The 127,763-nt window shown below is 41.2% G+C and overlaps 3 protein-coding genes, 1 long non-coding RNA gene and 3 other non-coding genes across 11 annotated transcripts; 3 read left to right on the top strand and 4 right to left on the bottom strand.

The window, feature by feature from the left end:
* Positions 1-11,161: 11,161 nt before the first annotated feature.
* On the top strand, positions 11,162-23,484 carry LOC122785182. Its single transcript, XM_044050858.1, has 9 exons — positions 11,162-11,527; positions 11,965-12,097; positions 13,077-13,242; positions 13,332-13,441; positions 13,590-13,753; positions 15,040-15,059; positions 15,311-15,447; positions 15,592-15,764; positions 16,612-23,484. Exons 2-9 carry the CDS (start codon positions 11,985-11,987, stop codon positions 21,981-21,983), a joined length of 6,255 nt encoding a protein of 2,084 aa, XP_043906793.1. The 5' UTR covers positions 11,162-11,527; positions 11,965-11,984; the 3' UTR covers positions 21,984-23,484.
* A 5,876-nt stretch (positions 23,485-29,360) lies between these two features.
* Positions 29,361-97,087, top strand: shank1 (SH3 and multiple ankyrin repeat domains 1). Of its 3 annotated transcripts, none has more exons than XM_044050857.1 (28): positions 29,361-29,707; positions 49,514-50,071; positions 60,522-60,725; positions 62,172-62,243; positions 62,444-62,552; positions 64,040-64,194; positions 64,911-65,078; positions 67,196-67,312; positions 67,566-67,643; positions 68,610-68,676; positions 68,855-69,024; positions 69,888-70,009; positions 70,632-70,780; positions 71,877-71,990; positions 73,725-73,800; positions 85,061-85,143; positions 85,275-85,399; positions 85,818-85,953; positions 86,081-86,161; positions 88,459-88,467; positions 88,742-88,768; positions 88,864-88,920; positions 89,119-89,234; positions 89,649-89,748; positions 90,339-93,867; positions 94,122-94,133; positions 94,417-95,304; positions 96,545-97,087. In XM_044050857.1, exons 2-28 carry the CDS (start codon positions 49,565-49,567, stop codon positions 96,630-96,632), a joined length of 7,359 nt encoding a protein of 2,452 aa, XP_043906792.1. In that variant the 5' UTR covers positions 29,361-29,707; positions 49,514-49,564; the 3' UTR covers positions 96,633-97,087. The 3 variants fall into 3 exon arrangements, with proteins under 3 accessions (XP_043906792.1, XP_043906791.1, XP_043906790.1); XM_044050856.1 differs by having other exon boundaries at positions 89,649-89,772; positions 94,125-94,133; XM_044050855.1 differs by having other exon boundaries at positions 89,649-89,772.
* Positions 97,088-101,082: 3,995 nt separating this feature from the next.
* Positions 101,083-103,419, bottom strand: LOC122785183. The gene is made up of 4 exons (XR_006362267.1): positions 103,310-103,419; positions 102,501-102,554; positions 101,817-101,857; positions 101,083-101,602 (listed from the first exon to the last, which is right to left on the bottom strand). It is a non-coding gene; the product is annotated as an uncharacterized LOC122785183 (long non-coding RNA).
* On the bottom strand, positions 101,676-101,765 carry LOC122785943. The gene has a single exon (XR_006362384.1). It is a non-coding gene; the product is annotated as a small nucleolar RNA SNORD88 (small nucleolar RNA).
* Positions 101,924-102,014, bottom strand: LOC122785942. The gene has a single exon (XR_006362383.1). It is a non-coding gene; the product is annotated as a small nucleolar RNA SNORD88 (small nucleolar RNA).
* On the bottom strand, positions 102,635-102,725 carry LOC122785941. Its single transcript, XR_006362382.1, has one exon. It is a non-coding gene; the product is annotated as a small nucleolar RNA SNORD88 (small nucleolar RNA).
* Positions 103,420-103,976: 557 nt separating the features above from the next.
* On the top strand, positions 103,977-117,529 carry si:ch211-51c14.1 (protein kinase C and casein kinase substrate in neurons protein 3). Of its 3 annotated transcripts, none has more exons than XM_044051669.1 (10): positions 103,977-104,078; positions 107,727-107,794; positions 112,067-112,223; positions 112,765-113,000; positions 113,247-113,402; positions 113,868-114,043; positions 114,788-114,908; positions 114,994-115,064; positions 115,156-115,235; positions 115,933-117,529. In XM_044051669.1, exons 1-10 carry the CDS (start codon positions 104,066-104,068, stop codon positions 116,040-116,042), a joined length of 1,188 nt encoding a protein of 395 aa, XP_043907604.1. In that variant the 5' UTR covers positions 103,977-104,065; the 3' UTR covers positions 116,043-117,529. The 3 variants fall into 3 exon arrangements, with proteins under 3 accessions (XP_043907604.1, XP_043907607.1, XP_043907605.1); XM_044051672.1 differs by lacking the exon at positions 103,977-104,078 and adding an exon at positions 105,043-105,303; XM_044051670.1 differs by lacking the exon at positions 103,977-104,078 and adding an exon at positions 105,417-105,779.
* The last annotated feature ends 10,234 nt before the right edge of the window (positions 117,530-127,763 follow it).

The following is a 127,763-nucleotide window of genomic DNA, read 5'->3' as shown; positions in this document are numbered from 1 at the left end:
CTTCTTCTCCACTGATAGAGGGCTTTTCATATAAAAAGGACCCGAAGATGATGAGAGGAAGGGTTTGAAAACATGGCTGTTTTATTTCCCTGCCCCTCGTTTCACTTTGCTTCATCTTTAGTGAGGAATTAAAACAGGTTTGGCAAGGTTTTACCTTTACCAGTTATGAACACTGCTATATGTAATCATCACTTTTTTTTTTAACCCTTTCACACCTGGTATTAGCATCCTGACTGATAATCCGTCCACAGGACACATTCGAGACCGTGTCCTAACTTTTCCTCTAATGGTTAAAATCTTATTTCATGTAACAGCGGTGTGAGTAGAGCTTTCATGCACCTTTTTCCTCACTCTCTCTCCCCCCGTCACTCAAACACAGACGAACACACAACAAAAAGACACGTGTGTACAGTCACACTGAGTGAAAACATGATTTTGTTCTGTCACCCCGTCACTCAGTTTACGTGCACAGTTTAATCAAGCTAACGCCATAGTCTGACGAAGACAGACAACCGGACAACTCGCAGAAAATCGATTTATTGGCGGTGTGCGTCTGACTCTCTCGCTGTATCTCTCTATAAGCTAGTGCGCAGTGAATCAGTTTCCTGTTGACCTTTATGTCACAGAAAAACAAACAGCGAGCTGCACGACGGACGGTGAGATGGATCGTGCTGTGGTTCTGTATGTTTATACGTCGCCTGTTTCTACTTCTGGGTCAAAGACCAGTGAAGGAAATGTTGGAGTAATTGTACCGTTAACTGCATTATCCAGGTATGTTAGTCCGACTATGTGTTTGCGCGGCATTAAGAAAATTGGACTTTTAACATGTTTGAAGCCAGATCTGATTATTTTTGATGTTTTAGATCAGATCAGTGTGCATGGATGTTAATATCAGGTCTGATTAAGGCTGTTCGGGTTTACTAAGACATTGCTCTTGCCCTTTGAGAAACTCCTGCCTGTTTTTTTTTTGTCTGTTTGTTTAGTTTTGACCTGTATCAGTGCGTTTTTTTTGTTTCCCAGTGCCTCTAAATATTTGTTTTCCTAAGTCCTGAGTTGATCTCATCATTCACAGTATTGGATCAACAGCAATGACAAAAACACACCTTTTATCCAAAGAAGGGTTTTACACCATGTTATTTTTTGCAGCACTTGAAATGCAGAGTGTGTGTGTGGCTGCACCGGCGACATTTGACTATAAACGCTCCCTCGGCTCCGAGAACGTGCAAAAACTGCAAGTCCAAAGCACATCGAATTAAGCCTCGCCCCAGGTGCTCTGTACTGTAGCTCTGCCAGGCAGGTTCAAGCCCCGAGTTTCATACTGAGTGAAGTCAAATGAAAGGAATTCACTTACTCATGCTGTTCCACACTCAAATCCATAACTCTGAGAGTTAAATTTGCTGCATCGGCGTCTGGTGAGCGCTGGCGAGGAAGTATTCATGCTTGGCCGTGTCCCCCGCCCCCCACCCCCCGGCCCCCCAACCCAAGTGACACCTGAGACGAGAATTGCGTGACGGTGCTCCCTGGAAACTTTTTCCTCTCCGTTTTCTTTTCTTTTCAAGAGAAGTGTTAGTGAGCTGTGATTTTTTCCGACATGGCAGAAAAACTCATGCAAACTTGAAACGAAACATAGAACACGATATACATATATAAATATATCCAAGTGAGATGTTTGTGTGTATGACATTATAATTGTGAAGAAAAAGTGTGACAAATATACATATATATATAAATATAAATATAGGCCTAGAATAAAATGATTTACTGTAAAATGTCATCATCTCTTCAGTTTTATATATTAGTGACCATTTTTGTACAGATGTTTTCTTTTTTAAGAGTCATTGAGAGAGATAATAACATTTCACACGGAGATTATTTATTCATATGCAGAACATTTTTATATTTGTTTAAGAATATCTGTATAGATACCTGTTAGAGCCTCTGTAATATACTCTGAAGTTCTAGGACTTTCTTTATTTTATGTATGTTTGTGTAATTTAGTTTTTTCGGAAATATCCTTGTCCCAAAAAAATAAAATGCTTGTCCTGGTCGTTTCTGATGCGAAAGGTAAACTTGAAGGTGTTAGACGCTGGACTAGTGCCTGTGCTTTAGAGGCTTATTTTGCTACAATTTTTTTGTGTTTTTTTAATGAATTATTTTATTTCTTCACCCCCATCTTGTGTTTGTACTTAAAAATGGTATTACTAATAGAGGAGATGGTGAAAAAAAAAAAAACCCTCGGTGTCGCTACTACTGTGAAAGAACCATTATTATGCCTGAAGGCTTCATGTGGGGCCTCGCTGCTTTGACACAAGATAAAAAGGCTTTAATTTTCCTCCGTGTCATGTTTCCATGCCGACAGGAACAGTAGCAAAGTGAGCGCATTCAGAAACAACACGCTCTGAATCATTTCAACAGGTGGGAGAACTTTATTTTCGTGCTTATGCTGCTCCACTTCGTTGTCCCAAGTGACTTTAGAGTAGCAGTGAAGCTAAAACCACCGTGACGGATCAATAAGGGAATCTGTGTGTTGATTTGTGTGCCGTTTTACTATCTTCCTTTTGCCATTGTATCTTTTTTATATGTATATATATATAACGAACCTACTTTCTCTCTGTCGTATGAATATGATGAGATTTTTACATGAATGTGTGGATGTTCAAAAATCCTGGCATCAAAAATAGCAGGAAAAACAAAGGTGACTTTGTAAATAGGCCGCCGAGTCATTCCTATAGCGAGTTTAGCAAAAATTGTTATGTCAAACAAAAAAGATGTTTTATGAATCACCTGTAATGGCGACGATGGGTACAAAGTTGTATAGAAAAACAATGCATGTATAGTTTCAAGCAATCGCACGGTGCAGTTGAAAAAAAAAAACAAGAAAAAAAACCCTTTGTTGTCTACGTGTTTTCTCAGAAAAATGAAAACGAGACAGAAGAAGGGAAGCTGTTCTATGGAAGGAAGATGTGTTTTATTTCTGGTTATCTGTGACACAGGCATGTTTCAGTCTTACTGTGATGTTTTGTGATGATGATGGTGATGATGATGATGATGATGATGATAGTGACCGAGAGTGCTGAATGTCTCGAGGGTTTGGAAGCTTGAACGCACCCCAACCAGAGAAGTCACCTTTCCACAGAGTGATTCTCCCATTTGTAGAGTAGTGTGACATAAGAACTAAAAACACAGAAAACAGATCTATTATATGATGATATATAAATTTAAAAAGCCTACTGATACTGAAGATATTAATTTATCAGTGTGGATGCCATGATATTCTGTGAGAAATGTGTGTGTTTTTCCTGTGAGAAGACAGCGGGCAGTCGAACCTGCCTTCTTTTGTACATAACTTGCTGTGATTGTGTGTCTAATAAAGTGCAGCTCTCTTGTACATTTGTGGCGCCCGCCTCACTCTCATTGACACTTTAAGACAATAACATAGCACAAATTGAATATTTTCTTTTGTTTGTCAAGTTTATTTCATTCATAAAAAAAACTACGCACATAAAGCAAATCTTTCTAAGGAAAATAATTAAAAAAAATCAACTATCATTATACTCATATAAGTATAAAATCACTTTATAAATGTTTCAGTTTTTTAGCCTTCCAAAATATGACAAAAAAGTCATAGTTTAGTATGTTGTCCAAAATGTGACAAAAAAGTTGTCCAAAATTGCACCAAAATTTCAAAGTTTAGTATGTCGTCCAAAATGGCGCAGAAAAGTCATAGTATTGTATGTCGTCCAAAATAAGCCAAAAAAGTAAAAGTGACAGTGTCAGTATTTGACTGATTTTGGACGACATACTATCATATGGCTTTTTTGTCACATTGTGGACGACATACTATACTGTGACTTTTTTGACAACATACTATATACTATGACTTTTTTGACTGATTTTGGGCGATATACTATACTCTACTCCACCACTGTCTGCACAGCGATGCCCCCACTTAACTCACTGACCTCCTCACACAACACACGTCAGCCAGGACCCAGTCTGCTTGCACCCAGGACACGGCTCAAGACCATGGGGGACAGAGCTTTCGAAGCTGCCGCTCCCCGTCTGTGGAATGCCCTTCCTGATCACCTTAGGGCTCCACAGACGGAGGATGCTTTTAAAAAAGGACTCAAAACCTAACTTTTTAGAAAACAATACAGCTAATTTTTTTATTTCTTTTATTATCTTGTTTTTACTCTGTAGAATTGTTCAAATGTAAAGTGCAATACAAATAAAATCTAGTATTATTATTATTATTATCAATATTAATATTACTATGACTTTTTGTCTTTTTTAGGACAACATACTTTTCTATGACTTTTTGTGTAATTTTGGACGACACAATATACTATGACTTTTAAGACTGATTTTGGACAACATACTATACTATGACTTTTTCGTATCATTTTGGAGGATATACTATACTACGACTTTTTTGAGTGATTTGGGACAACATACTATACTATGACTTTTTTGTCACAATATATAGTCTATATATATATTATCTATTATTATATATATACTATAATAATAGATACAAATAAAATCTATCATTATTATTATTATAATTATCAATATTAATATTACTATGATTTTTGGTCTTTATTTGGACAACATAATTTTCTATGACTTTTTTTCATGATTTTGGACGACATACTATACTATGACTTTTTTGTCTCATTTTTTACGACATTCTATACTATGAATTTTTTTCATGATTTTGGACGACATACTATACTATGACTTTTATGTCTCATGTTTTACGACATTCTACAGTATGACTTTTTTGAGTGAATTTGAACAACATACTATACTATGACTTTTTTTCATGATTTTGGACAAACCAGAAAAGATTCACTTTTAAAAATCAGAGAGCTTGTTTTAATTATGTTGAAATATTCCAACTGATTAATTGATCATCAAAATAGTTGGTGATTCATTTAGTAATTGAGTCATAATCATTAATCTATTAATTGTTGCAGCCCAAAACTGATTTTCTTCTGATGGTTAGATATGCTTTTAAAAGGAGCTCATAATTATTTTTAATTCATCTAGTTTTACCTTTTTGTTTTTCAACATGTCAACCGGAAGTACTGTTAAATCTCTACTTTGACTCATCATAAGTTTGTATAAACTACAGCTTTTTTGTCTCTCTTTCTCTCTCAGATCCTGAAGCCAGCCGATAAGAAATTGTATCCTTATGGTGGAGGGGGAGGAATGGGATCTGGGAGGCCGGTTACCCCACCGCGAAATTCAGCCAAGGCCGCCAAGGCAAAGAAATAACACCCACTTGGTTCTCCTTCAATAACCCCCTTTCAGCCTAGTGCACCTTTTATTCCCCTCTACCTCCCAAACTTGTTTATTCCTCATCACAGAATAGCAACAAAGCAAACAAGTGTCCAGGGTTCAATTATGTTTTGATTTTTTTTCTCTCAAAAACTATTTTTAACCGTTTGGCTGCTTGCGTGTAGTTTTGTGTGAGAATGTGTATAAAAGTGTGAATGATCCAGAAGGAATTTCTATATTCTGTATGTACCGTCTCTTTTTTTTTTTGTTGGTCTTCCTTCTGTGGGCTACCTTCTGTTCTGTTTACCTGTCATCTAGTAGAGATGGGTTCTTGCCTATTTGTGTTGTAAATTCAAACCTGGGTACTGGGGAGGAGGGGAAGAGAAAATAGAGGAGCCTTGGCTGTTTATGTTAAGGCCCTGCACTGTTTAATGCTAAACACAAGCTTTTGAACATCCTGTTTCAGAGGTTTGTGTGTATGTCTGTGTGATGGGTGGGTGGGAGGGGAGGGTTGGGAGGGTGTGAGTTGCACGGTCAAACAGTAACGGCACATACGACACACTGGGTGCACGGGAGGATACATGTGTGGGTCCTCAAAGATGATTGGATTCACAAATGAAACGTGCTATTCTTTTTTTTTTTCTTTTGAAAACCAATAATTTGAGACATGGATGTGAAATAGTACCTTTTTTGTAGATACATGAAACCACCATGATTTAATTTTTTTGTTTTTAGTTCATGAAAGTCGAGATGAATAAAAAAATAACCATTTATTTGAATCATTCTCATCACTTTGTGTTTTGCCATTGCTATAAAGCTGGAAAGTGTAATTTTGGCCCAGTTCACTTACTGTCAATACAGAAGGACATTTCACACATTGCTTCATTCATTGTGATCTAGCCAAAGATTATGCTCATTGGAAACTCATTGACTTGCATAAAAAATGGCCCAAAGCTGGTTTCAGAATCACAAATGTATTTTTTTTAATTTTGTTTTAATTAATGGAGAGGGAGGGAGGGAGGGAGTGGAGCTGTCACTGAGCTTCTGCTCATTACCTGACAAATGTTTCAGCAGATCTGACAGCTCACTCTACTCCAATAGTCTAATCCATCATCCTCATGTGCAGTTAATGTGCCCTTGAGTAGATGCCACAAGTTATCTGGCATTTAATCTTCTCTGAACATAAACACACTGCCGTGTACTCAAAATGCCTACTGAGAAGCTGTTAATGTCAAATTTCTCCATTTATTTTCATGTGGAAATATTAGATGGTTTAAACGGCATATGTGATGGTGAATAATTGCAGTGACATAAATTCTTTTCTCGGGTCATTTGAATCTGTGGTGATGAAAAAGAAAATGGGCTAATTCAAGCATGAAGTTGCATGGTAGTTAAAATTAGGAACAACTAACTAAAACTAAAGACTGCAGTGCACCCAGCGCTTTTAGCACAAATCCTTGTTTTACTAAAAAACTAATTATGCATACCAAATTTGGTTAGAAACTCTAACTTGGAATACTTGAATATGAAGTTTATTTTGTGGCAGATTGGTGGTTCCCACATGAGCAGCAGGTCAATCATTTTAAAGTTGCTTTAGGATTGTTGTAATAAAATAAATGCAATGTCAATTTGTCAAAAACTTGGACGTGCCGAGTTGCTGGAAGTCTTGCACTTTTCTTACGTCAGCATAGATTTAAATATTTGACATTGACAAAGTGGATTCAGAGTCATGCATATATTTTTGTCTCAAACCATTTTATTTTTAAATCGTCCTTTGTATCACTTCATGGCTCAATAGCCATGTTGCATCCTCTTTACTGCGTATCAAGTTCAGCTGGCGTATACAGGGTGTTCCAGTGAAAACAGTCCATAGGTCAGTATAGGCTGTTGCAACTGGTGTAAAAAAAAGTCCTAACAGTGTTTCAGGGCCTTCTCACTGCCCTTTTCTAAAAACCCCCAAACACACTATTCCCTGTTTTATTACATAACCTGCATGTCTGCTTTTATTTGTCTCCTGTGTGTCCTCAGCCTTCAGCCCCTCTGTCCAACTACGACCACATGTCGTTACAGCTCTGCTGCAAAGCCAGCAAATGTGTTGCTCAGGTTGTGCACAAGAGCTCACACTAAAGCAGAGAGGCATCATCTCCCTCCCATTTCCTCTGTCGAGAGGTTTTCAACTTGGTACCTCAGAAAATAAATAACTTTTTATGATGTAATCAAACGTGAGGAATCCTGTTATGTGTTGTAACAAATTTGCATACACTACAGCTCATTTCTGCGTCAGGTATTGTGTCGGCTATTATAGTTCTTGTGTTTAATTCACATCCAGTAAGATCAACTCAGGAAGTGACTTAAATTGAAATACAGTTAAGTGGTATGACTCATACAGTATATTGTGAAGCTTATAAACAGGTTATATACAGCTTGTGGAATTTAAAATGACTAAGATGTGAATGAGTCGAGCCCAATGTTGGAATGCTGTTTAGTTTACAGCGGAATACTCTGCAGGGGAGTGATCTGTTGCTTTGTTTGATTTAGAAATGGTGCAGACCCAATTTTTCTCTGGCTAAAACCTGATGTAGATGAGGAAATGTACAGATATGTATGGCATTTAAGTTAATAAGTAGGATAAATAAATCTTAATGTAGGGCTTGAGCATTTACGATGTGGAAACGACCTCCACTGGGATGGATCGCACTCTCTTCAAACCGACTAAGTAACTCATGCAAGAATTAATATAGACTTATAAAGCTTGTATATCTATGTCATTTTGAATTAATGGTCCACTAAAGGCCGCTTTCATTCCCATTTCCTTCGCTGTAAAAAATATTTCTGCTTAATCATTTGTAACTACCAATAATCATTTTGTTCACATTTGTACTGACAAACTTCACGTTAGACAGTGTGCGCTTACCCATGTAAGATTTTCTTTGATTAATCAGGGATGTTTTGCACCATGCACTGTTGCTGGGTAAATAATATGACACTATTTGATTATTATGATTGCTAACATAGAGGAAACAACAGAAATTGACAATTTTCTATTTGTTTTCAAACCGATCACAAAAATGTCTCTGTAACAAGGTAGAAATAAAAGAGGATTTGTACATTTTGTCTCGCTGCGTTCTCTTTTGTCATGTGACGGCAGTGTAGGAAAACACTACATCCCAACATTCCACTGTAACTAGAAAAAAGGAGGGAAGGCCATCATCTGCTGCACAGGACTATCAGTGACTGGGAGTGAAGTAATTTGATCCGTTTTATTACCTCAGGGTGGGAGTTCTTCTCCTCTTATGTCTGACAAACATTGCACCATGATACAGTCAGACAGCTCACAGACAAGCCAACATATTCTGTCTAACGTGAATGATCATCCTTTTTGCTTCTCTGTAATGGATTTCTGTCACTTGTTTGAATAAAAACTTGTAAACCATTCCCAGAGACTGATTTAATCACAAGGCTTATTTAATAATATGAATAATTTGACGTTTTCATTCATTTATCAAAGTTTTATCTCAATCTGGTTTACTGATTAAAAAAAAAATAAAATCAGATGTTAGGCAGTAAATAGGATTCTGAATGTTAGATTTGTTGTGTCACAAATTTGCTGTTTTACACTACAGTTTGATATCTTTAAGATGCCTTCTCACAAAGAAAAATATAAATCACACTGTGAGGAACTCACAGGCAATAAACCAGACCAATTAACTGGACATCGGTCAGTTCCACTTTTATGTGTTCATGCAATAAAGTGAAAATCATACCATGTAGCTACAAATTGGACTTGTCATTCCAACTTGGAGTATCGGCAACATTTACACCGTATGACTGAGAGCTGGCTGCTGCGGTGTCTGCTGATTTATGACGACGCACCCTGACATCCTCCACTGTGAAGTCACTCACCCTTGGCTCATAAATAATCCTACTGTCTCATGAATTAGACTCGTACAAGAGTCTGCACCAGACGGCAACATCAATTCCTATGCTCCCAAAAACACTAAACAACAAGAGAGGAAAAAGGTTTGAGGCTCTGAGGAGTAACTTCATTAAACCAGGCCAAATACCACAGTCATGCCATTGTGGTGATATAGAGAGATGGGTGTTTTCCACTTGTAAGCCCTTGGAGATTGCAGTTGCTGGGAACATGAATGACACCCTGTAAAATATGCAGTAGCACTACTCTGGCTTGTTTACCAGCTGAAACTTGTCCACAGAATGGGAGGGGGTGGGGCGAGTGTGGGTGGGTGAGGGTGAGGGTGCAGGGAGCTCCTTAATTTCCGAGGCATTTCCACATTCCAAATGACTTGTTGGGCAATATCCAAACGCTGATCCTCTCTTTTCCTATGCAGCTACAGGGCTATTTCCTCTGTTTGTGGTCATATTGTGTTGTATGTGTAGTACATGTATCATATCATGGTAATGCAAACACCTGACTCTTATGTAATGAATTGTACATATTTATTTATTTATTTTGCACCTGATAGGAAGCAATCAAAGATGGAAGGATCCAGAGCTTTGACCACAACTGACTCAAGCTCAATATCTTGTTCAAACAAAGGTAGGTGTGTCCTATCTGTGTTTCAAACAACATGAGATTTGATGTTGCCTTTTCAGCCAGCGATCCAAATGTAAACAGTATCTCTACCAAAAATCAATACAGCAATTTATTACTTCATTGTCAGCCTTACTTATAATGCAATCTCAATGCTTAACCCCAGAATTATCGAAGAAAGGGCACTAAACAACAATGTCGAAACACTTAACAACAATGTCACTAACTGAATTTACTATACTAATAATAATAATACACATAATACCTATGCTACTTATGCTATGGTTAAAACCAATAACGGTTACATTTTCTATCAACAACTGTGTGTATAAATGACATTATAGTACTAAGAACTGTTATATATCTGCTCTCCTGTTGCTACCTTGCTTCCCTCTTTCCCTTTCTCGCCCCCATTTTCCTTTCACCCCAACCAGTCGAGTTAGATGCTGCACATTTTTTGAGTCTGATTCTGACAGAGATGTTTTCCTGTTTAAAGGAAGTTGTTGTTTTTCTTGCTCATTGTGTGAACTGTTGGGTTTCTCATTCTTCTCTTTCTCTATAATATTAAAAGTGGTCTGCCTTAAGGCACTGCCTTATGTACAGTGCCTTGAGATAATGTATGTTGTGAGTTGGCGCTACATGAATAAAACTGATTTGAATTGAATTGAACTGTCATGTAACATCTGAAATTGCCTGGTCTCTTTGGATGTTTTTAGGGAGAATGCTGGGCGACTTGGAGCCAGAGGCATTTGTCTCTTGATGCTCTTACTGATTTATGGGGGTTTTATGATTATGATTGTGGTCCAGGGAAATTGCATGTTTGATTATTTATGTTTTTATATAGTATGTATGGCTTCTGACTGTTTGTTTGTAACTGTGCTGCTGTCTGTCTTGACCAGGACACACTTTTTAATCTCAGTGTGTTTTTTCCTGGTTAAATAAAGGTTAAATAGATAACATCTGCAGATGGTTTAAACAGGGCACACAGACAACGACTGCTCTGCCACAACATTTAAACCAGTTACCAATTTTATTATTGTGGCTTAATTACAGTATGTGCAGTCAACATTAAAATACAGGCACGGTCATGTATCACTGGTGCTTTGAGTATCTCTCCCGCACACACACTCTCTGCATCCCAGCTGAGGCCAGCGTACGTGAGGAAATACTCCTCTCTGCTCACTTATCAACATGCTAAACCGAATGTAAAGCTGTGGCTCCACCCATGACATGAATTCGACCAATCACAGAGCGGAACACACAACTCTGGACGTTGATTTGTAAAATTGACCTTGACCTCAGCGAATAGCAAGAGACGTGGGCGTGGCCACCGAGTAGTTCGGTTGCATTGAACGGGGGCTCTTCAACTTTTGCTACTGGAAGAATCTTGTGCAAAGCCAGCGAGCAAGATACTTAACATTATACACATTTTACGCTCATTTGTCGCCGTGTGCTGTGCATTGCTGCCCTCCGACATCCGACCTGGGGAATTGTAATCGTCAGCATTCCAACAAATTCCAGAAGTGACGAGGAGACTCCATTTTCGAATGCGGCTGCTCTGGCTAGCGGAATCCTAGCCAGTTATGCTGCTAGGCTAACTTTCCCCTGCTAGGCGGAGAGGATTCAGAACAAGCGAGGAGCTTGCAATACATTGCCCATCTGACGAAACATTCGTTGACAAAAGACTCCCAGGTAAGTTTTCGAGAGCCGTGTGTTCAGTATGCACCGCCGTGGCAGCGCTTTGATGCACATACAGGCGTTTAGTGCCTGGATTTCCTAAGCGATTTGATGCAGCAATGTTGCGCTAGCTGTAGACAGCTGGTGCTACCATGTTAGCTCCCCCGCTTCTCAGCTGATAAGCCAGCGTATTCCCCGTGCAGTCAGACGTGCTAAGCTAATGTGCTATGTATGGAAGCTAGCGGGAACGTAGGCGCATTCCTAACTCGCACATACCTTAACGAGTTACAGCTCAATGTTAGCGCAGTGGACATGCACGGGGGAAGACAGTCAGCAGGCGGCTAATGATCTGTCATTTCCACACAGGGTGTGTTGAAATGCTCTATTACACGATTGTGGTTTGATGTTGTTGATGTTGTTGTCATAGCGTTACTTTGACCCTGTTGTTGCAGCATGCTGATGGTGGGAGGCAATGGAAGGATGCACTAGAATGAGTGTGAAGGAGCTGTGTGAAACCGATGACTTGGCCACCCGATTGGTGCTGGACCCTTTGTTGGGCTTCAGCACCCACAAAATGAACATCAGGTAACTTGTCAAGCAAACAGTGTGACCGTCCAGTCAACACCCACTCTTAATGTAATCACTGTTAATCGCTTGTTTGGTCTCCACATCATTCAGTCTTTGCTCGTTCTGCTCCATCTGATTACACACACAGTCAGAAACATATGCACTTTTTCATGCTCTGCAGTAAATCATTTTATGAAGGTCATAATTTTTTTTATTTAAATGTTCTAGACGTGTTAGAATTATACTTTCACCCCATTTACATTGGTGCGAGGAGGCTCATAAAAACTCTATTGAACACACATATTAGCTCATAAAACTTAGTTATAGAAGAGATGATCATGCAAGCCCTCCTTCAAAAGTAATGATCTATTTGAGACGGATACTTTTTGTGTTTAGTGTAATGTTGGTGGAGATCCTTTTGATGGCAAAAATCTATTTTATTGCGTTTATTTATAGTGTATATTTTAAAAGACAAGTTATTATGAAGCACTTGTAATTGTTATTGGTATGAAACATCATGTTAACTTTGACTGGCTAGGCCTTCATTCAGTACAAAATGTTTTTTTTACTGTCAATATAACAAAGGCTTACACTTGTATAATGGTTATAGATGTACACTGACATGGAACACATTATTTCCATGAATATTTTACCTTCAGTGTGTGAAATGTATCACTGTTTAACCAGTGTTGGTTGATTTCTGTCTGCAAGTGTTGTTTAAAACAAAGTTTCACTCTGGAGCCAATTGTAATCTTTAGTTGTGTGATGTTTTTTGCAACAGCTATGAATTTCAGCTCATTTAAAAAAACAGTTATTGTGATCATTTGGCCTTAAGTGCAGAATGTTTTGAGGATTCCAGGCACAGTGTGAGACAGTCACTTACACTAAACTATTTGGTTAAAAAAGCATCACAATTAGACACATTAGGCTTGGACCAACAGGTTGTATTCAAGTTTTGTGAAGTTTATTTACATCTTTGCCTTTCTGTCCTCCTCAGTCCCCCACCAGAGATCCGGCGATGGGGTAACCTCAAAGAGACCCTGTTGCGCTTTCAGCGCACACATGACTTCAATGCTACGTTTGAGGCACTAACTGTGGGCGAACTGGCTGGTGACTACTTTAATGCTTTGGGAAGTCATCGACAGGAGCTGCTGAGACAACATGTAGGCAAAACAGCATAAATTAAAGTGCAGTCATTAGTGCGTCGTATTAACCCTTGAACACAATTAAAACTCCCTTTTGGCGTCCACAGGTGTATCGTTACCTCAGTGCCTTCCTGTTGGATAGCGGTGTGAAAATAGAGTCATGTGACAGATACTCGTCAGAGACCAACGGGGCTAAGATAACCTCAACGAGGCACTGGTAAGCACATCATCTAACATAACACTGTGAGAAAGCAGCACGTGGCTGGGTAACATCTCCTGCAGGATGTTCATGTAACGTAATGTCCCGGCTGGTGTGTGCTTATCTTCAGTGGTAGCAATGTGACGCTTAAACTGTTTCTCTGTAGGTTTGCAGGAGAGCGGGTGGAGGTCCTGCTGGGCTGCATAGCAGAGCTAAGCCCCACTGACAGCGCTGTGCTAAGGGCAGGAGTCAATGACTTCAGTGTGATGTATTCTACACGCAAACGCTGTGCTCAGCTCTGGCTTGGACCAGCAGCTTTCATTAACCATGGTGAGTTCGTTTGGATTCATGACTCATTCTTTTCCACTGTAAATACACACACACACACACACACACACACACACACACACACACACACACACACACACAGATGAACCAACTCTAATTGTCATAGCTGATAAGAGTACTCTCTCTCACCACTTAATTTGTATAGCTGCAGTCTATAATCCAAATGTTAACAAAAGTAATGCATCTACCCATAATCAAAACACAAGGTTGAAACTTAAAATCACAATAATACTGATTGACAGGTCTTTAATCACATGTGACCACATAACAACAAGTCAAAGCAAATTATTTTCTTGTGCTAGGTGCTCACTTACTTTACCCAAAGACGATTATAATTTCAACTAGGAAACTCAAAGTGCTGTAATTTTCATATGAATTTAAATATTGTTCTTGTATTTTGTAATTTTCTTTTTACATTTTCAAGTGAAGGAAATCCTGCATTCAGATTGAGGAAGATTTATTTTTATACTAGAACAAGTGCTTGAGAGCTGAATTGGCACCAGGTTTTTAAGTGTCTGTTATCTCTCTTGATTAACTTCATTTGACTTATTTTAATCTGCTTTGCATAAAACATGTAAGTGATTTATCATTTTTGCAGAGGAGGTTTTCTGTAGTGATGACGGAATCTGATTGTAACTATTGTCACAAATGAAGAAATGCTCACTATAGAGTTGAAATCATGAATCCATTTAAAATAGAAAATGTTTTGGCAGTGGTTTCATTATTGTCAATAATAAGCTGAACCAACAAAAACAAAGAAATATTGTGTTGTGTATATATTTTGTTATTTAAAGACCAAATGAAAGATTAACATATACACATCAGCAAAGAAAGCAACACTGAAGATCACGTACACATGGAAGATAACTTACTTGCAGCCCAAGCCCAGTGTGTAAAACAATCACTCTTTGTTACTTAATTCCACGAGTGTGTAATAGTATTCAGTCATAGATTATATGTAGCACAAGCAGCCTGCTTATCTCCGGCTGTGTGTCTGTCAGAGACGTGAGTTGAATGCAGGTTGTGCAAAAGATGTGGTGTAATTTGAGTTCTTCCCAAAACTTGGAGGCCAGTTTTTGACAAAATGTTTCAATAATATCTGGGAGTTAATCAGCTTAGCCTTCAAGCTTTTATAAAATGAAGTCAGATTAAGAAAACGGCACACGTTTTTTTTTCCTTTGAAACAACTGAATGAAGTTATGCATTTGAATTTTTAACTTGACAGTTTTTTTTATGTTTTTCTCTTTGTCTGTCCTTCTGATCTGAAGACTGCAAACCAAACTGCAAGGTACTACTCATGAAGCAACACTCATTTATCACATTTAGCTTAGGTTTTTGACAAAATAAACAGCACATTTTATTTCTCTTACTTGGTTTAGTAACATCTGTTGTGTAAAATTTTACATGTACAAATTTGAGTGATCTCTTTCAGTGTGTTTCCTAAATGCAGTTTGGTTTATCCCATGGGAATACTAACCTTTGTCTTTGTCTTTTTGTTCTGTGTTTTGTTTTTTTTCGTCCGCTCTTTAACCCGCCCAGTTCGTCCCCGGTGAGAAGAATATTGCCTGTGTTGAAGTGATTCGACCCATCTCACCTGGGGAGGAGATCACGTGTTACTATGGTGCCAGCTTTTTTGGCGAAGGCAATGAAATGTGTGAATGCTGCACCTGTGAAAGGTGTGTCCATCATCTGATCAGTCATTGTCTTTACTATAGCAAGATTTTTTGCTCAATACTGACAGTTGTTGTTTGTTTTTTTTCCAAATATTCATTTGAATGTTTTTTTGTTGTTTTTTTTGTGTAATTTTAACTGGTCTCAAGGAATGGAGAGGGCCACTTTAGACACAAAGGGAAGCAGCCCGAGTGTGAAGAAACAAAGGACCCCTTAGGCCAGAAGTACCGTCTGAGGGAGCGGTACCTTCGTCAACACAGAGAGAAGGGTCATTTTCCTGCAAGGCCGATAATACCAGGGATACACTCAGGTATCTTTAAAGGTAACTCATTCAAGATTATCTTTCCCAAATCAGTTGCTTAAAATCATTGAAGAGAAAAGTAATCACAACAGCATTCATATAATAACTTAAGTTTAAAACAAATATTGATACTCAATTAATAATTCAAGATGTGCCTCTTGAATTAAATTTGTGTCGGCGGGTGACTTGGAATATTATTGCTGCAGAAATGCAAACTACTGCAACCATATTGCATGTTGATGATGTGATAATTAATGTAGAATGACTTCTTACACATCAAACGTTGTGAGGATGGTAATCAGTTAAGCGTCATCTCCTGCCTAGAGATCATTAGAGTCCACTGGATATCTTTGTATATTGTTACACCAGAAACAAGATCAGTTAATACAGTCAATTAGCTGTTAATAAATAACTTTGTCTCCCTCTTTGAAAACTGATAAGAGTGTAGAATAGGTATGTAAATACTGCAAATGCAACCCATAGTCTTTTCAAATAGCACTCTCTTTGCTATAAGATTTTAATACTGAAAGTCTGGGATAATCAGTTAAAACCACTGATGATTAAAAGTACTGAAAATATTAGAAGTTCATATTCCTATAATGTTATAGGAAGCACTTCAGTGAAATGTCACAGTGTGTGTTGGCTTTGGTTCTCTACAGAACACATCAAACAAAGCTCAGTTCATATCTATGACAGGGGTATTTCAATTAGAAACATTTTATTGACTGTCTTGAAACCCTGTTTTCTTTTTGAAAGCATCATTTTGTACTCTACTTATGTTGCAAACATAAGCGTCTGCAGAAAGAAAAATACTCTTATTATATTGCAACTTCACATTCAACTGTGTTTTGTTGTCTTTTATTCGTAGCCATCCCCTCAAGGAATTCCTTTACCCAGCAAATGAGGAGAAATGCCCTGAAGAACAGAAAACTGAGTCAAACAAAGAAGTGGAGACGAGAGAAACACTGGCGGTCAGGAAATCACCCGTTGAAGTCCACAACTGTCAAAGAGCGAAGGGCACTTCCACCTTTGTCCCAAGTTACTCTGAAGGACCTCAGCATCAGAGTACGGCGCCACTCAGTGGATTTTTTACTCAACTGTAAGGATCCAAAAAGCAAAGAGAGGGCCTTGCTGCAAGAATTGGAGAAAATGAAGTCGAAAGACAGTGGGCTGAGTGAACTGAATTCCACTGGTGATGAAAATAACAGCACGGCGGTCAACTTGAAACCTTTTGCTCTTCAGTCCGTCATGGCTGATCGGCAGAAAAAGAGACCTGTGGTAAAAAACACTGGTCTAAATGGGAAGTCTGTCAAGGTGGGGCACAAGCAGGTGGTCCTCACAAGGACTTCTTCAAGGACAAAAAGAGTGGTTGACACCACGCTCACTCAGCAGACTGTGTCCAATAACATGGATAACACATCTCTTTGTCTTTCTGAGACTAACAAATCCAGTGCAATAAAACAAGAGAAGATTGAAACGGCAACCACAGAAAGGCTTAACAACCTCAAGTGCAGTAGCGTTGAATCCTGCACCGTCAATGCAGCTCAAGGTCCACCTGCTAAGCAAATGACGCAGAAGATCAACAGCACTCCATCCCTTTTAGAAGTTTGTCAATGTGTCACAGATACATCAAAGAACGCAGGGGACAATCCACTGATATCACTGAAGCAATACCTTACAGTCAACCTAACAAGGTTATCAATGCCACAAAGTGTAGGAGCAGAAATGATGTTTGAAGACAGAAAAGCACGAGTGGCGATAAAAGGAAAGAGCAGGCAAATCCAGTGCCCTCGACCAGCGCCTGTGACAGTCCAGTCAGAAAAGGGAGTGTTCAGATCTCAGCAGAATCAGGAAGGGAGATCAGATGTCTGCACAGCTGAAGGTAACAGGGGGGTGAGGGAAATGTTTTTTAAGGCCATCGATAAGGTAAATGTAAGGAAGCGACCTGCAAGTGAAAGCACGGGTGAGTTATGCCATGGTGAGGAAATGGAAAATGAAAGGGTTATTGAAATACAAATGTTGTCCAAGGAAGAAAAAGGTAGTGCACAAAAAAAGCAGCAAGAAATTGTAGATGGCAAAATTGAAGGGGGGAAAGAAATGAGAAATGCCGCATCCAAGGGTACAGAATGTGAGAGTAATGGAGGCCTCGAGCAAGGGAAAGAGACAGAATGTAAAGTAGAATCCAGTGAAAAAAGTAAAGATCAAAATAACATCCATTGTATTAAAAATAATGACAAAGATGTATGTACAGGGAAGGAAGCTCTTAAACTCCCGGAACAAATGGAGAGTAGTGCGAGTAAACAGGCTGTAAGTAGGCAAAATGATATTGTCATAAAGCAGGCAAAGGTTCTACTATCTGATATTTTAAGAATAGATAAATCCTTAAAAGGGAAGCAATTACAGGAAGATGTTGCAGGAAGGTTATCTTCCCCGGCCTCAAGAGAAATGAAAAGTTCAGCGGAAGAAGCAGAACAGACTGAAATAAATGGAGGCAGGTACCGTAGTGTGGTGCGGAGGAGATACATAGGCAAAAGAAGACGAAAGTTGAGGCCAAGAGCGGCTAAAACAAAAGTGGACGATAAACAGAACCCCAAGACATGCTTGAGTAGACAGGTTCCAGTAACTGTTAAAAAAGAGTTGAGTGAGCATAGTTTATGTCTTCAGTCAACACAGAGACATAATGGCCCACTGGCCACTTGCCTCAATCCACTACCTCATAAATCGCTAATTTACGCAAAAGCTGCAAATACTGTGCATTCAGACACTAATCCACATGCACATATACAGTTCAACATACCTCTGAAGAAACGAACATTTCGCAGTGCTGTGGAATTAGACTCCCAGCAAGACTTGAATTCTACTTCAAGTCAAGCTTGTAAAGAAGCAGTCGAGTTGAATTCATCTGCAGTAAAGAAGCAGGACTTCACCCCATGTTCAGGGGAGAGTAGCAACGTGTCAAGAAATACTAGGAGCAAATTTCTTAGGAAAAAAATCACAAAAAAGTTATCCCCGAAAAGCAACACAAAACAAAACTTTAGAAGAGTGCTGCGCCCCAGACCTGATGTAGTTCAGCGACGCGCCTCATCAAGACATCTCAGAAGATGTAAAATTGAGAGACGAGATGACATTAACAAACCTCAAACTCGAGGGAGACAACAAGCTAGGAAATCTGCCAGAATCCAAGAGCACTGTCCAGCTCTAAATAAAATTCTAAAGAAAGACGAGGTTGAAACATTAATCCAAGAAAGTGATGTGGAGGAGATGAAACCTTGCCTTAATTTTAAGATTCGTTTCAAAAGAAGAAGAGGCAGAATATGGGAGATGCAAAGTGGAATGTTTGAAAATCTAACATTAAAAACAGAAAGGAGAGACGAGTTGGTTACATGCGATCCTTTTAAAGCCATAATGGACTCTGTATCGCTTTTAAACATGGAGATGGAGGCTGCACAGGCTCATGTGCAGGCCAGCAAGAAGTCAAAAAGCAGATTGCATCGTTTGAAAAAAAGAGGTCAAAAGTTGTGCAAAAAACAGACTAATATCCCCTTGAACACAAAATCAGAGAACGGCCAAGACCATAAAAGTTGTGAAAATGAATGTGAAACCAGCAAATCTACTAGTGACAAAGTAGAAAACAAAATTAAGCCTGATGGAGTGCTTTTGGTTGGAGTCAAGCACATGTCTGAAAAAATAGATGCGCCAAGAAATGACGAAGAAACATTGTCAACTGTTGTTCCAGAAACAAAAATTGAAGATCGGTTTGCAAAGAATTGCTGCTTGTTTGAAACTGGGTCGCAACAAAAACAGGAGTCAGAATTGGATTTAAATGATGTTTCATTACCAGTAATCAAACTTCGTAGAAAGGCAGAAGATATTTGGGAAGTGGATAGCAAAGAGGAACTCTTACAAGCTGAACTAAAAGTAGAACCCAAAGTTAAGAAAGAGATGAAGGGCCACATTTTAGGCAAACAAAAGAAAGAATCTCTTGAGTTATGTATGCTCAAAGAGGAGTGCCCATCCTCTCAGAGAGTGAACACATCGGCCATTATGAAAACAGAACAGCCTCCATTTTCCTTATCCCTCTCGCCACTGTCTCTTTCTTCTCCTCTTAATGACAATAAGACTGACATTATATCCTCAGCTGCAGATAGAATCACTGAAAGGCCAGAGTTTAATAGTGGTGGAAGGAAACCGAGGCAAAAAATGGAGAGACCCCGCAAGTGCGGGCCTGTAGAAACATCCACCGCTTGTCTTAGTCACACTCTCCAACAAATTGACAATAGTCTCTCTAGGCTGTCTGAAGGTTTGTGTTCATCGCAGACATTAGAAAAGCCAACAACCAGCTCCAATGTCTCACACTCAGTCATCCAGCCCCCATCCCAGTTTCCACCATTCACCACTGCAGATAACATGCTTTCCAGTGAACCCAACTTTGCAAACTGCTGTGATGATCTTCTGGACTTTCAGTGTCTCAACTTTGAGGGTTATTATCAGCCACAGAACATACTTCCATCTTCGCCGTCAGACCTGCTGGATCCACCCACCGATCCTTTCAGCAGTCCCCTCTCTCACAGCCCATCAGATACCTGGACTGCTGAGACACCATACCTTGGCCCTCCCAGTCCAGGAAATAACTTTACCAGTGAAGATCTGCAGTTTTTTCCAGGTCTTATTTCGTCCAAAGGTGACTCTGTTCCTCTGGAATGTGAAGGGAAGGATACCTCCGGGAACAGAAACCAATCCAATCCCAGTTTCAGTTTTTCAGCTCTCAGCAGTTCAGACTTCACTGCTAAGGATCTAAGTATAGCTAAAACTTCAGGGATGAGGTTGTCTAAAGAAGACCTCAGAAGTCAACCTTTGTCTGTAGTCGGCAAGCCTCGGTTGTTTGGTGCAACCTCATCTTCTGTTACATGTCAAAATCCTGTTAATGTGATGCAGCCCGCCATCCATGTCAAGCCAAACACCAGCCAGTCAAAATCCCAGACCAACTTAAAAACCCAGGGCCCCTTCCATCGTATGGCCATGCCTAGTAAAGCTCAGTCTTTTTCAAGTCAGCCAACCACAGTTAAAGGACTGCCGCAGAATCTCTTCTCAAAAGCTGTTCCATCTCAAATGTCTAACAAACTCCCCTCTACTGTGAGAATTCCCAATCCTCCAGATAGTCCATTAAACTTCCATGAGAAAACCTCCACAGTTATTCACAGGGTGCTCAAGTTTCAGGGGGGGAACCAGAGCCAGAACTTGTATAGTGCACCTTGTAAAGACACCATAGCTGCTGGCAGCCCAACCATCACATCCAGAACACTCGGCACAAAATCAGGCTCTACTGAGAAGATTCAGCAGAGTCATAAACCTGGTCCTGGTATAGACGGTCATTATAGAAGTAACATGTCTGTCCAAGGATTTGGAAAAGATGTCAACCCCCTTGTATCACCCAGCAACCCCAACAGGTCCACGCCTCACTTCAGCAAAGCCAACTCCTTTTCTCAGTCTTTTAGTAAAAGTAAGATGCCATCCGATAAACATGATAGTGGACAGACCAACATGACGTACAAAAACTTTTCTGCCCTGCCCAGGCCCTTTTTCTTTCCAAGCAAATTAGCTGAGAGTCATTCATCAACACAAGACAAGAGTTTGAAACACGATAAACCCACTCTGTTGACCTCAGACAAACACCAGCCATGTTACACTCAACAAGACCCTTTTGATTTCAGCTTTGGTTCTTCTCTTTCACCCATGTCTCACAACAGCCCACAAGTGATCCCCAATACACCTCCTGGTACGCCAACACCAGCACACAAGAGCCAGTCCTCGACCTCTTCAGCGTCTTTCCCCTACGGCTATCAAGGTCCTCCTTATGTATTAAATTTCAGTGGAGACCATTCATTGACCCTGGGTCTCAGGGATGGGCCTGATGGTTACCCAGGACTTGGCTCGACAAACTACACCTACCATTGTTTGATGGAGCCATCTGGCACACAAGGACGGCTGGTTTTGGAGCCCTGTGGGCCCCAGCTTTCAAACCCAGCATCTTTTTCCTTGGGTGGTTTTACAGGACTCAAAGGTCAGGACGACCATTGCAGGAAGGACATGCAGCAACAGTGCCAGCCTGGGGAACATCAAGGCGTACCACACTATGGACCTGTCACAACATCTCACTCCATGGGTGGCACAAAGCCCAAGAGGGTGAGGTTGGTAGTGACAGATGGCACAGTAGATTTAGACCTCCAGTACTCGGACTGATTTATACACACCTGTGTCACTGCATACATTCGGTTGTTGTTTTTGCTCAAAGGGGATTATACAGTGTCTACCACAAAAATGTTTTTGTAATCATGGTAATAATTCATAGACTAGGTATTAAAGCCCACCGAGTGACATTTTTCTAAATCATTACTTTGTACAGGGTTTTTATGTAATAAGCTTGACTATCAGTGTGTTTTAGCTACATTATAAGATTTTGAAAATTAAAAAACATAAATTTGCTGAGAATACCAAACAGAGCATAAAGTATATTTGTGATTAGGAATTTGACCCTGGAGGCCGTGTAAACACTGAAAACCCTCTTGCTGTACTGTAACATAGTTGTACAAATCTTACTGTACCATTTATGGCAGTAGAGATGAGAGCACCGTCATTGGCTGCTGGTACTTGTGTTGGTGGGTTTTTAAAAAGGCAGCTTTGTGCCTCAGTCTTTCATATGTTCTTGTGACTTTTTAAAGTACCTGTAGAAACAGTCCACCCTCTTTTTGATACTCACACTAAGCTCTTTTCTCACTTTGCGTGCGTGTGTGTGTGTGTGTGTGTAACTCCGTGCGAGTGTGTGCATGCATTTGGCAGAGAGGTCTTGAGGGATCAAAGTGAGATGTGTTGTTGTCTCTGCCAGATTTTAGTACGCTCATTAGTGCATATATGAAAGGTTTATGCATGAACAATGTAAAGTACAATGACTTCCAGATCTGACACAATATATTCTAGACTAATGTGGGTGAAGATGTGTGACGGGACTTTTCACAGCTGCTTTGTCTGGCACCATGTGAGTGGAGTGACTGCGAGAATTATTTGGGTTTTGTTTTTTTCCCAGGCCAGTTGTGCTTACTGAAATAGCACACGATTAGATCTTTGTTGGTTATTTGAAGCATTTAAATGTTTTCATATTATATTACATCACAGAGTGACAATCTTCTCACAGAGAAGCTCACTTGAGGAAATAACAGAAGGGTTAGTTGTGCAACACGTAGAGCAGTTATTAATGATAATGGAGCTACACATCTGTTGGTGTTTATAATGTAATTATAGTTATTTGCGGTTTATGTAGAAGTCACATGGGCACTCCCCTAATGTTATGATGTCCTGTGCATTGACTCCATGTGATTTCATCGGACAGGAGTGTTCAGTGTGACTGCAGCCTTACATTACCATGAAAATGTACTGTCTTGATATGAAAAGGCCAATTATTTATTTTAATATCCTCATTCTTGAAATGGTGCTTTAATGTAATTTATATTTCACATTGATTGTTCAAATTAAATATTTTTTATTATTATTTAATGGGACAAATTACTGAACTAAATATTTACATCTATTTAATTTCAAAGCTTTTGTCATCCATTTTTTTGTTTTCAGTTGTTACAGGTGAAACTTTATCTGTCTTTTCTAATTGGCATTTAGTCTCACTGAACGTCTGCTGTAGAAATGTACAAATGTAGCCTATATCATTAAAGACACTTAATTCTTTTTTGTATTTTCTCTCTTTGACTCGTTTTTAAAATGTCTATGAAGCACTGCAATCTCAGAGAAACAAAATCTCACCGTGGACATTGTGAATCTTTAGTTACTGTTACTTCTATTGACTGATAGATTGATTCATTGACTGATTCGTTTTAGAATTTAGAACCTCAATCCTGTCTAATATTTTTCAAATTTCTTGATACAGACAATGGTAGAATAAGTTATTTGTATTTCACAAACTTCAAAAATTATGTCTTGTGTTCAGTCTGCAAACCAAAGATATTCAATTAACGAGCAGAGTGGCAAAAAAAAAAAGCAAATGACATTTAGTATCCAATCCAAAAAGCAATAAATACGGTTTACATTTAACATTGAATTTTTGGCATTTAAGAACCCTTCTTTTTTAAAAATCAATTTAAATAAATTGATTATCAAACTGGTTGGCATTTGATTTATTATTTGATTACTAATTGATTCATTGTTGCAGCCCTCACCTTATATTTAACTTTCGATGTACTGTATTTGTCGTAACTCCATTTAATGCTTCTTTACTACATCTGATAGCAGGTTACTTTGTAGATTTCTTTATTCAAAAATGTAGTCTACTGATAAAATAATATAGTTAACCTGTTAAATTTCACCTCAGCAAGGTGCAGGATTACAGTAATGTTTAATACGTTCATACTTATAATGTGGAATTATATAGTCATTTTGAATGTGTGATCTTTTACTTTAGAATATTATTTTTGAGGATTTTTTTCTCTATGTAAAATACTCATACAACCAATGTTGAGTAGTGTTAATATTTGAGCAGTTCTTGTATATAATGTTTCCATTACAGCAAATTAAAATAATAAATTATAATGTTAAAAACATGGGTAAGAGCTGGCATTGAGTGTGAAGAGTTTTTATTTCATTTCCAGTCATATCCTGCTCTAACTCTTTCATCTGGTTAATTCCAAAGCTCCGAAACAAATGTTCATCCCCTGATTTTGTCCTCAACCTTTACCTGCTTTCTCTCCACCTGTGCTTTCATCAGGAAGCAGCAGCATTTCTGATTATCTTCTTTTTTCTTCTTCCTTCTTCCAGCACATGACCCACTTCTCCCTTTCTTTCTAGCTCTTCTCTGGCAGCCGTGCTGTTAATTCCGATGCCAAGTATAACAGTTTTTCATAATGAGGATGAAAAGAGACAGATGGAGAGATAATCCGTTATAGCTGAAAGGGAATGGGTGTATTGGACATGGTGCAGTTAAAGTGGCAGCAAAAGCCTGGTAACAGTGACAAATGTCAATGAAAAAAAAGACTCAGTTTTATTTTACACAGGGGTGGAAAATGACTCGAATACAAGTACCAATATATTAATTAAAAAGTATCTCATTAGAGAAACAAAATCACTGGTCCTACTGACTGTTTTTGTGACTTTTGTGTCTTCTTGATTTCTTTTTGTTTTTACTGTTGCCAAATGTTTGCTCACTGGTCAAACTGTTGGGTTTAGCTCCATGAAGTTTGAAGGTCTTGACCTTACTATGGAAAGAGGATTGAGAAATGGTGAGAAGTAAAAATTAATTTTAATTACAGGAACTAAAGATGTATAAGCAGTTGGATTTAGTCAAGATTTACTGTATATAGTTTGCACGTCTGATATACAGCATAGTTTAATAGATTAATGCCCCTCCAAACATTTTCTTTTCTTTTTTCAATGCTACCGTTTCAAATGTGTAGTTTAATTTAAATCACCTGAGCAGTTTATTGGGGGGAAATCTCACTTGTCAAAAAGTTTACAAACCCCTGGTGAAAGGATTATGATATATCTTAAAAAAAACAAAAAAAACAAAACAGATCTCACATAATGAATAAATGGGATAGTGTGACTTTGGTGCTGCAGGAAATATTTTAATGCTCGTCGTCCACCTCTTAATTAACTTCAACGTCATCTTGCCGGTGTACATCATAATTCCATTAAACCCTAACTGTATGCATGTATGTTTGTAATCACATGATTCCATGTTCACCATGTTCAGCACTCCTGGGATTATAATCACTCAAGGGATAGGAGTGTTGCACAGCAACTGTGGCTTTGTGAAATGGCTGACTGTCAGGTTGCTGTTGGATGGTGCAGTGTTTGAAGCGGTGAAGCAGTCAGTCTGGAGGCCAGAGAAACAGGCTGAGGATGAGGACAAAGCGTGCCACAAAGTTGAAAACACTTGAATTCAATATTTAACAGGTGTGGCCAAATACTTTTGTCCATAAATTGTATGTCAGCTGCACAAGAAAGGGATATTGTGTTTATCATTATCATGGCTATCTTTACTTATTAAATCTGGTTGTCTCTATCTCCCCGTCCAAAAAGCAACTGTGTTGTTTTGATGAAGCACGGCACAGTGATCATTTTTGTTTCACTGCTACTGCTTAACTACAGTCATCCAGTTAATACTACTGCTTCATTCTAAGCTGTTAAACATGCTCTCTGCAGCTTATAGACTCAGTCAAAGTAGTGGCACTGGCATAATGAAAGCTGACCAATCAATGCAAACCTAATTTAAAGAAACCAATAGATCTATAATAATACACTGTCTAATAACAGTTATTAGAAGAACCCGGAGACCGTCTATTAGTATAGATCGACTGACTGGACTTGGCCTTTTAATATCCCAACTTCCCATACTCCCACAAAAATAGGAAGGAAATACTCAACAAGTCTATTTACAAAAATGTATGCAAGCAAGTAATAAGCAACACTTCTCCAATTAATCTAAATTTAACAGACAAACAAATATTTAAATAGGAGTTTGCAAATGCAGCATATAGGCCTACACTCCCTGCTGAGGCTCTCCCTCTTTTAAACATTTTGCCTAGCCCATCAGGCTTAAACAATAAATACATAAAATTAAAAACATAATTTTATATAGTTTAAGGCTAATTACTAAGTCACAACACTGAGATTAAATCATGTAAGGAACCTTTAATGTTGCCCCTCTCCATACATCTTTGTTGTGTTGGTATCGATGACAATAGGGGGAAAAAAAGGACGTTGGTCACCTGACTATAAAAAGCCCGCGAATTTACACTATCGTAAGGCGGAAGTGAAAATGGTTCTGTTTGTTTGACAGACTGACGGGAGGAGGTGGAATGGTGAGTGAAAATTGTCTGAAATTGTTGAAAGGCTGAGCCCCGAAGTATGCGCCATTTGCGCCTGATAATTGTTGTGGGGAGTGTCTTGTGGTACATGTTAAGCGATGGGAAAAAAGGAGGAAGAGGGAGAGTGAGGAGGACACGCGTGCTCTATCAGCGGGTGTGTATGGTGGCCGTGTAGTGCCAAACTCTAGAACGTTTCAGAAAAACAACATTGTCAAAACACTGAGTCATTATAAAAACATTAAAACATCAAGAAGAAAACACTAAAACATTATGAAAACGTTAAAACATTAAGAAGGAAACACAACAACATTGTTGCATTTCCATAATATTTTTGTGTTTTCTATTTTTCATTTTAGCGTTTTTGTATGGTTGTTTTGTTAATGTTGTGTTTTTGTAATATTTTAGCATTTTTGTTATGTTGTGTTTGTTGCATTTTCTTAAAGCGCCACCATAGGTGTGTGTCCGTGTGCGCGCACACACCATTCAGTCAGTGACAGGGCTGAGGAAGCGGCTCTGTCACATAGAGTGTTATAATTTTATTCTCGTGTGAGAAAGTTACCTCCACATGAGTCACTGGCTGAGTGAAGAGGTGGACAGGACCCGCTGTGAGGGTGCATTTCATTTACCACTAATTTTCCACTATGAGCTATAATTTATGATATTATGATATAATTGTAAGAGAAAAAAAAAATTCATTGAAGGATAGTGATATCTGTATTCAAGATATGTATGTAAATATAATCACCACAGTCTTTGATTTACTCAGTGATTTTGAGTCTAACTCTCAGCTGGTTGGTGATTGCGGTTTCCATTTATGGATGTCACATTATTTTGCTGTCAAACAGTTATACAGTTTATATCTGTAAAGATTTTCAGCTGAAAATATTTAATTAATCTTCTTTTGTGTGTGATTCTGGTGCAAGTCAATTTTGTTTTCATATTTGAACATGTTCAAATATTAGCTGCAGCATCTGTATTGTGATAGGTCTGCTCAGAACACACATTTTGATTGCTGGAGGAAATAACCATGAAAAAGAAATAAATTAAACAATAATAAGTTAGCTGCAGACATAATATCAGCCAAATAGCTTGTGCAATTTCATGTTTTAACCCTGCGGAGATTTTATTTGGATAATGGAAACCATAACAGAGGTGAGAAGAATCCATAACTGTGAAAATTGATACTACTACTTCACAATTATAAGACTACTGTACCTGCAAGACTGAATTGTAGAACAGCACAGTCCTGATGTGGAAGAGCTTGTTCCCTTTGATTTGTTGCTGGATTATAGTGTAGTTCAGTGATGGTTTGTCAATATGTGACATGAAGCCTGACACTTGTCAACAGCAACTGTTACCAGACAGTTTTCCAGCCGGGGAATGTCTCCTTCAGCATTTGTTTTTTTTTCAGGCTCTGTATCACTGCCATTTCCACAAGAGCGTCTGCTTATAAGCGAGTGTATTGATCATCACTAAGCAACAAGACACACACACACACACACACACACACACAGATCTGACCACTGAGAAGCATCTGTTTGTCTCTTCGATAATTGTGCTCACACACACACACACACAACCACCACGACTATCCACCTCCTCCTCCTCACTGCTGAGTATTAAGGGCTGTCAGCTCATCAATGCCTGTGAGACATGTTTGACATGCTTCACTCATCACTGATTGGCATAATAGAGTTGATTTCTACTTACTATTCAATCCAGCTCTTCAGTAGGAAGCTCCCTCTCCACCCACAGTCCTCTCCTCCCTCACCCACCTCCACTGTATGTATGGTAATAAGCATTGCAGCAGCAGTGGCTTCCTTCATCCATGTATATACTCATCTCTTTCACTTGTAATTTGCACTGTGTCTTTGATATGGATACAATGGACAGACACGAAGATCATGGAAGAAACATGTTAAAAATGACTAATTCTTCTGTAACTGATGCGTGTGTGGTTTTGTTGCTGTTATATTGTGTGATAGTTGTTACCTCTTTAGGACTTTTTTTGGCCATGTCCTCATGGAGACCAAAATCTGGTCCGAATGAGGTCTCATTAGCAATACCAAATACAAACACACAGGTGTGTGTGTGTGTGTATTTATACCAAATACACTCACAAAATCTAAAAATCACAAAATAAATGACTTCATTTTAAGGTGAAGACATGTTTTAAAGTTAGGCTGAGGTCAGGGTTAGGGTCATCATTAGGATTCGGTCTGTAGTATGGTTAAGGTTAGAGTATGTCTCCAGGAAATTAATTTAAGTCAATATAATATCCCCTGAAGTCATGGAAACCAGTGTTTGTGTGTGTGTATTTGTGTGTGTGTGCATGTGCGTGCATGCGCACTGTTGGGTGGATCCCACTGTGTTCTTTGGTGCTTTTAGTTCTGTGAGGAGAAAACGCTGGTATTCTTTTCACTGCTAAGAGTCTAACTCCAAAACATCAAAGAGGGAGAGAGAGAGCTGGAAGGAGGGAGAGAGGGAGGAGTATGCTCTGTATCTGGGTAATGATGGAGGAGAGAGAGATGGAGGGAGGAGGGGGCTGAGAGAGAGGGAAAAAAGAGAAAGAGAGCTATGGGGGGGAGGTGATGTAGCGAAATCAACCAACCAGTACAAGAAAAGAGAGAGAGAGAGAGGGTGAACATGGTGAAGGGAGGGGGATAGGGAAGCGAGGAGTGAGTGAGAGAGAGAGAGAGGGAGGGAGGGATGGGGAGATTGCTGGACTGAGCTGATAGAAGTGTTACTACAGAGCTGCTGCTGCTGCTGCTGCTGCTGGAGGATGAGCAGGGAGCCGAAGATAATGCTCCATCCCTTTAGAGTGCAGCAGTACGCTGGACACCTTGTCATTTCTCGAGGTTGTGGCACCATCCGTAGGGGAAGGGGGTCTTCGTTGTTGCAGCAGTGATTGCTCCTTTCTTTTTTTTTCCTTTTTTCCCCTTCACCACAGTCTTCTTTATCATCTTCCCCCTCGCCCCTCCTCACTCCTTATTCCTCTGCAACTGGCAAGCGCTGGGCTCCCCCTCCTCTCTCTTCTACTTCTGTCCTCTTTCCAGAGGAGGGATTTCTGTGTTTCATCAGGGATTTTTGAAGACAGTAAGAATGTTTTGTGCTTTTCTTCTCTTCTGTCAAGGAGACATGCATGGAAATGGAGATTGGTGGGGGAGTCAAAGGGGGTGTGTGGGTGTGTGTTTGTGTGTGTGTGTGTGTGTGCACCAGGAGGTGCAGGGTGTATGTTCAAGTTTACTGCATTGGTGTGAGATGTTTGTCTGTCTGTCACATGGTTGTCTGTGCATGCAACGTCCTGGTTGTACATGATCTGCAGCAGTCACTCAAAATAAACTACCGAAATGAGAATAAAATCAAATGAAAAAAAAGCCATGAGAGATGGACGTACACAAGGAAGGCAATCTGAGCGTGCTGGACGCTGGATCACTTCCTGATACCAGCTGATGAGTACATTACCCCTGCCTTATTGGGAAAATAAGAAAAAAAAATCAACTAAGGTTTGTAGCACAGAAGGGTAGATGTATAATCCTCCATGGATTTGCATGCATGCAGAGGATCGCTCATAATCTGGTGCACCGAGTAAACGGCTAATCAGTGCAAAAAGTCACCCTGTAAATCACACTTTGTCTACACTGACATATAAACTGTGGCGTTGTGAAGGCTGCGTGTGCACAGATGAACATGGACACGGATGCACCTTAGCATTAGAAAACATGTGGAATGATTCACCTAGGAAGTGAAGTCGGTGCTTGGCTATGCATTTAACTGCCGTCCTCTCACTTGAGTGGCTGCCTGTGCAAGACAAAAAGGTCAGGCTGTCAAGTGTATGGTCTGCCCCCGTCTCCACCTGAGTTTAGAGTCTTTCAATAGAACACAGCACACAGTGAGGTGACGGCGGTAGTCACACATAATTACACACAGGCTTCCTCTGAGTTGAAATATGCTGCACAGAGCGCTGTGAGGATGAGTAATGTAGCAGAACATGAAGCTGAAATGTGCAACTTTTGAATATAAACAAATGTCTGTCAGATTAGTTCACACAAGCCTATCAGTTGTTTCTCTGTGTAGCAGCGTTTAGATGACGTTTCGCCCGGCCACATTGGAGACGGATGGAGGCGACTGCTACATTGGAAGTAAAGCGAGACAGTGAAACAGGTTGCAGATTGGCTGAAAACACTGAGAAGTGTCCATGAAAAGTTTCAGAAAATGCTTCTTGCCCCCACCCGCCCTTACACTGCTGTTGTATACATACAAATGCTCCTTCTGTCAGGTCTGTCAGTATAACAATAATAATGTGACATCATTTCTGTTCATGAAGACCAAACAGTGGTAGAATAACAATGTTAACATAACATTAAAGTTATGTATTGTAGCTTTAAAATCTAATTTGCTCATGGACGTCTTTTAGTGTGAGAGACATGATTCTCACACTAGGTTCAATGCTGGTTTTACAGCAGTTTTGGACTTGGTAACTCAAGTGCTGTTGATGCTCTGTGAATGATGTGGTGAGATTATGGCGTAGTGGATCATCAGAGAGGATGACAAACATGTGCAAAGTCTGTAAAAGTGACAACTTTGAATGTCACCTTTGGTGCATTAACGGTGGGCGTAGAACAGTGCGCAGTATTGATGCATAAAAGTGAAGTGCTTTTTGTCAACGTACAGTGACTGTTCTGTTTAAGTGCTGGTGAACGGACGTGACTCAGTCTCTGCTTTGAGTGAGTGGTGCTCTTAGTTCAAACATACTCACCACATGCTGATGTGGAACAGCCTCTGCTTCCAGCTCTCCATGGATCAGTCTCAGTGGCGCTTCACTCAGTCATATGATGGAATGATTAGAAGTCTTGGTCTGCCAGACGCATTAAATTCCATCAGGTATTCACCTGATCAGAACAGTTCAATGACTGTCACATTTTTTTGAGCAGTTACTGAGGCAGAATTACGGATGACAGCAGCTGCAAGTGAACAGGTGTTACAGATCCCTCTTTACAGACATTGTGCATCGATTTTGTCAGATGCAGCCAAACAGGTGGTTGCTGAGGTTGTACGCATCCTTCACCGCAGCCTTTAAGAACGTTCTTTCTTTCTTTATATGCTATTATGACATAAACAGAACTGCTTTGTGATAAAAGTCTCTTGTGAGACTTGAAACAACTAATATGATCCCTTTTCACATGAACACAAAACATGGCATCACAAAAGGGTTAACCACTGTTTCACCTTCATCAAAAACACAATAATGTATTTGTGGTAAAACTTGTGTTCCAAGAACATAGCTTCAGTTAATAGTACAAATCTTAGCAAGAGTTTATTTCTTTAACTGAACCTGTTCATGGTTAACTAGTCCCTTTCATGCATCGTTTGTTTTTAGGATGTAGGATAATATTTTGTTTAAGCTCTAAACAAAAAGTTAATGTATCTGTCAATACATAAACCTGGCACTTAAACCTAGTGTGAATGTCCAGTGTGTAGCATTTAGGCAGGATTATTAGCAGAAATATTGATATGAACATAATTTAAGTGTAATTATATAAGCTTTAAAATAAAAATAATGTGTTTTTTGTAGCCTTTTACATGTACTTTACCTTGCTTTATTGAGCGCACCATCTTGTGCCACCAGGTTTCTACCACACCTGAGCAGATAAGCTAGTCAGATGTTTCACATTTTGAAGCAGAACCTTATTACACAAACACTGATGAGGGACATAATTTCTGCCATGAGAAAGCCTCCGTAATTACCTGATGCCCATGGGAAAGCAAGGAGTGCCTTGCAATTAGATGCCTCAAATTCTTACAGACTGGACCTTTAACTGAATCCAATTCTGTTTACTTTGTCTCATAGAGGTCTATTAATTTGTCTTGTGGAAGTGGATATGATCTGTTTCCAGTTGCTGTCAGGTGGTCCTGTCAAATGATGATTTAACATTCAGACCATGTTACTGAAATTCCATTCATTCCTTGTTGGTGAGAATATGCCGTGGAGCTACTTAAACTCCACTACTGGCTCAGAGGACACAGCACCCAGTTGACATTTCCACTTGTGCAGATACCTCTCTGGGGACGGGAGGACCAAAATCTCTTCTTGCCATGAAAGTCAGTTCATCAAAGCTTGAAAAAAGCAGGTCCATGAGCACAATAAAAGCAGAGCTTACCTGAGTCAAAGAGAAAAACTGGCCTTAATGGAGATAAATGTCCATTAAGTAGAATTAATTGGATAATTTCCACCTTTGTTTTTAATGAGAATCCTCTTCCTCTGTAATGTGGGAAGGAGAGAAAAGGGGGTAAATGCTGTGACTTTGAGGCTAATTATCCCTGCGCTCAGTTTGTGCTGTGTTGACAGCTTGTCAAAGTCCTCTTGTCAGAGCTGTTTTCTCCCTCTAAGGATTTGTCTCTGGGTTTTTTTTCAGTATGTCTCCTGGTCCTCTTTCACACTGCACATAGGGGATAGGTTATATCTCCACAGTTAGCCAACTAGTTTACTCTTTTCTTCCTTCTTCTCTTCGTCCTATCTCTCTCATTTCTTCTCCATGTCTTGCTGGCATTAAATGGCTGATCTGGGACAGACAGGCCTCCCCTGTGCTCTGTCCTACTTCAGCATTGTCCTCTCTCTTGTTTCTCCTTATTCCTTCCCCTTTGCCATTTACCTCTGTCCAGCTTTACCTTGGCAAGCCTGTCTGCCTCAGTCTCGATTACTTATTTCACCCTCTGCATGTGTTTCATCATACCTGAGTGATGTGTCTGTCGGGTGGCAATAGGCTGTCGAGACAGAGGTGCTATCACTGCCCAGAGTATGTTTTTTTCTTTACATAGTGTGACGCAGATATGATGTTTGCATTGAAACAGCTCGCCTTTAGTCTCAAAGCAAGGGACCGTTAATCTCACTCTGACATAATTCTCATAATTCATAAGACTCATTCTTTAACCCTGAAAAAGTATTTTAAAGTGTGAAGACCTGCTTAAGTACCCCCACTTTCCCAAAACGCAATGGTTTTTAGGACACTGTATTGACCTACATTCATTTGGACAGCCTAAACAAAGTCATATCTCTAATTAAATGTAGGGTTGGTCACGAAGAGCGTTGGTTTCACACGGAGTCACGAGCACTGCGCAGCATCTGTAAGTTTTCAGTACTTTTCAGCAATGCTATTTTTTGGATACTTGTTCAAATGACAACGTAATTGATGCATCACGATCCAATTAATACAATTGATTTGATTACAATCAGGGATTTTAAGCAATAGAGTAAAAATGTGCCAGGAAATAATCTCTCACTTACCTTTAACCCATTTCCAGTTAATACTTAACCCTAAACTTGTCCTTACCCTAAAACCAGGTCAACCCTGAAAAATGTCCTCACAAATGTATAAATACAAGTACATGCACACACACAAACCTCTCTGTAGTACTCTGTTGCTCACTCTCACATTGTCCCTTCTCATCAGACAGACTTTGCAGTGAGACATCTGTCTCACTGCAAAGGCTCCATTCATGGTTATGAGAGGAGAGACTGGTGGAGAGGTGACAGAGTGGAGGTCTTTGTCCAGACTCCTCCATGCATCATGAATGCACCCAGTTTAGTAGGGCTAATTGCGCCATTGAGAGGCAGAGAAGAGGATGACTTTTCCCACTAGTCACCGCTGCATCATCAAAGTGGTGATGCTATTTTTAGCCGGAGTAGATGCATGGTGGTGGTGTAGCAGTGGTGGCCCAGTATGATGATTAGAGTGTAAGGTGGGGCTGTGTGTGTGTGTGTGTGTGTGTGTGTGTCAGTATAAGCATCAGCTGCAGGATCTGATGCTGCATTCAGCTCCTGTGGGAAAGAGAGCAGACATGTTCTTACTTGAAAACACATCACACCAGCTTTCAGATGGTGCCACTTGCAAATTTAATGGTGGTGCAGCGTCACCTACACGACAGGAAATTGCACTGAAAGAAACACAATAAATTATTTTAAGTGCATTAGTATAATTATTTCCATTTAATTACTACACGGGGTGCATTTTTTTGTGTAATTGTAATTGCTCATTTTCTGTATTACTCTAACATGAATTCCACCCGTGTCACTCACCAAATTACAAGTGTTTTAACTGCACAACCCAATTTACTTTCACACACAAAAAAGTGAAATTCCAGTTCCACTCTTGTTTTTAACCTCAAATGAGTTTGAACACAAACACTCCCACGTTGTTGTTGCTGCTGCTGGAAGTCCTGAATTTGTTATTACGATTATTCCCCTCAAGCCTTGAGTGCAGCACTACGGCCTGATAAGATCGTGAGCTGTGTTCAGAGTAACTAACGCCAGCAGCACTGAAATGTGTACGATCTGCAATTGTTGATATGTTGTCAAATTGTTTCTGACTGGCAGGTGATCTTGCTTTGCAGTGCTTATATTGTACATATCGCATACTAGGTTTTTAAAATATTTTTATATCTATATATATGTATATGTATATAGATATATATATATATATCTATATACATATATATATATATATATATATATATATATATATATATGTATATGTATGTATATATAGTTTTTAGTCAGTATTTGGGCTATTTTTGTGGAGCCTTTGGCTGATGTTGCTGTGTGTGACTCATTGGTTTGTGCAGAATTCACTAGTGTGGTTATTACTTATGATTGAAAGGTGTCAAGCAGCATTGTAGAGAAAACATTGCAGGGAAGCAGTAACAATGGCAGTGGCCACTTTATTAGGTACACAGGACAATATAAAGTGGCAGGAGTGGCACTCGATAATGTGGAGATTCCCGGGGGCCAATGGCCCGTTAAAGTTACATACAAATGCACTGTTTTATAATCATTTAATTTTATCATATAATTATCTTTTTTAAATGGCAATGTAACCACATCTAAGCCATGCAGGAGTGAACAAATGAAAAGAAAATCTGCCTTTCTTTCACATCTGGAGTCAGATAACATAATAGGTGATGAGGGATGACGTGACTGGGGCCAATTTTCTGTCCCACTCCGTCCCTGGCCAGATCAGCCTGTGTGGCACCAACAACGTGCCATGTTCAAACTCACTGAAATCACCGTTCTTCACGATTCAGTTTGAATGTTAGTGGCGTTTCTTGACTGTGTGCACTTACCTGATTAGCTGAGTAAATATTTGCATTGACAAGCAGTTGAACAGGTGCACCTTTATAAAGTGGTTGGTGGTGAGTGTATATTATACAAGTATCAGATCACCTCCATACCGCTTTTTCAAACAGTAACCGATCTGTCATCAAGATGCAATGTGTTATTTTTGGTTTTTCATGCTGATTCTCCTGCCTGCCGCCTCCTCCACCATTGAACTTGTCCTGGACAGAAGTGTGTGTTGGTGTGTGTGTGTGTGCACGTATCTGCTGGTTTATGTGTGTCAGTTTACATCAGCAGTAGGCAGAAGTAGGTGTTTTAAAGTTTATGGGAGATGATGAATCTGCGATGTTCAGGCCAGGGAAGGTTTGGGCGTCTTGCTGCATTAATAATGGAAGCACAGCTGGCAGTATTTATAGTAACAGAGGAATGGGGCCATGGCAGCCTGAATGGGGGGTGATATATGAGATGCAGCTCCTGCCAGCTCGCCAGGGCAGCAGACAGTTTCCTCATGGTAGACAGTGCTGGATGTGAATGTGGCTGAAAGAATACAGAGTGGAGCCGGTTACTACAGTAGAAACACATTCACATGACGTATGATCATAATCAGAAATATTTTAAGCTTGTCACTCCAAGCTATAGCCTGAGAATGAGTAGATCAGTGAGAGAAGTATAGATAAAAGCTGAAATGGATGGAGGAGCTGAGATTGGCACCAGTGCCCCCTGTGACCCTCGTGTGGAAGATAAAGCGGTAGAAGATGGATGGATGGATGGATGGATGGAGGAGCAAAAAGATAGATACAAAGGGGATATAGCCCATAGGATCATTTGATGTAAAGCCATATTGATTGGCCTACATAGCTTAGATTAAAACAGCTGACATGTGCCAGCTTTTTCCTCTGTAGCTGCAGTTTCTAATGTCTGATTGCATCTTTGGCTCAAAGTCGTCCAGCTCCTCTTCTCTTTTGTCACTTATCTGTCGCTTTCCAGCGAGATAACGCAAAACAGAGATGGTAGTCCAACAAGTGCCAGTGGATTATTGAAGGCACAGAGGTAAATCTGTGTTTGCACAAGACAGCTGGGATGTGACAATGTCATCAAACAGCTGATGGGAATTTGGTGTAGAAAAATCACAAATTGAAAAACAACTCTCCTAATGCATTCAGTGAAAGTCCCTCATTCAAAATGTAAGCCTGTAGTAACATTAGATTGTCGTGTTAATGCCCATTGTTATGGAAATTATTAGTTGATGTCAAATTCTCATTACTGTTGAATGATTTAATTGCATTTGAAAAATCCCTGAAGTGCTTATGAGACATTGCTGTTGTGTCTGTGTAAGGAGCTTGATTTTCCATTCAAACCTCATGAAACCAGCGATCCTCCTGGAGGAAGCGCTGATTCAGGATCTGCTAACAAAAAAAAAAGAAGCTCCCTTTACTTGGTCATAAAAAGCTCTGTCCAGCTTTTTCTCTGTGTTCGTTTCTACATCTTTTCATCACAGCCCTGTCTCATTAGACTGTGTCCATGCACAGTTATAAGTTTGAATACACTGTTTAATTGGACTATTGTCCTTGCCCCTTTCAGTATTAGGCGTTTTCATTCTGAGTGGCATTCTGTTTTTCCACCATCCATTAACTTTAAAATATTTAATTCTTTAGGCTGACAGAGCATACATTAGGTCTCCTTTGCAATGCTTTTCTTGCTGTTGTCTTCTTCTTCTGTGTACGAGCTTCCTCTGTTATTACTGGGTCAAAGTCGGCCAGTAGGAGCTGTGGATAATGCACAGAGTGCCCAAGTAAGCTTTAGTTCAATTGAACATTCAGTATACATGCAGTAATAATAAGAATCCACACCGCATTATCTGGGTGTGTGAGTCCAACTTTAGTTTAGTGCAATTTCAGTTGGATTAACAGATGTATATGTTTTTTACACAATAATTTCATCCATTCATTCGTCTTCTACCGCTTTATCCTGCACATGAGGGTTGCTGGTGCCAATCCAAGCTGACATAGGGCAAAAGGCAGGTTACACCATGGACAGGTTCACCTACAGTCAATTTAGAATGTCCTATTTAACACAATAATTGACATTGTGTAAATGTACTGATTGAGGGCATTAATGTACATCAGAACTCAGAACTTGGATCTGGGACTGACGTCACCCGGGAGTTCACCCGCATTCCAGTTGAAAAGTCGGAAATGGGAATGTATCTGACAATGCCACTTGATAGCGACGCCCTACATAGTATTTTGCATACACAAACAGTGTAGTAACATATCTACAGTTTAATATTAAAAAAGCACTATGAGTTTTCTGAGTTGGAAACCTGAGTTCAGGGGGTGTTTGGGTGTAAGGAACACCACACGACCTCAGAAAGTTCAGACTACAAATGGAACGCACCACTAATTCCAATTACATCATAAAACATTTTAGTCACAGCTGCATGGACAAAACCCCACTCTCCTGAAGACAGAAAAACAGCAATCAAGCAGACATACAGTGACAGTGAGCAACAGTGAGACATGTGAAGTTGGACGATTGATTTGCCTGTAGAAAGAGGGACGACCTGGAGGTTGCCACATGGTCAGGCTCCCGTTCGGTGCCTGCAGTCGTGGAGCAGTATCTGACTTTAATATTTCAAAGCCCGTCATATGTTCAGGCAGGCTCCACCTCACGGCTACCACCATTGTGACTCATTAATTCATGAGCTTCTCATGTGCCGCCAACTAATAGGGCCTCATCGTGGCCCTAGATAACAGTAAGTGTGCTCCGCCTCTCCACGAGCCAGCACTTCAACCCTTCAGCCAGTCAAGAGACATGAGTCCTTGTGATTTAGGATATTACTCAGCTCTCTAAAACAGATAGCAAACACTGTATGGCTGCGACCGGAGAGCAAGTGCTGTTTTTGTTGCAGTCCCACAGAGATTTACTGCCATTGACGAATAAAGCGAATTAATTAGCAGGCTATTTGAATGAGATCTCAGCTCTCTGGCTCCCTGGCTGATTGACTGTCTTCATGTCTTCTGTGGAGAATAGAGAAGCTTAAACCAACATTCTACCTCCCCCCACCCCCCACCCCAGCATCCTTATACTAGAACTAGCCTTTGTGCTTGTGTAAGACGGATTTATTTATTATACAACAGACATGAAATGATTTGTAGTTGGCCGTCAGAAAACAATAATGGTGCCAGTAAATTCGGGTTGGAGATCAGTTTTTCCATGTAATTAAATCTCTTTTGATTCTGGTCATATGATATATGTGATTCAGGGCTGTCAGAAGTGGAGGTTGGATGTGACATATTCACTTGAATATTAATATTTGCATCCACAAATAGGATTGCTTTGAAATGTTGTGGTACAACCTGCGTCATTCACACAAATCTCTACACAACGTCCCGCAGCTATTTTACCTAAAGCTCTGACTAATATTTGATGCACAAACATTTCGATTTGAAGGAGCCGTCTTTTGGTTTGAAAATTCTTTCAGGGCCAATAAATGAAGCATTTTCTTTTCATTTGTGTCTGGATTAAGCCGAGGCAGTCGTGACTCAGAACAGACAAAGAAAGAACACCAACTCCAAGAGGAAGACAAAGGTTGTTGGATAAACACTTGATCTCAGGGAGATGCAGCACTTGTATCTGAATCACCACTTTTTCCAGTTGAGTTTCTCATTCCTGCATTTATATTTTTGGAGTAAATAAAGCTTAAACAGACTTTATTTTGAACTATAATCTGCGTCTTGGAGCTTGTTGTGCACTCAGACTTACTGTGTGATTCTGACCTTTATTAGCTGTCAAGATTTGAAAAGTTCATATACACTGAGCCTCAAATCTGAGCCTGAAAGTTTTAGCAAATGAGAAAACTTGTAATAATATTGTTCATTTCAAATAACTAGTGCAGTAAATGTACCTGTTCTTTTACTGATCTGTTGCATTTCTACCAATAACGTCACATTTTCCCCCAACATCTCAGGAACTTCTATTACCAGGGACTTATCTACCTGGGGGAAAAAAAATTCCCAGTCGTCAAAGTTCTGGAAAATGTATTAAAATCAAGCCGATTTTTTACTTCATATTTTTTGAATGACGCAAAATGAATAAGTTCTTCTGTCTTAGTCTGCTTTTAAAGGTCTTATTTAAAAGTTATTTGCGGCCTCACTGGTTTAAACAGCTGCAAAATGTGTTCCACCAGTCAGTGTTCTTCAGCACATGGCCCCGCCCTTCTAGAGTTCCTGGTAATCTGAAAAGTCCCTAGTCACGTGTAGGTACTAGTTTGGGTTTGAGGGAAGGTTTTTCCCCCGTAATTTTAGTGGAAACACGCCATAGTTTTTCAAAATCGTGGGTAAATGATAAAAGTTCCTGTGGTGCAAAAGGGGCAATTGGTGCCATTGGGAGATCAGACAAGCAGACAGCAGGACAGACATTCCTTGCTTTTATAGATGGATACAGCAGGTGACCTGTGGGGACAGAGCCTGATAAATTAGGCTGCTGAATATGTTTTGTCTGGTTTTCCGGGTCCAGCTTCCAGCTATCATTTATTTAAGTGAGCGTAATAGACTGGAAAACATGATTTTTATTGGGTAATACCTTTGCAGTCAGTGTTTTGAGGTATAATTTAAGAGCCTGAGGTGAACACAATTTTTGAACCACGGGGAAATGGGCCATGAGGTCAGTCTTACCCCTCAGGATGAGCTCACATGCTTATTTCTTTCATCGTTTAGTTTCATACGCCCACCCACATCTTCACTATACCACTGTTTTCTATATATAGTAATCCCTTCGGGGGGTTTGGTTTATTGCTTTTCCCCAATATGTCTCTATATCCCCTTCTTGTACTACAGCACTGATTTCTTTTGATGCTCAAAAATCACAGGCAGAAATGGATTGGAAGTTTTTATGTTTGCTGTCGGCATGAAAGATTTTTTTTATTTCTTGTAAACACTGAGTGTTTTAGCCTTGGTTTACATCACAGGATGGATTCAAGCAACAAGTGCAGACTGAAACATAACAACTTTTAGTTGCTTTTTTTTCATGGAGGTTTGTGCAGCTCATTCATGAAGCAACACAGTCACACATGTATAAGCTAACATGTGTGGTACAAAAGTACATGACTTATTTTCATATCAATTTAGTAACATCTTAACCACAGGGAGGATGATAACCGTTTTCTGGTGAGGAATGGTTAGATCTGGGTAAAAAAAAAAAGCACTTGGGTAGTGTTAGTGTGTTAAAACTATTTTCCACGAAAGTTTGGTCACAAAGAGAAGTAGAATTTAATATTTACCATGTGTGAAGAGGATGCACCCTACAATCGCTTTGGTGATCCTCTAGCACCTGTTTTCAGCTGCTGAATGAATTGCCTTGAAATGGGGGTTCATTCATGCCGCCCTGTGATGAGGAAGAGGAAAACTGTGTCATCTTCATTAACAGTGAGGGGCAGTTTTGTAAATGTCACAACCTCAATCATCACACATTGTGTGTGACTATGTTTTAGTAGTTGCTCTCAAATGGCTTGATGTTGTTTGTAACTGTTTATCCTGGATAACATTCCATAGTGTTAAACTGAACCTGAATATGACAGGATGTACTGGCCTGAAGGCCACTTAAAGAACTGCTGTTGGCATAGTGAGTGTAAAAATAACGAGATGAGTGAGAGCAGAAGGGAGATTCTGGGGCACCAAAATGTGCTGGTGGTCTTTGTCGTAGTTATTCGACAAATTGTCCATGATGAGAACAAGAGTGATACTTTTGTACTCTTCGCCCTTTTCTTCTTAAACTCAAATCACTTCTCCATCAGTGTTCACCCTAGTTTGTCCACACAGGGGACAAAATATGGCGTCATTATCCTTCACTCGAGCTCCCCCGGGTTCTAGCGGATCAGATTGACATTTTCTCTGACGTACAACTCCCACGTGGATGTGTGATGCATGATTATATATGCACTCAATCGACCAGAAGGTCAAGGTTTACACGCATTATTAGCCTCTATCCATCGCTGTCCACTGCTCCAAGGGTCACGGTGTATGTGTGTGTAGGTCCCTGTTGACACACAAGCGGCACGCACAATGCATTCATGTCCACTTGTGCACATCAGTGTGCCGTTTTGTGAGTAGATGTCAAACGAGGCGGGAGGGAAATTGGCCGTTCCAGTTTAGTGGCAGGAAAGTGGGGCGATCTGTTCTTTGGAAGTTTCCCAGTGAAATTTCCTGGGGACCGAGACACTGAAAATATCTATCTATATACACGGTTTGTCCTACATAAAAGAGAGAATGAATCAGAGGAAAAAGAGAGAGAGAGCACATGAGGATACAGGGAGATAAAAGGAGGATGGGAGGGAGGTTAAATGTCACCATGCTGCTGGGATAACGGTCTTTTGATGCTGCCACACAAAACTCTGGTTGATTGAAATTTTGTAGAACCAGGTCAAGACTCCAGCAAATCACCCGGCAAAATGACTTCCACCTCGTTCTCCTCTGTCACACAAAGACACGACATACAAATTCTGCCTCGTAACCTCGTTTCCCTCTGCTCGTTGTCTTTAGTGTGTGAGGATCAAACGCGGCACAGGTGTGCAGTTATATCTCTGCGCTGGGGTTTACTTGGATTATGTTTACATGTGGCGACTGTGAGCCAACACACACACACACAGATTAAATCCACATCTCCCTTGCCAAAAGATAGATTTGACAAACATGCCACTTGGGAACTAACAGTAGCTTCTGAGACAGATGTTAAATGCTCAGTTCACTTGTTCCGCATTCGTTTAATAACATCTTCAGTGTGCTACGACCTGTGCTCTAGCCAACTGTCTCATATGCTGATGTGATCTGCGGGACAGCTGGAGGTCATGTTTTACTAATGATTTTAAATGCACCAACTGCATGCTGCTACAAGCAAGACCAACACCAGCAGGTGATGTCGTGTCTCTCACATCTGGGTTACAGTCTTTGTTGTTGTTGTCTCATCCTTTCAGAGGGGCTGACCAAATGTAAATGAAGTAACGTCCAGCTCAGATGAATCATGATAACGCAACACCATGTAACTGTTGCTCTACGTCGCCGCTGTAAACACACCGCGACAAAAGCAGATTTTTGATGATTTTTGGAACTCAGTTCAGCTTTACTCTCTCTGATTCTGGCTGAGCACAGTGTTCCCACTTAATACATTCACTATAGCGTTATGGCATTATCCTTATTTCATTGTAAATACAGTTGCATGCTGTTGTTTTCAACTTCCCGTCACGAACATTAAAACAAACGTACGAGAACCACAGGTGTCGTAGATTTCTACAGTTTGCATTAAGGGCAGCCAAACTGTTTCTTCACATATCGTAAGAGGCGACCAGTAGGTGATTAAACTGAGAAACAACATGCACACGCACACACACACACACACACACAGCTGCACATCAACACATTATCCAAAGTGAGTATGAAATATAGCACAACTGCTGCGTCTTTGAGATTTGACAACAAACACTTTAGTGAGAGTGACACTGTTGACAGTGCAAATAAATACTAAAGCTGTCAGACGCTTGCACACGTACAGTAAATGTGTCAAAGCAGGGAACATGCAATCAAACACACAGCAGTACAAACAAATCAGTGAAGTTTAAAACACCGGAGATTCTGCCAACAAGCTAAAGTTTGTCGATTTATAATGTTTTACATTATAAATGTCTGCCTGTTTCTGTGAACACCTGGATATAGTGGTGTCTGAATTATGTTAGAAACAACATTTTATTTGTTTAAAGGTGTTAAAAATAAAGCACATTTTATTTTGTCCGGTCAAACTCATACTTTAATCAGGTCATTGTCAGTCAGTGAGATGTTTTGTTAGGTTTGACGTGTTCCCTCATTAGTTTCACACAACCTTTAGGTGGAGGAAAGCCTTTGTATACACACTGTTGTTTATCTGAATCATTTTGAAAGGTCAAAGGGCGACGTTTGTACAAGGCAAAATGCACTGTAGCCATTTTCATTCGTAACCTAAATCCACAAACAATGAAAACCTAATGATAAATAAGACATAGACTTAGTAACTTAATCAAACTGAGAGGAAATAAAGCCTAAAACTCAGATTATACAGCAGAATATCAATCTGCTGTACCACTATCCTCTTAATATTGCTTTGACTTTGCTTCTCACCATCACGTCCCCTCGTGGAGCCAGCATCAGTCATCGCTCTGTGAGGTGACGACAGAGTTAATATAGTTTTATATTTCCAAGCTCACTCAAAGTGTTAATTATCTGACCTGGAACGGCAACAGCTCTCCAAAAGAGAATAGTGAGAGACAAAGATTTATGAAGGCAGCGATATGAAGCAGAGGAGATGATTATCACTTGTTAGCATTAGGCAAAATCTAATCGCTCCATCTTCCTCTTCACACACACACACACACAAATCCTTTTTTTGTGTGTGAGTCACGACATTACTCTTGGGAACTGATTATCACTTTCTCTCATCATTTTCTCTCTGTCCTGACCTGCTCCAGCTTAATTGAGGATGAATGATTCTCGCAAAAAGTTTAGATTCAGCCTTTTAGCTCCACTTTCATTCTATCTGTTAGATCTACCAAACTCTATCCACCATTTAAAGACATTTTTTTACCTAACAAACAGATCTGTCACGACCACCACTTTCAAATTATTATTGTGGAGGAATGACGATCACGGTACGGTGTGGGTGGATTTTACTCAACAGCTTCAAGGTGTCAGTCAGTAAAAATTCTGCCGATAAAATCCGCCTCTGCCTGATTTAAAGGATCATAAAATAATTATATTATGGCTTTTGCATCCCACAAGGCTCTAAATGCTGTTTCCCAACGTCGCACAAATGAAATCCATCCCATTTCCCAGAAATCACATCTCAAACATCCAGCCCTGCAAGATCAGTCCTCCTGATTTCTGGTTTCCCCTCCTCTGTCACAATATCTCTGTATCTCCGACATGGATCCTTGGATGACAGCACTGCTCTGTCAGGTTGTTTTGGTTCTTCTCAACATTGTATTCAGAAGGTTTTCATCACATTCTCTGCATATGTACAGTCCACAGAGGATGAATCATACCAGCAAAACCCACAAAAATCGACTGCCATGATATTTCAGTACAGATGCGTATCTGTGGAGTGCAGAAGACACATCGTGACGACTCTTTATATCGTGTCCCAAACAACAGAAATATGTCACTTATATGTTTCCTCATGAGGTTTTATGGACTTTAATTACCCTGTGACTTTATATAGACAAGCCATTTCAGCACCAGAAGTTTGACCATTTCTGTGTTACGACCAAACACACTGTTACGTTTCCTTTAGCTGCAGATGTAATTTGTGATTACATTTAAGTTAATTTAATCCCAACAGCACAGTAAACACGTGTCTGCTTCACAAAGTCACACACTGTTGGCAGACCTTTGTGGACATGGACAGATGACAAAATCTACACCGCAGAGACTTTTGTGTGCAAAAATAAACGTGCCTTCAGTCATGTTTGGTTCCCAGGCAGAGCCTAAAAGAGCTTTGAGCTCAGAGCCGGCATGTTTTATTCCCTCTTTCACTCCTCTTCTCTCTTGTCTTACCTTATTGCCTCCTCCTTCGTCCTCCTACCTCTTCTCCTTGCTTCTCTGCTATCGTTGATCACTCAGCACTAAATGTAACAACAGGAATTATTCATTTCCATTTATTATCATATCTTCTGTGGGCACAGCTCTCTCTGGTTGGTCAGCTTTCCCTCTATGCCCTTGTGTTCATCCTTCACTTCCAAAGATTTTGGTTTCCAGCCTCCTTCTCCTCCCATCATCGTCTCTGTCTCTCTCACATGCACTGTTTTGTCTCGCAGGCTTCCACTAATTCCTCTGGTTTTCTTTCATTCCTTCCTCCAGCACTTCTCTAAATTGTCAGCTTTGGCCTGATTTATTCTTACTTCCTAACATTCTTTCAAAGCTTTAAAAAAAAATGCAACAAATACCCACATCATTCTCACTTTCTGTGCCTTGTTTTTATTTACTGTTGTAGACATGAACAATTTTAAAAACAAACAAAGCTTATTCCATAACATATGTGGGAAACACAGAGCAGACGGATATTTAAAAATGTGTGACTTACACATGTATGTGGTAATAATTACGGTGAAATAAGTTTTAGAAGTGAATCATTTATAAAAATTCTCAAAGTTATCATGTGTCTAAGCTTCTTGTCTGCATTAGTGGGTGATGTCGTTGGGATGTTTTGCCTGGTAAACTTGTACAGTTTGTAACGCACTCGTCTGCCGTCGCAATGTTTCTTCGTGATTTGTGAACAGACATTTGTTCGGCTGCTAATGAGCTTTGAAAGCTGGAAAAGAGAGGAAACCTGTCACTGAGGCAGTGTTTTCTTTCACAACCAGTCCTGCACATTTGTCACATAGAGTGAAGTCCGATTTTCTAAAGAACAAAGTTTCATTTATTGCAGGTACTGCACTTATAGAAGTCTGACTTTGCACCAGCCTGAGGGAGTGGTTAAAATAAATACTGTACTGCTGCACTGAGTGGTTTTTATTTTTATTTTGTATTTTTTTTTCCAAATTCTCATTTCTGTTTCCATTCATTTTCAAGGACTGGTAGTTTCAGCTCTCACTCAGTGTCCCTTGTGGAGAAACCTTGATATTATAAGTATAAAATAAGTCTGAATCATATTTTCACTCTCACAACAGGGCTCTCATTCCCTCATGTATTACAGCTGCCACAGTACACACACACTCACACACAGCCCAGCCAATTTACTATTCAAAGTTGTCTCATTATTCTTGCAGTTGAGATTCATTTGAATTGAAATGAAATCAAACAGCGTCTTGATACAGTTCTTTTTTCTGGATGAATGGTTCGATGCGAAACACCAACTGAAGTTTTGTTCAGTTTAGTTTTCACACGTCGGTGATGTCAGACATATTAAATCAGTGTGTGAACAGCTGTGAAAAGAGATGCAGTCAAGTAAAAATGTCTGGAAATGTGAAAGTGTTGTATTTAAGCAAATGTTAAGTTTGTCTTAGATCCACCCGTTTAACCCGTCTGTTAACATCCAGGATTTTGCTGGTGTACTACTCATTACCGTAACCGTTTATGATGTCTAAAATATTCAAAAACTACTGGAAATAGAGTAGAGTAAATTATGCCCATGTACTTATCATTACTGTTAATAATCTATGCATGATTTGGTCCATAAAATGTGTAAAAATATTGATTAGTCAAACCTCAAACAATGTCTTGTTTTGTCCACAAACCAAAATGATTCAGATTTAATGATTTCTTTGTTGTATGGAGCAAAGAAACAGGAAAATATTCACATTTAAGAAGCTGAAAAATCACAGAAACTGGTTTTAATTGATTATCAAAACAAAACAAAACACTTGATTAATTGATTATCAAAACAGTTGATGAAGTCCTAATTAAAAGAGACAAAACTGCCCGGAAACACCACCATCAATGAGGAAACACTGTAAATTAATTAAATGAAGAGATTACAAAATAATACAAATTAGTGCCCTCAAAAAAGAAGAGTGAATTAAAGTAGCTTAAAATACCCAAAGACATGAAAATACAAGCTTTAAATGATGATGATGAGATGAATAAAAAACAGTAAAAACAGACTGTAAAAGCAGGGGGCGCTAAAAGACACAATCTAGAGTAAGAGAAATAAAAACTTGAGAGAATAGATGTGAAAAAACAGCGCGTCACACTTTTGTGATGTGAGCTCCTCAGAACCGTCATTTCTAAACAGTTGAATAACTGCCAGATATTGAAAGTGAAAGCTATCTTGTAAAAAAGGGACTTAAGACAATACTACAGCCATAAAATCCAAATAAATCCAGGCGGCCTCATTATCATGATGGTAATAAGTGGGTTAAACACTTGTGGACAGACGCACAAAACTCTCACAGCGACACGTTACACCGGCTTTAGATGAAGAAAGTGAATAATATGCATGTGAAATTGCAATTAAGTGTGTCAATGGTCTTTAAAACTGAGATTCCAATTTCAATTTTTCTGCAGTGCGGTCCATTTCTTTGGCAGCGTAACACCTACACTTGAGGAAGAATATAACACCGTTGGTTTTGTGTTTTTCTGTGAGGTCACAGAACAAAAGTAATGAACCTTTTTTTTTAACTGCACAGCCAGTTTGTTTGCTTTCTGTGTGGAGCTGTCCAGAGTGTAGTGGTGCTGAAAATCCTGAAACAATGCAGAGAGCCAAGTGCAGGAGCCGCCAGGGGCAGATCTGTTATCCTGCTCAGCCTGTGCTTGAACACAGCGCTGTGTCAGTGTGTTCCTCTGAAGTGGCTTCTCTTGGCTTCCTCTGGGGCAATGTCAAGAGTGTACAGTTTATCACATGAAGAGCAGTTATCCATTGGGAGTGTCTGAATTGCAGATGTGCATTGATTCATAATCTGCTGTGCAGGGATGGACACATGTTCTTTTTTTTTCCGCACACACAGCTTCAAGCATCTGAAATAGTAAAAACTGACATTTCATTTTATCCTCACTTTAAAAAAATAAAATAATAACCATTTTATGATATTTAGTTCAATTGATTTTTTCTTTAAAAATGAGAGTTAGCACAAAGACAATTGTTATAGTTAAGTGGTTATTTGAAAATGTAATATTTAAAATTGATGACATGAGTTTTTAGCAGATACAGCGTGTGTGATTTACATATATATATATATATATATATATATATATATATATATGTATATGTATATACAGGTTTATGGATACACTTCCTGTAAACGCTGCATTGGCCATCTCTGCACTATGCACATTTGAACATACTGTGAAGGACCTTCTTGTTATGTTCTCAATAACTTATACTTTTATATTTATATTTAAATCTTCTGCTCAAAGAAAATCTCTACTTCTGTTTATATATATATTGGTTTTTATCTTTTTTTTACTGTTTCATTCGTGGTTTTATACTTTATACATTGTTTTATTGTATGTTTTATTGTTCGTTCTTAGGTCTATCAGGTCTTATGTTTTTTTTATATTTAATTTGTATTATTTATCTCTAAAGTACAGCACTTTGTTCCAGCTGTTGGATGGTGGTTTTTAAAAGTGCTTTATAAATAAAGTTGGATTAGATTGGACTGGATACATGTCACAGTGTTACTTTTCTCAGGAGCATATTTTAGTGAAATATAAAATAATTTGCTCTAATCCTCTCCGTCAAACGCTGATGTGCTTTACGAGTCTGAGGCTTCACTTATCTGCAGGCCAGTCCTTAAGAGTGTGAGAGCAGAATGTCTGAATGTCTGGTGAAAGTCGGGGGGGAAAGCCACAAGTGTGTTCATTTATGCATGAGCTGTGAGCAGTACCTCATCATGCAGAGGCTGAGGGTTAACCAGTGTTTATTCACTCTTTATTTTTTTATCCGGGCGAGGTCAGTCGGTGGCAGTGATATGTAGTAGCGTGTTACTTAGCCACATATGATTGTAGGATTGTTACATCACACAGTAAAGAGTGGTGGAAGAGACTACGATTTACATAACAAGTAACAACAGGGGAAGTAATGCTGAGTGTTTGAGTGCAAGACTGTTTCATGATGAAGTTATGAGAGATTTTGGTTTCAGAGTCTGTAATTTTTTTATTCAAAAACAGAGCGGATTCAGAAAAACTTGTTCTAGTATAATAGTTGACTAAAACAGTAGAAATCATTTGTTCTACTGTACATTTAAAATTGTGAAATGTTTGAGTAACAAAACATCTTGTGTCGTGTAGTTTTTCTTTGTCTCTGTCCTGATCCCGTCTTCTCCACTCTTGCAGTGACTCTCTGGGAATGATGGTGTTGTCACTGGTGCTCCCCTCTCTGTCGCCATGACGATGCCATTCAGCCCCCTGTCCAGCGACGAGGAGCAACAAAGGATGCTGGGAAACAATCGCCATCTCTATCCAGGGGCAGAGGACGAGGAGGAGGAGGAGGAGGAAGAGGAGGAGGAAATGGAAGAAGATGAGCGTGATGAGGACGGGGAGGAGGAGGAGAACGGTGAGCTGGAAGGGGAGGAGGAAGACGACGAGGAGGAGATGGTGGAGGAGGTCAGGCGAGGAGGCCTGTCCAGGGGGGGCAGAGGTGAAGGTCACAGGCAGTCGGGCAAAATGTCCACGCGGCCCAGCGGGGACAGACAGGTCCGGACAGGGAATCCTGGTCAGACTGCGAACCCTTATTCCTCTAACCCTGGAGCCACACACCAACAGCAGACCAATCAGATACAGCAGCAGCAGCAGAGGAGGCCGAAGGAGCGCGGCTCCGGCTCCGTGCCACCTGAGGACGCTCACATCGCCATGATGGTGTTTCGCATTGGGATCCCAGACATTAAGCAAACGGTCAGTGCTTTATTTACACACACAAACACAAAACTTGGACAAAACACAAACATAAAAGGCTCAAACACATTCAAAGACTGTGTATGAAAGTGTCCCGGGTACAAAATGAAGCCATGACAGTTTTTACAGATGTCACCTGAAACCTGGCTCCTACTGGATGATGCCAGCTGTCAGCCACACTGTCATGTCCACTCATATGTGCTGTGATTTCGTGACTTGTTTCCACTAAATGGGAAAATTATTTCCAAAACTGACATTATGGTTTATTGAAGAAAAGGTGAAATCTTAATTTTATTAAACAAAGTGAGACTCAGTCTAATTTTCCTTCAGAGATTTTCATTCAAACGGATTTCTTCTTGCAACCAGTGCAGTCACCCCCTGGTGGCTGATTGCTACTTGTGTTATGTCTGGGCCATGTCCATTGTTATAGAAAGTCTATTGTCCCACTTTCCTCTGAGTTTGAACGGCTTACATTTAGTATAACTGCAATAATTTAAATAATTCTTCTATAAACTATAGATATTTACACTCACGCACTACAAGATTTGTGTTACTATATCATAAAATATTGCACACGTGCATCAACTAGCATGAGTTACTTCTTTCTTAAATGAGGATTTTTAACATTCTGGTGAACATTTATTAATGTCTGACACAGGAAGTTTAGAATAAGGACAAAATGAGCACTGGTTCGCTTACCATGAAAACTAAAAACGGAGACTGTGCAAATATATAATAAAATCAACCTGTCGCTATATATATCTATATCTATATATATATATCTATATATATATATAGATATAGATATAGATAGATATATATGTATATATATTTAATTATTTTCTTTTTTATTTAATTTCTTTGTCTACATGTTAAATGCAAATTAATAATGAAGAAAACAGGAAACCAGTAGAAATGCTGAATCAGCATTCCCAACTAATAAGCTACTAGCTAACTTGGAGCAATTACCTTCAAATGAATGCACGTCCCTGCATGAATAAAATATGACATGCTGGATTTTTACAACAAAAATTACCTCTTTTTTTAAAACGGTGCTAAAAGTCTTAGTCAGACATTAAAACACTGAAGGAGACGCTTTAACCTTCACTTGTGTCACTGCACGAAAAATATCACCACACGAATGCTGTCAGACGTGGAAGAGTGATGTCAGGTGGGCAGGAGCCACGTGTGCCGCCCGAGTCCTGGGGCGCATTAATCATCTCATCATCTGTCCACAAGTATGTGTGGTCACTTCAGTCAAACCCTGCAAAATGCTGTGCTCCAGAAACACTACAAATCTCAGAGGATTTGACTGATTACATCAACGACACACTCTCTCTCTCTCCGCCTCTCTTACTCTCTCACTCTTCCACTGCCTGACGAGCGGGAAACTGAGAGGAACGCAACTGCTCATCAGCAAAGTGACTGTTCTGAGAGGCTGAGCGAGACTTTCAAGGTGACCCAGCTGCTGAGGGAAAAGAGCAGGACAGTGAGGGACAGAGCCCAGGAATTAGATTTTACAAATTATTTTGAGAGAGACTGAAGTGAAGAGAAAAGAGCTTCTAGTTCTGTGTCGCAAAGAGCATATAAATATGGTGCGATGGAACACTCAGTGTGACGTGGTTTTAAGAAGAAAGATCCACCATCTTTGTCAACATGTAATGTTGACGATGCATCTGCTGCTGTCTCTTTTCCTTCAAATGACACATTTAAATTTCTTCCAGGAGACAAAAAGAACAACCCTTTATGGTCCCAAACTCTCATGGATGTAACTTTTTTCTTACTCAAAGTATCAAAGTGTGACCGCCCTGACTCACCTGCAGCAACAGATCTGATCGTCAAACATCCACATCTGCCTGTTTTGTATTTTGCTGCGATGAGTTGCACGGTGGCATGTGGTCACACACAGTGGGAGCAATGACTCTGAATCTGAACTTTCATCTATTTGATATCAGGAACAAGTTTTTATGTTCTTCCTGGGTTCTCCGTGTTCTCCAGTTTCCTCCAACAGTCCCAAAAACATGCAGATTTGGCCATTAGGCAAATGGGAGATTAGGTGTGACACAACCCTCAACCCTCAACCCTCATATGGAGGATAAAGCAGTAGAAGGTGGATGAAGAAATATAGTACATGGCTATACAAAAAATACAACAAATAAGGAAATAAAACATTAAAATACAGCAGAGAACATGGAATAACAACTTTGAATAATCCAGTCAGTACAGGGCATATAATACATGAGGCAAGTGAGCAGTTTGTGCCGTGTTATGAAGGTGAATTGGTGCAGAGTTATGTAGCGTTTATTGTAGACGAACGTTCATAGTGTTCTGTGTCAGTGAGAGCTCATGTTTGAAGTCTTATTGCACCTGCCAGGAAGGATTTGCTGTATGTGGCTCTGAGAAATGCAATAGTTACAGAAAGAGTTACATTATGTTGTAAGTTGATGGTTTTTTGAGTTATTGGTACTTTTTCCAACACATGAACCATACGGACATGTGAACACGGTTTATAGCTTCTGTTCTCACTGGATTTGGTCAGTCGCTGTAGCCACCATCTCTTTTTACTTTTTACTCGTCGTGAGTGATCTTTTGAGTTGTAACTCAACGTACTGATGTAAGTGGATCATCAGGAGCAGAGGATCAGGGCTGCAGAGAAGAGAAACAGAGAGAGAGAGAGAGATAGAGAGTGAGAGAAGGAAGGAGAAGAGTGTGTGCATCTTTGCCAGAAATCTGACTGACTGCTTTTGGATGTGACAGAGATGAGGCAGAGCTCTGCAGACATTAGCCGTCTCCCCTCTTTTCTCATTTCTAATAAGTGATCCATGAGTCTGTGATACGTCGGCTTGATAAATCATTAGCAGGAAAAAAACTGCAAATGGTATGAAATGTATTTGTTGTGTGCCTGTATATGCATGCACATATATTATATTTACCTCCATCCCAGTTGCACGATAAATGCCTCACTCAGAGCTTGTAACTCCCCTTTGCTGCTGTGTGATTTATTATTGATCTATGCATGGCTGTTTTCAGCTGTGTGTGTGTGTGTACTTGATTCAGTGGTTTTCAATCCAGCCATATATAATTCACTGCTTCTTTATTTATTCTAACAAAACAGCATCAAACTTCAGTTGCAGAAAGGTGGGAAAGGGGTTAAAACCTCAGGGATGGTTTGACAGAAGCACAAAACATAAACATCAACTGAGAGACAAGTGATGAAAGATGGGAAAAAGAAAAGTAAGGGGAAAAACAGGTTAATGAAGATAGAGCTCGAAACTAATTGAAGAGGATGGAAGGTACGTGAGTAAGAGATAGATGTAGATGAAATAAAGGAGACAGAATAATGTGATTTAAATGAAGCAGTTTGTTACTCAAATTGACCCTTGTCCGGGTGAATAACAAATTTACAACACAGTACAGTTAAAATCCCAACATAAATCCTAAATACTGTGGCTAATTTTAACAAAAATGAGCCAAACTAATTGAAGAAATGTACCTTGAGCACAGTAAGAATGAACACAGTGTTAATTCCTCTTACTCACTTTATAAAGTAAATGATTAACTTCTGTCAGAATAAAAGCCTTCAAAGATGTACCTTTCTCTTTTAAACTGTGTTTATGCTTTAAACTAAACTAGTTAAATATCTCCACGCTGCGTTTGAATGCTTACAAAGTCTCACAAATGTTCCATGTTCTCGGGTGAAGACGCTGTGCCTCTATTTATAGACTCGAGATTGACAGGCGCATTCTAATCATACTCTTCAGATGAGGATGACACTGATGACACTCACAACATGTAGTAATGATTCGACACGACGTCTGACTGTGCAGCATCTTAAGATTGTGTTCATACGTTCTATTTTCTTTGCACTCAGAGAAGCAATTTATGGCTGAGTTGCTCTCACTCGGTGCATATTGACACATGTTGCTCTTCAAGGTCTCGAGAGTTATATCCTGATACCACTCTGGCATATTTCTGTCTGTCTCTCTCGCTCATCCTGTCCTGAATCAACCTCGCCCTTCTCTGGTTTGCACCCTGCACTTTCAGAATAAATCACTCTCGCGGCCTCTTCTCGTCCTCTCAAACTCCTTCGCTCGCCAGTGTTGGGTAATATCCCGTTACTCTCCCAGCACATTAGGTCTGTTCTACATGTCGGCTAATTCACCCTCAATAAACTCTAATTGCTCGTTAATTGCTCTGTAACGAGATGAGGGAGTGACTGTAGCGCACAAATGCAAATGTTATGAATTGACGGACGAGGGTTTTTGTCGTGACGACGGAGTTCTCTCGCATACAGTGACGCGGAGGATCCATATGCACAGAGCTACCCGTGACAGAGCTATGTTGTGCAGCTCTGAAATCATTTATTGTAAAGCTGAATGATTACAGATGTACCTTGATACAGTCATTTATATTCTTTTTATTATTATTTATATATTTTATTCTATTTTATTATTTATATATACAGTGATTTTTTTAGACCACCTAACACACTGAATTAACCTTTTTATACTTAATCAAGAAATAATAATGTGCTTTAACTATTTCTTCTTAGTTTTTTTTTTTTGTGCAACACTGAATTTGAAAATATTTTAGCATTAAAACAAATCGTTTCGGTTAAAGAGTGATTACATACTGGTGTATTAACCAGAACAGAAACACAAACAATGAGTTTAGGGCAGCTGTGGCATGCTTAAGTGTGATCAGTTCTATAATAATAATGATAATAATAATATGTATTATTACATTCTTATACTAAGAATGTTTGTATAAGTTTATACTTTCCTTAAAATCTAAATTATTCCAAACCTACCATCCATGAACTTATTGGTCACTGTTTATTTTTCTGTGTATCTTCTTCTTCTTCTTCAACTTCTTCAGTCGGACTAACACGTTTAAAAAGTCCAGTTTTAGCCAGACTAAGGCTATTATAATAATAATAATTATAATAATAATAATAATAACACTAATAATAATAATAATAATAATAATAATAATAACAATGATGATCATAACTTAATGATAACTCAAATGTACATGATGGGGAGCTACATTTGCTGCACTTACAGTATGTGCCAGAACCTGTTCAGGACTTAATATTAGTCCAATATAATTGTTGTCTTTGCAGTGTTTTGCTGCAAAACCAGTTTCCAGTTGAAAGAAGGGAAAAGCAAAAGGAAAAGTGAAGGCTGTAACTTTCAAAGACATCCTCATTAACCTCAGATTAACTTTGGGATGCAATTGTAAAGGTCAATATGAACTGGGGAACCAGGCCACAGCAAGCAAAGCCTATTATAGTGTTCATATTGGCTAAAATTATATTTTACAGTACAATTAAATCACACTCATGCAAGATTAAATGCATAAATTCAGCTTTTCCCGTTGTTCCTTGTGCCATTATGTGCCTTCATTTGTGTCACACATGAGTTTTCTTAATTTTTTTGGATCACATTACATTATTTTGTGCTAACGTGCCAATTTCCTTTGAACTTTGTCAAATGGTTGGTGTTTGTTACTCGTGTGACATTTCCACCGAGCGTTCAGAGTCAGAGTCTTTAGCTGTTCAAGGAGAATTTTAGTTGGACTTATTTCTATAACCTCTTGTTGGAGAGAAAAGTGATGAGCAGACCAAGGTTCTCTGTATTTATTTATTTAAAAATGTTTTGAACAAAGGAATTTATGTCTCGTCCCATTTTTTTTCATCTCCTGAAGGTCAGGTTTCTTCTCTCAGACTCCAACCCTATCTTGACCATTGTATATATCATGTATATATGCACACACACATTTAGGTGGGTCGCAGTTTCACACATTAGAAACACGCAGTTCACTCACACACTAGGTTTGACCTATGGTGCGACAACGTATTAATAATGATGTATTAATTAATTATTCAATTATTTATTAATTAATTATTCAGTTTAGTGATTTGCAGGTACAAAGACTTGCAAACCACACACTGTGATCTTCAGTGTTGGAAAGTAACCAAGTATGATTCTAATATTTTATATTTTAGTTATTTGGAGATATTTTACTGACATTTTTTGTCTGTCTGTTTGTTCTGTCTTTCTGTCTGTCCAGTCTGTTTACCTGTCCTTTCTATATTTCTGTCCTTTCTGTCCAGTCCGTCTGTCTGTTCTGTTTATCCTTTCCTTTCTGTTCTGTCTGTCTATTCTGTCACCGTACTCATTTATTTGATTTCTTGAGTAAATGCAGTAAATGTAGATTTGTCATTTGTGCTTAAATAAAGTATCCGTGTACATGTTTCCATCACTGGTGACAGTGATCAGTGTAAAACCCCTGGGTGTGTTATGATTGTGGGCCGTGATGCTGTCTGTGCACTGATCCTTGCTCTGACACCGGTGGTTGGTGAGGAAGGAAACAGTCCACTAAGTCATTTATGTGCACAGCGACAGGCGCGATCAGTGTGTCACAAGATGCTGATGTGATGTCGTCACAGCAGGCACGTCGAGGCACTTTTGTTTGCAGGTTTATTACATTGTCAGACATGCACACACGCAGTCAGGTTGGCATTTTGGCGCTGAGCGCATTAAGCAGCATGGAGCAAATTAGTTTTTACTTTGAGCTGAACTAGTGCAAACTCTGAAATACTATATACGCAGCCGCTCCTGAGCCTTGCACACATTTACACGCTGAAATCCAGACAACACACACACACACTTTTATGTTCCAGGGCCTTGTTAGGATCTGTGAAGGACTCAGCGTGCAAGACAAACTTTCCATCCTGCCTGTTTGCAGCTGTGTAAAGGTTGTATGTATGTCAATGAAAGGGTGAGCCCCAAAGTTTAACAGAGGGATTGAGAGTGGGGAGTATGAGAGTATGAAAGGAGGGAGGGTTGCACCAGAGAATGAGAGAGAGAGAGAGATGATGGAGGCAATGGAGGCAAATTAATTTGCTTCTCATATGAACTGCACTAAAGAGAGAGAGATATGGACAGAAGTTGACTTAAATGGCGACATGGTCGACTCCAGAGTCTGTGACTGTGTGTGTTTGGCTAAGGGGGTTATTTCCCCACAGATCTCATTAAAGGCTCCTCGTCCCCGTGCACTCGGCCTGCAGAGAAAGGCCAGACGGACAGAGACGGAGACAGAGACTCTGCTTTCTGCATAGATAAGTGACAGAGCCGCTACAGCGGGAATGGAGTGAGAGCAGGAAGGAGGAGTGAGAGCAAGGTAGAGATGGGCAGAGGAAGATAAAGAGCAGCATGGACAAAGTGAGTGGGCGTGTGCGAGTGGGAAAGTGTGATCACAGCTTTATGAGACAAGACACATTTATTTGGTCTGCATAAAAGGAATAAAACCACCAGAGAAAGTGAAGAGTGTAATGCTGCCTATAGATTTTAACCTGAAACTGAAAAAAAAACCATCCATGAAAGTTATACGTTATTTAAAAGTATAAAATAATATCTTCATTCAGTCTAAGAATATAAAGCAAAATCCTTCCAGGAAATCATCACAATATACTCGCATGACAATGACATGACATGTTACACCAAGTCACTTACCTGTCGGGCAACTACATGCCATAAAAACTTCAGCATATGAGATACTGCAGCTTGAGCTAGTTCATTTATTTGAAATGTCTTTGTTAAAAATGTTCTGTCAAAGTGAGTCAAGAACTTGAATGAAGAGAACCTAAGGGTGCACTGTAGAAGATAAAAAGATAAATACTTCAAACCAAGGGATTTGTGTGGAATCATGCAGTGCAGTAAATATATGTGTCACTTCTGACAGACAAAAAGCAAACTGTGTTCCTCTCAAGTAAAGAGTGACTGAAATACTGAGCTGTAAATGAGTATTTATAGATTTCATACGTGACATAGGGAAAGAGGATTAGACAGAATTTAAGCAGGATGAGTATAATCAGCAGGGAAAAAAAAGACTAATGACATGGGTGTCTTCATATTCTGCCACTGAACATTACACTAGCCCACAGTTAGTGTGGTTGAACCACTGCAGGATCCAGTATCTGTCATGGTGACGATCTGCTCACTGAAAAAAGGGTTGCATTTATTAAGACTTCCTGATCAGAATGATAAATCCGTGATGAGCACCTAATTGGCCAATTTGAATCTGGGGGATCAGTCATATTCCTGGAGGTAAATGATCAATACGCTGCATGGCCGCCTCAGTAAACTCTCCACTCCATCTCTAAACAGAATTTGTATGATAGTCATCAGTGTTTAATAATGCAGTCTGACTGTAGATGCTGCTGCAGCATGGAAACTCAACCCTTAACCCTCATTCGCTTCTGCTGTGACTGTATTTCGAGTTCTTACTTACATCCTTTGATGTGACTGTAAATGCATGTTGTCGGCTTGGCTGTGCATTAGTGTGTGTGTGTGTGTGTGTGTGTGTGTGTGTGTGTGTGTGTACGCACATTTGCATGTCAGTGTGAAAGCTAATCAAATAAAAACATGCACACCTCTTTATCCTCTTTCACTTTCATACTTATAATCTTCAACATTTCCCTCTACGCTGCTGTATAACACACACACACACACGGAAAGAAAAGCACACTTGGACTCACACACACAAGCACTCGCACACCCTCCCAGTACCCCATCTCCTAGGGAACACAGGGATGTCTCTATGGCAACAAGCAGCTTGCTCCACTAATGAACTTGGTTGCCATGGTGACTGGGTTGGCTGTGCACGAATGGAGACACTGAATTAAAAAAAAAAAGAAAAGGAAAAAAAAAGGAGAATGTAATGTTACTCCTCTGCACAAAACGCTCGTGCAGGGTTTTATCTGTATCTGTGTGGAGCGCACACACACACACACACACACACACACACACACACACACACACACACACACACACAGAGACACACAAGAGATTAAATGAATAACAATCACAGAGTGAATATTCTGGGTTAGTAGGAAGAGTGTGTGCATTAATGCAGTGAGAGGGAGGATTCCCTGCTGCTGGGCCAGTTGTGAGGCTGCTGCTGCTGCTGCTGCTGCCGCCTCAAGGTCAGAGAACATCCCAACTCCACTTTAGACACAGAGAGAGAGAGAGAGAGAGCACAGTGCCAAATACCTTATGTCAGCCATCTGTGTGGTGAGTTATGCTCCACTTTGCTGGCTCTGCCTCTGCGTCCCTATGAATCCGGGCATTCATGACCCCATCAGAAACACTTAAAGCTGCACCAAACCCCCATTAATATCCTGGCTGATATCACAGGCCACCGGGAATCACCCTCTTTTTTATCTTTCTTTTTTTACTCTGGTGTTGTCTCCCCCTGCTGGCTAAAAGATGGCACATCCTCCATTTACTGCAGTCTGTCCAGAGAGTGTCCACTGTCACACTCACACACAGTACCACAGTCTGGGACTTGCCAAGGGGACAAAAAATATAGCTAAGGTTATACGTGCCGGTAGATTAATGATCTAAGAAATTAGAAAAGATTTTTGCCTCATTAAAAAAACTTTGATTTATGTTTATTTATCATTAAACGTCAAAGTTTCTTTATTGTCATCAACAGCTACAGTTAGGTATGTGTACATCGTGAGATGAGATGACGTTCACCCCGTGGAACATATACAACTGTTTGAAATAAACATGGCAAGTCGTTTGTGCGATACAAGCCAGTCCCTCCATAATGAATAGAACATTTGTATAATTTAATGAGCAAGATTGGTCAATACACAACAAATGCAATTTTACAGTGGGCACTTTGTGATCACAGCATCGTCTTGTAATGTGTCTGATCATCATAAATCTCAGAGGTTTTCATTCTGACCCATAGGCGGCGCCACAAACTCCAACAAATGTGCACCACAAAGATCTGTGGTCAGAGTTTGACATAATTGTAAATGCGTTACTCTGGAGGTGTTAACCAGAATCGTTGTGCATGGTTAATTGATTCAGTTATGAATCCTTATTCGCCTTTCAGCAGAACGGATTAAACCCACTGATGACACTTTTTCTTCACTTTAACACAAACTGAAGACAAAACAAAGGAACTTTTGACGCACAGTGAAAGAGAAGCCACATAAAATGTCATGGGTAAAATAATCATGTGATCAGAGTTGAACTGAAGGTTCATTTATGCAGATTAAGATGCTTCCGTCTGTTGAGGACACACAGGTCAGAACTTGCATACTGTTGCTTACGGGTGTAATTAACACGTGTTCTTTGACAGCACTGTCACTCTTACTGTCTCATTTTTAGTAGCAACACGTTCATCAATGTGTTATTTTTGTGCTGGCCATTAATTGATTTCATCAGTCAATAAAAGTTAGTACTTTTAATAAGTAAACATTTTTAATGTATCACACAGAATTCAAAGCACATGCAGCTTCTTCCAGACACCACATTTGAAAAAAAAGGCGGTTCACATTCTAAGCTGTTTATTGATTGAAGTAAAAATCATTTTTTATTTCCTTGAAGCTGAAAGCTGAGCTCATGTCTGCCTCTTCGTCCTGCAGAAGTGTTTGCGGTTTAACCCAGATGCCACGGTGTGGAAGGCGAAGCAGCAGGTGCTGTGCTCCCTCACTGAGTCTTTGCGAGACGTCCTCAACTATGGTCTGTTCCAGCCGGCCACCGACGGCCATGATGCCAAGTTCTTGGAAGAGGAGAGGCTGCTCAAAGAGTACCCACAGTCCTTTGAGAAAGGGGTGCCATATTTGGAGGTACTATTTTCAGTCTTTCCTGACACAGTTGTTCGACAGAAGTGATGTGGCCTGAATTTCCTCAAGATTTCTGCCATTATTCATGCATGCACCAGTTTGAAGGAGAGCTGCAGGATGACTTCCTGCTCAAGAAGTTTAAAATGTAAATGTTGTTTGAGGGACATTACAAATGTTTCATTGTAATGTTTGAATCACACGGAAACTTCATTCATTTGTCCAGCGAGGTGATATAAAACACTTCTTAGACCATGAAATAAGAATATACTGAATAACTAGGGGGCCACTCTGCTGGTTGCAGAAAGAATGGAAGTATTGAGATACAAGAACCTCTTCTTCCAGGGATAATAGTACAAATAGTTACAGAGACAAAAAATATTTCAGATATAAAACTCACTGCAGAATATACAAGCTAAGGGGAAATAGTTAAAGGAGACAGACATAATAAAGTAAAGTGCACAGGCCATACCAACAAGATCCTTAATCTGAACCTCTCAAAAAGTCGATTTAAAACAACATGTTTCTTTCATGACCGTCCATAAAACGCCTTTGAAGGTGTTTACAGAAGGCAGTGTCTGTAGTGAAAGTATGTTTTTGCAGCTCATTCATAGAATAGAAGCATAGAAGGAGAAAGCAGTTTTACCAGATTCTGACTTCATTCTAGGAACATTTAGGAAAAGTCAAGCTGTAGACCTGGTGGACAAGGCATTGATAGTAAAAAGCAACATTTTCCTCGTCTGGTTAAAAGACACCAACCTACAGATTCATACACAATACAAAAGTGAGTGCATGAACCAGCATTTATTACAGCATGATATACAGAATCCAGTGTAACATCAGTAAAAACTATTTCTGTGAAGTCAAGGGTCTCAAGCTCTATGTGAATTATAGCTGATATTGTCCAAAAGGAGCCTGGTTGCAGGTGATGGCTCTGCCAATTAAGAGTGTCCAAATGAAGTACCTGTGGAAAACACACGTGCACACAGGAAAAACATGCAAACTCAGCACAAACTCCTTCTTGTTATAAGGCAACAGTGCTCGCCACTACGCAACCATGTGGCCCACCTCTGAACTTCAGTTTTGAGGCTTCAAAATGGGTGTTCAGGTTCTCATGGCAACATATTCTGTCACCCTCTTTTCATGGTACATTACAGCTCAGTAGAGGCTGTACACTGCCTTTAAACTGCTTTTAAAACCACACCATACCCCCCCGCCCCCCCACACACACACACACACACACACACACACACAGACACACACATTTTTGTCATTAGTGAAGTTAAAGGGCAGGGTTGTGAAGCAAACCAGATAAAGCTTCTGTGTGAAATAAATCTGCAGGCCCCATTTTGTGGATCTAGGCCAAAAGCTAAGAGAATTTAGGACAAAGGCGCGCCTGTGTTAGGATTAACTCTTTGTTTCCGTTCTGCGTCTGTTTTGTCTTTCTCTTAGTTTCGATACAAGACCAGGGTGTACAAACAGACCAATCTGGATGAGAAGCAGCTGGCCAAACTGCACACAAAGGTTTGAAGATAATATTCATATATGTTATGATATGCATTTATGTATGCATAGTTTTCATTCACACATTCACATGTGAGGTTGACTGTACTGACTGTAATGTACAGTACATGATACTGTACTTGTACAGTGTTTTTTTTCCCCTTATTTCTCAGGTTCAGTTTGTCTGCAATAAAGCAGCACTCTTCTCTCCTCACATGTAGGCCAGCCTGAAGAAATTCATGGATTACATCCAAACCAGTGCTGTGGACAAGATGGTCAAGTTCTTAGACAAGGGCCTCGATCCAAACTTTCAGGACAGTGACACCGGCGGTAAGACATGCAGCAGAGCCCGAGACAATGCTAACTTTGTGTCGCGTTATCGGATTTTACTCAATTAATCAGAACGTGGTAGATCAAACTACCATACAAAATAAAAACGCTGGGGTTTAAACCCAAGAGAAAAACAAGCCACCACACATGTGCAACTTGAAATAAACAAATGGAAACAAATTATCTGGGTTGACAGACTCTGACCCATATAGTACACGCACTGACTCTCCATTGGTTTATTGAGCTGTCCTGTTTCCCGATGGTGCCATGTCAGACAAGAGTGACACCAAACATACAGTGTAAATGTGTATTTGAGACTCCGCTCCTCTGCTGTGCAAACTCGACCTTTATACTCCCCGCAATCCACAAAGCCCTCCCTCCCTCCCGCTCCATGTTTTGCCCTCAGCTCAGCAGCATGTTGGCCTCGCACTCACTGTCACTGTGTCAGGGATCTCAGCCAGTGCTGTGCTCATTATTGGTGGCTTTTCTCAGATTCCGTTGATGCCGAGGGGGCCACAGCAGATGGTTCGGTTACAGTTTGGGGTGTTCTGTTCTGTGTCACTGCAGACACTCTGGGAGCAAAGTGTCAAAACATAAACACAGCTTGTCATCATGGGAGTGAAGCACACGTTTAGCACGAAGCGTTTAGCGCACAGACCTACTACTTTCTAATTGCTGTCAGCGAGCCACTGGATCTGACTGAAGCCTTTTTGTCTTATCCGGAACTGGAACGATGTGATGGAACAATATTACTGAATCAGTAGCAATGGGATTTGTATGGGAGTCTATATATGTCCTGTGTGCTGTGACACATTCAATGAATTCTGGAGAATTAAAAATCTTTGTTTTTAATTTTTTTTAGTTACTTAGTTTGTTTTGGTCACAGGTATTCACAAATAAATGCAGGCACATTTGTGTTGACATATTAAGCACACATTCATGCAAATGAAATAGCAGCATTCTGCACCAAAGGAATAGACTGAAAAGGTGTCTTAAAGCTTATTTTGCCTCTACCCTAGGTACTTATGTTACCTGTCAGCATGTGATTTCTAAAACAAATACCCTTATAATTAAAACAAGAAAATACATTTATTTATTAGTCAAAAGTTCAAAAAGTGACATCATTTTAATTAATCTGTGCAGCTGGAACACAGCTCCACACCCTTTTATTTCCTCTGAGCTAATATGAAATCTGGTAAATGTTAATATTTTTAAGAACAGCAGCACAAAATTTCCTTTTTAATGTAAAACTTTAACTTCTAACAGATTATTTTACAAAATCCTGCACTTGATACAAAACTATCTCTTTTTAAACCTATAATGATTGATGTGGAGGTTTCAGTACAGACCAACCACTTATTATTTATATATATGTACATTATTATTATATCATTCTGCGTTTCACTAGAAAACCATACAAGGAGCAGACTATCCAGCTGTGACTGTGAAATGATGCCACTGTGTTTCTGTTTGCTCACGTCCTCCAGAGACTCCTCTGTCCCTGGCAGTACAGTGTGAACCAGGTGGAGGTGAGTCCATCCGGGTCCTCGTGGAGGGAGGGGCTCACATTGACTTTCGCGCCAAAGACGGACTCACGCCGCTACACAAAGCTGTTCGAGGCCACCGCCATACGGCCCTGCTGGTAAACATTCACACATGTTACCATTGTTCCTTTAATCTCACCATCACAAATCACTGAGATTAACAAGCAGCCAACACCAGAGTGTGTGAGATGGATATGAGCCATGGATAGAGCTGATTAAGTATTATTGTCATTTGTGTGGCCTTGTCAGTAAATAGACTGATGACAGAGTCAGGAGACTCTCACTCAACAATCCACACATAGGTTTCTTTGGATTATATCCATTCTTAAAAGGTTGAATGTGTAAGAATTAGTGGCATCCAATGGTGAGACTGCAGATCGTGACGAACTCCAGACTCCTCCACTCATCCCCCTCTTTTCCTGCACATGTCAGGGAACTACACACTACAACACTTAGCGAGCTGTGGCCTTCCGCCTCAAAATGCACACTTTGTCTAGAAGGGCTGCTGTAGAAATATGGCACAAGATATTCTGTGATGCACGGCACATAAACATTTTGAAATTTTTGCACAAACCATAGATACTTATAGGCAATATATCCTTTTCTGCTAGTAAATCTGTTACAGATTATACCTTTAATTAAATGAGAGAACCAGCTGCTTATATTACATTTCTGATGTAGGAAAACATTTGTTTCTCTCCTGTTTTTTTGACTCATTGAATTTTAATTTATTCATTAAATTTACCAAACAATATTAAGACCATCATCTTTGAGAAAGACCCGCATGCACCTGAGTCTGTACCGGCACTTGCAGGTCCTGCTGTCTCTGAGCGCGTCTCCAGACTACAAGGACCGGCGAGGGCTGACACCGCTATACCACACTGTGCTGACAGGGGGCGACACCTCCTGCTGCGAAACACTGCTGTATCACCACGCCAAGCTGGGCATCAGGGACGAGAATGGCTGGGACGAGACGCATCAGGTGTGTGTGCGTGTTTGTGTCCATTTGTTTATCTCTGTTATTGTTTTTTTGTTCCTGAGTACATTTACATAGATAAGTAGGTATAATATATACGGTGCTTTGACCCATTAATATGTTGCCATTTTCATTTCTATAACATAGGCAACATTGAATATTTACAGTATGTCACTGCTCAGCACAGGCTTTTGAAAGGTCACACATTTTTAATTTTAATCTCCACTGGATCTTTAATTCTTATTTCACCCACATGTATCATGCAAAGTGCATAACATTTACCATTTTAAATTTAAAGAAGCTACAATGAGGCATAACCTGTAACAAAGAGAGCAGATTATATGAGAAGAGCCTTCATAAAAAGAGCCACCACGGAGATGAAAACAGAGAGCAGGAGATCAAGCGCCTCCTAGTTTGCTTCAAACAAACCTTTTAATATGAAGGCGCAGCAGTAAGAAATGAAACACTGGGTCACCACCAGCAGTTATTTGAAAAAGATTCATAAAAATGTCTTTTAATAATTTTTTGGTCTGAAGGACGTAGTTGGTCCATGGGCCAGGTCCATCTTTGGGGCTGAATGTTGCCTTTTTATGCCATAGATTGTCATCATCAGGATTTTTGTCATGTTTTGTGTTAAATTAAGTAACAGATTATCTCCATCTACTCTCTATACATTTAATTCAAGCCAAAAGCAAGAAATTGAGGTAACTTGTTTGTAAATGAGTTGTCATTATGGAAGTTAAAGGAACAGATGCAGGATTTCCTTCCTCTGTTTTTTGTTTTTGATTTTAGTTTCTGCTCCGTAGTCGTTTGTAATGTATCAGTGTACATCTGTGTTCCAGTGTCTGCTTATGTCAAACCACTCATGCCATGAAACACTGCATCTCTCATCCTTTCATCCACTCATCCTGCAGCTGTGACGTGGAGTGGTGAGTCCGGGAGAAAGAACAACAACAATAATAAAGGTATCAGTCATCTCATCTCAGACACACTTCATCCACCTCTGTCTGTTCATCACTCCTTTCATTCATTGTTTCTCGTCATACTCTCGGTGTGCGTTTGGTGGTGTTTAAAACTGATTTTGATTCACCAAACCGCATGTTTTATAAAACTACTGTACCCTACTATATATAAAAAATGACACCCTCTTGCCTGAGGCCCTGAAGTGAAAAAGCCACTGATTTGAACTCAAGAGATTTTCTTTATTTTCTTACAGACACTGATGTAATCAGCTCAGCCCACTTAGGTGAACACTGTACTGTCCTCTGATGCTTTTATCTCCTTACACCGAGACGTTTATTATCACACTATTATGACCCGGCTTGACAGTGAAAAGCAACATAAAACCAAATGTTTCTTGAAGATGCTTTTTAAAGCTAAATACAACCAAAAGAGGACTCTATCTAACTATCTCACCGCAGCAGTCAACAATGGAAACAATGAACAAAACCAGTGTTTTGACACAAATGACATGTCGACATGTCAGTGTGATCTGTTTTGTTCATAATCTGAGGAAACTAGTGACAGATTGACACATAAGGACAGGGAGTGGGATCTGATAAATGAGCATCACATTCAGTGATGTGCATTTGAATCCGTGTAGATCATCCAGTCAGTCAGAAATGAGCATGTAATGTGGCCATGACATCCAGTGTAATTAGATTAGAAGAATTAAGAAAAAAAAACCTTCATCTGCACATATGTTAATAAAAATGACTGGACAACTGTCAAATCAAATAAAACAAGAAAATTAGAACATTTAAGTATTGTTACAGAGTTTGAGTTTATAAAGGAAGGATATTGAAACAGTTTACGTTAAAATTAGTCATGTCAGGATCAGCGGTGAATCTTAGAGTCTGTCTTATCTCACAGCTGGGACACAAAACATAAATCCCTTTGTTTGAGTAGTGCACAAATGCATTGGACTTATATAAAGGTTTTAAAATATGTATTAAGTCACACATTTCCTTGACTCCAATGAAATGCGTAAACATCCAGCGTATGATGCTGGAAAATGTTCCTGTGTGTCTCCATGTTATAATAACGATTCTAACCATGATGATCATAATGTCATTATTTCGCCTCACTTGTGTCGTCTCTGTTTTACTGTCTCCGATCATCAGGCTTGTCAGAACGGCAACTCGCAGCATCTGGAGCACCTCCTTTTCTATGGGGCAGACTCTTCCTCCCAGAATGCCTCTGGAAACACTGCCTTGCACATCTGTGCTCTATACAACAAGGTATACACAAGAGATGAGATTTTGCTGTAGAACATGTTACAACATACAGAATAAAGAGGTTTAAAACCTATCAAAGCCATGTGTAAATACACCAGCAGCTCCAACCTCTTCACCTACGTATTTACCCCAAATGTTCACACACTGTAACACTGTGGCACTGAGGCAGCATACTCTTTAAAGCCAAATGAAAAATGACATGTCTGCCCTAAGAAGAAAACAATGTACATTACTGTAATAATGGTGTCTGTTGCAGGAAAGCTGTGCACGAATTCTGCTCTACAGGGGAGCAAATAAAGACACAAAGAATAACAGTGGGCAGACCCCGTTCCAGGTAATGGTTGTGTTCCTGACTGAGTAATTACGTGTGTCGGTGGACGCATGCTTTAGTGTTTTATTAAGTTAATGTTGCAGAAAGAGCCAGGGCCTGATTTCACTTTAAACCATTACTGTGCTGCTATGCACACGCAAGTCCCAGGTGGCATGAGCGCTTGTGACCCCTTAATCTGTATTATCTCTGTTAGTGCAGAAGAAGCCAGCTGAGACCGTCCTGTTTGTGTGTGTGTGTGTGTGTGTGTGTGTGTGTGTGTGTGTGTGTGTGTGTGTGTGTGTGTGTGTGTGTGTGTGTGTGTGTGTGTGTGTGTGTGTGTGTGTGTGTGTGTGTGTGTGTGTGTGTGTGTGTGTGTGTGTGTGTGTGTGTGTGTGTGTGTGTGTGTGTGTGTGTGTGTGTGTGTGTGTGTGTGTGTGTGCGTGTGCGTGTGCATGCATGTGCGTGTGCATGCATGTGCGTGTGTGTGTGAGAGAGTGAATGTGTGTTTTAAAGACAGAGCGAGAAAACAAGAGAGCAACAGGAAGAAAACATTGTGCACTGACCTGCATAATAAAAGCATTTGTGCAGAAATGAAAAAGATGTTAAATATGTTACATTATTTTCCTTTTTAAAGAAAACTGGACATCTGTTCGGCTTTGACTCAGACTTTCCATAATTCTATATAATATAAATAGGGCTGAAACAATTCTGATCTGTGTTTTATAAAGAATTAAAACAGATTTTCTGATTTAAATGTGAATATTTTCATATGACAAAGAAATAATTTAAACTGAATAATTTTGATTTGTGGACAAAACAAGACATTTGAGAACATCATCATTTAGATAGAAATAATATACTGAAGAAAGAATCTAAACAGGCTACAGTCATATTCTTGTTCCTAAAAAAATAATTCATCTTCATCTTTTTACATTTAGTGTATTCATTTGCTATGTAACTGAATGTGAATATGTGTGTTTTTTTTGTCAGGTGGCTGTCATGTCCGGCCATTTTGAGCTGGGAGAAATTATTAAAAACCACAGAGATACAGATGTGGGTAAGTCGTCATGGTCTGTTTGACACTCCGTTATGTTCCGGTTGAGTTAACCGAGCTATAAAAAAAGACACACATGGAAAGTTTGGATAACATTATAAAGAAATATGATGAGAGCACTCACAGTGGTGTGGAAAAATAACACTGTCTCTCTCTGTCTCATCCCACCTTTGCCTTCAAGTTCCCTTTGTGGAGTCTCCAAAATATGCTCCTCAGAGGCGAGAGAGCACCCGCACCCTGACGATACCCCACCCTCATCCCTTCCTGCGGGCCAACAGCGACAGCAGCATGAATCTGCCAGACTGGATGGCAGTGCCCAACGCCCCGGGGACCAACATCGTCTCTGTGCAGGTGTGTCCATGTTTGTGGGTCCATTCTGGAGCTTTTTTTTTTTTTATCTCATTAGACTTTGTACTTCTGAATGAAGACCTACAGGCAGTCTTGTATAAAGTACCTGAAAGGGATACTTGAGTAAAAGTCCTAAAGTATAAGACATTTACTGTACTTAAGTATGAAAAGTTTTCTGATATAAAATGTTCTTACGTTTTACCATTTTAGGTAACACTTTAGATTAGAGAACACACATTCACCATTAATTAGGTGCTTATAAGCATGCAAATTAGTAACATATTGGCTCTTAATGAGTCATTATTAGTACTTATTAATGACTTATTCTGCATGGCCTTATTATACAACCAGTAAGCCATTAACTAACCTCAGAATTATTGCTTATTTGTAGTAAGTGCTAATAAGCAACTAATTAATGGTGAATATGTATTCCCTAATCAAAAGTGTTACCCAATTTTATTTATTAAACATGAAGCACTGCAACACTGCTTGTTTCTTGCTTTTTCACTAAATATTGTAGTCACAGGCTTCTTTTTGGTCTTATTTATATCTATTCATGGTGACTGTGACACAAACTTCATCACTTGAGTGAATGCATTTTATTGTATTAATCATGTTTAATGCACATTGTTTTCTCACACAATCAGATGGGTATAAATGTTAATCAAAGGCGATGATGACATGGCCACTGGGAAGAAGTGACAGTTCACATGTCTTGATCACAGTTTTAAATTTGAAGTGTTTTATCACAGTTCAAAGTTCTCCTCATTCTTATCCTTATTCCTTTATCCTCACTCTTGCACACTTAGATTTATAAACTTTAAGACGGTAACATATGAATATCTGTAACTCTGTTTCTCTGTCAGGGCTATAAACATACTGGCACCCTGCGAAGCGCCAGCAGTCCCAGAGGAGCGAGGACGCGTTCCCCGTCCCGGGGGAGAATTGGAGACAAGGAGGACCGGAGCAGGCAGAGTCGGAGACAGGGGTGAGTGGTGGAGGCTGCAGGTGCTGCCCGACGACGATGATGATGACGTGTTGAATAGTTATAATGAAAATATTCTATGTGTACAGGACTTTAAATATGATTTAAAGTCAAGAACTGTAAAAATGGTTCAGTGTTTGGTGTTTGAATGTTTTTCAGCTCATTTTATTCTGTAAAACCTGGTTTTAGGTTAGCCATGTTTGTGTTAAAGTAGAAACTTTACTGAAATGTAAAGAATTTTACTACAGAGTCACAAAATATTCCCTAGTGGTTAAAAAAAGAAGTATAATTTACAGGCACTTGACTACTTCTATGTACTTTAATTTTTATGCCACTTTATATATCTGACAGTTATGTTGTGTTGCCTCATTACTTTGCAGATCATTTTACAAGCATTTGATCAGTTGAAAAAAAAATATATATAAATACATAAATATAATATAATACATAATATCGACTTCTCCGCCTAATCGTGTATGAAGTAAGTTCAATGTAGCTTCACCTCAACCGGTGAATTATGAGTAATACAGTAGATGAATGTAGTTTGAAGGAGCATTTTATTTTGTTATCATGTTTCCTATTCATGTTATATCGTCTTCTTGACCGCTTGGCTCCTCCCACCCAGGCCTGCCCCCACCAGCACCACCATACAAACAGCTGGTCAGCGCAGACGCCTCTACAGCGCCGTCCCAGGACGAAGCTTTGTAGCTACTCGAGCCCACTCGGCACAAGGAGAGCGAGAGATCAGCTTCAATAAAGGAGACAGGGTCAAAGGTGAAATTATGACGTGTTTCAATATCACAATAATCTGTGTAGGTGTACTACTGTTTGGCTGCGTGCTGGGGCATAAAACTGCATTTTGTCTTTTATGGGAGTTACAAATTATCAATAAGTATCCCCTGTAAAGGGATTGTGTAAATTAAATGAATGGCCGCATGACACAGCCAGACCGTTTTGACAACTACACACTTTACACACACAAATTATTCCTTATCGCATAATATATCAACTGTTGACTGCATGGGGTTTGACAGTTTCACAGGTGAGAAATACTTTAGATTTAAGTGGGGAAATAGTGGAAAATATCAAGTTACCATTCCACACCCCATTGATGTTTTATTCCTCCTCACCTGACTAAAGTAAATCACTGTCCTTTTAAGATGTGGTAACAGCTTCTCTACAGGTTACGTGAGCATGTGGCTGATGACAGTGGCCAGATTCAGTCTTTTGGGACACTTTCAGACCAGAAAACCACATCAGGAAATCAGATTTTTAAAAAAGCATGATATGGAAAGTTGTTAGTAAAAAAAGCTTGATACTAAAACATACACATGGAAGAAGAGAAATGTTTAGGAAATCCACTTTGTTGCAGAGTTGAACAGATGGTGATTATGGTAAATAATTTCACCCGTAACAGGCATGAAAGTCACAAGTATGAAATGAGTGCATTTCCCGAAATGACTGTTTTAATCAGATCAAAGATATTCTTGTGTCAAGTGTTTTTACATGGTGTCAGATCAGTGTCCAGTCCTGTCTTCAAATGTCATTTCCTTAATGAGTGTAAGGTCTCTATATATGTCTGTATTCAATGTCTGCAGGTATGAATATGTGTGTGTTTGTGAGTGAGTCTAAGGTGTCGCCAGGTATGTATGTCTTGGTGAGTATGTAGGAGGTTTGCATGTCATTGTGCGTGTGTCTGCATTATTTATTCTCCGTCTGTGTATAATGATATTGTCCTTTTTGGTGTATTCATTTAACTGTTGTACGTCTGTCTGAGTGAGTGAGTGAGTAAGTGTGTGTGTTTGTGTGTATCTTAGCGTGTGCGTTTGCTTTTTCCCCCTGACATGCTTGTCTCTCCACTCCCCTCTAGTGTTGAGTGTTGGTGAGGGCGGCTACTGGGAGGGGACGGTCAGAGGTCGCACAGGCTGGTTCCCCTCCGACTGTGTGGAGGAAGTGATGCATCGGAGCCAAGACGCACGATCAGGTGATCACCACCATCTTTACACACACACACACAGGTTTGCTCAGCTATTCCCCTTAGGACACTACATTCATTTGGACAGCCTTAACAAAGCCTTATCCCTTACCCTGACCATAACCACAATTCAAATCTTAGCCCTAAATTGAAACAGTTCCTCAGAAATTAGGTTCTGCCTCATTAGGACCAGGATTGGTGATGACTACTGGTCCTGACAAAGTCACAGTTAATACCTGACCTCTAGGGGTAACAACTATAAATACACACACAGACACTGGTTTCCAGGACTTCAGTTGACATTGCATTGACTTACATTGATTTCCTGGAGACTTACTCTAACCTTAGCCATAATTACTACTGGCCAAATCCGATCCTTAACCTAACTTTAAAACATGTCTTAAACATGTCTTAAAATGTAGTAATTTACATTATGAGGACTTGATTTTTGTCCCTATAAGGCAGTATGCTGAGTTTGTATATACACTTCTGTAGTATTCATTATAGCTTTCTCTATATAGCACAGTACACAAGTCTTATATTTATTGTTTTAGCAACACTATATTGACCATACATTATAATCATTTCTCTATCACTTTATTATACAGTTTTAATGTAACAAACAAACACACAGCTTCTACAGGTTATATTGTCAAGGATTTGGTGTGACTTACTCTTACACTTGAATAAAAGCACAACCCTGACTCTCTTAAAACTGGAGTGAAACCCTTATTAATGTTGCTGGTAAAACCTGTGTTTGTTTCTACTATTTCATGTTGAAAGATATCTGCCGTGAAAAAGGTCTATTCAAGACCTGAATATTAATACACATGTATGAGTTAAAATCATTGACAGCTTGTATATAGGAATATAAGACCAAGGTCCACATCCTCCCAATCCAAATGCCGGTCATCACAGAGTTTGACGTACATAAAAACAGCAAAGCTTGTATGTTGCAGTTCCTGTGATCAAAGATGATGGGTTTACACCAGACGTGTCCAAAGTCTGGCCCGGATCAGATTTTATGCAGCCTGCAGCTGTGGTTCAGCTTTATAATGTATTATTTATGGTTAGGGATGGACTGGGATGGAAAATCAGCCCCGGAATTTTGGCATTTTTCTACATATGATCACACACACACACACACACACACACACACATTTTAAACACCATTAGCTCAGCTGGTAAGGAGTTGCGCCCTGGAAACCAAAGTCCAGGGTTTGCAGCATCCCAGCAGTGACGAACAGATGCATGTGTTCACCAACTGCAAAACTGTTATAAAACAGTGCATTTATTGTATTAAACATTTGAATAAGATTTACCTGTAGCTGTTGGTGTCATGTACCTGTTCTTTATATTACTGTCATCTGATTCCCGATGTGAAAGAAAGGCAGATTTGTTTTTTTTTGTTTATTTTTTTCCATTCCTTTACTCCCTGCGTGGCTTAGATTTAGTTACATTGCCACTTAACAATTATAATTGTGACAATGAAAATAAGGTTATTATAAAACAGTACATTTGTATGTAACTTTTATTGTTAAACAAAATGTCTGAAGGGACCACTGGCCCCTGGGAATCTTCAAATTATCAAATTTGGCCCCTTAAAAAATGTTTGGACACCCCTGGTTTTCACTGACAGTAGTAAGGTTTATGAATTTTACTATATTCTAGTACCATTGTGCTGATGCTGCTGTGATATATATACGTATATATATATTATTTTTTTTATTTTTTTTTTTTCAGAGAGCCGTGGGGAACGAGCAAAAAGGCTGTTCCGCCATTACACAGTGGGATCCTATGACAGTTTCGATGCTCCCAGGTAAGAGCCTTTTCTCTGCTGTAATTCAGCACCAGTTTCATCCAAAGACGCAGTGTGTGGTGTGAACATGGTCTGAGAGTAATTGCCGCTGCTTGCTCACATGTCAATTGGCATGGTTCATTCAGGGTAAGGTGACACCAGACCAGACTGATCCCAAAGAGGTGTTTGTGGTGAACACCAAGACCTTGTTGAGCACTTTTGTCATCATTGCTACACGTGCAGTGTTAATGGAGGAACTGATGGGGTTTCCGTACTTTGCCTGGTAGTGTGCATAGACTGTGTCTTGCAGTTTTGAAAATGAGGAAGTAGCGACAGGGGGCGACTCTCCTGGTTGCAAAACAAACTCTATTTGAATGGATGTCTGTGAGTAAGTAAACAGTTTTCAACAGAACGTGATGTCAATTTTGTAAATTAGATGTTGAAGTACGACACATACGGTATGGTAGCGCGATGTAACTCGTCTCACAGAATTCAATGTAACAACCTCTTCTACAAGCACTCTTGCCTTTGCAGCAAGAAGACCCGGGTTCACGACCCGGTGAGAACAGGGACCTTTCTGCATGAAGTTTGCATGTTCTCCTCGTGTCTGCGTGGGTTTTCTCCGGGTTCTCCGGTTCCCTGCTACCGTCCAGAAACATGCAGATTTGGGGATTAGGCACATTGGACACGGAGTGGATGATTGTTTGTCATGTGGCTCTGGACGGTTGACCTGTCCAGGGTGTAACCCGCCTTTCGCACCCAGTGTCAGCTGGGATTGGCACCAGAAACCCTCATGTGGAGGATAAAGCAGTAGAAGCTGAGAGTGAGTGAGTGAACATTTTCTATACTTCATAGTTCTCAACCTGCAGCACATGGCAGCAGAATTGTTTGCAAGCCAACAAACTCATTCATAGGTTCCAGTGGGCACTTCAGCCATCACCAGTGTGTTTGATGTGTTGTGGGTGATTCATGCGGGAGGACGACGTTGTGTGAGGATTCTCTGCCTTAGGTGTAGCAGCTGCTACATGGTTAAAGGCAGAGGTTGATCAACTATGTTTTGACTCATTGTTTTCGCTGAATGTAACATGAGCAAACAGGCAAATTTGTTGTCACATGGGAATTGTTTTAGAATATATTGCTTCCTTTGTGCGTTTGGCCTTTTGGTCCTCAAGTGCAGAGCCTGTAGGTGGGGTGAACTTGTGTCAGTGATGTCAGAAGTGCCTTCATACCATGATGAGTAAGTCTGAAATGTCTTTGTGTTCAGTATGATGATCTCATCAGATGATCATTACTGCCCTTTATGCCCACCCTATCTGACTGCACATGTATCACTTTTGCCATGGGATTAACCACATCATATACGTACAATAACATTAAAATATCAGAATGCCTACAGAAACGACAGAATATCACATAGACATCCACCTACTGTGTCTTAATCATAGATCGTATATAAATATATGTATAAAAAGTAGTTGGAGTTTGCTCAGTGATGTCAAACAGGAAGTAAGAATAAACTAAATTGCCATCAGGGGGCGACTCCATTGGTTGAAAAAAGATCTCTCTCTTTGGGAACATGACCGTTGACTTGACTTCTAAAGTCAGTAAATATTTACCTTGAGAGTTCATGGTTTCATGCTCTAGTTTATGGTCTTCTTCAACTGAGCATGATGTCAGTTTTGTCGTTTACGTTCCCGTATATAGGACCATAGACGATAAAGCACAGCACATATGAGTAGACGCCAGTGTGATTACGGGACGTCTGTGATTTTCCAGTTGCAAAACCTCCACATGGTGCCAGTCGAATTGTGAATCTCAAGGCTTTAAAGCAAGAGTTCAGATTCTAAGGCGTAACGTCCTGACCAGTTGCCACTTAATCAGCATTTTGTCGTGCACAGCTCAGCTACATTTCTCTCTTCAGCACACATGAGAAGCATCATTGGAAAATCTTCATATTTTTTTTAATTATTGTGAACGTTGACCCAGAAAACAAAGTGCTAAGACTCTCCTGTGTTGATTGACTTTGAGTTTGTGACTTCATTCCTTTAACTCATTTTAGCGTCCAGGAGTTGAGCTGAGCAAAGAGTGAATTATTTACATAGAAATAAAGCCTTTGTCAATCACATGTATTATTCATATGACATCTCTGCCTCTCTCTTTCCCTCGTTTATCAGTCATCATCGTTCTTCAGAATTCCTCATTTTCCTCTGTTAAGCCTTTCATTTTATAATGATTTATTTTCTCTTCGTCCCCACATTGACCAGTGTTTCTCTTTCATGGAATCATGTATTATTAACACGCTTTTCATCAACATTTTCATGCATGCACACTCAGTCATGCAAACTCTACACTCACATAGTTAATTAAATCCATGTGTACTGCAGCAAACACGGAGCCCAAGACTGTGTGTTTGGCTAAACAGGCAAAGCTGACTCAGAGCCGCCCTCACATGGGCCTACTTTCGCAGCCTTTATCTCTTCATGTAATATCTCACCTATCCCTCCTTTCATCCCTCTATACTCGGCTACATCTCTTGACCATCTCTGCATCCCTCCCTCGCTCTCGATTCATCGCTGCTTTGCTAGCCCCCCTGTACTTTTTAATTTTCTTCCTATCACCCTCCCTCCCCTGTGGTGTCTCCATCTGGAGGTCAGAAGCTGAAGGGCACTCTAAAGGGAGATGAGGGGATGAAGGATCATAGGTGAAAGAAGAAATGCAGAAGATGATTTGGGTTTTTGTTCGTTAGTGCTTCATTCCGTATTCCAAAGTAAGACCGTAATTAATTTTGAAGGCTATAAAATAAACATATATATATATATATATATATATACATATATATATCTAGTAGGGATGCACGATGTTGGACTTTTTGCCTATATCCGATATGCCGATATATTGGGAGTGTTTGGGCTGATAACCGATAGGTCTTTCCTTTCCTTTTGCCCAACAATTTTGTCTCTTAAATAAATAAAATTAACATGTTGCAGCAGAGGTTAACAGTGACTCCCAGTGATATTGTTTGGCTTCTAATGTAGTGTCAGCAAGGTCTAAAATTGTGTTTGCTTTTCATGACTAAATTCTTAAAAACCCTGGGCATCTTTAGCAACTTTTAGCTTAATAATGAAGAGTCACTGCAAGCAAATCTGTACTTCTCTGATTCTGAGCTGCACATCTCAATGCATAACAGACAATATGGCATCAATATAACCTTCACTTTTTATATCTCTCAGCACTGCTATTACCATGGTTACACCATTTAACATCAACTGAGTCCAATAACCTAAGCAGACTTCAAACCCATGGAAAACATACTCTGTTGAATTATTTCCAAGATGGTTAATGTGTATAAAATTGTAGTGTTTCTGAGTTTTTTTTTTAGCTGCTGTAGATGTAGATGTTCTTGCTAAACTGTGGCTGTAATTGAATCGGATATTAGCCCGGATAAGAAATGATAAGAAAAAGGAAAATCAAATAAAACGAAATATTAATCAAGGTGACAAGAGTATTGTTCTCACAGGAAACCTGGTGTCTCTCTTAAAGTGAGGTTATGTCTTTTTTGCAGATGAGCAGCTGTACTTCCTGGTGCATCACATGTTTTTTTTTTTAAAGAACCATCTGGGAAGGCTTTGTGGAAAATGCAGCCTCTTTCAAATTGGAATACTTGACAGGGGATCGGATTAACCGACTGTCTGTTGTTGCTGACTATCACAGTTACCAAAGCCAGATAGGATGAAAGCAAAAACATTACATCATGGATAAATATCTGGTCTTTCAATGAAGATATACTCTGCTAGTTCCCATACAAGTAATGCTGCAGCATTGTTAATGAAGACTTCTCGCTTGTTGTCACATGTTATAAGGACTTCACCCTGATCTCTTTGATAAATGTCTCACATTAGCCCAAAAATATTGGTTTGTCTCTCATGGACAGAGTCATCTTCCTACCACTCATGGATCCTCACCCCAGCACAGGACAAACAATAGTATAAAGAGGTGTGATCAAGTGAAACCTGTCAGTCTGCAGGCTGAACTGTTTTAACTTGATATATTGTATGTTTATCCACCCTTCAACTTAATGTCATCCCTTCTTTCTCTATCACTGCCTCTGGCTGTTTTTGCCTTCTGTATAATACAGAAGGATAATATTACGATCCACCTTTTCTAAGCTAAAGTTCCTAAAGCTAATCTAAAGGTCAATTGAAATTCCTAAAAATTCAACCCCAATGCTTCCTAAATACGATACAATACAACTTTATTGTCAGTTGTTGTCCTGCAGTTCAAAGGACACTTTATTAGGACAGACATACAGCGCATAGTCATGGTCCGTGGGCTTGATGGACTCATTGGTTACTGTGGGCTCCACACACTGCAGCAAAAGAAATAAGAATTGGAAGAAAATTAAAAAAAAAAATTTTCAACAACATTTAAACATGTCAGCTTCAGTTTTACCCGCATTTTTTTCTGGACGTTTAGCATTGTACCAGATTATAAAACCAGATTATGAATAAGAAGATGCTATGAACGGATGGTTCATCTGCTCTCTCTGCCCTTGCCACAGATGCATTAAGCAACTCAACACAATCTGTACATGCTGCTGCTCCTCTGGCAGCCCACAGGAGACCATTTTTGGGCCAACAGTGGGTCAAATAAGGACGAGCGATCGTGCGGTTTTGGAGGGAGAGTGGCAGAGCAGTAGAGCTGTAGTACCACTGCTGTAGTGGTTTGTTTCTTGTCAGACGCATGCATCGCGTCTTGCTTGTGCAATACAGTATGTAACATAACTCATACATCTTTCACTTTCTCTCTCTCTCTCTCTCTCTCTCTCTCTCTCTCTCTCACACACACAATGACCCCTCTCTCTCCCCTGATCACACATGCTTGCACACACACACACACACACACACACACACACACACACACACACACACACTGACATACTGTACTCGCAGATCACAGCGGTATAACCTGACATGCAGGGACAGAAACAAAAAGGCAGAGAAGAGGGAGGAGAGGGGACAAGAGTTGTGATCGTCCATAAGTACAGGAGAGAGGCAGGAGGAAGAAAGAGTGGGGAGGAAGAGAGAGAGAGAGAAGGAGAGAGTGGGGGAGACGGAGGAACCTAGAAGGAAGGACGCAGGACTACTTCGACAATCGTGCATGGAGGCTTTGAATTAGAGATGATGTGAGTGCCTTTTCGAGAGAATCTGTCCCTCTCCTCTCTCTTTCACTCTCCTCTTCCTCCTTCCGCCACTTATCCACCAGCTGTTTCTCTGTCCGCTCGCCTCTTCCTGTCTGCGTCGATGCGTCTCCTCCTCTCTCTCCCCCCCACCCCCCTTTTGCTTGGTCTATCCTCTCATTCATGCTTTGTTTACAGCTTGTGTGTAGATGGAATGTGTGTGTGTGTGTGGGGGGGTGTTATGTGTGTGCTTGTTAGAGGTTAGAAGTAAAGGGAGGAAAAGGTTGGGTTGGGTGGGTGAGATTAGTGAAGTGTGTTTTTAAAGACACGCGGGGTCAATCACAGCTGGAGAAAACCAGCAGCAGCAGAGACTCCAGATGCAGCTGATGTTTCCATGTACAAATGAGAGCAAATCAATGTAATATTACATCTTCATAATAAGATTAAGAACTCATCATTACATTATTGTTGTTATTGTTATCGTTATACTTACAAACTTTAAGAGCTTCCGACCATTCCCCGTTGAATAAATCATTCTTGTTTACCGTATCGAGATTTATCTGCCATTTTTATGAATGAAAATCATGACAGTGATTGATTTACACAGTCAATACTACACGTATACAGTGTAAACTATAGGTGAAGTGGTGAAGTGAGGAGATGAATGGGTGAAGGGGAAAAGGAGTGTGAGTTGACTGCATAAATGCACAAATGTTTGGACCGTGTGTGTGTGTGCATGTGCATGAATCCCCCTTCAAGGAAACCCTGTCACCTCTTTCTCTCTCTCTCTCTCTCGCTCCCCAAATTACCCAATTTCTCTCTCTCCATTTAAGCCACCTCATCCCTCTCTCCCTGCTCCTCTTCTCTCTCCCTTTCTCTGTGTCGCAGTCACAGAAAACCATCTCCATCTCTCTCTCTCTCTCTCTCTCTCTCTCTCTCACCCCCTCTCTCTCTCCCTCTCTCTCTCTCACACTCTCTCTGCCATTCCTCCTCTCTGTCTTAAGTATGAAGGGGCTGGGAGAGCTCGGCCCTCTCCCTTTCCCTTCTTCCATCTCTCTCTCCTCGTCCTCTTCCTCCTCTTCTCCTCGTCCTCCTCCTCCTCCTCCGCGGCTTGTGCTTGCTGCCGTCTGGCTGGGAGACGAGAAGGAGAAGGAGCAGGAGAAGGAGGAGGAGGAGAGGGAGGGGAGGAAATGGCGATGGGGGCATGCGGCGAAGAGGATCGCTCCCTCTCCCTCTCCCTCTCTTCTTCCTGGCCGTCGCTCGGCCCTGTGAATAGGAGCGTCTGGTTCATTTACAGGTACCTGCCATGGCTTTTAATACTCCCCTCCCTCCCTCTCTCCCTTAGTTGCCAGGGGAGATGGGGGTGGTGGTGGAGGGAGGGATGCATGCTTGTGGACACCATGGATGGCAGGACAGGATCGATTACATAGACTGACAGATGTTGCAGCGCATGCTTGCAGATGGATGAGTTTGAGTCAGTGTCAATTTATGTGTGTGTGTGATGTATGTGTGTGTGTGTGTGTGTGAGTGAAGACGGACGGGAGCTTCTGCTGCTCTGCTGCTGCTCTGCTGCTGCACACCCCAGCTGTATGAGCAGTGCAGCCGTTCTGTGTTTGATGGTATGTACGTGTGTGCGTGTGTGTGTGTGTGTGTGTGTGTGTGTGTGTGTGTGTGTGTGTGTGTGTGTGTGTGTGTGTGTGTGTGTGTGTGTGGGGCGCTTTCTTGTCTCTCTGCCTTGTATCGCTCTGAGATCGAATGTCCTCCAGCAATGCTGCACTGGCAGAAGTGATGCTTCTTGTTATTTCTGATGTGCAGATTGATTACATGTTTGTTTGTGTGCATGCATGACCATGTCAGTGTGTGTGCCTGCATGTGTGTGTGTGCGTGCATGCGTGTGTGTGTGTGGATAGTGATTATGCTTTGCTTGATCCAAACAGAATGATCTGGCAAGCAAATGGCAAATTTGTCCTCCTCTGTTTTGCTGGTTAGTTGCATGTATACACACCCGGTGATGTGTGTCACATTTCTGTATGTTTACCTGTGTGTTGTGTGTGTGGGGGGGAGAGAGAAAGACTCTGCCAATAGAACAGAAACAGTGTATGGGAAAGGGAGTTGTAACAATGCAGAATGCATGACAGGTTACAGATTTCCTCTGACACCTCAGTGGACACCTACTTGACCAAAGCAGAATCATTCACTACTCACATGCGTAGTATGAGTCGCATTGTACACTGTGCTGCTGGGTTGACCAACTCAGTCACTTGTCACTGAGACTGTGCTGGGCTGCGGATACTTAAAGGGAAGCAACACTGTGTGACAGTATCGCTGTGTTCCAGTTCACAGGCTCTTCTGAAGGATGCAGTGCACAAAGCCGGAGCCTCACAGAAAACAAAAAAACTTGTGCCAGTTTGTGATGATAAATTTCCCACAAACTGTCAGAAAACAGGCGAAATACATCACAAGCAATAAACTGGCTTGTGTTCATTGATGGTTAACTCAGTGTTAACCAGCTGCTTACAGGAGTGATGCATTCATGTCGGACTTTATAAGTCACTGACTGGTCTGAATACATATATGACCGTGTCATGTGACATTCCCTGGTTTTACAAAGGACAAACTGAGTGCTCTAACTGGATTTGGGGACGAGTGAGTGTCCGTGATGGTACACTGGTTGTGAGCAGGCTGCATTCTATTCCCAGCTGTACGTGGAGGAGCATCATTATCCCCTTTTGTATCCGGTGTTGAAATTTGGACTTAATAGGATCCAGCCACTGAAGTGGGACAGCGCTAGTGTCAAACTCTAAGTTGATGTTATCTGTGAAGACTGGCAGAGCCTGAGTTAGCAGTTCGTGCTGGTTGGATGGGATGCAAACAGATAGGGGGAGTGAGTATATGGCATGGACAACAGCAGCTCTGAAACACACAAGTTTTATGAAAAGAAAACACTTTGTAGAACACTTTGTTCACACTGAAAATCACCTGGCGATTGTCATTCTGCTCCGGTTATGTGTTTTGATCATGCATTTATGCTGCGGCCCTCATCATTCTAACATTGTAACACTGTGCTTTTACCTCTCAATGCTTCATGATGCTGATGGATTAACAGCACTTCCTAACAGCCAGTTATGATGAGGCACCATTAGTCTAAAGTAACCAGAAAAAAAAAATCAAGCCCATTACTTCAGACCGTATTATTTTCCCCCAGTGATAAATGTAAGAGCTCTTCAAGGGTAATTTTTGACGTGTTCATGTTGTACCATCGCACAGGAAACCTTCTGACAGCATGTGCTGTACTACTGATCATAAAAGTGAGGCCTGACGGTGAAGAGTGTAAAAATATGATTTGTTGTTGGTGCTTCTGATGGTCCTGAACTGATGTTTATTGCCTTGTCACAAGCTGGATTTTCATTCAGCTCGATAAATGAATGAACTCTAGTGACCTGTTGCTTATTTTGCCTGCAGGGACTGAGCAGCCCTGCAGGGTGAACTGTGTGTGTGAGTGTATGTTCTGATTTTACTAATATGGATCCAACAGTTTTTTGTCAAAGAGCAGGTCTAGGTTTTAAATGGATTCAGGTTAACTATTGAAATGCTCATTTCATGGAGAAAGGCACACAGTTTTTAATGGGACATTAATGGGCTACAGTTCGTTACTCGTGTCACTCAGAAAACGGTCACATGATGAGAGGAGACTCCGAGACACAAAAGAGTAATCTATATATCTATGTCCACCGCTCACTCCTGCCATAATATTTGTTAGTATTCTGTATGTTCATTTGTCCACTTGACACCTCAGAGTGTTTGAGATCTGGGCTGAGCAGCAGAAATGGACAGAATGAGAATAACAAAGAGACGGAGCCTTGGCAGAGGCAGTGGGGAAATCAGAGTCTGTGGAGAGTGCGATGCACTCGGTGGACTGGATGAAAAAGTTCATGAGGAAAATGTGATTAGATAAAACAATGAATGAGTGATTAGAGTTTGAAGAAGTGGAGGAGAGAGAGAGCTGATATTGATAAATGTGTGGAGTAGGTGCGGCCATGAGGATGGAAAAGTGGGGGGAAAAAAATAAAAGCCCCTGAAGAGGGAAGAATGAACAGACGGAGTGGGCTGGAAGTGTTTTGTTGCACGGTGGGTTTTTATCAGCATGTTACAGCTGTCATAACATGTATACTTCTGTGACTCACCCACTGACTGATTGTTTTTGACGGGCTTTTCATTCATAACATAACACAAGTCTGGTGGAGGTGGTGCTGTTCCCTCAATTGGTAAAAGTAGTTAAGTGTCCATGTGGGAAGTGTGTGATTATCTCATGTTAGTGGACGGAACAGACTGGGCCAGAAATGTAAAAGTCTAGCAATCACACTGTGAAACAAAACAAGTATAAAGACACAAACGCAACCACAAAGAGACAGAAAACGAAGACAAACCAAACTACAACAGAGAGACACATTTGATTATATGCACAATCTCTTCCTACTTTTCAATCAGCCAGCCCGACTGTTTCCTGTAAGCTGTCAGCCAACGATGCAGAGATGCTCTGCAGTCGGTATCTGCAGAAGTTACCAAGAGTTTGTAGCATAATAACTCTTCTGTCCATGCCATCAAAAGTCTATTGTTATTGACATAAGACACATCATCTTGAATTTGACTAGTGTTATATTTGCTTTTAGAAAAATCATGATTTCATTAAAAGTGTGTAAAAACTGCCGTTAAATATCGTGTTCCTCTGTCTTGTGCAGTTGCATAAATGAGCTTTACATAAAAAAGTATCAATGCAACGGTGTAAAAACCACCAATTTTGTCCATATCATGTTGAAGTGTTCAGAATCACACAGCATTTATCAACACTAACAGTACTCATGCTGTTCGTGTTGCTGCTGTTGTACTGTTAAACATAACATCATTAGACCATGACTTAAAACCTTTCATTATTGCAGTTTGATATAGCTTGTGCAATGTGCAGTTCTGTTGTTTAGTCCAGTCGATCTTTGGGGATCTGTCCCACGGGAGAGGAAAAGGAAAATTGAAATTGACTTTTGTGTAATCCTTATTATTGGATATGGGGGGCATCGATTGATTAAAAACTACTCTCTGTAAAGTGTTCACATGTCAAAAAGATTTGGATCCATTGTTTTAACAATGAAGTGAATTAATTAGTTAGTTAAAAATAGGTTTTTCTCAAGGTTTTCTTGTGTATTTGTACTTTTCCACCACTTTTCACATACATAATTCTCATTTGTGCCACAGCACAGACTAGAATACACACTGTAGTAATATAGTCTGGGCTCCACCTGTGAGCACACAGTTCTCTGCTGTCAGTGACGAATGGCGCACCATTACATTACTGGCTCTGGTGTGGACCTACCAAGCAAGTGTCCCTGATGCGTCCAGTTCTCGTGGTTGCTGAGGCAACCAGCCTTGGCATCGTGCTGTATAAGGCATCTATAGCATCTCTTACTGAGGTTCTGGTAGAAACTGGCTCTGGACTCATTGTTAAAAACGTACAACAAATTAATCACACGTTATTAACAGTAACAAGTTTTATGTTACGACTGTATACCGCAGGGATCACATTTGTATTGTGGCCGGTCTTTGACTGATAATACTTCATTTGTAGAAGTATAGAGTTTATTGTCTCCATTTTAGAAGTTAATTGTCATCAAATCAGTGAAGCCTTTATTGGTTTTGAACGTGGGACACTTATTTGCATTATTATTTTTTAAAAAGTAATATATAGTGTATCTACCATAGCCATGCTCATTATCTTCAGTTTTTTCTCTCCATCCATTCATCTCTCTCTCTATCTATCTATACAGGTGTCTCCTCCATCCATCCGTTCATCCTAGTTTCAGTCTAATAAAATGTTACATTACCTTCAGCACAAGCTTGAATTGGGTGTGATGTCATCAGAGGGGGACAGAGAGGAGTAGTGGCAGAACGAAGAAGTTGACAACAACAGAATTTATTGTTTCCTAATCATCCACCCATCCTCTCCAATAAGGGTGGATGCATTCCTGCAGGGATGTACAGCACATGTTCTCCTGTCACTTAAAAATCTCTCTCTCTCTTTCTCTCTCTGTGCCTCCTCTGTCTCGTCTGTTCAAGTGACTACATAATCAAAGAAAAGACTGTACTTCTGCAGAAAAAAGACAGTGAGGGGTTTGGCTTTGTGCTGAGAGGAGCCAAAGGTAAGAAAATACAAAGCAAACCCCCTGCCATGCAGTCACACTCCTTTAAATATGGATTAATACATGGCATACTGTCTTATGTGCGTTACTAATGCACCCTCTCCTGCCATATATTCATGGTGTGTCTCCAGCTCAGACTCCTATTGAGGAGTTCACTCCCACTCCGGCCTTTCCTGCCCTGCAGTACCTGGAGTCAGTGGATGAGGGAGGTGTGGCCTGGCGAGCCGGTCTCAGGATGGGGGATTTCCTGATAGAGGTACTGCCACGATTTACCACTGCATCATCAGAGTGTAATTGAAATCACTCCCAGGTTTCCGTAATACTTACAGGACTGTCTGAAGAGCTCATGACCTCACTTTCCTTGAAATTATTCAGTGTTATTTACTATTGTCCTCGAGTAAATTTGGCTTGCAAGCAGCCACAGGAGCACTTTGATGACTGGAAGCAGCAGCATCTACCCCACACAGAAAAGGATTGACAAACTAGGTCAAATAAATCGACACTCAAAAAGAAATCACACAATAGAAAGACTAGGGAGTCAAAGAATCTAAAAAGCAGGAAAACATGCTGTGGGTGATGTGTGTGTGTCATTGTTTCAGAAGTTTCCATTGTTTTAAGGTGGTAAAAACAGAGCGGATCACAGCCTCTGTCGTCACTTTGCATCTCTGTTACAGGTCAACGGTCAGAACGTGGTTAAAGTTGGTCACCGGCAGGTCGTCAACATGATCAGGCAAGGTGGAAACAGCCTCATGGTCAAGGTTGTCATGGTCACCCGCAACCCTGACATGGAGGATGGTTCGAGAAAGAAAAGTAAGTCCGTCTCCTACACCTGAGGGAGGAGGTGTTGTTGAATGGCAGCTGTAACTGAGCCTTGATCCTGAACAGCTCGACTGACCACTGCTGCACGCTGTCTGTTCCTCCTGTTCCTCCTCTCCAGTTCCCCAGCAGAGTAAGAGGCTCAACACGCCGGCCATCGCCCTGCGATCCAAATCCATGACTTCAGAACTGGAGGAGATGGGTGAGAAACAGGCTTAGATCAACTTTTTTTCTGACAAGGGGGAGGGTGGATGGCAAAGAGTGAGCAGATGAAGGTGAGAGCCATAAAGCTGAAGAGGAGAAAAAAGGTTAGTGAGTAGAAATAGATGGAGGTGATAAAGAATGATAGAAACAGTGTGAAACCACAGTGCTAGGGGTTGTTAAGGATGCTGAAAGTGAGACGGGGAGTTGAGCTCGGGCTAAATTTAGACTGCAAGAAAGTAGTGAGGGATATAGTATATTCAAGATTGGCCTCCGCCATGGATGACGCTCTCAATGCATTTCACTGTTCTTTCAGAGGTTCCACACTGTCACTTCCAGCACCCACACTACAGGTAACCCCACCCAGAAAAAGTGTCGCCATCCACCCTGTGATCCCCCTCTCACTGCCCGCCTATCCTCCCTCTTACTCCCTCTGGACCCCACCACTGCTCCCCGGCCCACCCTCAGCTTTAACCCCAGCATCCACAGAGCAGCCTACCACTGCTCAACACACACTCACACATTTGTTTCCAGGGTAACCGCTGCAGGGGAATGATAAGAGTTTCCAGGTGCCATAAACATCAGGATCTTAATGTATCTTAAGTTGCAAAATGTGTCCCTGTTTTGTCCGTATCCTTTGTTGAAACCGCCCCTGATTCACTTGGAAGAAATCACACCCAGGTTAAAATTATTGAGATGAGTAATTTTCTTAGACAAAAAAAAGACAACTTTGTTCTGGGTATGGTTGCTATGGGAACAGCATTTTGTGTGGCTATGTTTATGCCATCTCTATTTGAGGCAAAACAGTGGGAGGAGAGTGCATGTTGAGGGCCAACGCCCCCATTTGCAGATCATAATGTCGGCCAGTGTTTTATAGATGACTGGGTTTTATCTTCTAAACATTTCTGATGCTTGCTGCTGCTGTACCTGTCGCTGCTCTCTGGTTCTAAGCATGGTTGGTGATGTATGAGTACCAAGTGACATGTGGGGCTGCTGGGGCAGTTTCAGTACTTTTTCTCTCACGAAACAATCAGTCGAGACAGTCGACAGTCAGACATCGATCAGGCCTTTGCTTCATCCCTACTCCCCATCTCCTCCCTCACCTCCCTTATCTGTGTGGCGTGCCCTCACCTGACCAGCACAAAGCATGAGCACCCAGTCTGAAACACCAGGTACCAGCTTCCTGAAATCTGAACCCACCTCCCCACTGAAACACATAATCCAGTGCTCATCACACACTCTGTGCTCTTCCTGTATATTCAGTGATACTGGACACGCCAAAGTCTTTTTTTATGACTCACAGATTCACTCCAGCAGGTGCTGAGGATTTTAGAGTTTACATCACCAGAGGATCTACATAATGAGACAACTGGTTATCTGATAATCATCATTCCACAGTGCTGAGCATTACATGCATACATGTGTTAAAAGTGCCACAAGTCCCTGAGGCAGATACCAGCTTCACCGAATATATTTAAATATTTCTGTAGCCGTTTGTACATCTACAAAATCGAAATATTTAACGGCTAATATATTGTTATAAGATTCTTTTTAAAACATAAATATTAGGGTGAGAGTTGAACTCTCAGTCCTGAAAAGGAAAGTGAATTTATCAATTGAAATCTCAAGTTTTCTCGTGCAGCGGCGGCTTCATTTGTAGTCAGGAGCCTTATTACTGAGGTCGTCTTTGCTTATGCCTCCTTCTGGATCAAGGTGAGAGGAGCACAATGTGTGACGAAGCCATGTCAGCCACGGCCATATGCTTATTCAAATGCATTAGAATTCATTTAGCTGTGACGCCTGTTAAACTATCTCACCTCTGTGATTGGTGCAGTGTCCCAGTTCACCTAGAAGTCATGCCGCAAGATAACAAGGGCATGCAAATGGAAACGATTGTGCAGTGAATTTAAGATGACAGATTTCACGGTTTACACGAGTTTGTACATGTGTTTTCACAAAAGTGTGGCTCAGTAAGTATTTCTGCACTTAAAATAAACACAATTTACCAAACACCTTCACGGCTCATTTAGCCGTCAAACATTAAGATTTAACCTCTGTTCAATTAAGCTTAATAAATACAGTGGCTTGAGCATGAATATGGCAGCCAATGCTGTTCAGCAAACACAGACACACACTCACACCAGTGGATGAACACACTCAAGGGTCACCTTCGGTTTCCACTCCTTACTCCCTTATGGACTTGTCCTTTCACTGTTCACTGGTTTAACCACTAACTCTGTGTTTCTTTGTCTCCTCTGTCCACACTTCATCATGGATGGCATCGTAATCATTTAACAGTGGAGCGAGGTGGGAGTCTAATTCCACATTTGTGTGTGCGTGTGCGCGTGTGCGTGAGTGTGTGTGTGTGTGCAGCATATTTACTGTATCGCCAGTGTGCATGCTTCGCTTGTCTTTAAAGCGTGGGCACGATGTACGTTCTTTTTACATCAAAGATCGAAAAGCCTGGTGGGGTGACTCAGTTTGTCAGGCTCAAGGGATTATGATTAGTATTCAGTGTAACAACTCTGTATCGCACTTTCACTCCTGCCAAAACTTAAGTCTCCTTTTGTCCTCCTTCCAGCTGCTACCCCTTGGAAAAAAAAATCAGGTATGCTCTGGTACACTGTTGCTGTAGGCATTGTATTTACAGTACATCTGTCTACAGTGGGCCACTTTCCTCACTCTCTGTTTCTTTTCCTTCAGAATTCGAATCTTCACAAGTTACAGAGAAGAAGAGGACGGTCTATCAGATGGCTTTGAGTAAGGCACCTCGTGTTTCTTTAGTGGATCTCTGCCTTTTGGTCTCATCCACCCTCATCGATTGTCGCTTTCCACACAGTTTTGTTTCTTTTTGTCACGTTGTTGCTGTCCATTTTTCTGTTTCATTGTTGGATGTCCCTTTGTCTCTCTCTTTCTCCCTCTTCCTGTCGCTTTCTCTCCTAATTTTTTTCCTCTCAGATAAACTAGATGAAATTCTTGCAGCAGCTCAGCAGACAATCAGCACCAATGAGGCGCCAGGGACTCGGGGACAGGGGCCAAAAAGAGACAGAGGACGAAGTTTCTATGGCAATGAGGTGCGTATGGAGAAACATGCTGCAATTAATGAGTCCTGAGTTAATATATGTGTATTCCTGCGATAACTATGGTCTGGCATCACACTTGATACGCTTCTGTGCACAGACATTATGCCCCCTTTCAGATTTATTAGATATAGGCAGTTTCCAACTTGTACTGTAAACTGAGGATGCAGAGTTCACAGTTCTAACATGATGCTAATGTTTGCAGCAACAACTTGTCACATCTAACGGTGATCATATATTGTGTGTGTTTTATTCTAGACTTATTTGAACCTTAGCATTGAATCTTATTTATGGCATCGACATTTAATCAGTTGTACTTAACACCAAACTGTGACCTTTAGTCCCTTTCAGCTCATTGTTTCTGTTCTCTGATCTCTTTGTCACTTTTTTTTTTTTTTACTATTTCAGGCAAATTACGGGGATCAGTCCGGGGTGGGGGTGATGTCATCTGGTTTGGGACTCGGCTACGACCGTGGACAGTACACCTCAGGTCACGTTCCACCGCATGGTATGCTGCGGCAGAAATCCATCGGTGAGGCTGTCTGTTTTTTCTGGCCCTCTGTCCACCTGTCTGTCTGTCCTCTGAAACAGTAGTGGTCAACACTGTGCTGACCTGTTTGTCCATGGCCAACAATGTCTTCTCTGTGGCCAACAAATGTGTGCGCTTTATGTCTGTAGCTGTAGATGTATGCGTATCATATGTGCACTGTCGAAGTAAGGTATCTGTTTGTCTTATACTAACCCTACTAATGTTTGTTATCAACAAAAGTGCCACTAATCTTTCTATTTTATTCAGATGGCTTGTTTTCTGGTGTGTTGCTTTACAGAAGCTTTATTAACTCTTTCTCTAACTAATGTAGGCTACATACTAACAGACATAAGAACTGAGGACAGACTCTGTGGCAGGGAGATGGGCAGGCAGATTTATACAGACAGTCTCAAAGATGACTTTTTCTGGCTTAATTTCCTCTCTACTCTTGTTTCCTTGTTCATCATCCTCTTATTCTCTTTCTTCTCCATCTGTACGTTCTGTACGTGGACAGACGTGGCCATGTTTCAAACCTGCGTTTTTCTCCATGTCTGATTGTTGTACTACAGGGGTTCCCGAGGAGGAGAAACAGTTCCTGCATCCTCCAGCCATGAAGTTTGCACGCAGTCTGTCGGTGCCCGGTCCAGATGATATCCCCCCACCTCCCACCACTGCTCCACCGGACCCTCCATTCTCCTCTGCGCCGCCCCTCGGTTGGAGAGCCAAGTCATCTCAGCAGCCCTCTGTCTCTGTGTCCCAGTCCACATCCACCTCTGCGCACTACCAGCCCTTCTCCCAGTCAGTGCACTTCACCCATGGAGGCAGGGAGAGGGCGGGTGGTCCTGCCACTGGCCCTGGTATTGGAGCGGTGGATCACACAACCTCATATGCACATGCTGCTGCCCACACTGCTCAAAGCAGGACTGCTTCGCGAAAGGTTGCCTATACTGGGGAGCCTCTTGGAGCTGGTATAGGAGTTGGTGGAGGGGCAAAGGCAGCGGGTCTTAGGAGAGGCTACAGCACTGCTGTTCCCCCTTCTAGTATTGCCACAGTAATACCCCAGCAACAACAGACTACCCAGAGTCAACCCCAGCGAACAGACCGCAGTGCAGGTGGGGCTGGAGCAGGAGGTCCTAAAGGAGGAGCCCGGAGAGGCAAGGGCCCCCTGGTGAAGCAATCTAAGGTAGAGGACCTGCGTTTGGGCCAAGGCACACTGGGGGGCAAAGGCTCGGTGGAGAAAAGTTCCATCCCCATCCCCACCATAATTGTCAAGGCTCCTTCAACCAGCAGCAGTGGACGCAGCAGCCAGGGCAGCAGTGTGGAGGCTGATGCTCCTGCATCAGGGGAGACAGATGAAACAAAAACACCTCATGGTCCTCCTCCCTCCACTCCTGCTCCTCAACCCCCAGCCCCACCTTCCATCCCAGCACCACCACCCCCATCCTTGCCTTCTATGCGAGCCCAGGATAACCTGGACTTTACCAGTCAGTTTGGGGCTGCCATTGTTGGAGCAGCTCGCCGAGACAGAGAACGATTTCACGAGGCCCGCAGGAAGAGTGCCTCCATGTTTATGTCTGCTGAGGAGGATGTGAGTCTTGGGGGAGTAAGTGACGGGGTGGGATTAAGTAGGACTCAGGTGTCACAGCAACAGGTTAGCATACAGGCCGACGGTTCATCCACACGGCTGCGCCCATCCAAGTCAATTGACGAGGGCATGTTCTCTGGGGACACTTTTATCCATCACACCCGAAGTATGCCTCCAGCCTTTGGTCTACCTGAGTACTCCACACCTGCTCCGGACTATCAGCCCAAGTCTGTTCCCACTGACTTGTACACAGCAGCAGGCAGGCAGTCAGCACCCTCTTCTAGCACCACATTTATTCACCCGCTAACAGGCAAGGCACTTGACCCCTCATCACCATTAGGCCTTGCCCTTGCTGCCAGAGAGCGTGCTCTGAGAGATGACAGCAGGTACAGAAGGGGAGTAGAGCACCACTTTACCCGCCAGATGTCGAGTGTGGTGTTTCCTTCATCTGCTGTCACCTCTCAGCCAGTGTCATCTGTCGCTCAGTCCTCCAGCTCCTCTTACCTGGTTACTTCATCCTCTCTGGCTGCCACTACACCCACAGTTGGTCGCCCACCTTCACCCAGAATCCTCAGAGGGGTTGGTAGCAGTGCGTGGGGTGAGGAGGGCAGTGGAGGTGAGAGGGAGCGGGAAGGAGGAGGGGCTCGCGAGGGGCTCAGAGTTCGATTCTCTGAGGATAAAACAGTCCACACGCACCACTACCAGTCTCAGCCGTATCAACCATCTTACAAGGAGAGGGAGCGGGAGAGGTCGAGAGAGCGGGAGAGGGAGCTGTCGAGAGAAAGAGAGAGAGACAAAGAGAGAGAGGGTTACATGAGGAGGGCAGAACAGGCTGCTGCAAATGCAGCAGCTGCTGATAGCTCTGCCCAGCAGGGGACACAGTCTCAGGAGCCTCGCAGGCCGTCATTTCTCAGGATGGAAAGTCAAACTGATGCCTATATCTTGTCCCTCACCCCTCCCTCTCCTCCACCTACCAGTGCTCAGCAGACATTGAAAACTACTGGGAGCACTGGCCTGATGGTTCTTCCTCCCCCTGCCCCCTCTGTTGATGCAGATGATGAGTTTGTCTACGCAGACCCTCTTCCTCCTCCACTGGAGTTTGCCAACAGCTTTGACAGGGGAATTTCAGGGTACTCACAGCACGGGATTCGCCCTAACAGCCTCAACTTCCGCCAACAACAGGCACCACCCCCTCCACCACCACACGCCTCCGCCCCCACCACCCCCGCCACCCCCTCAAAAGAACTATTTGCCAGCGGGTTTCCTGCTCATACACCCCTGCCCTCACCCCAGGCAGGGGACTCCACCGCCTCCAGCCTCACATCTTATGATAGTGAGGTGGCTAACCTGACTCAGTCAGCTCCTTCCCCTTCCCAAACATCACCCAATCCCCTGCCCCCTCCTTCACCATCTACTCTGCAGCCCACCTCTGTAGCGGGACCTTCTGCTCCCCCGTCAGTTTCACCACCACCTCCATCTGGATCCTACCACAGACCCTTCTCCATGTCCCACTCCCACCACCTTTACAACAGCACTCACACCCCTGGGCGCTCTTCTCCCACTCCCCCCCTGCACACAGTTGCGCCTCCCCCAGCCTACCGTGGTCCCCCAGCGCACTACTCCACTGCTGCCACCTCTACTCCTCATAGGAGCACTGCCTCCCATGCCATGACCACTAGCTGTGCCACTACAACCACCACTGCTGCCACCACAACAAGCACCTCCACTCAGCTCTACCAGGAGCGAACACATACCACACATACGACATCCTCCACCGCCATCATAGGCAGTCGAAGGACAGGGGAGCACCACCGGACTCCCCCTGCTACCAAGAAAGGGGAGTCCCAGGAGACAGTAGTAGATTCTGGGATTGAGGAGCTGGATAGCCGCAGCAGCAGTGACCACCACCTGGATAGCATCCTAGCTCACAGTGGAGCTGGTGTGCGTGACAGGCTGGACAGAGGACGTATGGCAGGGGGAAGCGGGGTGGGGGAATCGGAGAGGGGAGGAGATTTTCTAGACTCTTACATGAGTTACTTGGACGGACAAACATTTGAGATGCAGAATGCTACAGCAGCAGCCTCCACCTACCCCAAAGCCAACAGGTTCAGAGACGGAGGTCGCGCTGGGGAGTTACACAGACAGACCAGTACTGCTCCTCCATCCTTCCACTCCCACAGACGAAGAGATGAGCAGACGGACGACGAGGTCGAGGAGGGAGTGCTGGAGGATGAAAGTGGCCATGATGGATATGGGATGAGGGACGTGCAGTCTATGGTACGATCCACTTCACCGTACTTTGACCGGCCACGCACTCCTGAGATAAAGCCTCACTGGGGTGAGGGTCAGATGAGCAGTGATGGAGGCGGCCAGTCCGGGACACTTTTAGAGGGGAAGAAGATTTACCCACCTGCATCCAGTATGAAGCCCAGCATCATTAATGAGCTGAGCAGCAAACTGCAACAAAGAACCAAGGACAGCTGGAGCAGCCAGAGAACACTGAGCAGACATAGGTATGGTCTAGGTTTTGGCTTTTTAATGTCACAACATGAACCACTGTATTTGTAGTTGTTGATACACAGCATTGTCTTTTTCTAACTGTGTTCCTCGTGTGTGTCTGTCATTTGTGACTCCATCCCCCCATGATTAACATTGGAACTTTTTTGTGAGAAAAAAACCCTCTGTACTGTCTGCTTATGTCATGTGTTGTGTCTACACTATGTAAACCTGTTTTATTTCTCTGGCTTTTTCCATGTGTTTCTCTCAGAAGCAGAAACAGGTAATAGTGCCGCTTCCGCATCAGTTTTCTTTATGGAAGAAAGTAAACCTTTAATATCTGCTTCACTTTACAGCCTGTTGTGAGTCCATAGGAAAGCAGAGGCAACTGTGTTAAACTACACAATCTTAAATAGATTGTTTAAAATTATTTTAATCCAGAGGTCCAAGCAATAGCTGTGCAATGTTTTCCTTGGTGTGCGTGCATATTTTACATCTTGTTGTGTTGTGGTTTCTGTCGTGCATTTCTTATATAACAACTTCTCTTTCTCACCCTCTGTTTACAGATTTTCAGAAGATTCAGTCTCGGCTCTGAGCCCGCCTTCAGCTCGATCCCTGTCCCCATCTCCAATCTCGTTATCACAGCCATCACTGTCCCCATCCCCCACGCCTGTTTCCCAGTATCCCAACTGGGGACGATCCCCGTCCCCACAGCCCCAAGCTGCCCCGCAGCCTCCACGTTGCCATTCGCCACTATCCCCGACTTATTCCCCTTACCCCACCTCCCCCAAACACAGACCTGTCTACCGGACCAAAGCCCTAGAATTCAAGTTCATTCCTAGTCGTGAGTCCCGTAAAGCAGAATCACACATGCTCCAGCGCAGGCGAGCACCAAGCCCCCTCATCTCCCCATCAGAGAGGCCCAAACTGGGCCCACCACGTCCATCCTCCCTTCCACTACTCCCCACCTCGCCCCTATACAGTGCCATGTATGACCTTCAAGGTTCAATTACTCCTCCATCACCTGGGAACCCTCTAGGTGATCCTTATTTCTCGCCATCTCCTCCCCTGTTTGCCCCCTCTGGTGCCCCTCCACCTCCAAACTCCACTCTGGTTGTTTCACGATCCCTCTCACCGACACATTTCCTGTCCGGGACCTCGTCTCCACCCCTGCATCCTCTCCCTCCACCTACCTGCCTGAGTTACCCCCATCTACCGCCCCCTTCCCCAACAAAGCCATTTGCCTCCAAGCCGCTGCCCTACTGGACCAAGTATGACGTTGCAGACTGGCTAGGATACCTGAACCTGGGCGAGCACAGAGAGCGCTTCTTGGACAACGAGATCGACGGCACCCACCTGCCCTCTCTAACCAAGGATGATTATCTGGACTTGGGAGTGACACGAGTGGGTCATCGCATGAACATAGAACGGGCACTGAGGAACATAATTGATAGGTATGGCTGCACAGTTCAACACTTCATTTAAGTTTATGTGTTTATACCTTTTCACAGTTCTTTTAACCAATGCAGATGAACATATCATCTATTTTACCTGTACTTGTGTGGACAAAACTCAACATTTATTTACATTACAATAGAATACAACTGTAACCATGCCATCTACTGGTATGAGTTACAAAAATGAATCATATATGTTTTCATTTGCGTTGCATTGCTTTAATTACTGGGATGAAATACAAATGAAGCATGTACTGTATGTATTGATGACACATACATACTTCTAATGGCTGAATCTGATTTGCATCCACTTTCATAATTTGAAACATACTACGAGCATGACACTGATGCTAATGGAAATTATAGTAATTAAGTGTAGAATCTGGGGCCTGTCACAGCATTATTTCTTCACTGCTCTGCAGCTGCCAAAGCCACAGGAGATCATGACAAAACCTCACAGTGAAAAGAATGTTGATCATATCTTGACATAAATCAGTGATGTTTTATACAGAGCGAGTAAAGTCACCTGATGGGAAAAGTCACTGTTGCACCAGAAGGTTTAAGTTTAAAGTTCCAATATGCCATACTTAAGCACCAACAGTTGTCGCAGTTGAGCCCGTATGTGACACCGCGACAGCAGCAGCTGTGAGAGTTAATTCCACTAAGCTATTGTGCAAACAAAGATGTAAACAACAAGTTACTGACGAGTCCAAGGGAAGAGGAGCTAGTTCAGAATCATTTGGCAGCTCAAAGTGCTCTCTACTTTGGAGATGACAGATCAATAATATCCGTGGTCTCATCTCTGTCCTCTGTCCTTTTAAGCCCAAAAAAAAAGACCTCAATTCAGTGAGTCTCCTTCCTTGACCTACTTTTTGCCACTCTTATGCAGCTTGTTACTTAAGTGGAACTTTGTACAAGACATCCTGAACTTGGAGCTTTCAGGAAAACTTCAACAGGTCATGAATATATGACTGGGGAGGCTAACAAGCCCATGTGGATGTAGCATATTTATATGTAGGGTCTTTCTGTTGTCCACAAATGCAACTGCTGGAGTGGACACTAAAACAGAATCCACAATAACCACACCCAGAAAAGGAGAATCACAAGAATCTGATGAAGACTTTGATGTAGTGCTGCATTTTTGACTTGTTCATATTTGTTTCCTTATATCATGTGCGGGACATGTGGGATTACAGATCTATATTGAGGCAATGGTTGTTTGTTCTTCTTTCCTCAGGCTGTCCAGCAGCCCATTTCCTATTTCTGTTCTCTCACCTCGGGATGGACAGAGTGAGAGGAGGAGAGATGACGTGAGCCAGAGCTGAGGTTGCAAATGCAGAGATTGAAAGAGAAAGGAAGGAGGGATCGGAGGCAATGAGGGAGGAAGACACAACTGCTGCTGTCCATGGTGGATTCACACGAAAAATGAGAGAGGAACAGATTTCACACAGAGAGCAAGAAAAGGGGGAGTCAGTTCCCGAAGGGAGATGGAAACACAGGGATGGAAAAAAAAAAAAAGGGCTGATGATCCATAAATAAACCGGCTGGCGCTCCCTGGTTGTGGCAGGCTGATTTACACCCCGACACTTCCCCACATGCATGCACGGTCACAATCAACAAACAAAAACACCCATTCATCCAAACAAAGCTTATGGAGACACTGTGGCTGCAGCAGTTCATACATGGAAGGAACAGAGATTATACCAAAACCTGGAGGAACAAAGAGAAGCCACTTAGTTTTTATGTTGTTCTTCTTTCTTTTCTTTTTGGCCATGACCAGTTTTAGATAAAGGTGTCCCTTGCTGTAAAGCCATCTTGTTGAAAAGTCATCTTACCCCCATCAGACAACAGTTTAAAATCTTAAGAGTGAAACCCATCAAGAACATTTAGAGTGCAATCAATTAGAAGTCCCTCCCCGCCGAGTGGATGCTACTTTTTAAGAGTCTGAAGATCATAGAGGATGATGAGTGTTTGAGGGCGAATGAGAATGATTGTCTGCGGGAATGAGGCCGTGTCTGTGTGTGTCTGTGTGTGTCTGTGTGTGTCTGTGTGCGTCTGTGTGTGTCTGTGTGCGTCTGTGTGTGTGTGGTGGACACAAAATGATTCGAGGCAGAATACCATGACAGCTTCCCCGTGTTTTTGGAGGTGGTGAGGACGCGTGTAGTTAAGTTGTGTATCATTGTGCTCTTGTTTCAGGCTGAGGTCGCTGTTTGAGTGGCTGCGATAGGCTCGGTCTTGTTTTTACCTCACCACTGGTCTGGTAGGACTCTGTTGTTAGTGTGTTTCTCTATCGCTCTTTATCATCCTAAGTCTTATAATAACATATATACAGACTGGTCACTGTATCACAAATTTGTAGCAAAAATAAGTGCCCAGACCAACAACATAAAAAAAAAAAAAGAAACACTGACACACACACACACACACACACACACACACACACACACACGTTGCTACTAAACATGCTGCATGTATCCACCAACATGTAGATTCACACATACACACACACACAAGCACTCACCTGTGTTTGTGTTACGAGTTCATGGGACACCATATATATAGACACAATAATATACGTTTGGATCCGAGCTGTATTAAAGGAGATAGACGGTGCTTTCAGTTGGGACAACGTGAAGTGGAAATCTACCAGAGGATTTTATTTACCAGGAAAACTGGCAACTGCTGTGCACCCATTCAGACCTGAGCGAGGGAGACTGGACAGGAGCGGGGAGGGGAAGAGGAAAAACTGCCATTTTCTTGCTCTTTTCCACTCAATCCCCCCTGCTCCTTCTGCGTGCCCTCCTCTCTCTCTCCCCCTCTCTCCACGAAATCCAGGAGGACACAAGCAGCCACCTGGCCAATGGGGACCTGAGGGTAACACTTATATCGAATTTTAATACTATGATTGTTCTTACAATTTTTAAATGGGAATGGGAACACTGGAATACTGAATATGAAGAGATTTATTGTTACTCTACATCATTACTCTCATCGTCCTTACTGTTATTGCAGCTTCAGAGAGTCTCCCTGGTTCTGACTGTGCCGCGAAACAAATCGTGTTGGTTATATATTTAAATAGAAAATGTATATGGAGGTTTTTTTTCTTTTTAAACGAGAGATGCATAATTATTTGGGGCACTGTGCCCCTAACATTGCTTCTATCTATGTGACGAGAAGCATTGCAACTTAATGTGAAGCACATTTCTTATCACTTCCTTTTCTTCTTGCTGTCGTCGGCCTGTGAAGATACTTTTTTTTTTTTTAAATGACATGTTGATCTTTAAGGCCTAAAACATGATTTTCTCACTCTGTTTAAAACCTACTTAGTATTATGCAGATGCTAAACATGTAGCAACTGTTACTCTGGGGATGCCCAAGACACATAAGTGAAAATGTTTTATCTCTTTATTCAAAACACTTCCTAATAATTGATTTATTTTAGTAATCCTAGAGAATATAGCCTCCTCCTCTTCATTGGTCACTTATAAAAAATGTCTTTCTGTGCTCGGAGAACCATTTATTGGTTTTCCCCGTCAGCTTTCGTGGATACATTTGCATCTCATTATATCCTCAATCCTGCTTTTCTCACTGTTGCTGAGATCAAATATAAGGGCTCTTTCATGACCTCTCTACCTTGAACAACGCTTCACCTCTCCTGCTGCTTTCAAGTCCTTGGACACATATCGAACGTGCATTTTACATCTGGGAAATGGACACGGAGGTTCACACCTGCCCCTTGGCCCTGCGGTCTATTTTTTTGCAAGAAGATAAACAGCTTTTCATAGATCACGTCACTCAAAGTGCACATGAACACACACACACACACACACATACGCTATATATGTGAATGGACAATGGTTTAAAGAGGATTTTTTTTTGGTTTTCTTTGCTGGTGGTTAAAGAAAGATTATATTTGAATGCAAGGGAAATAGCAATAAGGACGATGAAAATAATGGTCATCTAATTATGGTTTAAGATGTTTAAAAAGAAAAAAAAAAGTCTCAAAAGTTCTAAAGAATCTCTGTCTTCCAAATAATGTTTAACATGAGAAGGTAAAGTGTATTTATTTAACTGCTCTGCTTTCTATACAGTTCGACCTTTACTCCACATCTGCCCTCTTCCACTGTTAATGACCTGACTCTATTAACAGCTCCACTCTATTTGCATCCTCTTGTTTGTACAAAGCACCTTCTGAAGTCGCTGACATGTGCCAGTATGCTCACAGCTCTTCATTAACTACCAGCATTTAATGTAATGACCCGTTTCCATTAGCAGACTCGACTTCACACATTTCCCCTCAGTGGATCAGTCCAAAAAAGGGGACGATGTGTCTGAGAGAATAAAACAAGCAGAACGTGGCTTCCTGTTCAAACTAAAGCCTCAGCCACGATTTTGCTTGTTTTCCATCAGGTATCTAAAAAAAAAAGGTCTGCTAATTCAAATAGGGCAGATTAATATCTCTGGAAAAGACTTAATGAAATCACCTCTGGCTGATGTTCTCGTTTAGGTGACTGGTGAGAAACTGGAGACGTGTGTCTAATTCTTTCATTGCACTCAATAGTTTTGATCGAGAGTGACAGAAAAAGAAGAAATCATAAGAAATCGGTCCAACTTTATAGAAAGCATTTCCTTTCCTTTAAGAGATCTTTTAAAAAAACAAGAATATGAACAGATGAAAGATAATTTACAGAATATATATATATATATATATAAATATATATGTATATGTTATATGCATATACATACATTCATATAATCATATATGAATTTCAAATGTTTTAAGAGATAATAAATTGTTAGAATTATAATAAAGATAAAGAAACAAAGTTGTAATTCATGTATTGTGATTTCTGGAGTTAACAATTGTTTCTCCACTGTTCTTGCCCCCCAAATAGATTTAAGAGTTGATTTAGAATGTAACTTGAGGGCTAGGGTTCATGTATGTATGAAGCCTCCACTCTAAACGAAAAGCACTAATTTTTTTTAGAAAGAAATAGTTCTCTTTGTTTACAAGACTTGCTGGTTCTCTAGTGGCTGCTCACATATCTTCTATATCCTTCTCTGCTCCTCACTGTGCCACAGAACAATACTTTGGTAATGGTTAAAATTACTTGGACAATAGCACAATAACAGGATAAAATCAATCCTGTGTATCTAGTGTTGTAAGGTGCAGGGAAATTGACGGAAGAAAATTTCAATGTGGGACATTGTTATTGAAAAAAACAATGTCCTCTGTACTGTAAAATTGCTTTTTTGTGTCTGAATTGGGACAAAAAACTGCCAAAGATTTGAATTTACTGTAACTCCATTTTAAACAATCTTAACTTCAGTGTCCAGTGATGACAATAGTATTTGAAAATGTGGCTTCTGTGAATTTATTCCGAGTCTATCAAAAGGTTTCTGGTTATTTATTTGCCAGCCACTTGTCATACCCAATGTTTGTGTTATATTAATATTATATCAATGGCATAAATAATTTGGTAACCATGATGCAGACCAGAAATTGTGTAAGTACACCAATTAAGTTATATTTGTGCAGAATTGTATATTTAAACCTGAAAATAGAAAAACAATTTCAGGTTTACCTTATTAAGTCGTTTTATTTGACATCAAAATAAGATTAGTTATCTGATGAAATAATTACACTAGTGTACAATCAACTGGTTTAATGGACTGTTTTTCCATTACCCCAGAATGATATTTATATCATGAACTGGGTCAGCTCTAGAGAGGCCACCGTGTTTTAACAATAACACAAAAAACATTGACACTTGCTTTGAACTGAAAGCTAAAAAGACTTTAATGTTTCAAACGTTGTTACATTACATACAAAAGTTCATATTTCCAAAGATTGTTAAAAATCTTAATTAGTACATAAACAAAAAGTTCCTTCATTTACTGAATATGAGGCTCCTTAGACACAAACTACTGCATCAATGTAGTGTAGCACAGAGGTGAGCAGCCTGTATCAGTGTCTCCGGTCTTGTTCCTCTTTGACTCTGAAAAGATGCATCTAATATTGGTCTCTGGATCAGGAACTGCATCACAGCAGGAAGCAGTAGTTGTGATCCATCTCCTGTAGACATCTGTGTGCCGTGGCTCTTGAGGTCAACTCCAGCCTGAGACCACTCTCTGAGGAGTAGGGTTTACCTAACCACACTTCTCCCTGAAAGCCATCTTTCCACTGCTCGACGGCTCACTTTGCCCTTTCACTGATCATCTGTGGCTAACCCCCTTTGTGGAGGGTTTGCTGATCATCTTCTGAACAAGGATTGCATGATGTCAGGACCAGCACCTGAAAAAAACAAACACACAGTAGTGAGGCAAACAACTTGCTGGTATAATCATACACCAAGCATTTTGGCAATCATCTGTTCAGACTCGGCCTTGTCAAGGGCAGAGCTGCACTTCTATCAACACTGCATTTCTGAGCCCAGTGCAATACATCACAAGAGATGAGCATTCAGAGAATCTGCTACCAAACTACACAGATGCAGTAGGATACACACCTTGATTCAAGGCACTGTAGGAGTCACTTCCTTTGCAAGACCTGAAAGAATAAGAGCAAATGTTAATGTGTTGCAATGATTGTCACACTTGACCATCATTAGTTAAGATTCTCCTCAGAAACGTTGGCTTGTCAGGGCCAAAGATGCACTTTATCTCCACATTAACTCAGAGCCCAGTGCAGGTCATCAGGGGAGAGAAGCAGTTAAAATCCACACCAATAGCAGAAATGTACTCACAGTAGGTTAAGTATCTGATCTATTTGTCAAGGCCATAAAGAAAAAAAAGAAAAATCACTTACAGTAGCAGAAGTTACACATAATATCTAGAGCAATGTCCTCAACAATATGACACAGCAAGAACTCCAATAATCCTTAATTTAAACCAGCCCTTATTTCTGAATTCACAGCTCTGTACTTAACTACGCTCTTGTATAGATCAATTTGGTTCAAATTGTGAGTGTTCACTGCCACCCAGTGGTCACAGTTCAGTACGACAATTCTGGCTGTCTTCAGTTAGCAGAGCAATTGTTTGAGGTACTGAATTTATTTTAACCCATTTAATTATGTTTTTGGTTGTATAATTACACTGTTATCAGAAAGTTAAATTTTAATAATTGTCTGTCCACATCTCTAAGAACTGGCCATAGACAAACCCACATGGGTTGACCTCTACATATAACATACCTTTCTTAAACACACATTTCCGATTCTGAGGTGGTGGTGGTGACTTGAAGTGACCTGAAATGACAAAATACATAGAGCACATGTTAAGTTATGATCTACCAAAAACTAAAACCTTCCTCCCAGCGTTAGAGAATAGTCTCCTCAGAAACTCTGGCTTGTCAGGGCCAAAGGTGCACTTTATCTCCACATAAACTCAGAGCCCAGTGCAGGTCATCAGGGGAGAGAAGCAACTAAAATACACACAGTTAAAGATTCTCATACACAAATTGTTTCACTCTAAAAAAAAAAGATCATTATAATGTAGGCGTTCGTGCTAATGGGTCGTAAGGCTTCCCACGTGGAGACAGGCCTTGAAAGTTGCTGTTACTCAAAACCATCAGCAGATAATATTGGTTCATACGAGTTCAGACGAAAATCAATCGCACCAACCAAACCTGGTTATAACATTTTATATTTTTGTATTAACCACATTGCAAAAATCAGACAACGGGAGTCCCGTATGTGACCACGTGTTACGAGTCGTAGCTTTGCGTCACCATGTTTCATTCAGCGCACACACACAACCGAAAAATGGCTAACTATCAAAATATACTCTGGTTACGCAGTAGTTATGTGAAATTGTCAATAGACGGAAAGTTAAATGTACAGTATGTTTATAAAACAGTAGCACAGTGTACGTTACAATAGCCCGTTCACTCGGCGGGAGCGGCGCTTGTATTAGTTTAACCAGTTCTTACGACCAACACTCTACTGATATGATTGTACATACTTTTCATTTGTCATGAACTGAAGTTATAAAATGATCTTACCATTTGTAGCAGCCATGTTGAGCTGGTATCAGAACGTGTAGCAGAGGCTGCAATGACCGAACCAACCAGTAACTGCAGCTGTAGGCGCTTCCTCTTCTTCTCCTGAACATCAGCTCGCCTATTATATACTACCGCCGCCTACTGGGTCGGAGTGGAAGTTTAAATTCTCTTTGCTGAAAGTTATGCGCAGTGCCGGCCCAAGCCTTTATGGGGCCCTAAAGTGAATTTGATTTAGGTTCCCTCTTCCACCACTACTAGTGCTTTACTATTATTGATAACACCATAAATTGCATTAATTTTAGTTGTATTAATTGTGGTGATACTGAACTTAAATCAAACAAGTAAACCAGTTTAATGACAAACACAATTTAAAACCAAAGATAAAACAAAATAACTTAAACGTAACACTATTTAGATATTGAACGATATACCTATAGAGATCTAGATTTCTTTAATATATTAAAAATGCTTTTTCTCCAAACACTATTGTGGGGCCACTTGTGGTCCGGGTAAGAAAATATCATAATTGACAGATCAGAGCAACAATGTTCCTTCACTGAAACAGTATTTTCTTTAACCTTAACTTAAAGACTGTGTCTGTCATTTTTTATGTCCCTCCCTTCATCCAAACTCCACTTTCAGAAAACATAGAACACAAGCTGCTTGAAGCCAAGTGAAGTGAGCCTGGTGTGTACAGCTGCACTGATACTGACATCATGTCTGAAAACCTGTAGGAAAACTGTAAACATCATCATTATGAAGCACAAAGGTAAGCACCAACCAATCGTTCCATTCTGTTCCAGTTCCTTTGGTGATTTACTGAAACATTTTGTGATCTATTTATATTTTTGTGATCTAACTTACTAATGCAAGTTTAACATATAACAGAGACCTTTTCCCACTTTATTACATTTTTTAGTTATCATTTTAATGACAGGATCTCCCAGCGTTGCCATGATATCCGTCTACCGTCCTTCCAACGTTTGATTACAGGATTACCAACACAGGATTGTTATTTTCTGAGTGCAGGCTGCAGCTGGGGCGTAGCATTATTTACATGGCATGTTCGGACATGACAAAAGTTGCACAAGTTCAGCATAGCATAAAGTATTATGTCACCAAGCGCCGGGTACAGTGTGGTGTGTTTGAGCAACTGTTCTTCGGGGGGGCCTCTTACTTCAAAGCAGCACTGACTGTACACACACACACACACACATCCACACACACCATATATATATATATATATGTATATATATGTGTATATATATACCCACACCGGATATTTCCTCCAGCTGTGGAGGCAGACGTACCAAACTGTCCCGGGGGGAATGTTGTGGGGACGGAAAATGGGTTTGAAGACAAGCATGGAGGGATGGAGTTCCCCTTATCTGGTCATGCTGCTCTGAGCCTCTTTGTAAAATAGTAAAACAAAGCTAATGGGCCTATTAAACCGTACACACACATTCACATGCAGGCTCCGCTTGGGTGACTCAGTTATTGTTTACCTCCAAACACATACACACACACACACGCATAAAACAACACAGTGTGGTCTGCGTTGTTAACGCTGCTCTGAGGGAGGTGAATGAACGCAGAGACACCAGAGACGGTTTCCAACAAGTGGTGAAGCACAATGAACAAGAGACTAAGTTTCCTGCAGCTGTTTTAAAGAGAGGGAGACAGTAAGAGAGAGAGGGGAGAGAGAGTGGGAGGGAGGGAGGCTGTGAGGGAGGAGGAGAAGGAGAAGAAAAAAAAAAGAAGCCAACTCATCTGACACAAACAGTGGGCCAAAGAAAGGGGAAGAGCAGGAGCATTGCTGTTTAGAAACGAGTGGAAAAATCAAAGTTTTGAGAGAGCGAAGAGGAGTACAAAGAAGTCAGGAGGGAAAAGCAGACTGCAAGTCTACACAAAGATTTGATTGCAGAGGGAGTTTTAACCAAACCAAAGAGGGAAAAGGGTGTTGAGTAGAGAGAGAGGCCCCAACTACACTAGAGGTAAGAAGTCATTAGGCTGCCTTCTTGGCTGCCTCGATGGTTGCATTTCACAGAGATCGGATGGAGTGATTGAGCTCCTATTTCTGCGTTCTGTCTTCATTTGTTACTATATATTTCCTCTCTGTCATGTGTGCGTGTGTTGAGTTATGTGTGACAGATGAAACGGGGACAGGGGGAGGAGTGAGTGACCGTGCCAGGGAATGAGCAGAGTCGAGGGGTGAAAGAGTTTGGTTGGCTGGAAGCTCCAGATGGGCTCCCTTAACCCAAATGAGCTACAGCTTTAGCTGGTCATAGTTCTTTTTTTCTTTCTCTCTTAAGGGTGAATTCAGAGTTTTAAAAGGTCTGGTTTAATGCAAGTTGCAGGATTACTTCTTTTCTTTTTTTTAAGCCGGGGGAACAAATTTCCTGTCTGACATACAGGAGATCATAAAAAGTCTGGAGGACCCATGGTGGAGTTAAATCTGTGCTTGTTGGTGGTGAGTTGTACAGTGTGAATTCTGTCGTTCTTACCAGGCAGTTCAGTCGTACGCAATGTCATTGGAGCACTTTCTTTCAACACCTGAAGCTCAAAGACATTTTTAGAGAACATTAAAGCTGTGAAATCGTATTTTAAAAAGGCTCATGTGGTCAACAGTTTTCAATCCCGTAGAGAATACTTTCGCTTGCTTATAAAGAGCATGCAATCATATTTAAGAGGTTGTGCAATGGACCGCGGCTAATCCAGAGGATTAATTTACAAGCAAACTCTTTCATTTAGATCAAAAAATCAGTGTTCTTAATAAGGCTGGAAACACTGGAGACAGCTCAACCCCCACTGTGAAAACTCTTTCACAGTTACACCCCAGTCAGCAACGGGACAGGAAGTTTAGGTCAAGGGTTAAAGGGGGTGGGGGGGTGATTCATTATTTTTGTGACCTCCTGTGAATCTGGATGTTGTGTAATCTTCAGACGCTTCAGTTTCAGAGACACAACAGCAGAAGGAAAAACTGAAGAAGATTCCGGCGAGGTGGGGTGGAGTGGAGGCATGTGATGCCCCATGAACTGCAGGATATGCAGGGAGAAAAATCATTGAATCTAATTGTGTGTTAAACAGGAGCATGAGGAGAAATGGCTGCAGGGAGGAAGAAACAGACAAGACATGGGGGCTTTGTCTCGACGGAGGTCAGAGCCCAAAACTGCTGTGTGCTCAAATATTTGACTGGAAAAGTTGACTTTTTTTAGTCTGAGTGGAACTGAGTGAGCGCCATCGTGGTCACAGATGCATGCTGTGACTGTGACCTCGTACCATGTGAGCGCGTGTCTGCTGCTTGTTGAACAAGTGTGCAGGTGTGTCTTTTTTTGCAATAATAAGAGCAGAGAGAGGGGGAGAGAGGGGGAGAGAGGGGGACACCGGCACGGGAAGAAATGAAGTGTGAATTATAGGATGCGTGTTGACCTTTAGCCCCTGTTAATTTTAGGATCGCTCATGTTTCAAAGCGTGCTCATGCTGCACAGGACAGGACAGGCCTTCCTGGCTGATGCTGCCTCGGTTTACTGTACACCTCCTGGTTTCAAATTTATTGAGCACGTCACCTTCCTCTTTTAATGGCTTCACAAAGCCTCCACGAAATGATGCACTCACTGAAACGCATCACTATAAATCCAAGTGTAGACAACAGCACATTTATCTCAGGGAATACTGAGCTTTTCTCATCACATATTTATTTATTTATTTTTTAAATAGTTAGAAACCTGAAGTGTTTGTGCTTTATTTATAACATATCACATCACTGTGTACATACATGAACACAGATTAAACAGATGATAAGACCCACTGTAAGATTACACATCATTTAAATAGCCAAGAGTCAAAAACATTCACAGACTCTACATAAGATTGTTCTGTGTGTGTTTTTTTCCATTAGATTAATGAACGATGTTGAGTTGACCTGACAGGACTGTGGGATATGTCTGACTAAATAAACCCTCTGGGACTTATAGAGGAAGTGGCTTCCTGTTATGGACGTGTGACTCGTCACGGATTCCCATGCAGAAGGATTTTTGGTTGTGATTTGGCTCTGAATGTTATTCTTGGGTATTTATGTTACACTGATCAACCGCGTGATGTGAGTCTATCGTGTATTTGTTCCCTAAGTAAGAACAAGTGGCAGGATCGTAAAAGCAAATGTTGGAAGCTGTCAAAACCTTCCTTTGGTGACGTTTCTGTGCATACTGTATCTACAAAGCCCACACGTCTAAACCAGGTCTATAAAGGTTGGTGTGTTCAGTCGTGGAAGCTTCAAAATGGAGTTCAGACAAAAGAAGAATGGTAATATCTAAAGCAGGTTTAAATAAATAAATAGTGTAAGAGCAGAACTCTCATAATAATAGTCACTTATTTCCAGTGTTAAAGTCATAAACTTTTTCTTTACTGTCTCACGCAGAGAACAGGATGTCGACGCTGTCAGCAGACTCCAGCCCCGAAGATGCCAGCAATCGCAGCTTCTGGATGGTAAGAACGCGTGTTCTGCTGCATTATGTGTAGCAACACATCGTGTCTGTCCTTGTCAACTTATCGCTCTGAATTCTTTTTGGGGGGGAGAGAGAGAGAGAGAGAGAGAGAGAGAGAGATGTGAGATAGACGAGATAAAGCTTCTGCCTCCACCGCTCCAGTCTCTGTGACCTTCCAGTCAAAACAGACTTCACAGTTTAGTCGCTCAGGCTACACATCAGTGTAAACAAGGCCGTGCTTTTTTTAAAAAAGTGAATCATGACTAATGTGCACGCTGGATTCCCTCACTCGGGCTTAACTGCACTCAGAGAAGGTTTTTGACATTGTCTTCGGCTCATTAAGTGTTTGATTGTTTGCCGTTGTTTTACTAAGAACTCTGCACGAGGATGACATCTCTTGGGATGTTGAACGTGTGGTTTTTGCTTATACCACACAACTTGGTATTTATTTCTTGCTGCTGGCTGCTGTGCCAGAAAACAGGTTATCCACCACCATGTTGAACAAGATTCATTTCATGTGTAAACAGCAGACAAACCACAACCAAGCTCAACAAACGTGTACAGAAAAGTGAAGCCAACATCCAATAAATGCCGGCTGCTCATTGAGATTTTACTGAGCATGATAACACAGGATGGATGACACTAACAGCACAAGACCAAACTCATATACACTTATTGTGCCCCATAAATCTCCAGTTCCTGTCTTCAGCGGCAGTACCAAACACACTGGATCACTTTAGCCATCATGTTTTAAAGCTGTAAACACCTCCGACATCCAAAGTGCCCAAGTGTCTCATTTGAGTGTGCCACCGCTTTAATGCGGGCTTCGTCTCCCGTTGGCCTCGATGTGCCGCCCAACTTTCATCTCTCCCCCTCCTGTAATTTTGGCAGCCTCCTGTTGTGCTGCATTTGTTTCCAGGCTTTTTTCCTGTCTGTCATTATACTGCAAAGTTTAGCTCTTTTGTTTGTCGTGATGCTACCAATGACGCTGCTGTAGAGGACGCGTGTGGATGTATATGTATATGCAGCTCCGACAGATGGACTGAATGGATAGTGTTAGCTGCTGTTACAGAGCATCATTGTGTTTTTATTCTGCAGGAAGCTTTATCTGCATCTATTAAGACAAACATTTCTATGGGGACACCTTTGAATGTGTTGTTTAGTGCCGCACAGTGTCTCATAAAATGGTGTCTAAAACCATATTTAAAGCACAATTGCATCTCACTGTAATGTCAACTACTAGTTCTGCTACTAGTTACTATCCTTTTCTAGTTTTCTTATTTACACATACTAACACTGGATCTGGACCCACTGGTAAATAAATAAAACTTTTTTTTTTTCCAGAGTCTTACTTGAGATTTATTAAAGTATAAGATGAAGTGATTCATTCATTAAACATAGGTCTTTTAGAAAAACCTGCTTTACCTCTTCAAAATAATATTAGCTGTGGTAGGAATAGCAGTTAAGAATAGTCAGAAATGTAATATCATACAGGAAATTTGCTCTTTTCGTGAATCATTTATATTGTGAACCTGGTCGCAGTAGTTTGTCGTCTTTCCTCAAATAAAACATTTGGGAAACACTGGCCTAGACTATTAGAATTTTATGTGCAAAACAAGAACAAAGACAGAGGAACATGTTGTATAACATGGGGGGAAAAAAACGTGCTACAGTCTCACCACAGTTCCCATCGTTCCTGATTAACACAAGCTCACTCACAATGTTTTATATGGAAAACTGATAAAAAAGCTGCCTGATCCTGAAAATGTCCCAGTTTAATGGCACGAGAAATAATAAAATAAAAGACGTTCAACTCATGGTTCTGAGGACTAACGCGGCGTTATATTCAGGTACACTCGGGAAATGGGACTTTTCAGCAGAGGCCCGTTGGCCATTTTCTTTGACGACACATTTTTACTAGATTTTCTGGTAGCAGATTAGCATCTGCCTCAGAGATTGGCCCACTGAGTCTTTGCAGCGTTGCTTCTGGCCTCAAAGTGGATTCCTCAGCTGTTTCCATTTAACTCTCAGACGAGGACTGAGGAGATTCAGTGAAAACCACAACAGAGGCCGAAAGAAAGGAGAAAAGGAGGAGCAGGGGGCGGCACGGATGAGAAGCACCCCCAGTCGATTTAGATTTTCTGTAAAATGAAACCTTTTTTTGATTCTCGTAAATGACTGTTTGCATATATACATACAACTTACAACGACACACTGGGCTTTACGGTTTCACCTTTGCTCCATGTTTTACTTTAAACCACCTTAGCATGAGTGACACTTAGCTTATGCATACAAGTGTTAAATCCTAAGCAAATACAAATGTCAACTACCTTAAATGATGCATACAGTATGTAGCTGGATGCTTTACAGAAAGGTCAGAAAAGGAATACATTGAATTCATTTGTGGCTGAAAACCTGCTAATTTGGCCTAAGTGCCGCCAGCATTCACTATCTTCTTTCCACATATAAAGACTTAAGTGACTGACCTTTACGGTGCACTTTCATTTCATTATCCACTAATTAAGAGTTCCACCGGATACAAATGCCCTTCAGTTGTAAGTAAAATCGCAAAGATCTGTGGTCTGTGCATGTGAAAGGACAGTTGATGTTACTCTGGGGAATAAAAATGCACCGCCAAGCACTGTGTAATTATTTAGTGTATGCCAACAGTCAAAGCATGGATTATGAAGTGGACATACAACGTGTGGGTGTAACGAGTGACATTACAGCTGGTGTTTATGTAGAGATCCTAAACCATCCCAACGAGCCAACATGCAGTAACTGGAGCTCCACAGCTAATGTGTTGGAGAAGGGAAAATGTCGCCCGTGATATAAAAGTCATTTTGTAGTATTTACAATAAGTGCATTACCTCAGGTGATTTAACACAACATGACAACATGTGCCGGCCTCAGGTTCATTCAACCAGCAGCTGTGTGAATATGTCAGAGACTAATGAACAAGAGGTTTGACAGAAAGTGAAGAAGAGAGTAGGAGTGAGTGCTGAGTAGGAGCGGACGGCGGCTGCCAGGAAAATTGCAGAGAGATTTCCAGATTCCACATCCACAAACAACACACTTGCTTCAGATATGCTATTACACTCAGGATCTTGCCGTCGCTGCCCTCCTGTCCTCCATCTGGCTTTTTTATGGTCAGGGCCTTGTCCTCATGTCCACTCACCACACCCCACACTACTGCCACCGCCGTCGCACTTCACCACAGGAAACTCAGTGCCAGTAAAGTGTCACGTGTGGCACGTGGGGGTTGACCTTAAGGCGGCTACAGCAGTGTCACAGATGAGGATGCAAGCTAGACCTTGTTATGACAAACTGAGCTGCAGCGGTGACTGTTAAAACTGTAGCTTCTCTTTTTGTCGACGTAGAAATTATAGTTGTACAAGATGAAACGGATATTAATATGGAGCAGGTTTATTCCAGCTCATGGTTTTGTGCTTACTTGCTAACTGGCACAACTTACCAGGACACATGGAGCTGGGCTGGGTCAACCTTTTAGAAATAACATGTAGTTGTAGCCTGTTTGCTTAGCATAAAGATGAGTCTTTGCTGCTTCAGATGTACTTGGTCGTACAATGGATGGCCTGTAAAATCCAATCCAACTTTATTTCTGAAGCACATTTAAAACAACAGAGTTGTTGACAAAGTAGACATATAAACATACCATAAAACAACACAAACATGAATTAGTAAAACAAGACGAACAAAAGCTCAACTCACGTTGTGGTGAAAGCTAATGAAAACAAATGTGCCTTTAAAAGAGATTTAAAAACAGGAACAGTTAAAGGCAACTTATTATTTTGTATGTACTGTATATGCTAAGCTACGCTTTCAATGTTGACTCCATCTCCTTAAAAGAATGGCACTTAGTATAAAATACTATTAGAAGCAGAGATGATGAGATGATAGTCGTAGTAGTAACAGTAGTAAATTGAGTGTAAGATAGTACAAGAGTGAAATCAAGAGCTGACTGGAAAACGTTATATTTTTAGTTTCTTGTGCTAAATCGGTTAATGTTGCAGATGCTGTTTCTACTCTGCCAGAAATGAACTGTGAGCAGCTGTGTGTAGCCTTCACTGTCTTTTAATTTGCAATGGTGCATCCACAAAGAAGTCTGTATCGAACACTATTTTAAACACACTCTCACACATTTTCTTTTACTTTGAGTTTTAAACGTCCTCTCGCCTTCCTCCTCCTGCTGTTTATCTGGTGTGAACAGGAGACCTCACACCTCTCCCTCTCTCTCTTTGTGTCCTGGCAGCCTGGGAACTATCAGCGCACGGTGAAGCGGACAGAAGACGCTTTCCAGGCCTGTAATGACATAGTGGCATGTTTTCAAGAGAGAGCTCGGGTGGAGAGGCAGTACGCACAGCAACTTAGTGAATGGAGCAACAAATGGAAGCCGGTGGTGGACTCCAGTAAGTACAGTAACCGCCACCTCAGGTACTTATGTCGACGCCATGATGACGACATAAGTGAGGATTAAACATACACTATATGGACAAAAGTATTTGGTCACCCTTTTGCAACTACAACAGCCTCCACGCTTTCTAGGAAGCCTTTCCTGAAGATTTTGAAGTGTTTTTATGGGAATCTGTGCCCATTCATTCTGTAGAGCATCGATGAGGTCATGGCACTGATGGTGGACGAGAAGGCCTGGCTCGCAATCTCTGTTCCAGTTCATCCTAAAGGTGCCTTTATGGGTTCATCCACACCAACCTCATCAAATCATGTCTTAATAGTTTTTGCCACAAAGTTAGAACCATAGCATTGTCCAATATGTCTCGGTATGCAGAAGTGTGAAGATTGTCCTTCATTGGCGACAAGAGGCCTAAACCGAAGCCTGATTGAAACACTTGAATTCAAATACCTTTGTCCATACATGTGTATGTGTTGTGATAAGAGAAGATAAATATTTGCAAAGTTAAAAAATACAAACGTATCCTCTCCCTCCATCAGCTCCTCTGTACGGCTCTCTTCTGAAGGCCTGGCAGTGTTTTTTGTCCTCTGCTGACCGGCTGGCTTCCTTACACGCCTCCATCTGCCGCTCACTGGTGTCAGAGGACGGAGACAAGGTCAGGACCTGGCAGAAGGACACTTTCCACAAGAAGTTATTTGGAGGATTCAAGGAGTCTCAGGACACCGAGACAGGCTTTGCACGTGCTCAGAAACCATGGGCCAAGCGCCTTAAGAAGGTCTGTCTTCACAGTTTTCTGCTGTATAGTTTTAGATGTGGAGTAAAACAAAACAAAGACAATGAGCCCATTAAATATTTGCTTTATTTGAGCGCACTGAAGGAGGAGGAGAAGAAGAATCTATATTTAGACCAAATGGACTTAATACATTGCTATTTAAGGATGAGTTTATTCTAGGAGTTATACAAGGATTGCACAGGTTTGCTGGTGATATAATAACATTTGGACATTGTGGTTCCTCTTCAGTTGGATAAAGCCAGGAGGGCGTACCATAAGGTGAGCCGTAAAGAGCACATAGCCAGGGAGCGAGATGCACACGCTCAGGGAAACCCAGACATCTCCATCGACAAACAAAAGAAGATCCAGGAGGAGCGAGAGATCGCTCAACAGGAGGCTGAGAAGGTACCAGTTTGTTCTGTAAATGGTGTCCGTTGTGCTTTTTGACCAGTAGAAGCACTCTGAAGCATGTTTTTAGAGAGTGGGTCCCAAAATCAGTTTGTAAACACTGAATCTAGAAGCATAGAAGATCAAAACTGTGAAACCATTCAGGTTTTAAAGATGCAATGATAATCGTCTTTGCTGCGGAGTCTGGGATCATGCGATTTATTAATTGTTTTCCCCAGATGTCATCTCTCTGGCTCCGTACTTTGAAAATGTCTAAAGAAAAACATGCACCAAAGTCAATGTGCTTGAATTGTTTATAAAATGATGAATTTAATTATGAAGTGAATATTTTCCATCTCTGTAGATAAAGAATATTTAAGGTTGTTGTATTGGGCTAAATTAGGGTATACCAGCCAGTGAGTACACAACATTTTTAACAATACTGTCCATATCTAGTATTAATGATATTTTACTGTGTCGCAGGTTCGTTCCCGCTACGAGAAAGTCCTAGAGGAGGTGAACCGCTATGCTCCTCGCTACATGGAGGAGATGGAGTCCATCTTTGACCAGTCCCAGGAGGAGGAGCGGAAAAGGATCGTCTTCCTCAAACAGGCCTTCCTCTCCATCCACACACATCTGGACATCACCAACAATGAGAGGTGAGACACGCGGCCACGGGATCCTTAAGACGCTGTCTCTGCTGATGAGGTGAAGATTGGTGTTTGAAGTTAAGCGACTGGAACCAAATTTAAATGTGTGGTTTCCTTGCCTCGTGCCTTGCTGTGTCTTTAGAGCCGAGTGTGTTAGAATCAATAGCTGGAGTGAATTTAGTGCTAATTAAAAGCCATTTTCTCCACAGATTATCACAGCGTTTCTCACCGACTCCTTTCGATTCTGATAAAGGAAGTAAAAGCAAGACAGCGGTTTAATTATTTTATCAAATCTACAGGAACCATGTTGGGTTAATTACAGCAAATATCTGCTTTTATTAAACTGTTTAATTGTTAGGGTGGATGCTGTACAAACAGCAAGCATGGGACTGAATTAGAGGCTTGTAGAGAAGAGGAGTGGAATACAGTAACATATCTCAGAGGGGCAATTTGTTTTGCTGAGAATATACTCGAACAATACTCTTGTCATCATGAACTGAAAATGCTTTATTACAGTATGATCATTAGAGAAATGTATGCCATACCATTAATCACCCAGCTGTCACCTAATACACTGCTCATCCCTGCGTGACGTGTTTATTATGCCCAGCATAAACCTGTCAGGATATTTACCCCACAAGAGAAGTCACTAACGTCTCCCAGCTACTTTGTCCAAAAGTTCACCGTTCTTTTTTAAAAGTTGAAATGGTTAAAGGGTTAAAATACAGTTTTGAATGTCTCCTGCCCGCGTAGTGCGTTAGCTGTGTACAATGAGCTGCACAACACACTGATGGCCATCGATGAGCAAGAGGACCTTCGCTGGTGGAAAAACACCCACGGGCCTGGAATGCCCACAGACTGGCCTCACTTCCAGGTTTGTCGTTTGCACCATTTTCTGTTGTGAAGTGTCTTATTTTTGGGCTGCATTTAAACATTTAGTGTCCATTTTATTTCAATAGGATTGGATCCCTGATAAGAAGAACAAAAAAGGGAAAAAGGATGTGGAAAAGAAAGGAACACTAGAGAAGAGGTGAGTTTGTGTGAAGAAGAAAGACAGATGACACGTGTGTATGTTTGTCTCACTCATGTGACGTCCTGTCTGTCTTTTTTCTTCGTGTCAGTGCGATGATCGGAGGCGTGAGAGTCAGAGCTCTGTATGATTACGTTGGCCAGGAGACGGATGAGCTGTCCTTTAAAGCAGGTAAACACGACGTCAGACCTGTGGAATGTACTGGTGTGTATAGATTAGTATTGTTTGTCAATCATTTGTAAAACGGTGCATAAAATCTAACTTTGTTATACGGCTGAATTTAGTGATTTTTGGTATTTTGAATGGAATTATGTTACTGAAAGGTGTTTTCATGCTTTCCATCAAGCACATCGTGAATAAAACTGGTGTAATAGGGTCAGATTGTTTTAATGTTAAAGGGATGTCACATTTATACACTTTAGCCTATAGATGCTGTTTTCCCCTTAAAAAATAAGAAGTTATTTCAGTACTTAATACATGTTTCCTGTATTTAGTTATCTTCTAATAAAACAATGTAAAAAAGAATTATAAATAGTCTAAAAATAGCTCATTCTGATTGCAGCCGCACAACACAGTATATTGAAAAGGTCTCTGATGTTTTGCAGAGCTTCACCTGCAGTCCAGCAGTTCACTTATATTTTTAAAGAAGTCTTTTCTTCTCAAATGGCATCTGCTGGTTTTCTGTTGACAAGAAACTGAATATCTTTGTCTGCAGTTGGTTGAAATGCACAGTTTTGACACTGGTAAATTCAGTACATACCAAAAAATAATTGAGTTTTGCAGAGTGGATATATATACATATGTATTGTTTGCAGCTCTTATTTAAAACAAGAAAAAAAGATTATGAAATGTGTGTTTGTCACTGCAGGTGAGGAGTTTCTGAAGGTCGAGGATGAGGACGATCAGGGCTGGTGTCGGGGCATGAAGGACGGCGGGTGGGAGGGGCTTTACCCAGCCAACTACGTGGAGGTGGTGTAAATTTGTCACGTGTGCACCGAGAATGAAACATCACATGGTTTATTTCACTGTGGAAGTCACAGTCCTGGACACATGTCAGAAAAATAAAGCCACCTGGCAGCTGTTAGTCAAAGACGTGGTCTGTTAGGAGGTGACCACACGTCACAGGTGGATATTTCAGCTTAGAGAGATTTGCTCACACGGTGCCCAGGTTGTGAAATCTATTGAAGGATGCTGACAAATATCTTAATATATACAGTGTGCATCGACCACTTGTATTGAAGCCATAATGATTAAGCAATGCTTTAGTATAAAAGCATGTTACGTTACATATGCTGGGTTTTTAAGGTACATTATAACTAACCATTATGGTGCTGAAATTACATTACAGGACTGCTACTTTAGCCGTTTTTATTATTCTTTTTTTTTTTGCACCTCATCATATTTCTATTAAGATTCTCACAAAAAGGCCTCACAGCATATGAAGAAAGTGATGCTGTGATCATAATTAATCTGAGGCGAGGCGAGTGAGCATGATGGATGCAGCTTAATGGCCTGTGTTTCTGTAGGAACAGACTTGAAATGTAGAGGAATGTGTTTATTTGCTGTCTCAGTAAAAAAAAAAGAAAAACGATCAACATTATCTCTGTGTGTCCAGTGCAGGGGAGGGGGTCACTGAGTCCCAAACAGCATCAACAGACATTCCAGGAACTCATCAAATGCTGTTGTCGTTTGTCGTTGGTTCTCATCAATTATGAATTACTTGACTACGTGTATGTGAAAGGGGTGAAGGGGGTGGTGGTGGGGGGTGATCACAGAGAGGCAAGTAAAGAGTTATCACTCACCTCTGTGGTTACTTTCAGCTCGGTGGAGCCTGATTGCATATGTCAATGCATTGTTTTGGATTTCCTGCCCCGCAGCTGTTATTTAGCCTCACTCCCACTGCTCTCGTGGCCTTGATGTCGTCTGTAGCAGGCGGCTGATTTCATTAAGAAGCTCTAAAAATGCCTCTGTGCACTTCATTCTTAGCAACAAACAAAAAGACGTGGCACAGTGAGTGAACAAAGGGGACAATTAAGCAGATAAAGAAGACACAGAAATAAAAGAGATAAAGCATGTTTGACTTATATTTTTCAGGTAACAAGAAACATGACTCCAACGTCTGTTGAATGAGTAAATAAAGATGAGTGGTGGCCCCTAAGGACTACTCCTTATTTTTTGGGGCTAACAAAAGAAACTAGTTTTCATCAGTTTCCCAGTGTGACAACAAACAGGCACATTTCTCTCCTCGTCAGGCTGTTCCTTAAAGATACAAACTGGGGAACAAATAGTTTTCCTGTCCGTGTGTCTGTCTGTGTGTGTGTGTGTGTTATATCTAATCATCTGTTGCTTTACCAAAGTAAGAATCTGCTGGATCTGCCTTTGCCCTTCACCTTCTTCTGTATCCTTGTATGTGTTTGTCATGTTAAAAACTATGCATATGCCCACAAGAAACACTTTGTAGCAAATCGTCTTGTGTTTGTCTTCAGAAAATACAATTTCTAAAGTGTAGCACCGTTATGGAATTAGGATTATTGCATTTGTGGTGGAAAGAATGACAACGTACGTGCGTGTTTATTTGAAAGAGACAAAGAGTGACTTGTTGGATCACTGTGTCATCATGTTCTGCCTCTGGATATTTATATGTATAGAGGTGACACGCACACTGTATGCACACTGTATGCACACGCACACAACAGTCACTTTAAGCCCTTGTGTTCGTGTCAGTGGAGCTGCGTCCACGTCACTCGACGATGCCGCCACAAAAGCAGCCATGCAGAGCAGCCTGCAGTCGCGATGAATGAGTGCAATGATAAATCTCGGTATCCTCACATTTACATTCTCCTCACACACATGCTACAGTCTACACACAAGCAGTGTACAGGAATTCACTGCTGTTTCCACAGCGGTAAATGGGGATGAAGGGGATGATGATGTCACAGTGGAAGGAATTTGCTCACCTCATGACAGTTTGCTTGTGAATCACAAAGCCTCTGTTGAGCCTGTGATGGTATTTCATCAAGGATTTTGACAGACAGTGGATTAGTTAGATGATAGCTTGTTCGTCTAGCTTGTTCGTGCCACTCTGCACTCTGAAAAGACGTTGATATCAAACCATATCAAAATGTACTCTCTTTCAGCTCTGCATTCAGTCTCCACCAGGTTCTCATATCAGATAACTGTGCAGTTCGAGTTGTTGTATTCTGTATGGTCAGGCTGTAATGACCATAAATGTAGAATTATTGAAAAACAAATCACTTTATTGGAACAAATTTATAGCACGACCCTGGCTCTTAAAACTGGAGTGGAATTCTTATTAATGTAACTTAAAGTTTATTACTCCAGATTAATATATTAGCAACACTGACAGCTTGCTTATATAAAAGACCAGCTTTTAGTCCCATTATTGCAATCAGTGATCCCAGACATAAAAACATCAAAGCTCGTTGTGCCGCACGACTTTTGCACAGTGCTGTATACAAATCATATAAAACAACTCAGTTAAAGAGAAGTGTATTACAATCATATTCTTGCAAATATGTGAGTGGCTAACATTGTTGCCTCCCAGCAAGAAGGTCACTGGATCAAATCACAGCTGTGACTACAGGACTCGTGATTTCATGATAAAAGATACTGTCCGCGCTTCATTTATCGTAAGTGTTTTTAATACTGTATATTGTCCCATGACTAATTGACTCCTCCTCGTGCGAAAGATAAAGCAGTAGACAATGAGTGCTACTTCCCCCCCCCACATAGAATTAAATGTGCAAAAGAAAGGACAACACGTCCTCTCAGAGATCGCTTCACTTACACTGAGTGATAGCCGCGCCTTGTGAGAAATAAAGAGGCCGTTTCAACCACAACAATCCATCAAAAGGTTTTCACCTATGAATAAACCTCTCACGACACCTCAAAATGCACTTGGGTGGAAGAAAGTGGCACAAAGGCCACAGGCAGTGTTCCACTGGCAAGTGAGGGAAAAAGTCACTTTGTCAAGAGTCATCCTTCATCTTGTTTTCAACAAGCAGAGGAGTACATTTATGAGGGATGACAAACCGAGTCCATGACCTGAGTGTTTGTTTCCCACAGTGGAGTGTTCTGCCAGCTCTGTTAAGGTGTCGACTGTATATTATCTTGGCTTTGCTCCACAGAACCCTTTAAGAAAAAGATCATTAAATGCATTGCCGTCCAGAGCGAGTGTGCACGCACTACTCTTCAAAAAGAGTATTTCTTTGTATTTGGGAGAGGAGCCTTTCAAGATTGACATGTCCCTCATTATTACTTATTGCAACAAAATCATGATGATGAACACATACTTTTCATGTGCAGCTTCACCACAGACTCACAATGGGAGGAAGTGGACCTGTGTGTCTTCTGTCTCATTACAGGAAAAGGCTGCTGTTGTCTTAAAAGGCAACAAATAAACAGCAATAATGAAAGAAAGGGACTTTACTCAGCTTCTTTAACCCCAGGCCTTCTCAGCTAACATTCATTTTGACTTTGACTTCACATCAATACTTTCAGAGCAAAGTGCAGGCTGCCCCAAAGCAACTTTACACATCACTTTAAACTGTAACACACACAGAAGTAATGACTATAGAAGCAGCTCATTTGCATGATAATTAAACTACAGTATTCACTCTAATGCCACTCTGATGTCATCAAGGTCCCAGCATTAATCACCGCACAAGACCTTGTTGTCATGTTCATGTTCATGCTGATGCTGCTCCGTCACTGCTGAGGTCAAGGCTACATGTTCTGAATCCTGATACTGACGAGAACAGGCGTGAGATTGAAATGTCCAGCAGAGGGTGCTGACGGAACAGCAAGCCCAGCCCTCAGAACGCATGTGAGGGAGAAATGCATCGGTTCACACTGGTTTGACAGCATAACGGGAAAACGTCTTTATTCCCTCATCTCTCATGCGGTGACAGGCAGAACTTAAGGTTGCCATGGAGAGCGCCGTCGAAACGGGGGCCATAATTAACAGAGGCACAGAACTCGGTTCAATGACTCATTACGTTTGGAGAAGTTAATGAGGAAATCACACAGCTCCTCCAAGGCAAATGACTCCATATGCGTATAATGTGTACATATGATAAATGTTTGAAGAAACATCATGAGGCGAATATTACTGCAAACTGCTGCAGCCGCGTCTGTAGGGTAATGACGAGCATGTGACCTGCCCCCATGCAGACTAGACTAGAACTGTGTGTGTGTGTGTGTGTGTGTGTGCATGAGTGTGTTCTGGGAATGACTCACCTCCTTGTCAAGGAGAAACAAAACATATGAACATTTTCTCAGGCTGTCTCACTCACACACACACACACACACACAGACAGACGTTGGCGCTGCATTATTTGTGTGGACACTCAGACATCCCTTATCCCTATAAGCCCCTTAATCTCATTTTAACCATCATAACTAGATGCCTAACCCGAACCCTTAACCTAACCTGAACCCAAATCTAATCCTAAAACCAAGTCTTAACCCTCATGAATCCCTTTAAAGTTGTGAGGACCGGCCAAAATGTCCTCACAAGGATAGGTTTGCATGAAACCTGGTCCTCACTGCCTCTCCTAGAGACATGTACACACACACATCCATACATTCCCTAACCCCTTACCCTAACCTTAACCCTAACCCTAAAACCAGGTCTTAATCCTCAAAAAGCCAGTTAAAGTCGTGTGGAGCAGCCACAATGTCCTCACAACGATAGGTTTGTTTGACAACTGGTCCACACAGCCTATTTAAGACATGCACACACACACACACACACACACCCTCAGTTCCCTGTACCAGATGTGCTGTGGTCTTTTTCTCTTTCTGCCTTAAATCTCTTTCTCCCTCTCTCTCTCGCTCACTCTCTCACTTGCTGCTTTTCCATGTCTCTCTGCCTCTTGCTCTCCATAAGCTCAGGCTGCCCTGGGAAGGCTCCTGTCACAGCTAAAGGCCAGCAGCGGGCTTACGCTCGGGGGCTTACAGAGCGGCCACGGACACAGGAAAAGCCATCCGGTCACCTGTAGACCTGCCAAGTGCACTGAAGCACAAACCCTCTCTCACCATTGGTCTCAAAGACCTCTGGAAAATCCCACTTGGCTTTCTTGGTTAAACAACACTATGGCCACTGGCAGGTGGGGGCAGAGGTAAGGTTGCTGTTAGAATGCCAAAGGTGCAAGAAGTCACAAGAGCAGAAAAGGGCACAGTGAGCAGGTAGATGTGAGGCCATGTGCAGACGTGGGCCCTGGTTCTGCACAAGACAACAGAGTCATCAGGGGAGAGATGTATCCCGGCCTCTCTTGGCACCGGCATGTGTAAGCAAGCTTTTTATCTTAAACTGCCCAAAAATAATGAGCAATCAAGAAAATGGTTATTCTCGCATTTCAATTAGCCTAATTAAAGAGGGGCAGCGGGCTAGTCAGAAGAATGGCAAGCACTACAGAAGAGAGCTTTTTGTACGAGTGTATGTGTGTGAGGAAGAGAGAGAGAGGGAGAGAGAGGGAGAGAGAGACCCTCCAAGGGGTTCAGCTGGAAGACTGCATCAGCAGTCAGAATGAGAAATTAACCATTTGCTTTCTTATCTGCAGCCAGAGGCAGATATAAAGTGTGGTCAGCGAACAACCTGCCAGAGGAGATTCAGAAACACACAGCATCTCCATCAATGTATCATTAATCATTTATATCTCTGATTCTGTGCTCCGAAAATGTCTGAAGGGTCCTATCGGAATACGGTTGGTGTAATGACACAGGTCAACAATGTGAGTCACGTGTGGATTGTGTGTGTGTGTGTGTGTTGTGAGTGTGAGTGTGTGTATCTTGCGGGGCATGTACAGGAGATGCTGATGCTAGCAGCGAGAGAGTTAATGTAAGTTCGGCATTCAATCTGACAGTGAGAGCCAGATGGTCATGTAGAGCACTTCTGTGACATGAGCCTACACAGCTTCCCCTGCTGGAACACACACATATACATACACACACACACACACGCACACAGCCTGGTTTCCATGATTTCAGAGGACATTACACTGACTTACATTTATTTCCTGGGGCATTACTTAACTATAACGACTACTAGCCTAACCCTAACCCCAACTCTAACCTTAACAATACCCTAATCCTAATCCGAACCAAACAACATGTCTCCACTTGTAATCATTCACAATGTGTTCATTTATGTCATGGGGACTTACTTTTTGAAGACAATGTCTGTTCCCACAATTTGACTGCAGTGTAAACAGAGTAATACCATGAGTACCATGAGTAATACCTGGACTACACACACACTCACACATGTTTGCACAGCTCTTCTTCCCTGAATTGACTTTCATTCATTTGAACAAGTTAAAAAAAGCTTTATCCCTCCCTGTTAACCATAACCAGTTAATGCCAAACCCAAACCAAAACCCACCAACCAGTTTCTCAGAAATAGGATCAGGTTTTGGTCTCCATGAAGACTATACTGGGCCTAACCATGTGTATAGAGTATATGCTAGAAAAGGTCCTGAAGGGGTAACACACACACACAGAGCTCATTTGCATACAAACGCACACATGAACATCTCTGACAGATAAGAGCACTTGTGATTCCCAGGTCATTTACCCATCTACTCCCCCCCCTTGTCTTCAGCTCCTGTCTCTCCTCACTCACTTCCTTGTTCCTCTCCTTCTTTCCATTTCCCTCAGTCTCAGTCTGATGGCCAGAGTTAATTGGCTGCTGTCTAATTGCTGCTCATTAGCTTGAGTAACCAAACATGTGAGACATAGCAAACAAAACCTTCCTCTGGCTCTGCGCTGTGTCTGTAATTCCCTTTCCGAGTCGTCCTGGTTCCTCCCTGCACGTTGCACGTTTGTTTGTCACTTTACTCACCCTGAATGTGAAAGCATCCGAAAGACAGAGAGGACAATGTTTAATGCCAAATAAAATGAAAAATGCATTTGTATTTTCATGTTAAATCCCAATAAATCACTCACTGAGTGCACACTAATCTGCACACTATGTATTTCTCAGGCCCTGTGATGGCGACCTGTCCACCTTTTGCCCTATGTCAGCTGGGATTGGCACCAGCGATCCTCATGTGGAGGATACAGGATGGATGGCTTTCTCTTTGTGGTAGATAAAGGTGACATTATGTAAAATAGGCACAACAGCAACCTTTAGTGTTTACAATAGTTACTCCAGTCCCAACTGAAAACATTGCAAGTTGTGGTTGCCAGATTTTCCCAAATACATAAACAAGACGCTGCACTTAGACACGATGAGTGTTACTGAGTTATTGGGTGGAAAGAGGCCGACAGACCAAAGCACCAAACAACACCATAAACCGAGTTTGTGGCCACAAATGAAAAATTAACTGTCTGCACTGTTGCTATTAGTGACCCGAGTATTTCATGCTTAGTGTCTGATGTCAGATCATGGTCATTTTATAATAAGCCGCTTGCATAGAGCACCTTGAACTAACGCTTATTTTATTACTTTTCTGTCCATGTTTGAAGATCGTCTGACTCTGATCTCTTCGGTGACGATTCACTGTCTTTGTCTTGTGAGTGATAATGTGCACACGATCAACATAAACACACACAAACAAGAATGAGCACATATATTGTTTAACCCACATCGTAGAGATCATTGTGATGCATGCCAACACACACCCACATGTACAGAGACACACAGCAGAGAGGCCAACCTCCTCGCCCACACCCTGTTGGCATTTGGCAGGTTCTCTATATTTGGGTAATGCCCCTCCCAGGAGCCCGGCCCTCTCAGCTCCCCTCCCTATTTAATCTATCAGAGAAAAACCTTGGGGGTTTAATTTCTCTCTCAAGGCAAAGTGCATTGCTGGCATGGCTGCCAAATCCATACACAAGGAGTGCATCAAGCTTTAAAGTGGACAGCAGAGCAGTTTAGTCAGAGTGACATGAAATATAGAGCATAGTGTGTCACTGGAGGACAAAAAAAACAAAAAACTAAAACTAGGGCCGGGGCTGGGGCTGCTGTTGCTCTCCTGTGGAGGACTGTGGTGAGAAATCAGTGTGCGATGGAATATAAAATATTCAAAACAACAAACAAACACGCACACTCACTCACAAACCAAGCGATATGCCAAGAAAATTATTTACTACACAAGAGCAGGCTCCTAAATGATTAGATTAGTCTCCTGGCTACTGTAGCACAAAGAGACAGGACAGATGAGACATGACAAATGTTGGCGATACAACACGAGAAATGACCAAACATTAAAATCATAAGTAAGAAAGGCACAGAAAACAGAATCTTAACAATGCAAGTCAGGCGTTAAAGAAGTAATAGTCCCAATAATAAAGAGAACTAGAGAAGGAAACTTCTGCCGTCTGTCACTGTGTGTTTACCTGTGTGCAGCCTAATCTGCTGATCTGATCCAGATGTGTGGCACTTGCAGGCAGTGGTTGCTATAGCAATGGCACCTCTTGAGATACAGAGCAGGTCCATTCATAATACGCACACAGTACCACGGATGGACCTTCCAAACTTGCTAAACTTGCTAAAAATGTGTATTCAGCGCGAGTGTCGCAAAGTTTGCCTGAAGACTCTGATACTGGTTTTGTGAAGAAAATTGTTTTAAAATTGGGGATTTTTTTAATCTATGGTGGGAAAAGTTTGTTTAAATTGCACTCTATGGAGAAGCTGGTCACCGTGCTTTGACAGTCATGTTGTATGACACTAGAGCCATTTGTCTGTCACTCGTGTGATGTCATCCACTCTGGACCTTCCACACAATACACACCAATGTAAAATTCTGAAACAGGCTGAAAATGTCCTGCATTTTGAACTGTAGTTGTGGCAAATCTGTGATGGTCATTAATGAAAGAGCTGAATGAGGGATGAAAGTGACTCCTTTTGTGAACGTTGTGACGTTTGAATGAAGCTTAAACGTTCATTTCAATTTGAAAGAAAACAGTAGAATATTTCAACTAAGAAAATATTGCAAAATTCTGAATGACCTGAAAAACAGTATTTGAGCTGAATTTTGAAGTCTGAATGAAAATGGAAATTATGAAATATTTTATTGAGCTCAACATTTTGAAATGTTAATGTTTCTTTTTGAAATCTGTGGAACTAGTTCACGGACATAAAACTTTCGATTAAGAAAAAGAAGAAGAAAAACTGGCCACCTCAGAACAAGCAATCCCACTAAGTAAGCAAAGGAGGAATCCTGATGAACCTGCAGTTATAACCTGAATGTGCCGCTCCCCTCAGCTTTATTGTTTTGCCGCATGGTCTATAAAGTTTACTGTTTTGAGTCAGACATTTTCAGCTGTTTTCCGTGAAAAGGCTCTTAAAATCTACCGTACACTACCTGTTCACACCCAACACCACTTAGCTCTGTTCCTGGTCCTCATTAACTCCAGAGGGAAACATCTGGCTCTTTAACTGCTAAATGCTCCACGGTGTTCACCAGCTTGTTGCTAACGTTTGCTCCACAGTGAGTGGGTTCTTGGAAGACTTGCTGTCTTCAAAGTGTTCGTCCTCCAGTCCTTCAGCGATGATGTGATCATCAGTACAAGTGATTTCTCTTCAGTCTTGTGATTTAAACTAACAGAGACGTTCAACTGATTATATCAACAATATGTTACTCGCTATGCCACCAGGATTGGGTTTGCGTGACTAACTTGCTATGCCATATCCAAAAACAAGGTAAAACAATAGTGTTCACCTGGCATTTACTTTTTTTCACAGCACCCAGCACACAGCGTACTTGAAAATCCACAAGGGCAACAGATTTCAACAAGATTTCAAAAAGAAAATGTACCAGCCAACGAAGGAAACGGTTGGGTGTTACAGTACCAGCATTTATTCCCTCCACACCGTAGCTCCCGTTGACCTCAGTAGTAGCAGCTTCTGGATTTTAGCCACTGTGTTTGACCCTAACATATCAGCATATGGGACCTGTCCAGGAGAAGGGCAAGGAGATCAGAAAACACCATGTGAGCCTGGCTGAGAAACTGGACTGCCCACGCTGAGTTAGCGGAGGGGGGTTCTCTGTCCGCCTGCTGTGACCGTGCCATCCTCCACAAAGAAAGAAAGAAAGAAAGAAGGAATCAACCAAAGTTGTGAAAAAGAACAAATGGCATCCTCTAATGAAAAATTAAAGTAGGTGGTGGCAGTGGCTGATGGGTGAGGGGGTGTCATGACAAAAAATGGAAGAGCAATAGAAAAAAAGGCAGAGAGACAGCTTGAGAAAAACACACAGAGGAAGAGAGAGAGAGAGAGAGAGAGAGAGGTGGGCGATTGGTCCTATGAGAGAGTTGTCATGGTAACAACTGATCATGATGAGGTTGAGAATGATCAGAGAAGACTTTTGGAAAGGAAGTGCAAAAAAAAAAGCATACAGAAGCTTTATAATCACATGAGACGTGGAATTTCTGACGACGTGTGATGCAAACGACACTTATTTTTGCAGTCGGGTTTCAAACTTTACATGAAAGCAACAACAACCTCATTTACACTTGATGTGAAGTCCGTCAAGTAAACTCTCGGAACGCATGTTTTTTATTTCATAAATTAGGCGTCTCCTTTGTGCTCATTTACTGTTGAACTATGTGGCTGAGTTTGCAATCCGTTTGCATAATTTCTATTATTGACCACGTATTCTTTTGAGTTGGAGGTTGCATACAGCATCTTCAGATGAGCACATTTACATTCATTGACCTTGGGATAACGATTTCAATTCACTGATTACATTAAATAGAAGGTCAACATTTAGTTTAATTGGCACACTGGTCCTGAATGTGGTTGAGGTACGAAATAGGTTCATTAAAAACATCTTTCTGTATTTGTCCCATGTTGCAGATTTTAGTGCATGTACACTCTCAGGAGTGGCCTGTTTTTGGAGGTGAGAAGGTAGAACCAATTTCTGCAACTTTTCAGGATGCTGTGTGCAGTCACTGAGTCGTCAATAAATCCCTCCTAAGGTATTGAGCAGGGGGAAGTATTGTGTAAGTTCTGTAATACATTACCTGCTGTGTAATTATAGTAATCACGAAAATAGCAAGTGATTGGAGTCTTCAAGTCGCTCGGGTAGCGCTGATCCTGACAGTGTTTTAACAATTGTTGCAGTGAAATGAGTCTCCACGTGACAGATCCAGTAAAACAGCATGTTCTGTGCTCCATGCAACAGAAGCCGTTTCACTCATGAGAGGAGTGTGCAGAAGCTTGGCTGAAACAAACAGAGACAGCGCTAATCTGATTCAAGATGATATCATCACCTCTATATCCAGAGATAAAAAAAAAAATCCGTAATATACTTTGATTTACCTTTCATGCTTTGTTGAACAGCAGCTTAATCTCATGTTTTGACACATAATTCTGTCGCGCAGAAGCTTAATCCAACCAATGTTCCATTGTATTTTATTTATTTTTTTATTTTTTTCTGGTCCTGCTGAGAAAGTAAAACTTGGTGAGCTATGGGCAGCTTTGACTGCCTGTCCCCTTTGGCAAGACAAGACAGAGCATACAGACAAACACTACTTTAAAAAATGATGTCTGTGTCTCTCTCCTTTTTCTTGCCTTGCCAAGAGGGACAACCCCCCTCGTCTTCTGTTGAGAGTCATAGAGTTTGGAAACACGGCTGATTTAAAGATAAGAGCGGATGCAGCAGAACAGTGTGGAACTCTTCCCAATGAGCGGATTGATTGTCTTGCAGTCAGTCTCAATGGGCCTCTATT

The sequence above is a fragment of the Solea senegalensis genome, linkage group LG19 (genome assembly GCF_019176455.1).
Source record: "Solea senegalensis isolate Sse05_10M linkage group LG19, IFAPA_SoseM_1, whole genome shotgun sequence".
NCBI lineage: Eukaryota > Metazoa > Chordata > Actinopteri > Pleuronectiformes > Soleidae > Solea > Solea senegalensis.
Note: the sequence above shows the minus strand (reverse complement) of the source record. Positions and strands in the feature narration are given on the sequence as shown.

Excerpts from the sequence above, each read along its gene's own strand:
- si:ch211-51c14.1 (XM_044051669.1), top strand. Across the intron at positions 112,224-112,764 it reads GAAGCCGGTGGTGGACTCCA|CTCCTCTGTACGGCTCTCTT; the intron begins GTAAGTACAGTA and ends TCCCTCCATCAG. Across the intron at positions 113,001-113,246 it reads GGGCCAAGCGCCTTAAGAAG|TTGGATAAAGCCAGGAGGGC; the intron begins GTCTGTCTTCAC and ends GTTCCTCTTCAG.
- LOC122785182 (XM_044050858.1), top strand. The coding sequence starts at position 11,985 with ATGGAAGGATGCACTAGAATGAGTGTGAAGGAGCTGTGTGAAACCGAT. Across the intron at positions 13,442-13,589 it reads ATAACCTCAACGAGGCACTG|GTTTGCAGGAGAGCGGGTGG; the intron begins GTAAGCACATCA and ends GTTTCTCTGTAG. Across the intron at positions 15,448-15,591 it reads GAATGCTGCACCTGTGAAAG|GAATGGAGAGGGCCACTTTA; the intron begins GTGTGTCCATCA and ends ACTGGTCTCAAG.
- shank1 (XM_044050855.1), top strand. The coding sequence starts at position 49,565 with ATGACGATGCCATTCAGCCCCCTGTCCAGCGACGAGGAGCAACAAAGG. Across the intron at positions 69,025-69,887 it reads CCAACATCGTCTCTGTGCAG|GGCTATAAACATACTGGCAC; the intron begins GTGTGTCCATGT and ends TTTCTCTGTCAG. Across the intron at positions 88,921-89,118 it reads GGTCTATCAGATGGCTTTGA|ATAAACTAGATGAAATTCTT; the intron begins GTAAGGCACCTC and ends TTTTCCTCTCAG.